Raw genomic sequence first — 144,179 nt, 5'->3', positions numbered from 1 at the left:
TGAGGCCAGAAGGGAAGCACAGGATTTCTTGGCAGTTTCATATTTCATCGGAAAATTTCATAGGAGTGAATTTGCATTCTATTTCATAATGCATTGCTTTAGTACAAAAATTATGTTTTGTCCCCGTAAAAATCTCAGAGTCAAATCGATTCCGCAGGAAGCTGCTCACCAAGTCCTGCCCGGCAGAGCGTGGAGACCCGGGACCCCCACGGCAGGGCCGCCCTCACCCCACGCAACCCGCCGCTCTCTGTAAACACGGGCTCGTGTTTTAAGACGTTTTTACCAACCATTCCAAGCCCAAGCTTTTCTGAGCTTTGCTCTCCAGGGGCCTAAAGACTTTCTTTCTTTCTTTCTTTTTTTAAAGACTTTCTAGAAAGCACAAAGCCTTGAACTTTTCCACGTTTTGTGTTCCGGGAGATGTTATTTGAGGATTTCCGTCGGGCACTGCGCTTGTCTCAGTCCAGCGGAGGCTGAGCCGCGCTGGTGTCTGGTTGCTCCATCCAGCCAGCCGGGCGGGCCCCTCTCTCCTGCAGCTCCACAGCCAACCCACCGCCAAGCGCTGTCAATGTTGCTCCTGCTCTTGGACACGTTTCCACTCTCCCCATCTCTGTGCCCCACCTGGACCTGGCCACGCCCATCTCCGGTCTGGACCACTAGGCAGCCTCCTTCCAGGTTTTCTGCTTCCACTCTTGCCCTCTCAAACCCATTCTCCTCACAGTAGCCCCAGCGATCCCTCAAAGAAACAAATTTGGTCATGCTCGCCCTCCCTCCTGCTCCTTTCCTGGCTCCCTATTGCCCATGTCAACGCCTTTTCCAATGCCTACAAAGCCTGCATGGCCCTGTAGGCACCTCTCCAGCCTGATCCAAAGCACTGGCTTTTCCCTTTCTTTCCTGCCAGACTGGCCCCTCCCAGTTGCTAGAATTCACCAGGCTCCTTTTCAGGACTGTCACTGATGCCATCCTAGCTGACTGTAGTGTTGTCCCTTAGCCCTTGCCTGCTCCCACGCATTTCCTCAGGGCATTTTTCCTGAGTGCCTGCTATGTGCCTGGCACTGTGCTAGGTACTCTGTGTGCTGTGGTGACCTAGTTCTTGCCCTCTTGGAGCTTATGATCCAACAGGTGGGACAGATACACGTGAGTAATCATGAACTGTGATAAACGCTAGGATGGGAAAGAGCAAAGTGCTAAGGAAGAGACTGCCAGCGTGGGGACAGGGAAGAAGACAAATGAAGCCTCTTCCAACTCATCCTTAGGCCTCAGCTGAAAACTCACCTCCTCTGAGAAGCCTCCCCTTCCCCCTAGACAGGCCAGGCCCCTGCTCATCTGCTCCACAGCTCACTGTTCTCTTCTTCCCCAGTACAGGCCATAATTTGCAGTTAGACATTGATTTGTGCAACTAGAGCAGTGCATAGGAATGTGCTGTAGAACACCTACTCTGCCCCCAGTGGGAGCTTGGGGAGGTGTCCCCAAGGCTGTGTTCATCCACCCAATCACCCAGAGATGTATCATCACCAGAGATGCCATAGAGGAACAAACTGAGGCTGAGAACGAGAGAGGCCGTATTAGTCATCTAACGCTGCCTATCAAATTACTCCAAAGCTTAGCAAAACAATGACCATTTATTATCTTATTCCTATGGGCCAGGGATCTGGTCATAGCTGAGAAAGGTCCTTTGGCTCTGGGTCTTTCCAGAGGCTTTGATCAAACTGTTAACCAGGGCTGCAGTCTCACCTGAAGACTTGACCAGGGAGAAATCAGCTCTCAAGCTCACTCACACAGCGTTGGCAGATGAGGTCCTTCCTGGCTGTTTGACTGAAGGCCTTGGATCTTTGCCAGTTGTTGGTGGGGGGGGGGTCTCCCTCAGCTCCCAACCCTGTGGATCTTTCCATAGAGCAGCTCCTAACATAGCAATTGAGGGAGTGAGGGTGAGAGAGCGAGCTGGAAGCCACAGGCTTTGGGAGTCCTAATCTCAGAAATGACAGCCTATCACTTTGCTGTGTTGTATTGGTTAGAAGCAAGTTACTAGGTGCAGCCCACACTCAAAGGAAGACATTACCGGAGGGCTTGAACACAGGAGATGGAGGGGGCTAGTAGTCACTGGGGACCATTAGAGGCTACTGATCGCAGAGGTCACATAACCTTCCCAAGTTCTCGTTGCTAGAATGTGTTCCAGTTGCCTTTGGGAGCTGGGCTCTCTGTGCCTACCACAGGGAGTGAAGATGGGACAGGAACAGGCAGCTCTCTCCAAACCTGGGGACCTCCTACTGGCCTTGGGCTTTCTGAAAACCACAGCAAATGCACCTTCTCCCATAGAAACTAGAGATGGTTTTCTGCCCCCAGGAGGCTGCATGGGGTACATGTATTTGTCATGTGAACTGAAAAACACTAGCTTTCAAAATCCAGGCCCTGGGTAACCCATAAAGGGGTGGCTGGCTGGAAAATGGGCCTATCTATTACCCTCCTGGGGCTGTGGGTAAGCTGAAGAGGGGGCCGTGCCATGGTCCTAACCCAGCCTTGTTAAATGACTTCTCCTCCCGATTTCCTTGCCTCACACTTGAAAAGCCATTCATGCCTCCTCTGGAGCCCTCTCTGGGGGTTCAAGAAATCCCACAGTTCTTTTGTTTCTCCTCTCAAAAATGAACTCACTGTATGTCCTGTATCCTCGGGCTGGTGGAAAATTAAACCTCAGTTATTTGGGGGAACTCCCTCCCTATCCTCACCCCCAACCCCACTGAGGTGGCCTGGTCCGGGGCAACTTAATGCAGAACAATTGGAGGTTATTTCCCCGGAGGATGTAAGCTGAGTGACAGTAGCGACTTTTGTCAGTTTCATGCAGGGATGTCACCTGGTAGATGTCCAGTAACTCTTTGTGGAGTGTTGAATGGATGCCTTTGCCTGTGGCTACACCCCTTGCCCAAAACATGCCCCTAAGGGAAGGACAAAGGAGTCTCCACCATGCCAGGGCCCAAGTTCCCTCACACAATACAGGCTTGTTCTCTCGGGGTTCCACAAGTGGCTTGTGAATGAGGAGTCACTGTGCTGCACTCTGAGTCTCCTCTGTTCCAGGACACCTGCTCTGACCCTTCCTGGATTCCAGAAACTTCTCCCTAATCAGCCAGATCCACCTCCCCATTTCCTAATCCCCCTAAACCCACTGTTCTTCCTAGAAAGATCCTCTTTTCTCAAAAACAAAAGCCTCTTTCTCACCTTTGCCCCTGAGGGTGGGAGCCAGGACAGCCATTGGCCACAGCGCCAGCACCCAGCTCTGCTTCCTGGGACTGGGGCTTGGGAGCAGTGAGGGGAGGGCTCATTCTAGCTCCTCCTCTTTCTGATCTTTCCCAGCAGTGAAGCAACACTTGACTTTGTATCTCAAGTTTTCCAGCTCAAGGTTGCCGGAGGAGAGTACCAGCACCCAGCAGAGGAAACAGTCTGAGCCGAGCCTGCACGCTGCACAGAGGTGAAGTGCTCTACATCTTGGGGGCCCAGTCTTCTTACCAAGCACTCTGCCCGCAGCTGGCAGGGTGGGGAAGGCGTTGTCAAAGTGAATAAAATAGCACAGTGTAATCAGCATCAGGAAAACGGCCACTCTTGCCAGCGTGGTGTGGCTGCCTGAAATCCCTCCGACATAGCTTCATGCCATTGATCTAGGGAAATGGCAGACAACCCCCTTTTCAGACACGCGGACACCATCCTCGATGGGGCTCCCCCCTGTCACATGCAAATCTATACTAGCTAACAGAAGCCACAAGATTCAGGCCTCATGGTGACCTTATCCTCTTCAGGCTTCGTCACACCAGGAGGAAGGAGACTCAGGCCCCGAATAGCCACCGTGCAAAGCCCACATGTATTAGGCACTTACTGAATGCCAAGTACAATGTTAAGTACTTTTCACTATCATCTCATGTAATCTTTGATATAGGAATGAACATTCCCACTTTACAGATGATGAAACTGAGGCCCAGAGAGGTATGGCTTGCTCAAAGAGTAATGCCATGGGAAGGGTGGCACGAACATACTTGACTTCACTGCCCACACTCATAATTACCATGTCCCGCTGCTCCCTCCAAAGGGATCGGCACCAAAGGAGAACAGACATACGTGGTGGGGACATTCAAAGGGATTCATGTCCGTCTGGGCAATCCGGGAGGGCCCCATGGATGAGGAGCCAGGCTTTGAAGGATGGGTGGTATTTGACAAGTGGACATTCCAGGAGGAGCAAAGGTACGTAGAGGTGCCAGAGCACGAGGAGGGGTCCAGGCTCTTAAAGCCATCCCTGTAAGCTCGTGTATTATTGGACAAGTGGGGAAGTCAGGGAGAGAAGGTGAGAAAGGTGGGCTGGGGCCACATTGCAGAGAGGGGATGACGTCAACCCGGGAAAGCTTGCTGGGTCTGACCAGGCTGAGAAGGGCCAGACTGTGAGAGGCATGGGCAGCAGAACCCAGCCCCCAAATCTGGGGCATCCATCACCCAGCACCCAGGTACCCATGTCGTTTGCTGGAAGATAGGACGCCCAAGGCCTCCTGCTTCTCTGGATCTGTGAAGTGACAGCTGCCATTCCTAGACCCCTGCACCCAGACACCTGGACAACAGAGAGAAGGGATGCAGGAAGAAGGGAGCAAATTCAGTCCAGACAGGATACGTGGACACCCTGCCATGAGCAGCCCCTAAAGACGCTGTCTACATTTTAAACATGGACCCAGGTTGAAAATCCACAGGGCCAGGTGTGGTCACTGACGCTTGTAATCCCAGTACTTTGGGAGGCCGAGGCAGGTGGATTACCTGAGGTCAAGAGTTTGCTACCAGCCTGGCCAACATGGTGAAAACCCATCTCTACTACTAAAGAAAAAAGAAAGAAAGAAAGAAAGAAAATACAAAAATTAGCCAGGTGTGGTGGCATGTGCCTGTAATCCCAGCTACTCAAGAGGCTGGGGCAGAATTGCTTGAACCTGGGAGACTGAGATTGCAATGAGCCAAGGTGACGCCACTGCACTCCATCCTGGGTGACAGAGCGAGACTCTGTCTCAAACAACAACAACAACAACAACAACAACAACAACAACAACATCAACAACAACAAACAAACAAAAAACCACAGAACCCTTCTGCAACATTTTTTCTCTTCTAACCAGGCTTTAGAGAGCTTACGAAGAATCCTGATTAGTTAGACTAAAATTACATTTTCCCTGCAATTGAGCTAAATTTGAGGAAATATTCTATTACACATACACTGAGATGCTTATAAGATTGTGTGTGTGTGTGTGTGTGTGTGTGTGTTTGTGTGTGTTTAAAGGCTTCATTACTAAATATATATAATTTTATATTTTTAAAAACATTTTTAACCACCTAGATTGTCTAATCCTCTCACTGAGTGAGGAACCAGAAGACCAGAGAGGGCCCGGTCGTTGCCTGGGGCCACACAGCAGTGAGTGGCAGATCCCAGAGCCAGGGGCCCAGATTCTCTCAGGGAATCCAGCCCCTTGCTCCTTCCACACTTCAGTGCTGGCTTGGGGACCTGAGGAAGGGCGGAGAGTGGGCCCAGGGCCCAGGGCTTAGTGCAGCCCAACTTGAGGGCTCATTGAAGCCTTGGCCAGAAACTCTTCACCCATGCCCGCACCCAGACACCATGGAACGTGGCTCAGCCAGTCCTCCGCAGAGGGAAGCCTAACATCCCCTGGAATGAGCGGTGGTCCGGGAGTCAGGAATCCGGGGATCCAGCCCAGCCAGGCCACTTCTTAGCTCAGCAGCACTGGGCTTCTCCTGTCACCTTTCTGGCTTCCTTGGCTGAAAAGAAAAAAGAAAAAAGAAAGCAGAAACCTTCCGAAAGCAAATGGAGGTCAAGGGCAGGAGTGGGTAACACAGCCCCTGTTGTCTCGTGCAGAGTGAATTCAAAACCAACTCCAGACTCACACTGCACTGCCTGGGACTGAATCCCACTTGAGTGCTGTGTGGACTTAGGCAAGGAACTTCAACTCTCTGTACCTGTTTCCTCATCGTACAAGAGGGATAATATTAACAAGACCTATCCCCGTAAACTAGTTGTGAGGAAATTAAGTAAGATAATTCTGGCCGGATGAGGTGGCTCACACCTGTAATCCCAGCACTTTGGGAGGCCGAGGCAGGCGGATCACAAGGTCCAGAGATTGAGACCATCTTGGCCAACATGGTGAAACCCCGTCTCTACTACAAATACAAAAATTAGCTGGGCGTGGTGGAGTGCGCCTATAGTCCCAGGTTCTCGGAAGGCTGAGGCAGGAGAATCCCATGAACCTGGGAGGCGGAGTTTGCAGTGAGCTGAGATCGCTGCCACTGCACTCCAGCCTGGCAGCAGAGCAGAGACTCCATCTAAATAATAATAATAATAATAATAATAATATTTCTGTGGAGAGTTCAGGATAGCACCTGATACATAGTAAGTGTTCTGCATAACTGTATAAATAACTGTAAAAAGTTAGCTGTTATTGTTATTGTGCCTGGAGCCTTCATTAGCTCTACACTCCCTACCCAGGACATTATACATGGTTTCAGATGTCTGTTTGCCTAGAGCCTAGCCCGGTGCCTGGGGCTTACGGAGTAAGTGGGGGCAGTGGTGGGGAGAGGGGGGCAGCAGCAGGAAGGGGACTTGCTCAATACACGCTCCTGGAAATATTAATATTCTAAAGTGGATGCATGCAGTGCATTGAGTCCCCCTCCCCTACAGACTCTCCCTCCCACACCCAAAGCAGCTCGTCCAGGACTCAAGGGCTGGTGAATGAATCTTTGAATGATAAATATTCCTATTTTGATGTGCAGTAATAATGAGCTTGTACGCAAGGTGAGTCATCTAGACCTGGTTCACGGATATCCCTACAATTCCAGAGCCACAGAGTCAACGATCCGGGACATTTATTCATTCAACAAACATCAATTGAGTGCGTGGCAACCTACTGATTCATGAGTTGGAAGGGGGTAAAATATTACATAGAAGCCACACTTAATGTTACTGGACACGTGTTCCCTAAGCGCCTATCCTCTGATCTTGTGCAAACTATACTTATGTGACCTTGTTTAGGAATTAATGAGGGCCAGCTAATCCTTCCGAAGACTCCAATTTTCGGTTTGCTCAAAAGCCCTTCAGCCTTTACAAACCAGAACCTGTCTTTCTGGGTTGAGCTAACTCCTCGGCTAGTTAAAAGCTTTCTGTGTCTTTAAAAGGGGGAGGCATCCTGTCAAATAGGCCCTAAAGTATAGGCTGAAGGAGCGTGAAGTCCCACCCACTTTCTATGACGTCCTGCGACCCGGCTCCTGATTGCTCTCCTGCGACGTCAATCGCGGGGCGTATGTCTTGCTGGGACACGGCGGAGGTCTAACCTTTGGTTTGCGGAGCGGTCGGGTGTATTCTCCGCTGCCCCCACGCCCTCGAGGTCCCCGCCACCCGACCCAGCGGCGGAGCCCGCCCGTGCCAGCCGCGGCACCTCCCGCACCGGATCGCTCCTCGCTGGGGCGGGACCTAGCCCGGCGGCTCTGGTCACTATGGTCAGTGATCTTGGGGAATCGCGAAGGGGGGGCGGGCAGGGGGCGCAGTGGGCGGGGTCACCGCCGGGGCGGGAGCACCCGCGGGATGGGGTTCGGGCGCGAGTTTCAGACCCCCACCCGCCCCCGCCGCCTTCCGACCCCCTGGAAAACGGAGTTCGGACCGATGCTGGGGGCCGGGTTGCGCCCCCTTGTCCCCCGTGGACGCGAAGCTGAGGAGGTCCAGCTCGGCCCCGAGTCCCCGCCTTCAGCGCGTCCATCCCAGGTGGCCCGGGGCGCCGCCCCGACGGCGCTGGGTGGGAGCCCTCGACGGGAGCGGGGACAGGGAGGCTGCAGCGCTGCGGGTCGCCTCCTCTTGGTTAAGTAGCCCCCCAGTCGGCAGCCTACGGCCCAACCCACCCGAGGGCTCGGCCCCTGCCCCAACCCCACGAGATGATCTAGGGGTTGCACGGGGGGCCAGGTCGCCTGTCCCCGCGGGCAGCTGGACGGTCTCCATCTTTGGAGTCAGGACCCACGTGGAGAGGCTGCCTCAAGTTGTGAGATGCATGAGTTACGAGTAGGGGAAAAGCAAACACTCGGGAATCCCTGATGGAGAGCCCTGTCTGTGTGGAACGGGGCCAGAAACCCTCTGAGCCAGGCTAACCCTGGGCTTGGGCAGGTGGGGAAACTGGGGCCAGGCAGGGAAGGGCTGGTACTGATGGTGGTGGACCTGGGACTTGAACCCAGACCTCTGGACTCTCAGTTCAGTGCTCTTTGAGTTACATCAGCTCACCTTCCAGGTTGTTGTGGGGGGCAGGCATCCTCTAGGGGACTGGGTGGGATGGTTGCCTAAGACCCTTCAACCCTGAGCAGGGGGGCTACAGAGAGCCTGTGGAGTGAGGGCTGGGTGGCTTGAGTTGGGTCCACACAACCCTGGGTTCAAGTCTCACTTCTACCTCTTGGAAAGCGAGGAGGCTTTGGTTGGTCTGCTCTCCCCCTCAGCACTGTTTTGCACATCTGTGTGATGGGCTGCTGGGGGAACCTGTGTGATGATTAGCCAGGGCTTTTCATGTGGCAATAGAGTCCCGGAAATGGGTGTGTATAGATCCCTGGTTCTTCAAGCTTGGCCTCCTCTCTCCTATGCCTGGGCAGGAAAATGGGTCACCTCAGCAGGATGCTGCCGGACAGGGGCATGGGTCAAAGCCTGGTCATGGCCTGGCACGATCTGGGTGTGGCTCAGGCAGCCAGTGCACTCAAGCTGGGGATGTCCCAGCCAAGCTAGCCTACTGCTGGGATGTGGCTGGGGGCCTCTGCGGCATCTGGAAGCACCAGCTTCCTGCTTCTACCTGCTGCCCAAGGGTTTACCTGGTTGAGCTGCTCCTGGAAGGCAGCCCAGGTGTTTCTGCCTCACTCACCAGGGAGTGGTGGAGCTGGGGTAATGATCGGCTTAGCCGCCTGGAGCTGGAGACTGGCATGCCCTCTGGCCACCACTCGGCAGCTGAGAGCACAGCAGAGGCCATAGCTGCTCTTTGTGCCATGCAGTGAGGCTGCTCATTCTGCCCCCATCTGCCCCGACTCAGGAGACCGGAAGTTAGAGGGAAGATGGAGTCCAAAGCCCTCACCCCTCACTGGAGGACTGGGTGCCTTGGAGATGGATGTAGTGGTTAACCCACTAAAATAGGACATCTATCTGGGAATCACAGGGGTGGAAGCCATGCAGGGTCTGTTTCCTTCCCTTCACATGGCATTTATTGAGCCACCTAGGGCACGTGGTGACTCCGTGCTTCGTGGTGGGTTTTTATATTGAGCTTGCATGGTGTGGATGGTGCTGAGTGTGTGTGTGGTGGACAGAAGAAATATCCTTGGAAAATACAGCATATTCTTTGCTTTCCTGTTTCTACATCACTGGGCTAAGCTTGAGGAAGGGCCCCCCACGGAAGACACAAAGCCCCTTGGAAGGCAGGGGTGAGACAAGGACCAGGTCTCTGGCAGGGACTGCAAATAGCACAGGGTCTCGTGCGCTCAAGGTGCATTTCATGTTTGGTGAATGAGTGAGTCAGACATAAGCAGGAAAACCACAGGGTCCTATTGTGCTTTGTTCTGTCGTTTGTCAAACAGGCCCCCCAGTGGGCACCTTTGTCAGGCCTGTGCTGGGCACTGTGACAGATGAGAAAGACAAGGTGCCTGCCCACTCTAGGAGCTCACTGCCTGCTGGCTAAGACAGCTGGACACAAGCAGTGTCTGAGCTGTAGGTCATGCCTAAGAGGACTAAGGACTTTGGAGACACAGTGAGAAGTCAGTATGCTCTGAGGGGGTGGGGGTGTCGGAAGCTGTTGCAGAGGAGGGTTGAAGGGTGTACATGAGTGTTTAAGAAGGATTTGGGAAGGGTACATTCCTCCTGGGGAGTGCGGGATGAAGGGACAGTGGGCTATCAGGCCTTGATGGATGGTCAGGAATGGGGGATTTTGGCAAGGGTAAACAGCCTCTGAAGATGCAAGGAGACTGAGGGAAATTGAGTCTAGAAAATTTGGTGGGGTCAGGATGATCTGTGCAGGGCCTCACTGCTGTGCTGTGGGGTTTGGGTTTTATTCCACCAGTGAGGGGGAAACCGTAACATATTTTTGACAAGTAAGAGGTGGTTGACTTGGATGCTCTCTCTGACAGTGAAGTGGACACAGGGTTGGAGGGAGCCAGGCTGGAGCCAGAGCCCAGCTAATCCCACGCACGCATCCGCCCATTCATTCACACAGCGTGAGCTTCCCGGGCTGCTATAACAAAGTACCACAAACTGCGGTGTAGAGCAGCAGAAATGGATTCTTACGGTGCTGGAGGCTGGAAGCTCAAGATCAAGGTGGCAGAGGCGCCATGCTCCCTCTGAAGGTGCTAGGAAGGTTCTGTTCCAGGCCTCCCTCCAAGCTTCTGGCTTGTGGCTGCCGAACTCTGATCTTCATGTGGTGTGCTTCCTGTGTGTGGGTCTGTGTCCCAGGTTCCTCTTTCTGTAAGGACAACAGTCAGATTGGATGGGGGCCACCCTACTGTAGTATGACCTCATCTCAGCTCATTACAGCTGCAATGACCCTATTTCCAAATAAAATCACATTCTGAGGTAGCAAGGATTAGGAATTCAGCATAGGAATTTGTGGGAGGGGGACACAGTTCAACCCGTAACACTCTATACATTTCTGGAGCATGGCTGTGTGCCAGGCACTGAGGAGCCAGCACTGATAGCAAAGTCCCTGCCCTCTGGGAATCGACATTCCAGTGGAGGGAGCCAGGCAGCATGCACCTGAGCAAGTGAGCCTGTGAGATCGTGCCCTGAAGAAATAAAGGTGAGAGGGATACGGATGGGAATGGGAAGATCTCTCTGAGGAGGTGACGCCACCTGCATCTTGGGAAAGGCAGAGGAAGAATTCAGGTTGAAGGAGGAGCTGTGCAAAGGCCCTGAGGCGAGAATGGGTGTGTCTTGTGAAGGAACAAGAGGGCCACATGGGGTCAGACCTCGGAGGTCGCTGTATAAAAGGTTGAGTCTTGGCCTCAGTGAGGGAGGACGTTGGAGGGCGTGGAGGAAGGGTGTGCCCTTGCTGGCTAAGCAGCTTGTGGAGAATGGGCTGGGATGGGGGCAGGAGTAGAAGCCAGGAGGTCATTGGGCAGATGTCAGTGCAGCCTCCCTGCGGGGAGATGATGGCAGCTTGGGCCAACAGGGAGGTCAGGGAGAGAGGAGTGGAGGAGTACTTCCGGGTCTGGGCGTGAGCTCTGTTGGATGGAGGAGCATTCTGGAGAGCTGGAGAAGCCTGCGGGGGGTGGAGGGGGCGAGGTGGGCAGGAGAGCAGTCAGACTTTTGAGTGGCAGGTGGCCGTGGAGTCGGAGCTCTAGGGAGAGGAAGATCTGAGGGTCTGTTGGGAGGATGCTGTACGTGTCCGTCCAGGCATGTTATAAGAGGGAAGGCCAGGGCCGAGGTCAGGGTCTTTGCAAAGCCAGCCAATAACTGACCCAGGGGGTGAAGGCTCAGGGCAGGGTCTTCTCACTATTCTTAGCAGAGCAGCAGAGAAGGGACATGTAGCAGGCTGAGCAGTGGTCCCAATGATGTCCACGTCCTAATCCCCACAACCTGTGACTGTTACCATGGCGAGAGGGACTTGGCAGATGGGATTCAATGAAGGATCCTGAGTTATCCAGGTAGACACAATGACGTAATCACAGAGTCCTTATGAGAGCGAGGCAGAGTGATGTGGGCGGGGTGGGGGCGCTGCAGGTGTGTGAGCCAGGAAACCCAGGAGCCTCTAGAAACAGAAGACGAGAAAACAGACGCTAGAGCCCGTGGAAGGAGCGCAGCCCTGTCACTTGTCATCTTGCTTGAGGCCAGCAGCACTCCTTTGGGACTTGTGGCCTCCAGCACTGTCAGATCATAGATGTGCGTTATTTCAAGACACTGTTTGTGCTCGTTTGTTACAGCAGTCACAGGAAGCTCACACAGGGCACTCGGCCGCCCTACATCCATGGCTTCCCAACATTTATCATCACTCGCCTCATGAATACAATACCTCTGAGGCCAGGCGCTCATGCCTGTAATCCAGCATTTTGAAAGGCCAAGGTCAGGGGATCGCTTGAGCCCAGGAGTTTGAGACCAGCCTGGGCAACACAGATCCCATCTCAAAAAAAAAAAAATGTTGAGCACTGCATGCATACCTATGTCACATATCATACCCCAGAGTACACGTGTAAAGGGGCATTTTCTTCCAGCCTCGGGAGCAGTCCACGGTGCTGGGCCTATGGCTGCGGCTGCTTCAGGAGTCCTTGGGTTATGCGGGCAGGTTGCAGGTCTATACAGAGGCTTGGGAGGCTATCTGACTTAATTTAATCAGCAAAACCAGAGGAACGTGGGGACTCGTACTTTCCCTAAATTTGGAGGTGGGGCTTGGTACATGGATGGGGGATGGGGTTATCAGGGCAGGCTCTCCGCATCAAGGTGGGAGTTTTATACATCAGCTCTGTAGTCTCAGCCAGTGCTCCAGAGATGTTGGAGGACCAGCGGGCAGATGTAGTGCTGCCTCCCAGCAAAGACACAAAGCCAATCTGAACACCAAACCCACGTCCTAGTGCTTTCTGCCAGTTCCCAGGGTTACTGGAGAAAAGCAGTGATTAAAGATCATCCTTTTCTCACTTTGAAATTTATTCCTCCACACAAGCTGCTAAATCTGCTTCCAAGCCACTGTGCTATCTGACTTAATTAATTAGCATCTATTTGCAAACCAGCAATTAAAGGGCTAACATCCTTTTAGGTGGCCTAATTAGGTCTGACAGGACATTGTCAGATGTGGCCTGTCCTTTCTCCATAACATCCTAGAAATGTTCAGCCATGGTTTATAAAGCAAATATGAATGAGAGTCAGCCAGGGCAAGCATCATGCCTGATTATGGGCTAGTAAATTGAGGGTGTTCCCGGGGTTCTCCTCGAGTCTTGCCAGGGGTGTGGCCAGGGCCCTGCTAAGGGGGTATGGCAGGGGACCAACTTGGGCAGACTTGGATCATTCTGGAGGTGCCAGGTGGGGACTTGAAGGGCCAAAGTGAGAATCCACTTGTATCCAGGTCCCCCAGTAAGCACATCTGGGACCACTGGGACGCTGGAGCTAGCTTAAAGTTCTGTCACCAGCAGATGGAGGTAGCCCTCCTGCAAGACATACGTAAGCAGGGGCAGCTTTACACAGTATGGAGTAAAGGAAAAAAAAAAAAAAAAAAAACAAACTCCAGAAGATCTATAGACTAATATTATGCGAACTCCAAATGCACACACACTTACAAGTCTGTATTTTTTAAAGGACAGATTATTTCATTTATATGAGGTACCTAGAATAGTCACGTTCATTAGGGACAGAAAAGTAGAAAGGTGGTCGCCAGAGACTGGGGACAAGCAGATGGGGAGTTCGTATTTAATGAGCAGAGTTCATCATAAGGACATGCATGAAAAAAATGGGTACGGGAGTTTCAGTTTAGGAAGATTAGAAGTTCTGGGGATGATGGTGGTGATCGTTGCTCTGTTGTGTGAAACTACTTAATGCCACTGAACTGTGTACTTAAAAATGGTTAAAATCATAAGTTTTAAGTTATGTATGTTTTACCATAATAATAAACAAATATATCTAGAAAGACATGCTGTAGAAAATCTCGATAGAGGCGTAGGGGGATGGAGGAATGGAAATGGGGTCAGGGATGAAGGGGACAATGAAAAAGATCCTCCTGAGGCTGGTGTCCACAGTGTGTCCTGAGGGTGTATGAACTCAGCTCTTAGCAGCTGAGAGGGCTCCGACCTACTATGTGGTATTTTTTTTTTTTTTTTTTGAGACGGAGTTTCGCTCTTGTTACCCAGGCTGGAGTGCAATGGCGCGATCTCGGCTCACGGCAACCTCCGCCTCCTGGGTTCAGGCAATTCTCCTGCCTCAGCCTCCTGAGTAGCTGGGATTACAGGCACGCGCCACCATGCTCAGCTAATTTTTTGTATTTTTAGTAGAGACGGGGTTTCACCATGTTGACCAGCATGGTCTCGATCTCTTGATCTCATGATCCATCCGCCTCGGCCTCCCAAAGTGCTGGGATTACAGGCTTGAGCCACCGTGCCCAGCCTATGTGGTATTTTTTTTAATTTTTATTTTTTTGAGATGAAGGCTCCCTTTGTCATCCAGGCTGCAGTGCAGTGGCATGGTCATGGCTCACTGCAACCCCTGCCTCTCGGGTTCAAGTGATTCTCCTGCCTCAGTCCCCGAATAGCTAAGACTACAGGCACCCACCACCACGCCTGGCTCAATTTTGTATTTTTAGTAGAGACAGGGTTTCGCTATGTTGGCCAGGCTTGTCTCAAACTCCTGACATCAGGTGATCTGCCCGCTTCGGCCTCCCAAAGTGCTGGGATTACAGATATGAGCCACCTCGCCCCGCCCTATGCAGTACTTTTCCTTAACTTGGCTCTTTTAAAGAGCTTAAGTAGATTTGTCAAAAATGCAAAGTTTTTATTAATAGAGCAAATGGAAACCTAACTTGGCTTTCCTGGTACAGGTGCCACCCCCATTCCTAATCCACCTTGAAATATTCCTCATTTTAACTGCTGATGGCAGTTTTCTGCATTGAAGTACTTATCTCTGCACGTTGAAGACGAATTCCTTAAATCCTCTCCACTCCTCCATTGATTGCCTCCTCACACACTGCGGGGTAAACGCCGCTAATTTTGTCCTCCTTCCGCCATTTTGGTTTTGGTTTTGGGCAGTCTAAGCAAAGCAGTATCAAATATAGTTGTTCTGCCTTTTGATCATTATTTAAAAAGACCCAAGCCATCATTTGAAGTCAGCAGTCTGTAAAAACAACAAGCCTTTTATACAGTATAAACTCAGTGCTAGGTAAATGAGACTTTGGCATGAAGTCAGGGTGCGTGCGTGGGAACGGGAGTGCAGGGCAGGAGCACCTGAGTTTCAGTATTATCTGTTTGTCCTCTTACCATCCACACCAGGCTGCGGAGGTGGAGCTGTTCTGAAACGTATGGGATCCTATGAATATTTGCCGTATTAGCATGCGGTATGAGTGCCAAATTAATTGTACAGCTAGCAACTGTTATTATGCTAGTAATGTTAATCTTTCATGACTTAGAATAGACCAAAACATGTTAACTTTTTTATAAATTTGCCTTTGAAGTCAATAAATCTGGCTTGGTTTACATTAAAAGAAAAAACACAAATGAAAATGGAATGATTTTAAGCTCCGAGTCAGAGGCCTGCCCACTCTTGAGAAGAGAGACTAGCAAAGTAGAAAGGAGTTCAAGGTATGCTAGAGGCCGTCTTTCTCCTTGACACGATTAGAGGGCTTGAAGGAGGTGGAAAAGCACGTCATTTTCCTTCCAGATGTCAGCGATGTATTTTACCGCCACGTCTGGATGTTGCAGTAAATCGTCTCTTGTTCCACCTGTGATGAGTATCTCTCAGGGTAGAAAACGCTGTTGTGGACACTGAGCCCCAAGGTCAGGAGTAGGATGAAGAACTTTGCTGGGGGAGGCCTCAGGGGCAGGAGGTCGGGACCTGGCCTGTTGGGAAGAAGACCCTAGGTTGCCCTGTGTGGAATGTTCCTTTGTGTTTAGCAGCCTTGGTCCTTGCAGACCTGGACTCTGTGCTCTGCCTGCCTAGCAGTTTGGCACGGTAGAATTTCCATGGGCTTCAGAGTCAGAGAGATCTGCCTAAAATTACTTAGCACAGGGTACCTGACCTTGTCAGTAGAATGGGTATCATGATACCCATCTCAGGAGGTGGTTGTGAGGATTAAGTGAAATAGTGGGGACATGGCAGCCTCTCTCCCCACGCCTGGAACATAGTATGTGCACAATAATGGCACGTGCTATCACTCCAAACCTCTTGGGCTTGGGGTAGCAGCGGCTCACCCGCTCATCTTCCACGTGTTGACTTTCAGCCTCATGCTTGCAGGATGGCTGCCGAGACGTTGCATCTGCATTAACAGCGGGAAAGGGTAGAACACTCCATCTCTGTTCCTTTTATCCAAAACCAAAAGCGTCCCCAGAAACCCCAGTGGATTTTTGGTCCAGCTGGCCAGCTCCAGCTACCTGGCTGCCCATAGCTGCAAGGGAGGCTAGGAAAATGGGAAAGAGGTAGGATTGTTGTGAATTACCCAGTCATTTTTTATCGTGTTGTGCGATTCCATTCCTGGGGAGGAAACAGGCCACGGCTGATAAGACAACAGCCCTCGGCACCTGCCCCCTTGTGGTTGTCTCTTCCTGATGGTTTTCCTGTGCTTTGCCAGCCTATGCTATGAAGTCAGGGCAGAAGGGAGGAAGGAGCCTGGGGCTGGATTAATTTTACAAAGAAGGGTGGGTAGAGAATGGAAGCTTCTAGAAGCAAAATCCAGAATCCCTTCTCCCCGTCCCTCAAGTGTTTGCATGCTGTTTACTCTTTAGAAAACATTCTTCATCCTGTTCTTTAAAACAATAAACTCATCCTCTATTTTTAAGCTTTCTTCTGGGAAGTTTCCCTGAATCCCCCTTGCCTGGGGGAGATAGTGTTTGGTACCACCAGAAAGGGAGAAAAGGAATAAAGTGTAAATTCAAGGGAGATGAGGTGGGGAGAGCAGGGAGGCTTCACGGAGGAGGTAGCTTATCCCCTTCTCTGTGCCAGGCCCCTGGTGAATGGACGATGGCAGACAGTATGACAAGCTGCCATCCAGGCCCCCTAAAACCACCCCTGCCCAGTCCCAGCCTCTCCCCTGACCTGATACTGGACACAGGCTCAGGGCCAGATGGAAGTCTGCAGTCTGTCCCATGTGGACACAGGGGCAGCAAAAGTCATTTAAGCCTCACTGTCTAATCTCATGGGCCAGCTCTCTGCTTCTGTGTGCTGAGTTTTGGAAAAAGCTAATCATCAAAAACCCGGAGATATTTCTCCAGGTGGAGAAAAGGATTTGTAGTATCAGAGGGCTCCTCTCTGAGCAGGATGGTATTGGGTTGAGGTCATTATCTGGTCAGTGATGAGGCTGAGAGGCTGCCAGGAAAGGCCACTGTGGCCAGAGGTGTGACATGAAAAAGGCCAGTTACAACTAAATGTCAGAAATGATGGTGATAAATGGATGGAAAACTAGATTTCTATTTACAAAAATCTCAATGAACAGTGACCATCCACAGTTTTTCCACCATGCGCCACAGTGCTTGGCCTAGGCTGGATGTTCAGGAACTGTGGGATGAATAAAAGAATGAATGAGAGAGGAGGGACGAAGGGAGACGAAGGGCCTTATTCTCCAGCATGACGGTTCATTAGGTTTGAGGCACACATTCTGTGAAATGAATCAGGTTTCAAGTAACAAGATGAGTTTCCTCATAACCAGGGCTACTTTTTCACAATGGCCCCAACCCTGTCCTGGAAACTAGCCCTGTCCTGGAAACGTGGTGATCCCAGCGGGCGTCTAGGGTGCTGGTAACACACTCCCAACATGGGAAGGTGGGAAGGTCTCATTCACTGTTTCTGTAACCTGCAGTTCAGAGGCCACCAGCTCACAGAGTCCCATTGGTTGCTTTTGAAATTGTCACAGCCTTTCTTCCTTCCCTGTCCTTCAGAGTGAAACATCTTTCAACCTAATATCAGAAAAATGTGACATTCTATCCATTCTTCGGGACCATCCTGAAAACAGGATTTACCGGAGGAAAATCCAGGTGAGGCAGAGGTCAGGGAGAAGAGCATCCTACCCTAAACAGGCTGGGGTTGGGAGCGTAGAGGCAATGCCTCTTTGAAGGCCACTAGTTGGGGCCGGGTTCCTGGGTGAATGCAAGGACTCCTAGGGTCTTTTGATGTTGGACATTTGCCTTAGCAAAATAGGAATTTTCGTTTAAAAGTTTAGTACTATCCTAATGTTTTATTTATTCACCGAGACTTCATTACAACTCTGTGAGGTAAGTACTTTTATGACCCCCATTTTACAGCTGAGGAAACTGAGGCACAGAAATTAAGTGGTGGCCATGTAGCTCACGAGTGGCTAAGCTGGGATTTAAACCCAGGCAGCCAAGTCACATAAGCCACGTTCATAACTGCTGCGCTGGAAGACCTCTTGGAGGGAAAGTTCACTCCAGTGGGGCTAAAGGGATTTGTGGGCAGGCTGTAGGGATGGCTTGTGGAGCACTCACTTGTGGGTGGCAGGAGGAGGTGGGCGCCTGCTCCATCCCTCTGGCATCAGGCCCTGGCTGCTCTCTGCACTCTGCAGACCTCCTCTTGCTGCAGGACAGGCTTGCTCTGGCACTGGCCCCACAGCCCTTTCCTTCGAGTTCTTCTCAGACATGCAGCACCATTGTTGGGCCCCATTACTTATCCTCAGAGACTCCGATGGGTCCAGCTTGCGTCAGGTGTCCATCAGAGGCCAGGGGTAGTGGTGTGGGCATCACGTGGTTGGGACGCTGCTACAGGGGCACCTCCAGGGCAGGATCTGGGCTCTGCAGCCTGCTGACTCTCGTGTACCCCAGACCCCTCCTGGAAGATGAGCCAGGGGCTCCAGAGAGTACCTGCCTGCTGCCAGATGCCCTCAGGTGGGCCCAAGTCAGCTCTGAGCCTTCTCATGGCTATGGGGGGAAACGGGAACTCCCAGACCCCTTGAAAATCATCCTCTGCAGTCAAAATGCTGCTTATAGTCCCGTGAGGCAGGAAAGGGTATTCCAGGCCAGTTCAGAGGGACACCTATTTATTGCTAGAGGCAGAGCTGAAGCCCACCCTTCCTGCCCCTGCTCACACATGCAACTCCCACCCCCACTTCTGCCAGCTCCCGATCCTCAGTGCTGCTCCCCCAGAAAGTCTTCCCCAACTTTCAAAATCCAGTGCAATGTCAGTGCCCCATGGCACATAGCTGGGCACTCCTGACCTCACACTGCCACTGTCTAATCATCCATCTTCTTTCCTGTGCTGTAGGCTACCTGGAGTCAGGGACAGACACACAGGACAATGTGGTGTATTTTTATCTTAGGGGGATGAACGAGGGTGGGAGGCTGGTGGGAAGGAGCAGGCATTTCCTGGGAGAGATGGGGGCACGTGGCCAGTCCCAGCGCCCAAACCACACAGAGCCATTGCTGCTGCAAATGCCCACATTTCTTTCTGTCCCCTCAGGAACTCAGCAAAAGGTTCACCGCCATCCGCAAGACCAAAGGGGATGGGAACTGCTTCTACAGGGCCCTGGGCTATTCCTACCTGGAATCCCTGCTGGGGAAGAGCAGGGAGATCTTCAAGTGAGTGCCGGGGCCTCCTGGGCTCTGAGGCTGTGCTCCCTGTGCTGGGTTAGCCCCAAGTCTCTTGGAGGTTCCCAGAGAGTGAGCTGAAGGGCTGCCTGGCAGAGGCGTTTGGTGTTGGGCGCGCCCAGCTGCCCGCTGTGGTGGAGGTGGGGGTGGCCAAGGGCAGAGGGTGGAATCCATGACCTTCCAGGCTCTTCCCAGCCTTCTGTTTCAGCCACTGGCCTGGGTCAGTCCAGGTGAGTTACATAGACCAGGTACTTTGTGACCCACTCTGAAAAGAAAAGAGAACACACAAAAGAACCTTTGCCCCTGTGTTCTGTGTAATTCCCACTGACCTTGGTTTGGAGTGTGTGTGACCCAGGCATTCAGCTGGCCGGGCCTGGCCCTGAGGTTCATGCTGGTGAAGGTCTGTGTCCAGAGCGGCTCCTATCCTCCCGGCTAGTTCAGGGCTTCTCACACCTGAATGTTTGTACAAAACCCCTGATTCTCTAGTCCATAGCAAGAGAAGGAAACAAAGATGAACAAGGCCTGAGACCTGGCTTGGACCCGAATTACTGCTCAGTGGGAGTGGGCAGAGCTGGGACTGCTTTTCTCAGCGGCTCCCAGGAGACAGTGATGCTGCTGGGCCTCAGACCACGCTTTGAGGAGCAAGGAGCTAAGGAATCCACCCAGCTCTTAACCTTTGGGGCTCTGACAGCCCTTAGGGGCTTTGGTGAGGGCCACGGGCTCTCCTCGTCGGAGACCCGCACCCACATGCACTCTGGAAACAGTACAGGGGGCAGTGGGTCACAGAGCACTTCTTTGGCTAAGGCAGGTTTCTCAACAGCAGCACAACTCACGTTTTGGGCCAGATCATGCTCATCGTGGGGGCGGTCCTACCCATTGTAGCCATCCTTGGCCCCCACCCACGAGATCCCCGTAGTAATGCCCTCCCCAAGTCATGCCGGTCCAGACTGTCTCCAGACACTGCCAAGAATCTCCTTTCGGGGGAAATAGTCAACCCTATGAGGTTGAGAACTCCTAGGTTAAGGCCATCATCTCCTGTTCAAAATACGCATGATCTCAAAGAGGGTAGAAGCTGCCCCGTCTGTTCCTTGACTGAACCGTTCAGGTTGTTTCCCCAGCGACAGACTGGCAGAGCCCCTTTTGATGGAGGGTCAGCTATTTCAAGCCATTCCCCTCCCCAACTTTCTCACAGCCCTGTGGGAAACACCACAGCCCAGTGCAGGGATTATGACCCCACCTTTATTTTCCCCATCACCTGTGTCCCCTGGAGTTGTGCCATGCAGCAGCCCGGGACTCTGAGGTCAGACCTCACTCTCTTGCTTACTTGCTGTGCAACCTTGGGCAAATGACTTGACCTCTCTGACCCTCAGTTTTCATGCCTGTGGAAGGTGGACATGATAACCCACTTCAAGGTGCTGTTGTGAGGACTCAGTGGGCGATGCTGGCCAAGCTCACGTGCTCTGTTCACCTCCACTCCGTCCTGTCTCCCCACTCCAGTCAGCACACACAGGGTACCATGCTCAGACCCTGCTCTAGGCTGTAGGGATACTGCAGTGAACAAGAGAGATGAAAATCCCTGCCTCGTGGGGCTTGTGTCCTAATGGGAGAAGATGGACGGCACATGAGTATCATGTTTGAGGTGTCAGACGGTGATAAATATTATGGGAAACATCAGGCAGGAAAGAGGCCAAGAGTGCAAGGTCTGGGGTTGGCATCTTCAAGTAGGGTTGAAGAGGTAAGGGCAGCAGGGTACACAGGGTCTCAGGCCTTTCTAAGGACCTTGGCTTTCAGCCTGAAGGACGTGGGAGCCACCGAGAGATTGCACAGCTCCGGGGACCGGCCCTGCTGGCTGTTTGGAGGCTGGGACACAGCCAGGGGGATGTGGCCAGGGAGAGATCCAGAGGGGAGATGGCTGTGGCATGAACAGGTGCATGCAGCGGGCATAGCAAGAAGTGGCCAGGTCTAGATACCCGTGGAGGGGGCAAAGACAGGATTTGTGCCCAACTCACATGTTGGACACGGCAGAGTCGAGGATGACTCCCAGGAGTTTGGCCTGAGAGTGAGCAGGATGGAGAAGTTGTTTGCTGCAAGGGAGGGCAGAGGAGGATCAGGAGCTCTGTTTGGCGATGCTAAGTCTGAAATGTCTGGGAGCCATGGAGTGGGGGTGTCCAGTGGGCAGTGGATGTCCGAGGCTGGCGCTCAGTGGGCAGGCCGGGACACACAGGTGGTGAGTCAAACCACAAGGCTCTATGAGACCATCAGCACTTTTTCTTTTTAATGTTTTTAAAAACATTTTCTTTCTTTTTTCTTAAGAAATGGATCTTGCTATGTTGCCTAGGCTGGCCTCAAACTCTTGGGCTCAGGCAGTCCTCCCTCCTCAGCCTGCATCTTCTTACACATAAACGGAGACCATGTCACTCCCAGGCCTGAAATATGCCCCTGGCCTCTAGGAGCAGTGGAAGCCCCTAACACCAAGGCCCTCCACACCAGTCCCCTGCCCCTCGTGCCCCGTTGCCTGCCCACCGAATTCCAGGCACAGGGACCCACTTATCCTACACGCACTAGATGTGTGGATGCCTGACATGCTGCCTGACGCTGCTCTGGGCCCAGGAAGCTCTGCTTCTGACCCGGCTGTGGATTCCTCGGCCCCAGACAGGTCGCTTCACTCTGTAGCTCCTTTGCCTGGTTGAACGGTGGCCATAGCCCTGTCCTGGGCATTAAGTGATTGACTCGTGAGTGCTTGCAGCAATGACTGACGTGTCCCGTGCTAGCTCTTACCGTCGGCGTCACGCATCCTCCACAACCCACCCCACTGTCTCCGTGTGTGCAGTGAGCCCAGAGCCACCCAGGCAGACACCCGTTCTCTGCGCAGTGCTGCTGCAGGGCTGGGGCAGGCGTGTTGCAGTGGTATGCTTGCTTGCCCCAGCCCTGGAGCTCGCATCCTTGCTCCAGAAGTATGCAAAGTACTTCTGTGTGCCAGGGGCTTGGAGAACATGCTCCTCCTGAGGGGAGCCACTGTTATTACCCAGTCTTACAGATGAGCCAGAGGAGCCTTGTAGAGGTCAAATGACTTGGCAGAAGTCCCACATAGGCTTGTGTGTAGCCCTGGCCTGTCTGAACTTGCCCTCTGAGCCCCAGTGCCGTCCTTCCCCTCATCCCTGCCTTACCTCCAGAGGGTGCATGTCCTGGCCTGGGGGCTTGCCCTCTTCTGACAGGGCCTACGCGCTGCTTATCTCGGCATCCCGTGCCTGGCACAGAGGGGCCCGCAAGTCACTGGCAAGGAATGAATGTGGAATGAGGCAGAGGTTTGGGGTGGGAGTGGGGACAGGAGAGCTGGGAGCAGAGCAGTGCACTTCATGGCCATGCAGGGACAGAGTGACCAGAAGAGGGTGCGGGCCCTTGGAGCGACCCTGGTGGACTGCAGCTGGCTGCTTCCTGGAGCTGCTTCCAGTGCCCTGGCTATGGGCCACCTAGGCTGCGGCTGCTGAAGACGGAACAGGGGGCGATGATGAAGGTGGCTCCTGAGCGAGAGGCGTCAGCCAGCACCGATCTTCAGACCCTTGCCCTGGTCCAGAGGGGAAACCTAGCATGTCCTGCCACAGCAGACGCCTCCTCCTTTTGGGAAGCCCTCTGTTCACCCTCAGCACCCGCGCCGTCGAGGCATCATCGCCATCCACATTTGCGCCAAAGGGGAGCCTGTGGCCAGAAGCCACAGGGGGACTTGACAGGTCTGGAGGGGACTGCAGCTAGAAGTCAGCCCAGGCTCCTTCCCTCCAGTTCAGGCACCTCAGCCTGCAATAGGAGAATTTAGTCCTGGCCCAGGCAGGACTCAGATATGCCGGGACCAGCCAGGGGCAGGCGGCCTCTAGGCAAAAACACTCCTTCTGAATTAGCAGACCTGCTTCCTGTCCACACACACTACCTTCTCCTCCCTGCTCACCTCCCCATCCTCCTACAAGGCACCAGGCCTTCCAGGAGCACAGCAGCTTCTGAGGTGGCCCAGGCTTCTGTATTCCCTTGTGAAACCTCTGCCTCTTGGGTCCTGTCAGAGCCTGGTCCCCCTGCCCAGGGAATGGGTGCAGGGCTGGAGAACTTGGTGTGGCCTTAGTGTTCTGCGCCCGCCAGCCGGTCACCCAGGGCCACTCACCTGGTCTTTGTGGGAGGCAGCCCTTCTTCCATACCTCATTGCTGTCACTAAACTTGTAGTGTCCTGAAGCCAGGGCCAGGCCTGGGTTTCTTGCCATGCCCCCCGAGGGCACCAGGACAGGTCCCAGAAAAGGGCTGCGCCCAGGGGGGCACCTGCAGCGGGTGCAGAGATGAACCACCCAGTATGCACAGAGCAAGGGCCCGTGGAGCAGGTCCCCAAGGGGGACCTGGCAGATGCTTGACAGCCAGCTCTGGGCATGCGAGAGGCCTGGTATGTGTCGTCAGCCGATTGCTGTGGTGTCAGTATTCAATACTGTCATTAGTGAGTCAAGCTGCCCTCATGAGGTCACTGAGTAGGAAGTTGGAGCAGATGCAGAAACACACACGCCCTAGTCCGTATTGTTTTTCTACCATGCACACACAACGCACCTGTCACCGGGGCCTGGCAGTGCGGGGTGACGTTCACAGGGCATGGCTGTGTGTCGGGGGTAGGGCGGGAAGTTCTGCGGTTGAGAGCTGAGGTTGGTGGGTGCAGTGGGTTGAGAGGGGGACGCACAGTTGCCAATCACAGCACACTTGCTGTTTCCCTGTAAGCACCCAGTCTAACCCCCTGCAGGTTCAAAGAACGTGTACTGCAGACTCCAAATGACCTTCTGGCTGCTGGCTTTGAGGAGCACAAGTTCAGAAACTTCTTTAATGCTGTGAGTTCACCTGGTCCCTCCTTCCACATGTGGCAGAGCAGACAGGAACGGGCACTGGAGCCCCGGAACAACCCACGACTCTGCTCCTCCTGGCTGGGGAAGGAGGAGCAGAGGGCTGCTTCCTGCTTGCGGAGGGGGGTGGGCACAGGGAGCCCAAGGCCCTGCCCTCCCTCTGGGAGAAGGCACATCCTTCACCCTGTGCCATCTCTACCCCATGCCTCCCCATCCAATTAGTGAAGGGGATCCTTGCCCAGTGTGCACCTGAGAATCCAAACCCAGGTAGTGATGGGGGGAGACCCAACTGCTGCTCCCTAGATGTGCCTCTGGGCTAGTGTACAAACTACCAAGTCTAGCTAACCCTGGGTTACTTAGCTTAGGCAGAATCTCAGACTGATTTTCGATCTCAGCCTGAGAATCTACAAATGAAAATGCTCATGAGTGCTTCGTGGGGAGGGAGGATGCTGAGGGAGAGCGCGGATGGAGGGCCAGGGCTTGCTTGGGCCTCCCTGGCTGAGGGCCGGGTGGATGTAGTTTTACAGCGTGGTGGAACTGGTAGAGAAGGACGGCTCGGTGTCCAGCCTGCTGAAGATGTTCAACGACCAGAGCACCTCGGACCGCATCGTGCAATTCCTGCGCCTGCTCACGTCAGCCTTCATCAAGAACCGAGCAGACTTCTTCCGGCACTTCATTGATGAGGAGATGGACATCAAAGACTTCTGCACTCATGTAGGTGCTTGGGGTCTCAGCCCCAACCCCGGGCTCTGCTCCTGGCCCTCTCCTGCAGACTTCAGCACCCCATCCCTAGCCAGGGGATCTGGCACTTCCCCTCCCTGGAGATTTCCCATCTGAAAAATAAGAGATTTGGATTGGCCTGTTTACAAAACCCCAGTCACAGTCTAAGAGTCACATTTGCTAGATGTGTTTATGATGCGTATTTTAAAAGTGGGCAGTTTTCATATGAGTGTTTGGATTTCTGTTGGAAAATCAGACGATCTAGCTCCCAGGCCCTTGCTCTTGCAGGGCAGTGTCCGCCGGCACCACGCAGTACACCCTGCTTGCCTCTGCCTCCTCCGTCGTCTCTGCAGCACCCGGACTCACTTACTCACTCACCAGCCTGGCCTCTGTAAACACTGAAGCTTTAAAGTCACCCCTCTATGACAGGATGCCTTTTATTTCTAAGATTCTTTGATGCCCAACCTGAAAAATTTCTGCCTCACCTTTCCAGATCCCTCTAAAGTAGTGGCCTGCTCTCAGGTGTAACTACAAGGTCTAGAATTGAAAAGATCTAGGTTTGCTTCTTGCAACTGTGGCAATTTCTAGCTGTCCTGCCTCTCAGTGAGGTTGTTTCCTGTGTGACATGAGACTATCCGTACCCAACTCATGGGATGTTTTGAAGATGACGTCCCAGCAGAGGCTGTGACCGTGACCCTGAGAGCCAGAGTTGAACGCACTTGTCCTCTGCCAGGCCTCCCTCCTAAGCTGGCTTGTTTTCATTTTGGCCCCTGCAGGAAGTGGAGCCCATGGCCACGGAGTGTGACCACATCCAGATCACGGCGCTGTCCCAGGCCCTGAGCATCGCCCTGCAGGTGGAGTACGTGGACGAGATGGATACCGCCCTGAACCACCACGTGTTCCCTGAGGGCGCCACCCCTTCAGTTTACCTGCTCTATAAAACATCCCACTACAACATCCTTTACGCAGCTGATAAACACTGATTAATTTTAGGCCATGCAGTGGAACCTGTCACCTAATGGGACTGCATTCTGAATGGAACATTCCGACTTTTCCATTTTTTAAGCGATTTAGACTGTGGCAAGACAATGTGCAGCCTTTTGGGCAAAGCTCCTGTGAATGAGGTCTACCCATTTTGGACTGTGGTAACGTGGTGGCATTTTTAGTATTTATTTTGATGGACGATCAAATGCTTTCTAACTGGGCCCTTAGCTGTGCACCCCAGTTCCCTGTGAGGCGTGGGTGAGTCACCTGCCCTCTCTGGACTTGTTTCTTCAACTGGAAGAGGTTCCTGCCTATGTAGACATTCCATTGTGAAAAAATGGGGCCTCTGGTTTCAGGGGCAGTGCCTCTCTGCAGTGGAGGAAAAGCTTAAGGTTAGCTGTCTTAACTCGAGTGACTTACCAGGTCTGCAGAGTCCAGTCCAGTCACTTGTTGGCTCTGGCACATGGCCTGGTGAGGTCAACTTGAATGTGAGGGCTGTGATATGGCTTCAAACATTCATGATGGATGTGTTTTCCTATCCCTAACTTGAGAAAAAAAGACCTTTTTTTGCCAAAGTCCAGAAAGGGGTCTTTAGCCTTCAGCAGGAGCTCAAATTGTTGGGGCCCCTCTACCTCTCTCAGGGCCAGAACTGCCTGACTTCCGGTGGATGAGCCCTTCAGGGTTCTGCTGTCAGCCCCACCTGGACAGAGGCTTACAAGACTAGGGTCTGGACCAGAATCTGTGTATTTGTCTGCAGGAAGCTGCAGCTGTCCCATCATCCCCAGCAATTCCTAGGAGTCTGGATACTTCATGGATAGAGACATCAGCACGCACAGCCATGGACCCAACTGAGCAGAGCAGACACTTTGCAGTCTGCCCTTGGCTTCTTTCTTTCCCACTTCTGCTCTTTTTATGGGCTGGTGAGAGGGTAGGTGGGAAAGAACAGACAAGCCATGTATTTAAGTTGGCAGTGTGGAAGATTTCCACTGTGGAAACTGCCTGGGCATTCTGGCCAGCAGCTTCCTCATTTGGCCACCTGGCCGTGCCCTTTAAATAAGCCCCTTACCTTGCTGCCTCAGGACCTTCAAGATTCCATCCGTAGGCTGGCAGGCAAGACAGTACCAGTGGGTACCCACACCATGGCTGGATGGAGGTGCTGCTAGCAACCTCTCTTCCTCTGTAGGAGGAAATGGAAAATGCAGGGTATGAAATTGCCCTCTGGGGTCCTTCCTTAATCAAAGGCCACCTTCTCACAGGTTTAATTCTGCAGGGATTTACTGGAATCTATTGGTGCTGCTGTGTGAGTCTGCAGACAACCCGAGTGCACAAGGACTGGGTAGCAGACTCCTCAGAGTCCTTTTGACACAAATGTCAGATTTGTGTTACTCTTCTGCCTTCATGAAAAGCCAATGTCAGGGGACTTTAGTTCCAAGCAGGGCCCCTGGTTCCCATACTACCTTCAGCTGGAGTTTGGATCCAAAGGCTCTGGCTGTCATTATGTCACTTTTTCACAGGAATGTAAACTTGGCTGTCACCTCTGAATTTGCTCAGTTTCTCACCATGGTCTGTGACAAGTACACTGGAAGCGTGGGGTGAACACATGACATGATTTGTGAATAGTATCGCCTTTGCCAGACGAGTGTCCAGGGATCCCTGTTTCCCAACTGAAAGGTGTGAACGGACACACACGGCCTGGATGGTGCCTTGGCTGTTCTGAGGGGCTGTAAGGTGGGCTCTGGGCCTTCTAGCCAGGCTCTCAATCACAGCAGAAGCTCTCACTGGCTGCTATGTCTTTGTGGCTTGGGTGGTGGCCTCAGAAGCAGAGCTGTTTGACAGACTGGCTGGAGAAATTCCCTTTGGGAGATCTGCCTGTGCTGTGCTTCTGAATCACAGAGTCCCCCAGAAGTACACAGAGACCCTCTTCCCAGGAAGGAATCTATTCTATCACTTCAGAATCAGGACACTCAAGCTCTGGCAGAGGCAGGCCAAGTTAAAAACCATCGGCCAAATCTGAACCATTGCTCTAGTTCCCCCTTCGTTCCCTCTTAGATCTTTGTCTCAAAGGGAAACCACAATGGCTGAAAAGACATGGCAGGCTTTGGCACCTTGTTAACATCTAGGCATCTGTGGACATTACTTTGCTTGTCCACAGCAGCCAGTCACCCTGGCAGTCACACTTCCTGGATAATTCTCCCCCCTTACCCCAGTGAGTCATCTCTCTCCAGACCAAAAGCTGGAAGGAGAGAGTTGCTTTGAGAGCTTGTTTTTACAACTGCGTATTTATGATGATACTTTGTCTCCAAAGGAAACTTTATAAATCAATGGGAACAATTAGCAACAGAAAGAGCACAGTCCCTGCTTTTGCCTGGGTTCCTGTTTTTTATTTATTTACGTATTTTTTGAGATGGAGTGTTGCTCTGTCACCAGGCTGGAGTGCACCGGCACGATCTTGGCTCACTGCAACTTCTGCTTCCCGGGTTCAAGCAATTCTCCTGCCTCAGCCTCCCGAGTAGCTGGGACTACAGACGAGTGCCACCATGCCCAGCTAATTTTTTTTGTATTTTTAGTAGAGAAGGGGTTTCACCATGTTAGCCATGATGGTATCAATCTCCTGACCTTGTGATCTGCCCACCTTGGCCTCTGAAAGTGCTGGGATTACAGGCATGAGCTACCATGCCTGGCCAACTAGATTCCTATTTTAAGCACAAATGAGAGCTCTGGAGCCAGGGTTCAAACCCCAGCATTGCCACTAACTAGCTGTGTGATCTTGGCCAAGTCACTTCACCTCCCAGAGCCCCAGTTTCAAAGTTTGTGAAATGGCGACACCTATGTATCACTGGATTATTGGTTAAAATGGAATGAGATGCCCTGTGTGAAAACAGCTCTAACACCTGACACCCTCATTGTATGGGCTCCACAAAGGGATGCTCCCAACCTGTCCTTCCTGACGGGAAGCACAGGGCACTGCAGATGGGGAAGCATGCCACCTTGGCAGTGACTCTGTGGCTTCCCAGGCAAGAGTGTCAGGGGAACCATTAGACAAGAGTCTAGGAGCCAAACACATCGCCACCCTGAGCAGATATGGGAATGGGAAGGGGGCTGTGGCTCAGTGACAATGAGTGGCTTCCAGGGGCCCCAGGTGCTGCTGGATGTGGGCCAAGCCCTACAGCTTCCCTGGGCAGTAAGTAAAAACATTCTCCTAGCATTAAAATAGTTTCCATAACTACTTTTGTCCTAGCTTCTTAATACTGGGTACCTGGCATGCAGCCAAGAACTCTGCTTTTCCGTGGTGCTTATGTATTGAGTGAATTAGCTGGGGAGGGATCTTCTTTGTTTAATTGTAGATCCAGGATACTCAAGAAGCTCTGCCCACTGACTTCACCTCACCAGGTGAGAGCAGCACTGCCTGGAAGGCTGCCCTCGTCTTTTAAAGCCTGTCTACTTAGCTCCTCTGCCAAAAAAAGGAAAGTAATTTGCTGTTAGGCGTCTAGGGCAGGACACTGACAGTTATCAGGGGATTTATGTTTGGCTTGTGACAAGTGGCTTCACTCCCACGGCTTAGGTGCTTTACGGGATCTTGAGCCTGCTTATTAACCCACTGACCTCTAATGCATCATTTTGGAGTCTCCCTGACATCCTCTGACAGCTGTTAGTCAGGAGCTGACCTCATAGACAGGGACACTTTCCCCTCCTATCCAGGTCACCGGTGACACTGGGGGATGGGAGGCCATTCCTTGGCAACACTGTTAAGACTGAAGTAGTTTTCTGAACCTGTGCTGGGCCCAGAAGGAAGACACTAATCCTACCTCTGCCACTTGGCTGCTGTGTGGCCCTGGGCAAGTCTCAATCACTGGGCGTCTATATGCTTAGTACAAAAAAAGACTATTAAGACTTGGAGCTGGGCACAGTGGCTCACACCTATAATCCCAGCACTTTGGGAGGCAGAGGCAGGAGGATCATTGAGCGCAGGAGTTTGAGACCAGTGTAGGCAACTTAGTGAGACCTCATCTCTACAAAATAGTAATAATAAAAAAAATCAGCCAGGTGTGGTGGTGTGTGTCTGTTGTCCCAGCTACTTGGGAGGCTGAGACAGGAGGATTGCTTGGGCCCAGGAGTGTGAGGTTGCAGTGAGCTGTAATTGTGCCACTGCACTCCAACCTGGGCAACAGAGCAAGTCTCAAAATATATATGTATTTCTCAGGACCTTCAAGACTAAATGCTAATTCAATTAGATCAAAGTGCCAACCATGATGCTGAGAGAGGCTGGCTACTTAAATCTTGGGGTATCTTGGTCTACTTATGTATCCTCTTCAATTCCCTAGCATTCCTTGAACTAAAGAGCTGTACTGTATTGTGCCCCAATGAATACCTGTTTGGAAGGCAGACGGCTGTGCAGAAATCTGTTCTGCTCCCATGGTTGTGGGAGTTGTGGATACTCACCTACACTGATCCAGAGAAAGCTGAGGCAGCACCAGGAGGTCCCTAGTTCCTTCAATACACATTTACACCAGGCTGACCCACGCCTTGAGGTCCACTTCTCCTAAGGAGCTCAGCTAAGGGAACACAGCATGGCAAATGCTATGAAGAGGTTAAGCACAGGACACTAAGGGAGCCCCAGGAAAAGCACTGCTAACCCTTAGAGGCGCAGGACTGGAAGATCCATAGGATAGAGAAGGCCAAAAAGCAATGCAGACCGAGGGAAAAGCCTATTTTGTACAAGGATCAGGACAAGAGAAGGGAAGCATGGATCAGTGGGCAGAAGACTGCTCTGTCACAAAGGAGGGGAGTGGAGATAAGGCTGGGGTTAGATCCTGAGGGCCTCACACGCCAGAACCAGTGGCTGTTACTGTTGGCTCTGTGATGTGAGGGAAGCCTGAAGACAGTAAACTCATTCCTGCCCACCTCCCAGGGAGGCTCAGGTAATAGCCAGGACAGAGTGGGAAACAGACAAGGAGCCATTAGGGTGCTGCTCTGGGTAAAGCAGGAACAAGTACCAAGGACCTGGCAGGATATACTGCAGAGGCCTCAACTCTAGCCTCTTCCTCCATTCACACTGTACAACCTTGGCCTGCAGCCAGAGGCCTGACACTATCCCTGTCCTTTCAAGGGCTTAGGCCTGTGCTAGCCCAGGAGAATCACCAAGTTAATAATGAAACAAACTACACCACCATCCCCATCTTCTAGCTAAAAAAAAAAAAAAAAAAAAGAAAAATTAGGATGACACACTGGCTCTGACCATTGTTTTTAATTTACGAAATCAAGTTGAACACACAAGAAGCCTATAAACACGGCAATACAGAAAAGTTAAGCGGCTGCATAGAATTCTTACTCCAAAACAATGCAAATCTGCATGAGGTCTCTCCCACTATGGGTGTGAGTGGAAGAGAGGGAGACTTTTTTTTACCTGGGGTTGATGGTGGAGTGAAACACAAGAGCAGGAGACATTTTGCAAATAGCCAGAGAACAGAGACCAATGTGCAGTCACCGACACACTTGACCAGGACAATTAATTTGCACTTGTACTTGGTTGTGGCTGTTCTGGCTGCAACTCCTTTGGCTTCTTTGTCTTCTTCTTCTGCTGCTTGGAGAGGCAGCTCAAAGCAGACTCGCTATTCCTTGGGGCAGACACAAGCAGGGGCGGCTTGCCAGACTGAGTGGGATACTTGGTTTTCTGGCTCTCTGTAAACAGCGGCTGGGAGAGCAGGTGGCGCAGCTCCTTCTTCAGAACCTTCAACTGCTTTTGTCTCCGACGCTCTTCTTGCTGGTCAGCTTTTCCTCCTTGAAACACAATACAAAAAAGATCCTATTTACTATGGTTTTGTACAAACATTTTGTTTCCCTTGATGGATAACACAATAAAAAATGTTTTAGAACTACTTTAGGAAGGCAGAGTTGAAAAGTTCTCCAAAGAAGCCAGTGGTGGCTTGGCAGGGGCTGTAAATGGGTAACATCTAACCATTTGGGGGGGATACGCATGACCGTTCTGTACTTTTCTCCTTTGTAAAAACACTTTAAGACTGGAATTATCTTTACAGCTGAAGCAAATTGGCTTAGAGAAGTCACCTGGCTTATGTCTCAGAGCCAGCCATCAGACAGAGCCCAGAACCCAAGTCTTCTGACAGAAGATCACCTTTCTTCCTATGACCTACCCACTTACTGCCCACCTGGGGTTTGGAGATTTCACAACTACAACCCCCTTAGGAGACAATGAATGCTTCTCTGTAGCCCAGCTCTCCCGTACCTTGCCACCAGCGCTGTGACTGTACATGCAGAGGCGGGCAGGGCCAAAGGGTTCCATCTCAGTCTGTCCTCAGGAAGGGAAGCCAGGGCCTCCACATCTTCAGCCCAAGCCCCAACCCTGAGCTACCAGGACTAGCTCACTGTCTATAAGCCCACTGGTTTGGCTCCTGGCTTCCATGCTGAGCAGACAGCAGTAAGTTTGGTTCTGAATCTGCTGACTTGAGCACTGAGGTGTCAATATCTCAGCTGAGCTGTACATTTGGTGGTGTGGAAGAAGCACGGAATTCTAGATCTGGTTCTACAACTTCTTAGACTCAGGAGCTTTCTCAAGGTGGGACTGAGCAGATTCATCCCTGAAGCCTCAGCCTCTGGCCACATACAGAGTAGCAGCTCAGAAAATGCCTGGTGACAGAGCTGTTTCCCTGCACAAATTGCCTCTGCTGTATCTAGTTCCCATATGTAAAAGAATAGTACTTCCTGGTATGTTCATGTCATGAAAGCAGAGAAGATCAAATGAGATAATGGCATGAAAGGCCTCTGTCAGCTTGGAAGGCAGCTGTAGTAGGAACCATAATGACAAACAGCTTAAAACGTATCAAATACTTTCTATTTGCCAGGCAATGCTGCAAGCACTTAACATTTTTTAACTCAATCAATCTTCCCAACAATCCCATGAAGTAGATGGCTGATTACTTCCATTTTATCAAAAAAAGAAAGCTGAGACACAACAGAGGTTAAATAACTTGGCTCAGTCACACAGTAAAAGGAATGAGCAGGCATTTTAACACAGGCAGCCTGGCCAGAGAGCCTGCTCCCTTCCTCACTGTATCCATTGCCTGTCCACGTAAGAGGCGGCAACTGAGGATGCAAGACAGAGACAGAGGAAGCCCATCTGGGACTAGGGCCTGTTGGCAAAGAAGGGGAAGGATGTCTTGCTGATTTTGACAAGACCCACAGTAGTAGTGAGGGTTCCAACGAAGCAAAAGTTAAAGGGAATTTCACCTTCCTCAATTCCCATCCGGCCCAAGGGCTTACCCTTATACATGTCTTCTTCCAGCTCAATCTCCAGGGCAGCTGCTGCCTGCTCAATCCAAGAATTGTGCAGGCAAGCCTGGAAGTTCCGATACTCAGATTTCTCAATCAGTCGAGCTAAACGGATTCGCTCCTGGGTGAAAGTAACAGAAAATACTCATCTGAAAGAGAGTTCAGGCCTCTGGGAAGCAAAGTCTCACTTGAGTTGAGTTGTGTATCTTTGTGTGTTTGCTTGAGGCAGGATCTCACTCTGCTGCCCAGGGTGGAGAATAGTGGCATGGATCATGGCTCATTGTAGCCTCGACCTCCTTGACTCATGTGATCCTCCCACCTCAGCCTCCCAAGCAGCTGGAACCACAGGTAAGCACCATCATGCCCAGCTAATTTGTTTTTTTTTTTTTTTGTAAAGACAGGGTCTCACTGTGTTGTCTAGGCTGGTCTTGAATTCCTGGGCTCAAGTGCTTTTTCCCCCTCAGCCTCCCAAAGTGCTAGGATTACAGGCATGAGCCACCATGCCCAGCAAGTAGTGTTTTTAAAAAGCTCTTGAGATCAGTGATCAGTGAGAAGCAGTTCAGTTCCTATTGAACTTCATTTGCTTTGTTTCCTGATAAAAGCCCAGTGGGCAACCATTACCCTGTGTACATGTGTGTGTACACATGTAAGCACAACCGCCAACATTCCCAATCAACCTAACAGCCACATCCTTTGAAAACCCTTACTGGTCTGACTGCCAGCCTATAGGTAACCAAAGTTAAACTGTTAAAACAGCTGGCTTCTATAGCTGAGCTATGAAAAAAAAAAACATTTCAATTCTCCCTTGAGGGGGTTTTGGGGCTACAATGCAGTGGCAAGATGTCCTGAGAAAATGAGAAAGATCTTGTGATGTGGAGAAAGGAACCATGGGAAGTCGGGGTAGCTCCTAACCCTCCTTACTAATGGGAATTTTCCACCTTTCCATCCTTATCTCCACCCTATTTCCCCACACAGCTAATATTTCTTTCGGGTGACAGAGGCCAACAGTCCTTGACTTGTTTCATGCTTTTGCTCCTGGTATTCCATCTCCTCTGTACCCTTCCACATATCTGCCTGCAGGAAGCTTGGACAGAACATCTTCTCCCAATATAACCATATGCCCAGTAATTCCACATGGCTCCATTGTACCTGAACTTAATATTCACAGCTGTCAAACCTCTAGGAAGGAGGACCCCACTTTGGTCCCTAACACAGTGTCCCTCAATAAGCAGCACTCACCTGGTGAATGCCTGAGTTAAAATAAAACCCCAAAGATAGAATTTACTGGCACCTGCTTCAGGGATGTGCCAAACCTGTAGCATCCGCCTCAGCAAAAAAACTAACCACACTGTCTACAACCCTCTGAGACTGTGCAGGCAGCCAACCACTGCACTGTCCAGTGAGGAGGGGGAACTTCACGGCCAGACAAGGAAGAAATGGTTCAGGGAGAAAATGCCTCACACCTTTAGTCACTCCCCCTTTTCTCCCTTTTCCCAGGCATGTTGTTCTCAATCCTTTCTACAGGTCTCCTTGTTTAGCTGTTGGCAGAACCATTCCTTAGTTTTCAAGGGTTACGCTGCCAGAGCCCCACAGCAAGGTGTTCTGTGAGGGAGCAGCACAATCCCTTCATTAGCACTGGGGTTTTAACTTTGCTTTCTACCTTGACCACGTCCATGTATTTTGTCTGCACAGGGAATAGTGGGATGTCTTCATCTTTCTTGAGGGTTTTGTAAATCTTCTTAAAGTTGATCACATCCTCAGGTCCAATCAACATCAGGCTGAGGCCTTCATTGGTAGCTCGAGCAGTTCGACCACTTCGGTGGACATAAATCTCTGAGGTACGTGGGACCTGCCACAGGAAGAACTGGGAGATCAATACATGGCCACTGCCAAACACTGGTCCTCTCCTCAGGGCCACATCCCCAAGCCAGACCCTCTTCCCTCCCAGCCAGGCAGGTAGAAACCTCTGCAGCATTGTAGAGCAATCTAACCCTCCTCTCTTAATCCCACATTCAAAATATTCCCAGGTTTAGCCCATTCACTGTGCAGGCTCTCCTCTCCCATGCCCCTGCTGGTTCAGGTCCTCAGGACCATGCAGCCAGACCACAGCAGTCACTTATTATCCAGGATTTAAAGTGAAGCAGCCCAGCTCCACAGACCATGTTAATCCCTGGGCTATACTAATCCAATATATTTATTAGCCATAGATAACTGACATTCGCTGAGCCTCTGGCACACAGCATTAATCAGGCACAACAGTCTTCTCCACTAGACCGAGATAACATCTAGGTATCCTTTCCGAAATAGTACTTTAAGCAGCCACTATGAACTGTTCGTAAGAGTTCGAGAAATGAGATTTATTTGCCATTCTTTATTTAGAGGATAAAAGCCCAACTCTTTAACCTAACACTCAGGGCCTTCAGCGACTTGCCCCCAACTTACCCCTCCAGCCTCAGCAACGAGTCCTTTCCCAACAAACCCCCTCTTCTCACTCTAAGGTAAGTGCCCTTGAACACTGCCCATTTCTTTGCTGCTCCTTTTTCTGCCTCTACATATCCAAATCCTCTCCACCTTAAATGCCAGGCATCTTTTTAGGAAGTACTTTCCAGCCTCCCAAACTAGAAGTTACCTCTCTTCCACTGTATTTTGTAATTTTCTAATAACTTCTACCTTAAATTATGGCTGTGGTCATCTCACCTCCTCTGCTGGATCCAATACTTCTTATGGGCTGGGACTGCATTTGATTCATCTTGACTCCACAAAGGCTGACCCAGCTACTTCCCCCAAAAAGGGTAGAGTATATAGAGATTTGCTAAACCAAAATTAGCACCTGTGATACCATGGAATATATATTTGCTCTTCATCCCTGTTTCCTGGCAAAGGAATCTCCAAATTAATGTCTTTTTGTATGCTAATGACAAACTACTGACTGATGGCTGATAGCCCCCTAGGTAGCTTCAGGAGGGGGGCTGGTCACAAGAAAGGCCAAGGCAGGATTAGAAGGTTGGGACTTTCAGCCTTACTTCCCAAAGGCCAATTGTTTAATTTATCATCTTAACGAAGTCTCCATAAATAGCCCCAAAGGACAAGGTTTGGAGAACTTTTGAATAAGCTGAGTATGTGGAGGTTCTTGGAGGGTGGTATACTCAGGAAGGGCATGGCAACTCCATGTTCCTTCTCCTGTACCCTCAGCCTATACAACTTCCCATCTACATTCTTCGTAATATCCTCTATAATAAACTGGTAAATGTGTTTTAGTCCTGAGAGCTGCCATAGCAAATTAATTGAACCCAAAGAGAGTGGTCCTGGGAACCCCAACTTGAAGCTGGTTGGTCAGAAGTTCTAGAGGTCCCGACTTATTGACTTGTCGTGAGAAGGAGGGACATCTTGTGGGATCTGAGACTATCTCCAGGAAGACAGCATCAGAAAATGAAACTGAATTAGAGGACACCCAGCTGGTGTCTACTGCTTGATATGTGGTGAAAACGCCCACACATTTGGTTACAGAAGTCTTCTGTGTTGATTGTTGTTGTGAAGTGAGAGAATGGGAAAAAGCACTTTAAGTTTGTTTTTTTCACTGAAAGAGCAGCCTAAAAGATTTTTAAAAGCACAAAGAGGAATTAAAGAGGAAAAATAATAATGCCATAATAGCTACCATTTATTGAGTGTTTACACTGTGCTACCGGCTTCATCAGCATCAGCTCAATTTAATTCTCAGGATAACCCTATGGAGTAGCTAGCATTGTTACTTCCAGTTTACAATGACACGGACACCAGAGGTACTAAATAACTTGCCTAAAGCTAACCAACTATGAAGCAGTAGACTGGGGATTAGAACCCTGGCAATCTGGCTCAGGTGCCCATACTCCTAACCACAACTCTATGCTGATATTCACTAGATGCACACACTGATATTATTGGTACTATCAATGGCAGTTAACATGAGTAAGTGCTTGCAATGTGCCAGGTTGCTTAAGCTCTTTATATCTAGAAACTTATCTTAATAAGAACCCTAAGTAGGTACTCACTGCTATTTAAAACACGAGAAATATTAAATATTTTATAAATTTAATTATATGACATGTTCAAGGTTACACAGCAGAGATTTGAGCCTGGAGAGATCTAAACTACCACACTCTTCTATTAATACTTCTCTACATCAGGGTAACCACTTCACATGCTTAACTTATTATGGCCATTTCACAGAAAAAAACTAAGACACTAACCTGACAATATCAAGTAGCTTGGAGAGAAGGGCTACCTGACATCAGACAAAGCAAGGTTTTCTGGAGACCAAATCTCAGTAGAGTTCCAAAAGCGGGAGCAGTGGGCACTTGACACCATTGGTATGTATTTTCTGATAAGAGTCCTGGAACCAACAATTCCTCCTCCCTCCCCAAACCTTACCTTAAAGATTCCCCATTCAATGCAGGAAGATGCCTACAAATTCTCAGATACCCCTACCTGGTAATGGATGACATGCTGGACTTTAGGAATATCCAGACCCCGAGCTGCCACATCTGTTGCCAAGAGAACACAGCTGTAGTAGAGAGAGAAAGCTCATTAATAATAACAGCTATCTTTAATCAAATTCTTACCAACTGCTGAGCATCTTAAACATTACAGTCCTTAACAATACCTACAAGATAGCCCTATTATATCCCTTTTACAGATAAACTGATTAACTTCCCAAGGTATGTACATGGCTATTCAGTTATGGAGTCTGGATCCAAACTTGGGAATCACTGACCCCAACCAACATGCCATACTCTGCAATGATAAAGACTCCCTCCAGTGAGTTAAATGAGGCCATATATATTCTAGGTCAGTGACCTCCTCTCCTACCACCCTCTTATTTTCTCCCAGTGGCACTGACTTCCTTGATATTCCCCAAACAAATGAAGCACGCTCTCACCTCCAAGCCTTTGCAATTGCTACTCCTTAGGCCTTAAAGGGTCTTGCCTCAGAAATACACGACTCACTTCATTGCTTTCTTCAGTTCTCTGCTCAATTCTCGCCTCATCAGAGAAGTCTCCTTGACCACACATACCCAATCTCTTTTCTCCAACCCCTGCTCGTCTTACTTCTTAGGATCACTTGTACACTGTGGGCGTACTTTGCAATTTACCATCTCCCTCTCCTAGAATGTAAGCTCCATGAAAGCATGGACTTTGCATTACTCATTGCTGTATTACCACCACATAGAACAATGTCTGGTTCATGGTAAGCATTTGATAAATGTGTTGGATGATGTTTCTCAATGCGTGGTTCAAGGAAAGTCAAAAGTACTCAGGTGCTTCAAAATGTAAGATTGACCCCTTTGGGGTCCTCACTCCCTGAATTTCTGAGCTAAAGCTGGGCAATGCAATGAAAATCCTAGTTTGTAAAACATTAAACTACTGCTCTAAGTCAGGGTCAGGAAACTTTTTCTATAAAGAGTGAGACAGCATTTCCAGCTTTATGAACAACATAGTGTCTATGGTGACTATTCAACTCTGCCATTTCAGTGCAAAAGCAGATATAGGCAATACATAAATGGGTCTTGCTGTGTTCCAGTAAAACTTCTACTATAAAAACGGGCAGCAGCCAGGTGAGATGGCATGCGTCAGCAGTCTTAGCACTTAGGAGGCTAAGGTGAGATTGCTTAAGCCCATGAGTTCGAGTTTAACCTGGGCAACATAGCAAAACCCCATCTCAAAAAAGAAAACGAAAAAGGCAGCAAGCAAAATTTGGCACAAGGGCTATAGTTTGCCAAGACTTGCGCTGAGCTAATCCCAGTAAACGACCGATACTACTTACCAATTTTCAAAAACAAGTAAATCAAACACTTGTTCTAGAAACTAATTACCCTGTGACCTGACAAAACACTGGCAAAAGACACTTTATCAACTTCCCAGGCCCTCATCTTGACAATCTGCACCCTGTTCCCTAAGCATCAGTCTGGTCCAAAGGTAGATGGACAAAGACAGCAGGATGAGAAACGGCATGGGCGCTGAGGTGCAACAGACTTGTCTTGAGGCGCAGCTCTACCACTTCCAGGCAGAGAAACCTTGGGCAAACTGACCAGCTTTTCTAGACCTGATTTTTTCATCTATAAATGAGAATAGTGATAACGGTAACAAGTAATAGCAGGACTAGAAATTATTCAAGCTAACATTTAGCAATACACACATACTACGTGCTAGAGACTGTTCAAAACTTTATACGCATGAATTCACAATCACTTAATCCTCATAACCCTATAATGTGTTATATTATTATTCTCATTATCCCAATAATGAGAAAATTAAAGTACAGAGAAGTTAAATAACTTGACCACCTAAGGAGTGACAGAGCTGGAATTTGATTTCACGCATTCTGGTTCCAGGTTCTGTGCTCTTAACCATGAATCTATTCTGCTTCCTCTTAAAGATGTTAGGAGAATAACTGAATGTGATAATTTATCTAAAGTGCCAGCATAGAACCTATTGTCTAAATATTGAATATTATGTATTTTTACCCATATTCATTAGTATTGAAGTTTCTGTAAGGTATTTAACAGCCACCAAATCCACTAAATGAGCGTAACCTTGCCAAATGCTGTGCAAACAAAAGGCTACCTTCTACTGAGATAAGGCTCCTTTGATAGAAGGTAGCTTTTTCACCATTTCCCCACCATCCCGACGGCTTTTACCCAAGTAACTAACTAGAGGCTATGCCTCTGGGGACAGTCCTAACTTACTCTTCCAGACAGGCAAACTGCTCCAGGTTTCTCAGCCTCTGCTTCTGGTGCATACAGGCATGCAGGGTCAAAGGCATGATATCAAGGACTTTGAGAAGCCCAGAGAGGCGTTTGATGCAAGAGATGCTGTTAGCAAACACTAAGCTGCGGCCTGGATACTGCATCAGGAAGTAGTACAAGTAGAGGTCTTTCTCATCAGTCTCACAATGGATCTTGGTCTCTGTTAGTGTCTCCGCTGTGGCTTCATTCCTTGTAAGGTCAATGACCTTGGGCTTGCCCCTCATGCCAATTTTCTGCATAAGGAGATCAAGTTTGGCTGTTTTGTCCATTTTCTTGGTATGCTTCTTATGAAGGATTCGAGCAGGAGCCTGATGCACTAAGGTGAGTGTGGCAGAAAAAACAAGCGTTTGTCTCTTTGGGTTGTACTGGGAGTCATTGAGCATCTCTAGCAGCTGTGAGAGCTCAGCAAAATGGCCTTTCTCAACCATCCGGTCAGCCTCATCCACTACTAGGCACCTGCAGATCCAGAGAGATCCATATCACTGGTCAGCAGCAGGTTAAGAGGAATCATCTATGGCACACCCTACTCTCATCCTAAAAACATACACATATACACACACACCCCTCACTACCACCTCCACCACCACCATCAGTGCCTCAACTCATCTCCCTCATGCACACTTGGCTTTCTAAAGGCCAGGGTCTGGATGATACCACACCATGGCATTCTGCGATGGGAAGAAGGCATTGCCCACACCATGTCACCTGAGGCTTGTTTCAGAAAAGGCAGTGAGGGGGAAAGAAGAGGTACCATTTATTACCTGAGCTGCCGAAGGTTCCTCAAATGATAATGCTTTTCTTTAATTAGCTCCCACAGCCGTCCTGGAGTGGCAATCACAATCTCAGGGTAACGGTTCAGCATCCTCTGCTGTTTCTGCGTGGACATTCCACCAACCAAAATAGCAGTTTTAATTCCTATGGGACAGAAAACATAAGGGACACTTACTGAACCTGGGTGTTCATTTTCTTATATGGCTGACACAGGCACCCCAGATTAGCCGAGATAGTCATCAGCAAAGCATAATGCTCTAGAGCGCAGGCCTGGCCAGACTGCTGGTCCCCCTCCTAGAAGGCTTACCAAGTCTTCTATGAACTGGGCCCTACTTCTTTGACCTCATTTCTTTTCTACTCCCTTCCCTCCAAACACACCAAAGGGGCTGAATTTGAACCCATGTATGCTTCCTTCCAAAGCTCTGGGAAAACTGAACACTGGTGTATCACAACGCTATGGGGAGTGTTACCTGCAGCTGTGCTACACCTCTCCTAGGAAACCTTTCCCATTCCCTCAATTAGAATTATTCTGAAAGGTCTTCTAATGGCCTGTTCTATTTTCTTCTCTAGTGGAAAACTTCTTAGTACCCCGCGGGTGAATGGCTTAGTGCTTTGTACATATTAACAACTTGGTAATTAACTGCTGCTTTTATTATAAAATTAAAATACCCAGAGTGAAGCCCCTCCCAGAGTGAATTCCCTGAGAGAATTAAATCCTAATTGGTGAGAGCAGGGATCAGCAAACTTTTTTCTTAAAAGGTCACTAGTAAACATTACTGGCCTCTTAGGCCAGATGGTCTCTGTCACAACTATTAACTCTACTCAACTTCGCCTTTATAGTACAAAACCAGCCACAGACAATATAAAACCAAATGGGTGTGGGTGTATTCCAGTACAACTTTATTTACAAAACTAGGCACTTTGCTAATCCCTGCCCTGAGTATCTACTGTAGCCAATAAATTTCCCAGGCATCTACAATGGCACCAACTATGTATTATCCTTCAGGGAACTGAGAAAATGTCACTCAATTTTTGTAGGGTTTAATTCTCTGGCTCATCGGTAAGAATGGCTTACCCTAGAGGGCAGGAGCCATAGCTCATTCATCTTTACCACCCAGCATTTGGGATTTGCTTAGAAAATATTTATTAAATGTAACTAAACCTCACCTGTAAATCTGGCCACAGCATCAATGTGCTGTTTGACCTGGAGAGCCAGCTCTCGAGTGGGTGTCAGAACCAGTCCAAGCAGAGGACGCTCTGGATATGCCTTACAGGTGGCGCTTTTGTCATCTAACTCTTGTTTTAGATTTCCAGTCTGCTCTTTATCAAGCTTTTCCTCCTCATTCTCATTCTGTTTGGGAACAGGCTTCTCCCTGATCAGGGAAGACGGCCCTTCACCAGCATCATCATCACCAAAGAGCAACACCTGGTCTGAGACAGTGCCTCCAGTTTTGGCTCTGGCCTCAGCTGCAGTATCACTGGACAGTGCTTCACTCTCAGTTACATTATCAGGCAATACTCCAGACTCAGTTTCAGCCTTGACTGGTGATCTGGTCTCAGCTTCAGCCTCAGTGCTGGTCTCTCCAGGTGGTGCTTCAGTGTTTCTTGGAGCAGGGGCAGCCTTCCTCTTATGCCACTGCAAAACTGCATGGATCATTGGGATGGCAAAGGCAAGAGTTTTCCCACTTCCTTAAAAGTAAAAAACAAAACAAAATAAACACATTATGAATCAACAGATGAACATATTTTAGTCTGAAATTTATTCTTTTGCACAGAATAAGGTAGCCAAGTGCCACCCCACCCTGACCAACCCAAAGCTCCTCCACTCTACACAGACTTTACCAGAAGGAACCAGAAGGCACAAGTATATTAGAACCCAAGAAAAAGTATGGCAGACTAGCTCTGAGGTCTTAGATCCAAGAAATGAAACAACAAAGAGATAAAAGGCAAGTTTTGGGTCTATGTGTTGTTGTTGTGGGGGGTGAAAATTGGTAATCTATACAATACTTTCCTAAGACCTTTCTTTGGTGAGAAAGGACTAAAAGAAAATTTTCTTAGTTTTCAGAAATTTTAAATATAAAACTTCTGTCTATGCCTGAACATTCTGAAACTTGCCTTTGAATGTACACAGAGCCCAAATCATCTGGATGGTCAAAACAAAACACCTCAGGCAGAGAATTTAAAGAAGTTCCAAAGAGATAATGCCCTAGGCAGAAGCCAATAAATGCTTCCTCTAGGGAGAAACCCTTAACGTAGATCCCCCAAAATTTTCAGTTTTCAAGGAAAATAAGCAGCTCTCAGTAAAAAATAACCACACAAAAATAAGATATTGTAAGGAAGAAAGAGAGCAAAAACAGACACATCAACCTTTTGGTAAGAAAAACAACAGACTTTTTACCAGAAACAATGAAAAGCCAGAAGACAGTGTAGCAATATTTTTTATTGGAATGCCTTAACAAAAAAAACAACAAAACCCTGACGCTTTGGGAAGCTGAGGTAGGTGGATCACGAGGACATGAGACCAAGACCATCCTGGCCAAGATGGTGAAACTCCATCTCCACAGGAACAGGCGCTGGTATCCATGGCTGAGAGACCTGTAGATGGTTCACATCACAGGACTCTGTGCAGACAACCCCCAGTACTAGCCTGGAGGTGTCTAGACCCAGAAGAGAGGTAATAATCACTGCGGTTTGATGCAGCTATTGATGTCAGTCCTGGAATCAATAGGATCCATTCACATCCACAGTCATCAATCACATCTATAGGAAAAGGGGGAGGGGAGAGTACTACATCAAGGGAACACCCCATGGGACAAAAGAATCTGAACAACAGCCTTCAGCCTTAGACTTTCCCTCTGAAACAGCCTACCCAAATGAGAAGGAATCAGAAAACCAACCCTGGTAATATGACAAAACAAGGTTCTTCAACACCTCTGAAAAAAATCATACTAGTTCACCAGCAATGGATCCAAACCAAGAAGAAATCCCTGATTTACCTGAAAAAGAATTCAGGAGGTTAGTTATTAAGCTAATCAGGGAGGGACCAGAGAAAGGCAAAGCCCCAATGCAAGGAAATCCAAAAAATGATACAAGAAGTGAAGGGAGAAACAATCAAGGAAATACATAGCTTAAAGAGAACACAATTAAAAAATTCAAGAAACTCTGGGCACATTTTTAGAAATGTGAAATGCTGTGGAGTCTCAGCAATAGAATTGAAGAAGCAGAATGAAGATTCAGAACTCAAAGACAAGGTCTTCAAATTAACCCAATCCAACAAAGACAAAGAAAAAATAAGAATAAATGAACAAAGCCTCTAAGAAGTGTGGGATTATGTTAAATGACTAAACCTAAGAATAATCACTGTTCCCGAGGAAGAAGAGAATTCTAAAAGCTTGGAAAACAAATTTGGGGGAGTAATAGAGGAAAACTTTCCCAGCCTTGCTAGAGACCTAGATATCGAAATACAAGAAACACAAAGAACACCTGGGAAATTCACCGCAAAAATATCTTCACGTACTGTTATTGGGTTATCCAAAGTTAAGAATTTTAAGAGCTGTGACACAGAAGCACCAGGTCATCTATATAGGAAAACCTATCAGATTAACAGCAGACTTCTCAGCAGAAACCCTACAAACTTGAAGAGACTGGGGCCCTATCTTTAACCTCCTCAAACAAAACAATCATCAGCCACAGATTTCGTATCCAGCAGAACTAAGTATCATACATGAAGGAAAAATACAGTCGTTTTCAGAGAAACAAATGCTGACAGAATTCGCCATTACCAAGACACCACTACAAGAAATGCTAAAAGGAGCTCTAAATATTGAAACAAATCCTGGAAACATATCAAAACAGAACAACCTCTTGAAAGCATAAATCACATAGGACCTATAAAAAAGAAATACAAGTTAAAAAGCAAAAACAAAACACAAAACTAACGTACACAGGCAACAAAGAGCATGATGAATGCAATGATAACTCACATTTCAAAACTAACATTGAATGTAAATGGCCTAAATACTCCACTTAAAGATACAAAACTGCAGAACGGTTAAGAACTCACCAACCATCTACTGCCTTCAGGAGACTTATCTAACACAAAGGACTCACATAAACTTAAAGGGGTTGAAAAAGGCAATTCATGCAAATGGACACCAAAAGCAAGCAGGGGTAGCTATTCTTATATCAGACAAAACAAGCTTTAAAGTAACAGTGGTTAAAACAGATAAAGAGGGACATTGTATCATGGTTAAAGGCCTTGTCCAACAGGAAAACATCACAATCCTAAACATACATGCATCTAATACTGGAGCTCACAAATATATAAAACAATTACTAACAGACCTAACAAATGAGATAGACAGCAATACAATAATTGTGGGGCCTTCAATACTCCACTGACAGCACTAGACAGGTCATCAAGACAGAAAGTCAACAAAGAAACAATGGATTTAAACTGTATCTTGGAACAAATGGACTTAACAGATATACACTGAACATTTCATTCAACAACTACAGAATACACTTCTATTCAACAGCACATGGAACTTTCTCCAAGATGGATCATGTGATAGACCATAAAACAAGCCTCAATAAATTTAAGAAAGTTGAAATTATATCTATCAACCACTCTCTCAGACCACAGTGGAATAAAACTAGAAATCAACTCCAAAAGCAACCTTCAAAATTATGCAAATATACAGAAATCAAATAACCTGCTCCTGAATGAGCACTGGGTAAAAAACAAAATCAAGATGGAAATTTAAAAATTATTCAAACCGAATGAAAATAATGACAAAACCTATCAAAACCTCTGGGATACAGCAAAGGCAGTGCTAACAGGAAACTTCACAGCCCTAAACAGCTATATCAAAAAGTCTGAAAAAGCACAGACAGACAATCTAAGGTCACACCTCAAGGAACTAGAGAAACAAGAACAAATCAAACCCCAACCCAGCAGAAGAAGGCAAACAACCAAGATCAGAGCAGAACTAAATGAAATTGAAACAACAGCAACAACAACAAAATACAAAAGATAAATGAAACAAAAAGCTGGTTGTTTGAAAAGATAAATATAACTGATATTTATTACATCATTATTATTATGACCATTAACAACGTTAACCAAGAAAAGAGGAGAAAATCCAAATAAACTCACTAAAAAACTAAACAGGAGATATTACAACTGACACCACTGAAATGCAAAAGATCATTCAAGGCTACTATGAACACCTTTACACACATCAACTAGAAAACCTAGAAGAGATGGATAAACTCCTGGAAAAATACAACTCTCCTTGCTTAAGTCAGGAAGAATTAGATACCTTGAACAGACCAGTAACAAACAGCAAAAATGAAAGGGTAATTTAAAAACTACCCACAAAACCAGTCCAGGACCAGATGGATTCACAGCAGAATTCTACCAGACATTCAAAGAAGAATGGTACCAATCCTTTTAACACTATTCTACCAGACAGAGAAAGAAGAAACCCTCCCTAATTCATTCTATGAAGCCAGCATCACCCTAATACCAAAATCAAAAAAGAAAACTACAGACTGATATCCCTGATGAACACAGATTGTAAAATCCTTAACAAAATACTAGCTAACCAAATCTAAAAACATATCAAAAAGATAATTCACCATGATCAAATCCACCAGGGATGCAGGGATGGTTCAACATATGCAAGTCAATAAATGTGATATACCACATAAGCAGAGTTAAAAACCAAAATCACATGATCATCTCAATAGATGCAGAAAAAGCATTAGACAACATACAGTATCCCTTTACAATTAAAACTCTCAGCAAAACTGGCATACAAGGGACAAACTTTAATGTAATAAAAGCCTTCTATGACAAACCCACAGCCAACATAATACTGAATGGGGAAAAGTTTAAAGCATTCTCTCTGAGAACTAGAAGAAGACAAGGATGCCCACTCTCACCATTCCTCTTCAACACTGTCCTGGAAGTCCTAGCCAGAACAATCAGACAAGAGAAAAAAATAAAGGGCATCCAAATTGGTAAAGAGGATGACAAACTGTCACTGTTTGCTGACGATATGATCATTTACCTTGAAAATTCTAAAGACTCCTCCAGAAAGCTCCTAGAACTGATAAAAGAATTCAGCAAAGTTTCTAGATACAAGATTAATGCACACAAACTAGTAGCTCTTCTATACACCAACAGCAACCAAGTGGGTAATCAAATCAAGAACTCAACGCCTTTTACAATAGTTGCAAAAAAAAAAAATACTTAGGAATATACCTAACAAAGGAATCAAAAGACCTCGACAAGAAAAACTACAAAACACTGCTGAAAGAAATCACAGATGACACAAACAAATGGAAACACCCCATGATCAGGGATGGGTAGAATCAATATTGTGAAAATAACTATACTGCTTAAATCAATCTACAAATTCAATGCAATCTCATCAAAATACCATCATCATTCTTCACAGAATTAGAAAAAAGAAATTCTAAAATTCATATGAAACCCAAAAAGAGCCTGCATAGTCAAAACAAGATTAAGCAAAAAGAACAAATCCAGAGGCATCACACTACCTGATTTCAAACTATAAGGCCATAGTCACCAAAACAGAGAGGTACAGTATTGGTATAAAAATAGGCACACATACCATGAAACAGTATAGAGAACTCAGAAATAAACGCAAATACTTATAGCCAACTGATCTTTGACAAAGCAAACAAAAACATGAAGTGGGGAAAGGACACCATTTTCAACAAATGGTCCTCGGATAACTGGCTAGCTGCCTGTAAGATAATGAAACTGGATCCTCGTCTCTCACCTTATACAAAAATCAACTCAAGATGGATTAAGGACTTAAACCTAAGACCTGAAACTATAAAAATTCCAGAAAGTAACACTGAAAAAACCATTCTAGACATTGACTTAGACAAGGATTTCATGACCAAGAACCCAAAAGCAAATGCAATAAAAACAAAGATAAATAACTGGAACCTAATTAAACTAAAGAGCTTTTGTACAGCAAAAGGGATAGTCAGCAAAGTAAACAGACAATCCACAGAGTGGGAGAAAATCTTCACAATCTATCCATCTGACAAAGGACTAATATCCAGAATTTACAACAAAATTGAACAAATCAGTAAGAAAAAAACAATCCCATAAAAAAGTGGGCTAAGGACACAGACAATTCCCAATGGAAGATACAAATTGCCAATAAACATAGACTCAGCATCACTAATGATCAGGGAAATGCAAAGCAAAACCACAATGTGATAACACCTTATCCCGGCAAGAATGGCCATAATCAAAAAAATCAAAAAAACAGAAACAGCAGATGTTGGCAGCTGGGCACGGTGGCTCATGCCTATAATCCCAGCACTCTGGGAGGCTGAGGCGGGCAGATCGCCTCAGGTCAGGAGTTTGAGACCAGCCTGGCCAACATGGTGAAAACCCCGTCTCTACTAAAAATATAAAAATTAGTCGGGTGCTGTGGTGGGCGCCTGTAATCCCAGATACTAAGGAGGCTGAGGCAGGAAAAATTACTCGAAACTGAGAGGCACTGCTGGTGGGAATGTATAGTACAGCCACTATGGAAAACTGTGGAAATTTCTTAAAGAACTAAAAGTAGAACTACCATTTGATCCAGCAATCCTACTAACAGATATCTACCCAGAGCAAAAGAAATCATTATTCAAAAAAGATACTTGTACACGTATGTTTATAGCAGCACAATTCACAACTGCAAAATCGTGAAGCCATCCAAATGCCCATCAATCAACAAGTAGATAAAGAAACTGTGGTGTACACACACACACACACACACACATACACACACACACGATGGAATACTATGCAGCCATAAAAAGAAATGAATTAACAGCATTTGCAGTGACCTGGATGAGACTGGAGACTATTATTCTAAGTGAGGTTAACTCAGGAACGGAAAAACAAACATTGCATGTTCTCACTTACATGCAGGAGCTAAGTTATGAGGATGTAAAGGCGTAAGAATGATGCAATGGACTCTGAGGACTTGGGGGAAAGAATGAAAGGGGGCATGGGATGAAAGACTACAAATATGGTGCAGGGTATATTGCTTGGGTGGCAGGTGCACCAAAATCTCACGAATCACCACTAAACCGGACATTTTTTTTTTTTAACCTTCTGGTTAACATTTTTATTATATATTTCCTTTTAAAATTCATTCAAGACAAAAAAGAAAACAAAGACGATGGCCCCGGAAGGAATGCACAATTTGTTTTAGTTTACAGCACAGAGATCCTTCTCTTAATGGGAATTGTGCTCTTGGTTTCAGCAATAAGTGAAGGAAAAAAGATCTTGCCCTTTTGAAGTTCTGAGGGGAGGTGTAGGGTGTCCACGTTAGTACGGTTGGATAGGATATGCTCTCATGGTAACGCGTCAAAGTTGGAATGGTCTTCCAGTCTCCATGGCATCCACATGCTACTGGCATTAGTTCCAGATCTTCAGGAAGCTATCCCAGGATCCCGTGGCCACAGCCATGCCTCTAATCCCAGCACTTTTGTAGGGCTAAGGTAGGTGGACCATTTGAATTCAGGAGTTTAACGAGACCAGCCTGGCCAACATGGTGAAATCCCGTCTCTACTAAAAATACAAAAATTAGCTGGGCATAGTGGCACACGCCTGTAGCACCAGCTACACGGGAGGCTGAGGCTAGAGAATGGCTTGATCCTAGAAGCCAAAGGTTGCAGTAAGTTGAGATTATGCCATTGCACTCCAGCCTGGGCGACAAAGCAAGGCTCTGTCTCAAAAAACAAAAAACGAAAAAAAACTTATGTAACCAAATAGCACCTGAACCCCAATAACTTATGGAAAAATAAAAAAAAATTTAAAAATAAACATCTAAACATAGAAAAGGAAAAAAAAGCCCCTAAAAAATAGAAAACAGAAATGTGAAAAAAATAAATCAGGTATGCCATCAGTCAAAAAATAAACCAACATTATCGATAATCATTAATCGTAAATAAACTCAGTAATTTTTTTTTATTTTTGAGATAAGTCTTACTCTGTCACCCAGGATGGAGTGCAGTGGTATGATCTCAGCTCACTGCAACCTCTGCACTCTGGGTTCAATCAATTCACATGGCTCAGCCTCCTGAGCAGCTGAAACTACAGGCATATGCCACCACATCCAGCTATTTTTTTGTATTTTTAGTAGAGTTGGAGTTTCATCATGTTGGCCAGGCTGGTCTTGAATTCCTGGCCTCAAGTGATCCACCTGCCTCAGCTTCCCAAAGTGCTGGGATTACAGATGTGAGACACTGTGCCTTGCTTCAATAATTAAATTAAAAGACAGAAATTCTCAGATTAAACAGCAAGACTCATTTATATACTGCCCATAAGAAATCCACATTAAATATAAAGATATAAATAAGGAAAAATAATAGTATGGAAAAACACACACCATACTAACATTAATCAATAAAGCTAGACTGGCTGTTTTAATACCAAAGTACATTTTAGAACAAAGAATATTACCAGGGATAAAGAGGGCCATTTCAGAATGATAAGAAGCCAATTCATTTACAGGATATAACAATACTCTAATGTTTTAATCCATAAAACATTTATGCACATAACTGATTGTCAGAATACATGAAACAAAAACTAATACAACTGCAGGTAGAAAATTGTCACTCAAGAAGAAAATAAGTAACACAAATATCTCTAATCTATTAAAGTAAATCTGTAGTTAAAAACCTTCCTACAAAGAAAAGTGCAGGCTCAGATGAATTCTACCAAACATTTAAGTTTGGGGGAAAATGCCAAGCCTATGCAACTTCTTTCAGAAAATTGAACAGAATACTTCAGAAGTGATTCTGAAGCTGTATTACTGATTTCAACACTGAAAACATTACAAGACTACTGCAGACAAATAATTCATGAACATAAATTCAAAAATTCTCAACAAAATTTTAGCAAATTGAATCCAACAATACATAAATAGAACAGTGTATTGTGACCAAGTCCAGTTTATCCCGGGAATATAAGTCTAATTTCATACTTGAAAATGTCATTCACCCTATTGACAGACTAAAAATGAAAAACCACATTTCACTACATGCAGTAAAAAAGCATTTGAAAAATATCAAACATCCATTCCTGATAAAACCTCTCAGCAAATGAGAAGTCAAAGAGAACTTCCTCAACCTGATAAAAAAAATCTACAAAAAACCTACAGCTAAGATCAGACTTAATGGTGAAAGACTAAATATATTCCCTGAAAGAACAAAAACAAAGCAATAATGCCCAGTCTATTACTTCAATTCAAGATTCTGCTAAAGGTGTTAGCTGGTGCAATACAAGAAGAAAAATAAAAGGCATCCAAGACTGGATAATGATCATCTTTGCAGAAAATTCCATGGAATCCTCAGAAAACTACTTGGTGGTACTAAGTTGCAGGATACAAAATCAATATAAAGAAATCCATCATATTTCTTAGTAACAATTGGAAATAAAAAATTTTAAATTACAACTTACAATAGAATCAAAAATATAAAATGCTTAAGGATAACTCTAACATAGATGTGAAAAATCTATATACTGAAAATTATAAAACATTGCCGAGTTAAAGACCTAAAGAAATGGAGAGATATACCATATTCATAGACAATACTGTTAAGATGTCATCTATCCTCAATTTGCTCTGTATTCAATGGAATCCCAATTCAAATATCAGCTTGCTTTTTTTGTAGAAACTATAAAACAGATTCTAAAATCCATATGGGAGGGGAAAGGCCTACAACAGTCAAAATTAACTCTTAAAAAGAACAAAGTAAGAGGACTTATATACTACCTGATTTTAAGATTTATTATAAAGCTACTATAAGGAAGAGAGTAAGAAACTGACATAAAGACTCACAAATAGATGAATGGAAAAAGAAAAGACTCCAGAGAAAGACCCACACCTACATGGTCATAGATTTTCAACAAAGATACAAAGGCAACTGGATGGAGAAAGAATAGTTTTTCAATAAACGGTGCTAAAATAAGTCAACCTGATAGAGAAAGAATAGTTTCTCAACAAATGGTGCTGAAATAAGTAGAGAGCCACATGGAGAAAAACCCACAAACTTTGATCCATACTTCTCACCATAAATAAAAGTTAACTCAATAAGGATCAGAGACCAAAACATAAAACCTAAGGCTATTAACACTTTTAGAACAAAACAGGAGAAATCTTTGTGATCTTGGGTTAAGCAAAAGGTTCTTAGATAAAGCACCAAAGGTACCAAAACCATAACTTTATAAAAGACAAAAGCTGATCATTTGGATTTCATCAAAAGAAAGACATTCTGCTCTTTGAAAAACACTGTTAATGAAAAGGTAAGCCACAAACTGGGAGAAAAATTTGCAACTCTCACATCTGATAAAGCATATGTATCTAGAATACACAATGAACTCCCAAAACTCTACAATAGAACAACATCCCAATTTTTAAATGGGCAAAATAATTGAACACAAAAATAAGCATATGCCAAAATTCTCAACATCGCTAGTCATTAGAGAAATACAAATTCAAACAAGTAAATAATACTAAAAATTTAAAAGTCTAAAATAAAATTAAAGACTGAGCATACCTAGTTATTAACAATACACAGAACTAGCCTAGAATCTAGACACTACCATTTTCAGCTCTGTAATTTTAGGGAAGCTGTCTATGCTGTGTGAGGTTGAGTTTTCTCATCAGTAAAATGGGAATAATGGTACTTACCTCAGGGTGGTTGTGAGAACTGATTTCATCAACATAAAGCACTAACACAGTACATGACACATTTTAAATGCTCAGTAAATGTTCTAAGCTATTATCTCCATTCCCCTTTCCCGTAGTTTTCTCACTCTTCCATCTATATGACTGTTACAGAACCTCATCCTGAGTTTCCTGACCACTGTTCCAGACACCCAAAGCACATGTCTACTCAACACTTAAAATGTAGTCACTCGAAACTGACATAAGCTGCAACATTAAAACACACCAGATTTTGAAAACCTAGGAAAAAAAAAGTAAAATATCTCACAAATTTTTTAACTTTAAAAAAATGTGGCTTCTAGTAAATTTTAAATTACATATATATTTCACATTATACAGTCACCCTTCTGTAACCGTGATTTCCACATCTGTGGATTCAACCAACTGTGGATAGACAATATTCGGGGGGAAAAAAAACTGCATCTGTACTAAACACTGAAAAGACTTTTCTTGTCATTATTCCCCAAACAATACAGTATGACAATTTACATAAGATTTACACTGTATGAGCTATAATCTAGAGATGATTTAAAATACACCAGAGGATATGCATAGCTCATATGGAAGCACTATACCATTTTATATCAGAGACTTGAGCATCCCTGTATTTTGGCATCCAAGGGAGGTCCTGGAACCAATCCTCTATGGGTATCAAGAGACGACTATATGTATTTCTAACGGACACTGCTGGTCTAAACAGACTAATAGTTCCAGGCAGTACTAATTCCTCCCCCAAGTCAGTAGTCTAGTCTATCCAGCAAAGTCAACCTGTAATTACTTCCAAAAGTCTTGCAGGAACACTGCCTAGTTCTAACAGTCACTTCACAGCTCAATCTATTTACAAAATCCACCCAATGACTATCCACCACACTCAAATCCTTCCAATGACAAGAAACTCACCAACTCCCAAAGCAGCAACCCTTTTTTACCTTTGGACGACTCCCGAGAATTAGACAGTTCTTCCTTATACTCATGAAAATCTACCTCTCCAGAGGGCTGATCTTAGTCCTTTACCCTTTTGAGCCATTTAGAAAAGGCTCAAGAACAGGAAAAACTACCACTTGCAGATCACTTAAAATGTAGTGTTAGCTTTAGTTTACTGCAGCATTTACCCTCACAGCAATACAAGAGGTAGGTACTGTTATCTCCATTTGGTTGATAATGGGGTCTATAGGGCTGAGAAAGATAAAAGTGATCTAGCTAGGGTACCATTCAGGAAGAGCATATTTTAAACCAGAGCTGGCTGACTTCTAAACAGCTTCATTCAGCATTGCTTTTGTGGCTATGTTCTCAACATTCTTCTCTCTCCCAGTTATCTAGCCTATTAGCAGCTATGGGCTCAATCCAGAAGCAACCCTGCCCTGGCCAAAGTTGCCCTTACCTGTCTCAGCAGCTCCAAGGATGTCGAGTTTGTCACGGATGGCAGGTGCCAAGGTCAAGGCTTGGATTGGTGTGGGAGCAGAGAACCCTAGAAAGCTGAGTGCTCGGAGAACCGGCCTGGGGACAAACAGGTCCTTCCAAGCTGACACATCTGCCTTCTGATCATGAACTTCGGGAATCCATGTCTTCGCTTTTCTGGGCACCTTAGCAGCAATGCTCTGAAAAGGCGCAAAAGGCGCCGTCCCTTTTCTTCCTTTCTTTTTCTTCTTTTTTGGAGCAGTTTGGACCAGGTTTCCTGATGTCATCTCCCCAACCTCTGGATCATGACAAACCATGACCTCTTCTTCCTGGGTCTCTGGCTCAGAATCTTTGACTTCAAACTCTTTCTGGGTACTGGTTCCTTCAGTTGCTACATTTTTACTTTTCTTCAACTTCATCTTTTTCTTTGGTGAGCTAGACTCTCCCTCCTCCTCCTCTTCTGAAACAGCTTGTGCCTTTCTCTTGGGTGCCTCCTTTAAGAAGAGGCTGGAGGGATTCTTGGCAGGGGAGACCAACTGGTAATCTGTCAATTCCTCAAAGCACACTAAATCATCCATCTGTCCATCTGCGAACATATTTGGGTCAATCTTCACTTCCTTCCATTTTCCCACAACTTTGATTCCCTTTGTCTGAAATTTGCCATAACTTGATAGCTTTGGTCTTGATTTTCTGTCTTTCAACTTCATGGTTGCTGAAAAGGAGATAAATGCAGATAAATGTTCTATTAGGTTGGTCTCTGAGAAGCAAAATGTTCCGATGTAACAAATATTTTCTAAGCAACTACGCCCTACAAAGAACTGAAGATACAAAGATGCTCCCATCTACAGGAGAACAAAGAAGGAATATCACAGTACAGGCAGCTTTGCCTGGAACACAGGGTACACAGGGTACACAGTTGATGGGACAAAGACAGATAAGCTAGACCAAATCCAACACTTGCTGTGTGCGACCTTGGATAATGCCACCCACTCCTCTCTGAACTTCAGTGCTCCCATCTATAAAAAGGAGGGAGGGGGCCTAAACAATATCTAAGTTGTATATTTTATGTAAATAAAGGAAATTATGTAAAGCACGGAGGATGAAGCCTGCCACACATAAGTCATTCTGAAGGCAGAGTAAGAATCCGAGGCTATTTTATTGTGGGGGCAGGAGAGGTGAGCTTTATTAAAAGCATTCTGTGCTTGCTTCCTTCCCAAGCCTTGCCTGAGAAAGTAAATGCCTGCTCCACCATCCTGGCCTTTGTCCAACGTTTTAAAACCCGCCCAGCGTTTTCGTTACATTTTACGTGGCTTAATGGCCAGTTAGGCCCAACTTGTTTGGTTGGAACTCGATCCAGGTTTTTCCTTCTCAGAAAGGCCAAGAAAGATAATAGATTCCGTGAAAAAGACCAAGGCAAACCTTGGTTCAAATCCGGATCCACCACTTGTCAGCTATGGGTGTGCAGCGGACGTATTAATCTCTAAGTCTCTATTACCTCGTGGGCACAATGGGGATAACGAGGACATCTGTCCCACAGGATCCTTATACGCCACTACGAAAAAGTGACGCACGTCAAAAATCGCTAAGCATGGCGCCCGGCTAGGAGAGCACGTTCGCTCACAGTGGCCCGCCGGACCCGCTGCGCCACAGCAAAAACACACGCGGGGTTCAACGAGGAGAGGGCGGGGGGTGCCACGCGACCCGGGCGAGGACACGGGGAGCGCTAAGCAGAGCAGAGGGGCCTCTCTCTCCTAGTGACGCCGGTCCAGCGCGGCGCTCTCGCTTTGTCTCAGGCACGAACGGGCGCACGAAACTGGGGAACCGAGAAGCAGAGGCCGTCAGACCAGGATAAGGAGCCCAAGGCGCGGGGACCGTCTCACGCAGCTCGGCTGGACGGCCTGGGCCGGCAGCCGCCCTCCCTGGACCCGGGGAACCCAGCGGCCCAAAGAGAGCCGCGATTAGGAACCCGGGTTCCTGGCCTCAGTCCCTCTGCGGAGTCGGCTCCAGTCCGGCTCGTTTTGCTACTCACTCTGTGGAGACGCCACCGCAGCTCTTTGGTGGCGAGTCAAGCGCCTCAGAAACCACCGTCGTACCAAAGCCGCAGCAGAGACCGCAGTTCCGGGGCGGGACCTGCACGCACGTACTTGTGCGTGCTGCGGAGGAAGTCCCGCCTCCATGGCAAATATAGCTATCTGATTGGCTGCCTGTCGGAACGCAGCCGGGACGGTGGGAGAGCTGAGTTCCGCCGCGGGCCTCTCCTCTTCCGGCTTTGCTCCTCCCAGCTGAGGAAAAAGCGGAACAGGTGAAATTCTGTGTTCCCGAAGACTACAGACTTTGCCGGCTCCCGCTCAGCAGCCTCAGTTTTCTTGTATTCTTGGTGTAGTTTTGTTACTGGAAAGGGGTCCCGATCCAGACCCCAAGAGACGGTTTTTGTATCTTGCGAAGAAAGAATTCAGGGTGAGTCCGTATAGCAAAGCAAAAGCAAGGTTATTAAGTAAAGTGGTGGAAGTACAGCTACCCCACTGACAAGAGTAGGGCATTTCCGAAAGTAAGGAGAGGAACGCGTCCATCCTGGGTACAGTGCTCGTAAATATATAGGATAAAAAAAGATCACAGGGAGATGTGCTCTGCTACAAGGGTGACCTGTGATGAGTGTTCTTTGTATTGTTTGTTTTGGGGCGCCATGAACTGTGCCCCTATAAGATGACAAACTTAACTGATAAATGTCGTGTGTGTTCTAATTCACTGACAGGCCGTTCCCGCTTCTTTCTCCCTTTCCTTGGGCCTCTCTATTCCCTGAGACACAACAGTATTGAAATTAAGTCAATTAATAACCCTACAATGGGCCTCTAAGTGTTCAAGTGAAAGAAAGAGTCGCGAGTCTCTCACTTTAACTCAGAAACTAGAAATGGTTAAGCTTAGTGAGGAAGACATGTCAGAAGGCAAGACAGGCTGAAAGCTAAGCTGGAAATCTGTACCCAAAAGCCAGTTTGGGAATGCAAAGGAAAAGTTCTTGAAGGCAATTAAACATTTTACTCTAGTGAACACATAAATAATAAGAAAGTGAAACAGTTTATTGCCTATTTGGAGAAAATTTTAGTGGTTTGGATAGAAGTAAAACCAGCTACAACATCCCCTAAAACCAAAACTGAATCCAGAGCAAGGCCCTGATTCTATTCTATTCTATGATGGCTGAGAGAGGCAAGGAAGCTATACATGTAGAAGTTTGTAGCTAGAAAAGATTATTTCGTGAGGTTTAAGGAAAAAAGCCATCTCCAGAGCATAAAAGGGTAAGACAAGGCAGCAAGTGCTGAGGGAAAGGCTGCAACAAGTTATCCAGAAGATCTAGTTAAGATCATTGATGAAGATGGCCACTGAACAACAGATATTCAATGTAGACAAAACAGCCTTCTATTGGAAGAAGATGCGGTCAAGGACTTTCATAGCTAGAGAGGTCAATGTCTGGCTTAAAAGGCCAGGCTCACTCTTTTGTTAGAGGCTAATACAGATAGTGACTTTAAATTGAAGCCAGTGCTTGTTTACCATTCTATTATAAAAATCTTAGGTCTCTTAAGAGTTACCCTAAATATAATCTGCCAGTGCTCTGTAAGTGGAATTACAAAGCCTGGATAACAGCACATCTATTCACAGCATGGTTTACTGAATATTTTAAGCCCACTGTTGAGGGCTACTGCTCAGAAAAAAGGTCTCTCTCAGAGTATTATTGCTGATTGAAAAAGTGCTTAGTCACCCAAGAGCTCTAATGGAGATGTATAAGGAGATGAATGTTGTTTTCATGTGTGCTAACACAAAATGCATTCTGCAGCCCACGGATCAAGAAGTAATTTTGCCTTTTAAGTCTTATTATTTAAGAAATACATTTTGTAGGGCTATAGCTGCCATAGATATTCTTCTGATGGATCTGGGAAAAGTAAATTGAAAACCTTCTGGAAAGGATTCACTATTCTAGATATCATTAAGAACATTTGTGATTCATGGAAAGAAGTCAAAGTATCAAAATTAACAGGAGTTTGGAAGAAGTTGATTCCAACTCTCATTGATGACTTTGAGGAGTTTAAGACTTCAGTGAAAGAGGTAACTGCAGATTTGGTTGGAAATAGCAAGAAAACTAAAATTAGAAGTGGAGCCTGAAGATAGGAGGACTGAATTGTGGCAATCTCATGAGAAACTTGAATGGATGAGCAGTTCTTTCTACTTTCTAATGTATGGCCAAAGAAAGTGGTTTCTTGAGATGGAAACTACTCCTGGTGAAGATGCTGGGAACACTGTTGAAATGACAGTGAAGGATTTAGAATATTTCATAAACTTAGTTGATAAAGCAGTGGCAGAGTTTGAGAGAATTGACTACAATTTTGAACATTCTACTGTGGATAAAATGCTAGCAAACAGCATCACATGCTACGAGAAATCTTTCATGGACGGAAGAGTCAATTGATGCAGCAAACTTCATTGTTGTCTTATTTTAAGAAACTGCCACAGCACCTCACCTTTCAACAACCACCACCCTAATCAATCAGCTGATTGCAGAAAAAAAAAAAGAAAAATATATTATGACAGAGGGGGACACAAGACAAAATGTTACTAATTGGTAAATTATTGGTGCTAAAGTAAGAGTATGTGAGTGAGTGTTCATTGTACTATTATTTCAGCTTTTTTGAGGTTTAAAACTTTTCAAAATAAAGAGTTGAGTAAATTATTTTGATTTTAAAATTATGAATTAAAAATAAATTGCTTTAAGTGAGGTGTAGTGGTGCATCCCTGTAGTCCCAACGATCTAGGAGGCTGAAGAGGGAGGATCACTTGGGCTCTGGAGTATGAGTCCAGCATGGGCAACATAGCAAGATATCATCTTTTAAAAAAAAAAAAAAAAAAAAAGAAAAAGGAAAGAATTAGATTCTATTTTAATCTTTAAAATAGGGTAGGGGGAGAGGCCAAACAAGAGCAAAATAATGACAAAGGTTCCATTACAGTAGTTGGAATATAGGTGTTTTTTTCCTTCTTCTCAATATTCTAATTTTTAAAAATAGTTAAACTGTTTTAATGTTATTCTCATTTTATAGATGAGAAAACAGATGCAGAAAGATTAATTTGCCAGAGTCACACAGCTAATATTACAGAGCTCATACCTGACTCAGACCTGGCTTGGAGCTCCATAACGTTAACTGGGTGCAGTGGCTCACACCTGTAATTCCAGCACTTTGAGAGGCCCAGGCGGATGGATCACTTGAGCTCAGGAGTTCGAGATCAGCTCAAGCGACATGGTAAAACTCCATCTCTGGAAAAAATACAAAAATTAGCCAGTCTTGGTGGCATGCACCATTAGTCCCAGGTACTTAGGATGCTGAAATGGGAGGATTGCTTGAACCTAAGAGGTCGAGGCTGCAGTGTGCCATATTCATGCCACTATGCTCAGCCTGGGTGACAAAGTGAGACCCTGTGTGAAGGGGGAAGAAGTAATCAAAATCAAGAAACCCTGTAAGGAATGGGACCCAGTTTCCGAGGGACCCATACAGAAGGCTCCATTGCCAATGGCTGGAGTGGGTGTACTTATGAATGTGTTGATCGGCTTTCCAAAAAGACTGAAGGGTAAATGTGGACTGAGGGGAACCAATAATGCATTTGGAGAAGCTGAAACAGTTGAGCTTATAAAATTCCCCAGCAAGAAAATGATTCACCTAGCCAGGGAGGGCTTCTAAAAGGGTGAGGGAATCAGATTGCCTGGAGTCAGGTGTGAGAGCTCTGTAATATTAACTGTGTGACTCTGGCAGATTACTTACTCTTCTGGCATCTGTTTCCTCATCTGTAAAATGAGAATAACATTGCTGGGAAGATTTAATGTAAATGCATATAAAGTTCTTGCTACAGTGCTGGCATATGGTGAACTCAGTTGACCTTAGCAATTCCCTTTGTCATCACACATTTTCTTCTAAGCATACACATACCTTTCATATAAATATAAATATGAAAAGGTAACAAGTTGGGGGAGGAAACACATTTCAGGAAAACGTTCCACAGTGTTAAGTAGTTGTTTCAAGGTAATGGAACTGAATGTAATTTTTTCTTTTCAGTATTTCAGTTTCAATGTGATGACTGTGTATATTGTATGGTGATATAATTAATGCACAATAAATGCAGAGTGCAGCTTTTCAGTTCAATGAATTTTAACATTTGTATATCATCATATAAGTAATGCACAAAACAAGATAAAAAACATTTCCATCACCCCAGAAAATTCATTCATCCCCATTTCCAGTTAGTTTTTGTCCCTACCAAGAATACAATTATATTTTAATTGAAAAATTAATTTGCAACTATTTCTTAAATGGGAACCATTTTGGCATTTTCATTTATTGTAAAAGTGACGTATGTCTGAGCCATTATAATTCATCTAGCACCAAAAAACATACATATGTATAAGCATTCTACGTGGGGATACAGTTTGGATATTTGTCCCTACCCAAATCTCATAGTTGAATTGTAATCCCCAGTGCTGGAGCTGGGGCCTGGTGGAAGGTGTTTGGATCATGGGGGCAGGTTCTTCATGTATGGCTTGGGCCATCCTCCTTGTAATAAGTGAGCTCTCACTCCGAGTTCATGCAAGATCTGGTGGTTTAAAAGTGTGTGGCACCTCCCCTCGACTCCCTCTGGCTCTTGCTTTCACCTTGTGATGTGCCTGCTCCCCTTCCACCTTCTGCCATGATTGTAAGCCTCCTGAGGCTTACCTAGCAGCTGAGCAGATGCCAGCACCATGCTTCTTGTAAAGCCTGCAGAACTGTGAGCCAATCAAACCTCTATTTTTAAATAAATTACCCAGTCTCAGATATTTCTTTATAGCAGTGCAAGAATGGCCTAATATAATGAAGTCTTCCTTTACCACTGTTTCATAAGTTGCCTCTTTCACTCAACAATACCTAATGAACCATTCTCCATTGCTAATAAATATGAATCTGTAACCAGGGACAGATCCAGGCTATTTAGGTACCTGAAGCTTACATAATTGGTGGGACACAGAGCTTAAACAAGGGGAGTTATAATACAAAATACCAGTAACGCTACAGTGTCATCCCAAACCAGGAGAAGTATGGCAGAGGGAAGCCAGATTGGAAAGCAATTAAAAGAAACAGCCTTAATCAGTTGCTCTTAGAAGAACTTACTTTTGCAAATAACAACAACAACAATAATGTGAGCAATGGCTAGAGCTGCTCTTAGGGTCTTGGAAGGAGCCAGTGCAAGCAAGGGTTCCTGAACTCAGGCTTCTTTTGCTTCAAGGTAAAGCCATTTCTGCCTTTATCATCAGTGGCTATATATAATTCTTTATATGGAGGTATAAAATTTTATTTATTTGGCCAGGCAAAGTTGCTCACACCTGTAAACCCAGCACTTTGGGAAGCTGAGGTGGGTGGATCACAAGGGCAGGAGTTCAAGATCAGCCTGACCAACATCGTGAAACCCTGTTTCTACTAAAAGTACAAAAATTAGCCGGACACGGTGGCATGCACCTGTAATGCCAGCTATTTGGGAGGCTAAGGCAGGAGAATCACTTGAATCTGGGAGGTAGAGGTTGCAGTGAGCTGAGATCGTGCCACTGTACTCCAGCCTGGGTGACAGAATGAGACTCCATGTCAAAAAAAAAAAAAAGTTATTTATTCAACTTTTGCTACTTTAAACGTTTGCTGTGTCAAACTAAATAAACTGAGAAAAGCCCCCTAAAAGAAAATGATATTGAGTCAAGGAGGATCCCAAGATGGCCGAATAAGAGGCAGCTCTGGAAAGCAGCTCCCAGCGAGAGAGACGCAGAAGCTGAGTGGTCTCCACAATTCCAAATGAGGTACCAGTTTCATTTTGTGGGTCTGGTTAGACAGTGGGTATAAACCAAATAGGGCAAGTTGAGGCAAGGTGGGGCACTGCCCCACCCAGGAGGTGTGTGCAACCAACTAGAGGACCAGGGGATCTCCCACTCTGGGACCTCAGTTCAGATACAGCCCTCCACTCAAGCCCTCTACAACCCACAGAACAGGAGATCTTCACCAGACTGAAAAGCCTCAGCGAGCTGCCTGAACAGGGCAGAATATCAACTTCGGCCAGCACCGGGGCTGTCAGCATAGATCTAAGTGGAAGCAATGGCTGATGTGAAAGCCAGAAAGCTGGCTGGATGGAGCCACCAGCCCCCCAGAAAGAAGGGGAGCTGAAAATCAGAGAAACAGCCCATACAGCAAGATGAGTACCCCCTGCACAAAGCCCAGCAGATTGGAAAACTCTCACTCCAGAGTTTCGCACACAGAATATCAGTTAGAGAGCAACCAGGAATGATCAAACTCAGGGGTGGCGGGAAGTCCAGCCATCATTGCAGAAACTGGCCTAATTTTCCTGAGTAAATAAAAGATGCAGCAGCTCTACTGAATCCCTTTGAAATCTGGCACAAGACGAGGATGCCCTCTCTCACCACTCCTATTCAATATAGTATTGGAAGCTCTAGCCAGAGCAATCAAGCAAGAAAAAGAAATAAAGGGTATTTGGTTAGGAAAAGAGGAAGCCAAATTGTCTCTATTTGCAGATGTCATGATTGTATATTTAGAAGACCCCATCGTCTCAGCCCAAAATCTCCTGAAACTGATAAGCAACTTCAACAAAGTCTCAGGATACAAAATCAATGTGCAGAAATCACAAGCATTTCTATACACCAATAACAGACAAACAGAGAGCCAAATCAGAAGTGAACTCCCATTCACAATTGCTACAAAGAATAAAATACCTAGGAATACAACTAACAAAGGATGTAAAGGACCTCTTCAAGGAGAACTACAAATCACTGCTCAATGAAATAAGAGAGGACACAAACAATGGAAAAACATTCCATGCTCATTGTTGGGAAGTATCAACATCATGGAAATGGCCATACAGCTCAAAGTAATTTATAGATTCAGTGCTATCCCCATCAAGCTACCAATGACATTCTTCACAGAACTGGAAAAGACCACTTCAAACTTCATATGGAACCAAAAGAGAGCCTGCATAGCCAAAACAATCCTAAGCAAGAAGAACAAAGCTGGAGGCATCAAGTTGCCTGACTTCAAACTATACTATAAGGCCACAGTAATCAAAACAGCATGGTACCAAAACAGAGACATAGACCGATGGAACAGAACAGAGGCCTCAGAAGCAACACCACACATCTACAGTCATCTGATCTTTGACAAACCTGAGAAAAACAAGCAATGGGGAAAGGATTCCCTGTTTAATAAATGATGTTGGGAAAACTGGCGAGCAATGTGCAGAAAGCAGAAACTGGAACCCTTACTGACACCCCTTACTTACACTCAAATTAACTCCAGGTGGATTAAAGACATAAGACCTAACACCATAAAAACTGTAAAAGAAAACCTAGGCAAAACCATTCAGGACAATAGGCATAGGCAAGGACTTCATGGCTAAAACACCAAAAGCAGTGGCAACAAAAGCCAAAATAGACAAATGGAATCTAATTAAACTCCAGAGCTTCTGTACAGCAAAGGAAATAATCATTATAGTGAACTGGCAACCAATGGAATGGGAAACAATTTTTGCAATCTACCCATCTGACAAATGGCGAATATCCAGAATCTACAAAGAATTAAAGCAGATTTACAAGAAAAAAACAAACTCATTCAAAAGTGGGTAAAGGATATGAATGGACACTTTACAAAAGAAGACATCTAGGAGACCAACAAACATATGAAAATGCTCATCATCACTAGTGATTAGAGAAATGCAAATCAAAACCACGTTGAGATACCATTTCATGCCAGTTAGAATGGTGATTATTAAAAAATCTGGAGACATACAGATGCTGGAGAGGATGTGGAGAAGTAGGAACACTTTTACACTGTTGGTGGAAGTGCAAATTAGTGCAACCATTGTGAAAGAAAGTGTGGTGATTCCTCAAAGACCTAGAAATAGAAATAGCATTTGACCCAGCAATCCCATTACTGATTATATACCCAAAGAATTATAAATTGTTCTATTATAAAGACACATGTACACATATGTTCATTGCAGCACTGTTTACAATAGCAAAGACCTGGAACCAACCCAAATGTCCATCAACGATAGACTGGATAAAGAAAATGTGGCACATATACACCATGGAATACTATGCAGCCACAAAAAATGATGAGTTTGTATCCTTCACAGGGACATGGGTGAATCTGGAAACCATCATTCTCAGCAAACTGACACAAGATCAGAAAACCAAACACCGCATGTTATCACTCATAGGTAGATGTTGAACAATTAGAACACGTGGACACAGGGAGGGAAGCATCACATACTGCGGTCAGTTGCAGGGAGGTGGGTAGGGGAGGGGTAGTGGGGGAAGGGGAGGGTGGGGAGGGATAGCGAGGGGAGAAATACCAGATATAGGTGATGGGGCGATGAAGGCAGCAAACCACCTTGCCATGTATCTACCTATGCAACAATCCTGCATGATCTGCACATGTACTCCAGAGCCTAAAGTACAATTAAAAAAAAAAAAAAAAGAAAATGACAGTCAATAATAAAATGTGAACAAATTACTGAATAATGTTACCAAAAACATCAGCAAGTGGCAGGAAGAGGACCTCTAAGCCTTTTGAACTAGACTAGAAGCATGAAAGGATCTTTAAAAGCTGTCGTTCCAGAAGACTTGATAGATTCTTTTGTCTCAAACATAGTTTGATATATAAATGAACTCATGTATAATATCATTATTCTCAGAGGTAAATTTGTGGCATATATAAAAAGAAAAGGCATTTATTTGAGAATAGGGCATTGCAGTGGGAAAATTCATGCCATAGTAAACTATGTACATATTCAAGGATGTAGAGGAAGACAAAGGCTTTTAAAGGAAAAGTGAAGGCAATTATGTAATTGTTTTGAAATAATCATCTTTAGCTGCAAGAATTAATAGGAAGGGTGACACCAGTCCGAGGTTGGGCAGGCAGTTTCTGAGCAGATATGCTCACAGAAGTATTTTTTGTGTAAGATTGTGATGGCCTTTGTGCAAGATTGCAATTTTTGCAGATGATGGTTTTGTTCTCGGGCATACAAAAGCATGAGAATCCTCTCTTCATGGGCTTCCCCAACTCTATTTGTCAGAGTTTGGGTGTTGTTTTTTTAAACACACGCAACTCCATTTTGACTCTGACTGCTTTTATAGTGCCATCAAAAACACTGCGATCAATATTCGTGTGCAGATATCTGTGCACATCTCTGGTTCTTTTCTTGTGATGAATTCAAAGAAGTAAAATTTCTGAACCAAATGAACTTTCACCACATGGTGTCAAATTGCTGACTAGAAAATTTGGCTTAGAACACACCATAACCAGCAGTGAATGAGAATCACTGTTCCTTGCCCCATGCAAACACTGCATGTGCCAGTTACTTGCTTCCTGAGGCAGATCATAAGGATGCAGTCTCTCAGCTCTGTTTCATACTCTGCTGTGAACCCTCAAGGATAGAAAGCTGATGACTCTATGCCCCTGGTTTCCCCGTAAGCTGGTTCTGCAAATGACCTAAATTGTGCCAAGCTGACTCCCCTGTGCAAGGATGTGAAAGTGGAAAAGACATGGGGGCTGTGCTTTTGCTTCTTCTACTGCCAAATATTGTAGTGGGGACTTGGTTTTCTGCAGTAGCAGAAGCAGAGTCCCAGAATCCAGTTCTTACCTTATTGTGTGAGATGCAGAAGTGGGGCATCATTTTACAGGCATAGATGCCCCAGAGCCAACAGGTGTGGCAATGGCTTCCCAATATCCCAGTTTTGTGATCATGGCACTGGCTGAAGCATTCCTGGTGGCCCACTTCTAGGGTGGGGCCCCATTCTGGGGGTGGGGCCATTCCTGGAACATTAGCCTAGACCCTCCTCCTCCATTCCTAGAACAATCTTATAGTCACCTAATTCCCTGTGTCAAAACCTACTCTGCTTAAGTTGTCCGGAGTTGACTTCTGTTATCTGCAACTATACTCTGGCTAATAGATGCAGGTGACACACATACAAAATGTTTCCTCCTGTAAACAATTGTTTTACTATTAGTAAGATTGACCGTATTTTTAAATGTTCATTAGTTATGTGTTATCATTTTCCAGCTGTCTCTTCTAGTCTTCAGAATTCCTTTATAAAGACAGTTCCTTTTAAAAATTGATTCATAGGAAAAGCTGTCTTTGAGTTGGGGATACTAATTGTGCAAAGGTATTATTTTGTTTGTTTGTTTTTTTCCACTCAGTAGGTCACCTGTCTCTTAACTTTCATGTTAAATCCATTTTTAACCAGGAGGGACTTTGTTCATGGTGCTTTCATTTTTACAGACGGGGTATTGCTCTGTCGGCTAGGCTGGAGTGCAGTGGTTGGGTCATGACCCACTGCAGCTGCTACTGAAAAGAGGTCCTGATCCAGATCCCAAGAGAGGGCTCTCAGTTATCACCCAAGAAAAAATTTAAGGTGAATCCATAAAGTGAGAGCAAATTTATTAAGAAAGTAAGGGAATAAAAGAATGGCTATTCCATCGTCAGAGCAGCAGCATGGGATGCTTGACTGATAATACTTATAGTTATTTCTTGATTATATGCTAAACAAGTGTTTTAAAACATGAGTTTTCGAGGAAAGGGGTGGGCAGTTTTTGGAACTGAGGGTTCCTTCCCCTTTTAGACCATATAGGATAACTTCCTGATGTTGCCATGGCATTTGTAAATGGTCATGGTGTTGCTGGGAGTGTCTTTAGCATGCTAATGCATTATAGTTAGTATATAATGAGCAATGAGGATGACCATAGGTCACTCTCATCACCATTTTGCTTTGGATGAGTTTGGGCCATCTTGTTTACTGCATGCAATTTTATCAGCAAGGTCTTTGTGAACTGTATCTTGTGTCCATCTCCCGTCTCTTCCTGTTACTAAGAATGCGTAACCTCCTGGGAATGCAGCCCAGTAGGTCTCAGTACTTTACTCAGCTCCTATTCAAGATGAAGTCACTCTGGTTCAAATGCTTCTGACATATTTTCCCCCCTTCCTTTTACAAGAGAACCCTTAATCCTAAGGGTTGTAAAGGTATGTAGATCCATCTTCTGTAACTTCTTCAGGCTGAATAGGGGCATGATATTTCTGCCTAACTATTAGGGTCTCTTGTATTTAGGGTAGAGTGGAGCTCAGTCAGAAAGTGTTGGTATGGCAAGGTCCATTCATAACTCTTGAGTTCCATGAAAAGGTGATATCTGGAGGATTATCTGGAAGTTAAGTGTTTAATTTAAGAAAACATTGAGTAAGCTCACCCTACATTTCCATACAAAGAGTACAACAGCAATATATTCCACAACTTATTAAAGTAAAATAAGCCAAATTATTCCAAGTAAACTAAATAAGAAGGCTTTCCAGGAACTGGGCAATTGTGGGAACCAAGCTCATATGGGGTCTCTAGCTGATTCCAATATGTGCCCAGAATTAGACTATTGATCCAGATTTTTATATTACTCATCCCTCTTGTTTCCTCTGAGCTGCAGCCAGAGATCACCGATTGGTTCACAGGAAAAAGCAGGGTCAGTTTAAATTGCAGAAAAAAATTCAAAAACAACCGATGAGACTAGAATTTAATAACAGGTGTACCATTGTTTTCGAAACATAACTTTTCTCTCTCCAGTCCTCATTTTTATTTAAAACATATCAGAATGGGCCGGGCGCGGTGGCTCAAGCCTGTAATCCCAGCACTTTGGGAGGTCGAGGCCGGTGGATCACAAGGTCGAGAGATCGAGACCAACCTGGTCAACATGGTGAAACCCCGTCTCTACTAAAAATACAAAAAAAAATTAGCTGGGCATGGTGGCGCGTGCCTATAATCCCAGCTACTCAGGAGGCTGAGGCAGGAGAATTGCCTGAACCCAGGAGGCGGAGGTTGCGGTGAGCCGAGATCGCGCCATTGCACTCCAGCCTGGGTAACAAGAGCGAAACTCCGTCTCAAAAAAAAAAAAAAAAAAAAAAAAAACCATATCAGAATTATGACAGAACATATCAGAATCATTATTATATTTGGCTTGATTATTTGTATACAGTGCAGTAAGAATGATTCTATTTCACATAGGCTTTTTAAATTGGCTTTGGTGGAACTTTCTTTCATAAAAGGAATCTCAGATAAGCCTTTTTTTTTTTTTTTTTTTTTAGATGGAATCTCACTCTGTCACCAGGCTAGAGTGCAGTGGCATGATCTCGGCTTACTGCAACCTCTGCCTCCTGTGTCCAAACAATTCTCCTGCCTCAGCCTCCCACGTAGCTGGGACTACAGTACAGGCATGTGCCTCCATGCTCAGCTAATTTTTGTATTTTAGTAGAGATGGGGTTTCACCATGTTGGCCAGGATGGTCTCAATCTCTTGACCTCATCGTCTGTCTGCCTTGGCCTCCCAAAGTGCTGGGATTATAGGTGAGAGCCACTGCACCCAGCCAATACTTTTTTAAAGCTGAGTCCAGCCATGAGTTGGTAACAAATACCTATGAGTTTTGGTGAATTCTTCTCCTTAAGAGATTTCAGATAAGTTGGGGCTTCTGGGCCCATCAGAAAGTGACATTCTTTGGTTAGGAACCCCTGTACAGTGACTGTGTAGGCAAGATATGAGGCTAGTTTTCTCAAGGGGCTTTTATTGGCTCTGTAAGTCAAGTTTCATTCCTTAAAGGAAAATATATCATTACAGTCAAAGCCTTGGTAAAATAACCGTGGAGCCTAGTCTCCAATTGTGTCCAGTTGCAAAATAAAATGGATTATTATTGTACTTACGCAGATAACTATATTGCTATAAATTAAGAATACACAGTTTCCAAATTCTGGAGAAATCAGGTAGAGAGAAGCAAATACACTCCAAATTTTGTTTACAGGAGTATACTTTACTCAATTATCAAAAGTTGTAAATAGCTTAAAATAACAGTTTTTTGGCTCTGTAAAAGATCAGCAATGTTTTAAGCAAAAAGTCAAAAAGATTGTTTCAGACTTCTATTAGTTTAGTTAATGCAGTTAACTCCTGTTCTGTTTGATGCTCATGAACATTTCAGCTCTCCGTAAGAGTCCTGAAAGATTTTCTCTATTCTAATGTCACAATGTTCAAAGTTATCAGAAACCTGCATTTAAAAGCATCTGTCAAAATCCTGTAGCTAATTAAGGGTCACCTTTTAAAGAGGATCAAAACAAGATAACAATTGCCTGTGGATGACAAAAAGTCTTGGAACAGCCACTATTACAGCCACAATTGGCTAGGAATTTTGGTTCCTTCTATGGCATACAACAATTTTATATAACAATTATAATTATTATTAATATACACTAAGTCATATCATGATTATATGAGTTTCCCATAATTTTGGAGAACATACCAATAACTTAAATTATACAAATACAGCCCAAAGAAAGCCAAACACCCCACTGTTTCATATTTAACCATGCTTCCTGTATGATTGTTATACCAAATAAGCCAGATACGTTATTTTTTGATTTTAGGAGACCTAATAGCTAAAAGATTAATTAATAGATCAGAAAAAGACATAATTTATAATTTGATTTTGGAAAGTTTGTCAAATATCAAAGATTTAAAACATTTGATACTAAAAAACCAAATTGCAGGTCACCATAAGTCATTTACTTAGCCAAAACAATAACTCAAAATTTTTTAAAAGGCAAAACCTTCACTCATTAACAGAGGGAAGACGTAGCTTTCCAGACAATCTCTTTCCTTTCCCTTTTTTTGTCTATAGTTTATTCAAAAGGCAAACAAAAATCTTTCATTTTTTAAATATAACTTGAAAATTGGCTGGGTATGGTGGCTCACGGCTATAATCTCAGAACTTTTGGAGGCTGAGGTGGGTGGATTACGTGAAGTCAAGAGTTTGAGACCAGCCTGGCCAACATGGTGAAACCCAATCTCTACTAAAAATACAAAAAAATTAGCCAGGTGTGGTGGCAGGCACCTGTAATCCCAGCTACTCAGGAGGTTGAGGCAGGAGAATTGTTTGAGGCCAGCAGGTGGTGGTTTCAGTAAGCTGAGATTGTGTCACTACACTCCAGCCTGGGTGACAGAGGGAGACTCCATCTCAAAAAAAAAGTCAACATGGAAATCTTATTTAAAAGAGAAAGCCAAATTTCACCCTTTACATTTGTGTACTATTGATGTCAAACTCAATTCTTAATAAAACCTTATAGATAAATCAATCTTAATCAGTTTGACCATAAGGCAAGATTCTCTTATACCTTTTATAACCCTTTACAAATTTTTGCTAAAGAGAAGATAAGTTCTTTAAGGAAAACCCTGTTGTGCTTTTATTCCAATGTTCAATTTACAGAACAACTGAAGAATACCTGGTTTAAGTGTCCCCACCCAAATTTTATCTTGAATTGTAGCTCCCATAATTCCCATGTGTTGTGGGAGGGACCCAGTGGGAGATAATTGTATCATGGTGGCAGTTTCCCCCATACTGTTCTCATGGTAGTGAATAAGTCTCATGAGATCTGGTGATTTTATAAGGGGTTTTCCTTTCTGCTTGGCTTTTCATTTGCCCTTTGCCTGCTGCCATGTAAGTTGTACCTTTCCCCTTCTGCCATGATTTGTGAGACCTCCCTAGCCATGTGGAACTCTGAGTTCATTAAATCTCTTTTTCTTTTCTTTTTCTCTTTTTTGAGATAGAGTCTCACTCTGTCACCAAGCTTGAGTGCAGTGGCACAATCTCAGCTTACTGCAACCTCCACATCCTGGGTTCAAGCAATTCTCCTGCCTCAGCCTCCCAAATAGCTGGGACTACAGGTGTGTGCCACCGTGCCCAGATAATTTTTGTATTTCAGTAGAGACCGGGTTTCACCATGTTGGCCAGGATGGTCTCAATCTTTTGACCTCGTGGTCTACCTGCCTCAGCCTCCCAAAGTGCTGGGATTACAGGCGTCAGCCACCGCCACCACATCCAGTCCTCTTTTTCTTTATAAATTATCCAGTCTTGGGTATGTCTTTATCAGCAGCATGAGAATGGACTAATGCAAAAACACTTTCACTTTAGCCAGTATGTTCCCACAGAATTTTTTTTACAAGATTAACCTACAATTTGCTCAAACCTTCAGATTTTTCCTATAATAACTTAAAACAATCTTTTAACCCTTTAATTTAGGCAAAAAAAATCCATATTCCCATGGCTTCTTATAACCTTTTATCAAAAACACATTTACTTTCCTTACACACCTTGCATACAAAACTGTTTTTCCAGTAGTCTCAAGTATACATTATACTGTTAACTCTTCAGAACTTTTTAATTTTTGGTAAAAAACCTGGCAAGTAAGCAATTTTGATTGTGTACTAGCTAGGTATGGAGCCTAGGACACCAGGCAGAAATGCAAATAGGGTCTGACTTCAGCATAGCCAGGGCCATGGCTAACTTCACCAAATGTCCCCAGGCCTTACCTAAAATCAAACGGCTCCAAAGCAGGTATGTTGAAAAATTTTCAAGAATCCAAGAAGCAGTTTATGACCTTAAAGTCTTTAGCAAACCTAATATCTGACCTGCCTAATGTCTTTGTTTTGAAGACATTCTTATTTTACCTATGATTTTTAAAACTATCTTTATTTCCCAAAGATTACTTAAGTCATGTGAACTAAGAGGAGTTACATTTTTATGTTTCTGACAAAATATTTTATTTAAGCCAATTAATCAAAGCTCTTTCATATAAACATTACACATGCAACACATGTAAATACACAAACAGACAGAAGAAGATCCAGTAGTTGTAAAATTTTTTATTGCCAGTTTCTTAATTGGATTATGGGTTTCAGGGTCCTTCCACTGAATGGCATAGACCAAGAGAAAGTACCACCATGTGGTTACATGGTGAAGCTCCCAAGGACATAAAACAAAAGGAGAGGAAAACCTCATCCAGTTTTTTTGTTTGTTTCAAGGACCTCTGACCAGGAGTTTTGACATGTGGTCCCTGGGCAAAATGGTTGCCCTGGGTACCAGAAAATATAGGGAAGGGAAAGGAAAGCATTGCCTGGGGCAGGGTGCAGAAGGCGAAGAGCTCAGGGAGGCCAGAGAAAGACCCACCCATTGCAGCAACACTGACTCAAAAATTCAGGTGGCTACTTGTCATCTTGAAGGGATCAGCTCTCTATTTTCCCCCTTTCAGGAGAAAAAAAGGTCCCCATGTCCCATGATGCTGCACGTGCTTAATCCTCCCACTCACAGCCATCAGCAAAGAGTGCATGGCAAATTAACCCAAAGAGAATAGCAGTATCTTGTTAGTGCCAAATCCATTTTTAACCAAGAGGGACTTTACTGAGAGGGACCTCTAACCCCTTAAATCTTAGGAAGGACTCTAACCTTCCTAAATTGGGCCTCGAACGTGAGTTTGGTCAAGCATCCTTGCCTTTTATTAAGAGGGTCCTTTAACCCACTCTGTCTTAGGAGAAACTCCCCTACGTTGGGCTTCTAACCCAATCTCATTCTTTACCCAGGTAAAATGTACCCCACCGCTTACCCAAAGTCAGCCAATTGGTGTTGCAGTCTATTTCCTTTGGGTCAAGGGTTTCCTCAGTATCGTCCTTGCATGGTTCACTAGGAGCATGTTACTGGAAAGGGGTCTAATCCAGACCCCAAGAGAGGGTGCTTGGACCTCGCACAGGAAAGAATTTTAGGTGAATCCAGAGTGAAGTGAGAGCAAGCTTATTAAGAAAGCAAAGGAATAAAAGAATGGCTACTCCATAGGCAAAGCAGCATTTTGGGTTGCTGGATTGATAATACTTACAGTTGTATCTTGATTGTATATGAAACAAGGGGTGGCTTATTCATGGGTTTTCTGGGATAGGGGTGGTGGGCAATTCCCAGAGTGACAGAGGTAACTTCCGTCACGATCTAGGTTTTGGTGGATTTGGGCTGGCTTCTTTACCTCATGCTGCTTTATCAGCAAGGTCTTTTGCTGAATTATTTGGCAGTGTTCCAAAACTAAACAGGACTGGGGTTGGGATGCAGGGCACAGTTTTCCTCCTTTCTTTGTCTTGCACAAGGGATACAGCCTCATTTCCAGGACTATAGAGGGTATCCCAAGCAGAGGGCCTTTCCCACCCCTAATTCTGCCCCTTTTTTCATTTTCTGTATTCATCTCTCCCCGGACTTCACACTAAGACTCTTTCTTTCCTCTTTTTTCTCTTCATTCATTTTTTCATTCAAAACATATTTATCAAACTTCTGAGCACTGAACCAAGAGAAAAAGATAGTCACATTCTTGTTTCCAGTAGGGGAAAGGACAGAAATGAGCAAATGCAAAAAAAAAAAAAAAAAAAAAAAAGTACTAAGTCCCTATTTGTCACCAAACTAAGGTACATCAAGGTTCATTAACTTGCTCCAGGGCCACAGCTATAAGGATTTCAACCAGGGCCACTGGTCAGAGATCATGCCATTAGCCACCAGTCCATGCTGACTTCCTGCTTATCACTAATAAAGGAGTAGGGCTCCATGCCATTTGTCAGCTAACGGAGACTGTTTCATACTGTAAATATTGTGTGTGGGGTGGAGGGATGTTCTCCATACAAAATGAAGTTCATAAGAAATGCAGTCATTATGAAAAGGAGGATTGTGAATTCCTCACATATCCAAGAAGGGCGTTTTGAGGGGGAAAGTAACGCTCCTGGTATTAGGATGTGTTGGAATTGGATTTTCCTGAAGAGGGCCAGCCCATCCTTACATTAGCAAGCCAAGGGTCAGATTTAATTAGCACCAAGCCTTGGTTAATTTATCTTGTGAGTATGAGATTGACTCACTGTCTCCATTTGACACCTGGAATTGTACTTCATTCAGGGTGAGGCTATTTAGCCATCTGAAATCGGACTCCTCAGCAACCTCGCCACACTCGGGACTGTGGAGACTGCTCTGTGCTCTCAGGAAACTACTGTCTTAAGGTGAGTAGGGGTCTGGGAAGTGGGGAGGGGAGGGAGCAACAGGGACTCCACACACAGCATTTTTCTTCACCTCCATCCAGGGCTGCTTGCATGGTGATCAGTGGTGAGTGTCTGCTTGGGAAGGGGCTCAAGCCCATCCTTACCCTGAGCCTTTGAGAGCAACTGGCCTGGTCCCAACCTACACTTCCCTCAAGGCCTAAAACCTGGGCTGGGTAGGGGCATAGTGGGCATGGGACAGACAGAATGTTAGAGAAGAACAGAACCATGGAGATTAGGGACCATGCAAAGTCATTAACTTTAAAAGCTGGGGTCTGTGCAGATTTGGGGGCATTCTGGAAGTGGCCCACAAACCGCTATAGGACAGGGCGCGGGGCTCTGAACTACCATATGTCACCTGTCAGGCAGAGCACCCCACAAACCACTATAGGACAGGGCACGGGGCTCTGAACTACCATATGTCACCTGTCAGGCAGAGCACCCACAAACCACTATGGGACAGGGTGTGGGGCTCTGAACTACCATATGTCACCCATCAGGCAGAGCACCCACAAACCGCTATAGGACAGGGCGTGGGGCTCTGAACTACCATATGTCACCCGTCAGGCAGAGCACCCACAAACTGCTATGGGACAGGACGCGGGGCTCTGAACTATCATATGTCACCCGTCAAGCAGAGCACCCACAAACTGCTATGGGACAGGGTGCGGGGCTCTGAACTATCATATGTCACCCGTCAGGCAGAGCACCCACAAACTGCTATGGGACAGGGCGTGGGGCTCTGAACTACCATATGTCACCTGTCAGGCAGAGCACCCACAAACTGCTATAGGACAGGGCGCGGGGCTCTGAACTACCATATGTCACCCGTCAGGCAGAGCACCCACAAACTGCTATAGGACAGGGCGTGGGGCTCTGAACTACCATATGTCACCTATCAGGCAGAGCACCCACAAACCGCTAAAGGACAGGGCGTGGGGCTCTGAACTACCATATGTCACCTGTCAGGCAGAGCACTTTCAATTTTACATGCTCTGTTTTTGGGAAAGATAGTGATGGCCATAGGTCTGTGCACCGAGTACCTTCACATTGCTGCTGAGAGATCAGCTAGAGCCATAGGAAATGGGAAAGGAGTTGCCATTGATGCCCTCTTGTAGGAATCTCAGTCCACCTGCTTCATCCCACTCCACCCCACTGCTTGGCCCAGACTTCTAAATTGTCATTATCAAGGCACATGGCCCTGATGGAGTCTCTACCACCTGCAATGTCAGAAAAGGGGCACAGTGTATGACAGGAGATGAGGTACTGCACTTCTTGTCTTTGGGCCTCAGTTGGTTTGTTTCAAAATGCAGGAGCAGGATTAGGTCACTCTCAGGTGTCTCCCAGTGCTAGGTTATATCTAACTGGGTGGCATAGGTTCATGCCGGCCTCGTGGTTTCTGCAGAGGTCTGCTGGCTCAGGCTCCTGGCTCCAGCAGGTACAGGCTCAGGCTCGCCTATTTCCACAGTCCACTGCCTGTGCCCTGCCTGTTGGCCCCAGAGCCCTCACAGCCTGTGTTAAGTTTCATTTCTTTGGGTGCTCCCCCTTGCTGCCCCAGGGCCCAATCATTAATGTCCTTCTCCCCAACATGCCCTTGCTGAGCTTTCCCACCTCTACAGTGGGGCCATCTGGGGCAGGACAGCAGAGACAGTCCTTTTTTGTTGTTGTTTTTAATTTGGGTAAAATACACATAAAATTTACCATCTTAATAATTTTTAAACTATACAATTCAGTAGAATTATATACATATGCATTGTGCAGCCATCACTGCCACCCATTTCCAGAACTCGTAATCTTATAAAATTGAAACTCTGTACCCATTAAGCAACAACTCGCCATCCTGTACTCCCTCCAGCCCTGGGAAACCACCATTCTACTTTCTATCTCTATGGATTTGACTGTTCCAGGTACCTCATATAATTGGGATCATACAGCATTTGTCTTTTTGTGGCAGACTTAATTTCACTTAGCAGAATGGAAGATCTTCAAGATTTATCCTTGCTCTAGAATATATTGGAATTTCCTTTCTTGTGAAGACTGAATAATGTTCCATTCTATGTATATATTATATTTTGTTTATTCATTTGTCTGTTGATGGATGCTTGAGTTGCTTCTGTCTTTTAGCTACTATGAACAATGCTGCTATGAACATGGGTATATAAATATCTCTTCCAGACTAGGCTTTCAGTTACTTAGGGTATTTACCCAAAAGTGGGTTTACAGGATTATGTGAGAATCTATTTTTAATTTTTTGACAAACTGCCATATTGTTTTCTATAGCAGCTGTACAATTTTACATTTCCACCAACAGTGCACAAGGGTTCCAATTTCTCCACGTCCTTTCAAACGTGTTGTTTTCAGATTTTTTGTTTGTAGCCATCCTAATGTATGTAAGGTGATTTGGATTTTCATTTTTCTGATTAATGATGTTAAGCATCTTTTCATAGGCTTGTTAGCTGTTTGTATATCTTCTTTAAGAAGTATCTCTTTGAGTCCTTTGTCAATTTTTAATTGAGTTTTGTTGTTGTTGTTGTTGAGTTGTAGTTCTGGATATTAACTTCTTATCAAATATATGATTTATAGATATTTTTCCCATTTTTCAGGTTGCCTTTTCACTCTGTCTATTGTGTCTTTTGATGCACAAAGGCACACTTAAAAAAAATTTAGAGACAGGGTCTCACTCTGTTGCCCAGGCTGGAGTGAAGTGGCATGATAATAGCTTACTGCAGCCTAGACTTCCTAGGCTCAAGCAATACTCCAGTCTCAGCCTCCCAAGTAGCTGGGACTGCAGGTACACATGACATAATCAGATAATTTTTAGAGATTTTTTTTTTAGAGATGAAAGTCTAGCTATGATGCCCAGGCTGGTCTAGAACTCCTGGCCTCAAGCGATTTTCTTGTCTTAGCCTCCCCAGTAACTGGGATTACAGGTGCCAGCCACTGTTGCTAGCCTTAGACACACTCTTTATCCATGCTTCTTTTTATGAAATACTCAGTGTCTACTTGATCCCAGGTATGGGCCTAGCATTAAGGGAGGCAGCAATGAATGGCTCCTGACTTGTGTTGGTCAGTTTTGCATTTCTGTAAGGGAATACCTGAAGCTGGGTAATTTATAAGAAAAGAGGTTTATTTGGCTCATGGTTCTGTAGGTTCTACAAGCATGGCACCAGCATCTGCTCAGCTTCTGGTGAGGCCTCAGGAAGCTTTTACTCATGGCAGAAGTTGAAGGGGAGCAGGTGTGTTGTATGGCAAGAGAGGGAGCAGGAGTGAGAGGAGGAGATGCCAGGCTTCTTTAAACAACCAGTTCTTGCATGAATAAGCAGAGTGAGAATTCATTCATTAGCATGAGGAGGGCAGCAAGCCATTCAGAAGGGATTTTCCCGCATGACCCAAGCACCTCCCACCAGGCCCCACCACCAACAATGAAGATCACATTTCAACATGAGGTTTGGAGAGGACAAACATCTAAACCATAGCAGTCCTTGACTTTAGAAAGCTCCAAATCCAGCAGAGGAGATAGAGAACAACATTGCGTTGTGGGAAATTCTGTGGCAGAAAAGACATAGTGCACTCAATTTGAGTGCATAGGTGGAGGTATAGTTGGTTAAGGGAGATTGGGAACGTGTGGAAGTCTTCCTGGAGAATATGTAAGATGGTGAGGTCCTGAAAATTTCCCTGGATCTGGCACACAAAGGATCAGAGGCCTAAAAGAGCAGGGAATGACTCCTATTTGTTCCTCAGGACAGGAACATAGCTGGATATTGGCAGCAATAAGTTTAGGCAGAGGCAAAAGCCAGTTCATGGATGGCTTGCTTATCCTACAGGCCATATGAGGCTGCTGAGGGGTTTTAAACAGATGGGTGGGTCAACAACATCACTTTTCCCTGTACCACAGCAGCCAATAGATACGTCTCCATTCAGTGTTTTATATTCCTGATCTTAGACAGTAAGAAGTGATAGTGGACTATGATGGCAGTGATGGAGGTATTATGAAGTGGTCAGATTCTGGGCATATATTAAAGGGTAAGTCAACAGGATTTATTAACAGACTGGACATGGAATGAGATGAAAAGAAAGGAATTAGGGATGATTCTATCAATCAAAAATAACAACAAAGAGAGGGGCTCTTCAAAGAAAACAGTTTATTAGAGAATGAATGACAGGTGATTGCAATCTGGGATTACACAAGCTATGGTGAACCATGAAGGTAGAGCATAGACATACTCAGAGAGGTAAAGAAAGGGGTCCAAGTCCATTTGTGTTGCTATAAAGTAGGGGTGTCCAGTCTTTTGGCTTTCCTAGGACACATTGGAAGAAGAAAAATTGTCATGGGCTACACATAAAATGCACTAACACTAATGATAGCTGATGAACTAAACAAATTGCAAAAAAATCTCATAGTGTTTTAAGAAAGTTTATGAATTTGTGTTGGGCTGCATTCAAAGCCATCCTGGGCTACATGCAGGTCACGGGCCATGGGTGGACAATCTTGCTGTAACGGGATACATGAGGCTGGGTAACTTATTAAAAATAGAATTTTGTTTGTTTCACAGTTCTGCAGGCTGTACAGCAATAATGATTCAGGCTTCTACTTCTGCTGAGGGCCTCAGGCTGCTTTCACTCATGGTAGAAGGAACTGGCATGTCACATGGGGAGAAAGAGTTTCAGGGTTTTCTTCAACAAACAGTTCTCACGAGAACTGAGAGTGAAAACTCATTCTCATGAGAATAGCACCAGCGCATTCATAAGAGATCTGCCCCCATGATCCAGACATCTCCCACTAGGCCTTACCTCCAACATTGGGGATCAAATTTTAGCACAAGACTTAGGGAAGCCAAACAAACCATATTCAAACTGTAGGCTCAATAACCATTTTGTAATCTGTAAATATCAGGTATTCACCGAAATCAGAACCTTAAAGTTAACTACATAGGCATTTTCACCAGTAACTCAGAAGATTCAGCTCTTTTCATTGAACCAATAACATAATTAGTCTTACTTATCAAAAAGACTGCACAAAGATCCTTTTGTTTTGGGTAGGTTTATAGTTGTACAGCCTTCTATGCCACACCCTGACACCTCAAACTATCTACTAGAGACACATATAAAATCCAGACAAAAACGTATGCTGAAAATTCTGAAGGTACTTCTATTTTTACTTTACCAATATTTTTAAAGCCAGTTTGTTTAGTAAAGTTATACTTAAGTCACATGAACTTGACAACTCCTTAGACGTATTTACTTATATGCAGGAGCACTCTTATAAGCTAATTTGGTAGATGTATAACAGTAAGTATACATATGAGTAAACACATCTAGACATGTATACACACACGCCAATGGAGAGCCAGTAGCTTTTACCTTGGAAATCCAGCCATGAGATAGCAATACAAGCTCACTGGTTTTACTTTGTTTGCCCCAAGAGGTAATCCAATGAAGGCTGTGAACCCAAATTTTGGGTAAAGCAGTTTTCATGGCAGTTTGCTTTTTAAGACCAAACCTCCTCAGATTCCAAAGAACAGTGGGGCCAAACAGCACCGAAGGAGAACATCCATACTAACCAGGCCTGGCCCTGCTTAGAATAACAGCACAAGCCTAGATACATGCAACTCATCCCACTTTGCCACTCAGCAGCAAACTCTTGGTTCCAAACAATATGGGGGCCAAACAGTATTGCAACTGTGAGAGAAACTTCTGAGGAGGGCTTAGTACGAGACGTCAGAGCCTGTGGTGAGGGTGTCCTTTTTGGAGAGGTTGAGGTCTGGAGGATCCCCTGGGGGTGCCCTGCTTTGGGGTTCAATCTGAGTGTCAGACATCTCTTAGGTGGGCACTGGGGCCATTTTGCATGTTTTCCTCTCAGAGGTGATGGCCTACTATGAGCTTTCCTTTTGTCCTTGGATGAAGGCCTTGACTTCATGCATCCTTATAATTTGATATGGCCACACTTTCCCATGCTTCCTGTTCCATGAATGTTATAGCCACGAACCTTAATGATAGGAACTGGAGGCTGGGTGGGTTTCTTTTGTCCTTGCCCAGTCTAATAGATTGAGTAGGAGAAAGGAGGTCAAAATGCCTAAGAGACGTTATCTTTTGCTGTTAAGGTTTCACCTGTATGGAGCAGAGAGGGAAAGAAAAGGAGAAGAAAAGTAAATCCCAAACTTTGGACTTAATTCCTGGTTGGTTCACCAAAATATGTTACCAGTAGAGGGTATCCAGGTTCTTGACATTTTGAACAAAGAATTGGACAAAAGGCACAAACAAAGCAATGAAAGAAAGGCACCTATTTATTGAAATGAAAATACACTCCACAGAGTGGGAGTGGGCTCCAGCAAGCAGCTCAATTAGAGAAATTTCCCGGTATTTAAATAGCCTCTCGAGGTTTCCCATTAGTTATTTGTTGTATGCCCTATGTAAATGAATAGGATGTAGTGAGATTACAGTTATTTACTTGGTTTACACTCTCTGTAAATGGAGAGGATGTTTCCTGTCATTGCTGAAGTAAAGTGACAAAGTTTTTACTTGGGCATGGAAAGCTGGGGCTTTTCTGTTTGACTTAGGTTCCCTGCTTCCAGACCCTATTCTCCTGCCTCAGTTACAGTGGCCTTTCTGCAGGGTTGTAGTCTTCAGAGAGTCTTGTAATCATTTTTATCATAGTCTTGTGTGAATGAGAGGCCCTCCTTGATAGGCTTCTGCCTCTATTTTGTTAGGGTTTGGCACAGGTGGCTCCATATTGATTCTGACAACTTCCACATTTCCCTCTCTTGATAATCTTTCTCTGAAAACACTGCTGATCAGTCATCCTGTGGTTAGGTTTTGCTTATAGCTCAGTACTAGGATGGACTGTCCTGGTTGGCCTGGTCCCACATTGGAGGGAAGGGATTGGCAACTAAGAGTCAGTGTCAAAACCCTTTTGGCTAAAGTAGCTCTCAGGCTAAGTCTGCCTGGAGTTCACTGTTAAGTGCAAGTTTGTCAGTTACATGGGTGTCGGTTTTTATTTCAAAGCACTGGGCCAGCACTGTTCTGTTAGCTATTGTATTTCTGTAGAAATTTGACAGGCAATAGGTACAAAGTTGAAAAAGGACCATGCAAAGCCAAATTCATAATAATATGATGACTCCAGTATGCATAACAGTTTTGAATCATGAACCCAACCCTGAAGATAACCAATTAAACAAATCAAATGACTACGGGGAACCAGGTGAGACTTACATCTGGATCTCAGAGGAAACTAGAATAATTCAGGATTCAGTCCACGTTGTAGGTAAAGAATAAAAACTCAAAAACATTGAACAAGGTTACAGTCTAATAACAGGATTACTACAGATTTTTTTTTTCTGAAACATAATTTTTTAACACCTCCATTTTTACCAAAGGTAATAAAAATAAGACCAATATGTTTATTCACTAAGTTTAGCCTTTAGCCTCATCAGACTTAGCCTGACTATTTGCTTAAGTGCAGGAAGAATAGTAATTGACCACATAGGGCTCTCAGATTTGAAAACCTCTTTAGGCTAGGAAACCCAACTAAGACAGATTTTAGACTCTATAGCAATACCTATAGACGATCTTCAATATGACATCCTAGTCAAAATTTTAGTAATATAACAACATTTTCAGTTGTATCCTGTTATAAAGAGGGCAGATTCTTACTAAGCTTATGCAAATATTTACCATAAAAATGAGAACACTCATATGTAGTTTCCAAATTTTGGAGGGATCAGGTGGGGGGAAAATAAATGTTTCCATTTTGTTAACAAAAGCGTATTTTACCTGCAGCTTGTAGCTGCAGTTAATGAAGTACTCAGACGATTCCAGCCGAGTGGGGTGGGGAGCAGCTCTTCTGAGACAGTGCCCCACCGAATACTTGAGAGAGCTTGCTGAACTACAATTCAGTCAAAAAACATCCACCAGGGGGCGATGTGCAGTGGGGTCATGAGTCACGTATGGCCTTGTTGACTGTCTCTAAAAGCATTCAGACCACATTCTCGGGAGGCTGTTTTCAGCGATCCTTATCACATTTTTCGTTCCTGCCCCTGTTTTCAGGGTCAAGGAGCTAGAGTCTCCTGCACAAACAACATACATGTAATGCCTCAGTATTTTTCCATGCCTCGAACTCAAATGCCTTATATGTAAGCTTGAATATGTTGCCATGCAACCCCCGCATTAACTTGTTGTGAGCTGCAGATAGCTTTAAAAAGATTTCCTTCTATATGGAAAACAAAACATTAGGAAGAATCAGCAAAATTTCAAATTGAAATCACCTTGCAAGCTCCTGATCCTTCTACCTCAGCCCCTTAAGTAGCTAGAATTACGGCTTGTGCCACCACGCCCAGCTAATTTTTGTTTTTTTTTTTAGAGATGGGGTTTCACCATGTTAGCCAGGCTGGTCTCAAACTCCAGCCTGTTGGGATATAGGTGCAGACTTTCACTCCTGCACCTAGCACTTGCAATTGTGTCTCTGCGGCGAGAAGCTACACCAATGGAAAGATCCACAACTCAAGCCCTGCTGTTCAGATTCTTTTGTCCCATGAGGTGATCCCTTAATGTACTCTCCCCATTTCCCTAGGGATGGGGCTTTCTGAGACCCCTACTTCAGCGATTGTTATTGCTCTTCTGGGTCTATCCACCCAGTGGGGCCACCAGGCTCTGAGCTGGTACTGGGGAGTGTCTACCAAGAGTCCTGTGATGTGGTCCATCTTCAGTTCTCCCAGCCATGGATATCCGTACCTGCTGTGGTGGAGGTGGCAGGGGAGTGAAGTAGATAGACTCTGTGAGAGTTCTTGGTTGTAGGTAGGTTGGGTGTGCTGGTTTTCTCGAATGCTGGTTATGCTAGCAGTGATGGTGTCAAGTGGACAGACACAGGGCTTCCGGTTAGCCAGGATGTTGCAGGCAGTGGTATTAACTGTCATTTTCTCCTTCCTGGGAGCAGGGTTGTTCTGTCATGAATTGCTGTAATGGCCTGAGCTGGCTGGCCTCCAACCAGGAGTTGGCACTTGCAAGAAAGGACCAGCCACAGTATTAGCAGTGGCATGTAAGCTTTCTGTGCGTTGGCCAGGGGAGGTATTCTCATTACTAAGGTGGTGGGTGCAGCCATAAAGCTACCAAGGGTATATATCTTGTGTGTTCAGCTACAACAGCAGATAGAGGAATACCATCAGGTGAGAGAGCAGGGTTAGGTGAGTATGGGCTCAGATTCTCCTTGAGTGGGACTTGCTGTGACCACTGTGGGGTATGTGGGGCTGGTTCTCAGGCCAGTGGGTTTATGTTCCAGAGGGGAGTGTGGCTGCCTCTTCCTAGCAGTATTGTTCACCAGGTAAGTGGGGAGAGCTGGTAACAAAAGGCCTCAACAACCTCCCATGCATTGGAGAGGCTGGTCTTGCTCCTGCAGTGCCCCACTAATAGTACCAAGTTTAGATCCAGGCATCTTGTGTGTGCAGAGATTAGACCTAGTCCCAGGCCATAAACTACCCTGCTGAGCAAGCAAGCTCGGCTTTCAGGTTTCTCCCCTCCCTGTCTGCCTACAGTGTCAGCTGTGGCTCCTGCCCTCTTGTCTGCCGCAGTTCCATTCATCTCCTGGACTCTGCTCAAGAAAGTCTGTGCCCAGCTGAAATTATTGCAGAATTCAGTTGGAAGCTTCTTATACCCTGTGACCCCTCCCTGATTCTGCTGGGTTCCTTGAGCGCCCCTGTGAGATAGAGTCAGGGATAGCTTTCTTGGGCTCAAGCTGGAGACCAGGAATGTCTACAGAGCTCTTTCTGCTGTTGCTTTCACTTTGATGTCTTGCACAGCTCCCTAAAGCCGTTCCAGCTCTAAGTAGGGTTAAATCCTCCCGTGATCTGGATTTGCCAGTTCCCCAGTGAGGACGTGTGTTTGGAGGAAGGTGACCCCCTCACACTTTGGGGACTCAGTTTTTTGCTTGTCTTGCAGAATGTGCAGTGATGTGCGGCTTCTTTCAAAAGATCTGTAAATTCCTTCTGTTTTTTCCTATGATCTTGTAGGGGTTCTTGGAAGTTTGTGGTGTGAGTCTCCACACACTGGTCTGTCTGTTCAAGTGGGAGCTGCACATTAGCTTCGTCTCCTATCCGCCACCTTCCCTGTCGCTCCCCACCACAATGTTTGACTCTATAACCAGCTAGAGTCCCCAAAGGAAGGTTGTTCTGGTATGCCTTAGAATTTGGGAATCCCATTCCATTTCTTATTACTTCTTGAGAGCAAAAGGAAATCTTATAAGCAGTTGATGAATTTTAAGGGTTTGGGCAAAGTGTTTGTTTTAAAATCATGACTGACACAGGGATACTTCTTTTACTTGGTGGAAGGGCTTTGCCCTCCTTGTCTGACTGGCAACCATGATTCTCCTGTTGCATGGAAGTTTTCCTGAGACTGGTGGGTTCTTGTGAAAACTCTGCCTTTTGTGTTCAGTTTATTCTTATACGGGGGACTTTGTTCTTTGGAGACTAAAGTCCCTCAGAATCGGTGGTAATTGCCCTAATGGCTTTTAACTAATCATCCCATGCCCAATGTTGGTATATTCATCTTTCCTTTTGAAAGATATTGAGAAAAAAAGTGGTGGCGGGGGGGGGGAATGTAAAAGAGTCATATCATTTACTGATGTACGTGAAAACCAAACATGAAATCAGAAGAGAACTCACTAGAAAGACAAACTCTTTATACCAGAAAGGAATTGCCAGAAAAGACAACATGTTTTAACTTTACAGCATGGGATTATAATATTTTCTAATGAAAATTAGCTTTTTATTTCATTTAAATTACTTAAGAAATCTTGAAGTACCTTCTACTCTTGAAAACCTAAATTCCTGCAGGTAAGGCTAAATTCCCTTTCTGATGAGCATCCTTGCCCCTCATTCTGCCCCTGTCCCACTCTCAGAAATAAAGTGCTGCTGCAATTCCATACGTTTCTTTCCATGGACCCCCCTCCCTTTTATATTGTGACAAAAACTCATAAAATTTACCACCTTGACTATGTTTTCTTGAGACGGAGTGTCACTCTGTCATCAGGCTGGAGTGCAGTGGTGTAGTCTCAGTTCTCTGCAACCTCTGCCTCCTGGGTTCAAGCGGTTCTCCTGCTTTGGCCTCTTGAGTAGCTGGAATTACAGGTGTCTGCAACCATGCCTGGCTAATTTTTTTGTATCTTTGGTAGAGACGGGGTTTCACCATGTTGGTCAGGCTGGTCTCCAACTCTTGACCTCACGTCATCCACCCGCCTCAGCCTCCCAAAGTGCTGGGATTACAGGTGTGAGCCACCTTGCCCAGCCACCATTTTTTAAGTACAGTTCAACAGTGTTAGATACATACTCACGTTGTTGTGATACATCTCCAGAAGTTTTTCATCTTGTGAAAATGAATCTCTGTCCCTATTAAACAGATCTGCTCTACCCTCTCCCCCTGCCCTGGGAATTCTACATTCTGTCTTTATGATATTTGACTACTCTGGGTACTGCTGATTGGTGGAATTATATAGTATTTGTCGTGTGTGTGTGTGTGTGTGTGTGTGTGTGTGTGTGTGTGTGTTTGTGTGTGTGTGTGTGTATAGAGATGGGGTGTTGCTTTGCTATGGGAAGCCTCTGACCTGGAAGAAATCACTGAGCCAGACCGTGTTTCCTCATCTGTAATATGGGTTGGGGGGTGTCCTATCTTTTTCATGTTAGTGAGGAGATTACAGAAGAACAGTTACCTTAACCTGCCATATACGCCTTAAAATGTGATTGGTTCTGATTTCCTAATTTTGGTGTCTTTTCAATTGCTCCGTGGAGATATAAGGAAGTCCCAGAACTGTCTAAGAAGTTGGCACTGGGACTTTCAGGAGGAAGAAACCAGCACCCCCCTGCCACCCCAGGGGAAATAACATCCCTCAGGGCCCTGGGCTAACACACGTCCTTTGGTAGCCCCAACTCCCCAACATCCCTCCTTCCCTCACCCCCGGTTCCTTTCCAGGCCTGCTGTCCCCACAGCTTACAGCAGCCTCCCTAGCCCCCTGGAGCCCCTCATGTCTTTCAGGACAGTGGGTGGCAAGCCAGGTTGTGTGCCCATCATGTCCTTAGAGCTCCATCCCTTTGGCTGAAGTTGAGGAACTTACTCTCTAGGCCATGGAATTCACCCGAGCAGTGACTGGTGTGGCCAGGGTGGCCTCTGGCTGTGCCGCAGCTTTGGCTGTGGGTGAGTGTTCCCGGGAGGGGCTGCTGCTGGGGACGAGGAGACGACTGTGGCAGGTGGTGGTCCCGTCCAGGGAACCATGGGAGAGAAAATGAGGGAACACCTGCAGCCTTGCTGCCCTGCCCTGTCCTCCCACTGCAGGTGTCCGCCCTGGCTTTCCATCTGGGAAGGGGCCAGGGGCAGGCCTAGGCCCTGGGTGTCCCGCAGGTCCCTCCCCCACCCTGCCGGCCCAGACCTCCTCCTGCCTAGCCCAAAACTGTCTATCTTCACTGAGTCCCACTCTCTTCAGCTCTTCCTTCTCCTGAATTCACCATCAGAATTCATCTCCTTTGGGAGTTTCCCTTTTCAACAGGGTCCCTGCGCCCTACGAGATCTCAATCCAGAGTACTGATTTTAACAAAATTCTTCAGCCCACTTTTTTCACTGGTTTCTGTAAGATCTCTTTCTGGTTTTATTTATTTATTCTCATTTGTCTTCCTTTTCACCCTCAATTCCCATCCCTCAAAGTCAACCTTTGTAATAGATTTGATGTGTGTCTGGTTTTCATATGTATTTTTACAGAACGGGGATTGTGTTTTGTTCGCATGTGTTGTAATTGACTTGCAGGAGAGCGTGTTATAGATCCCATTCTATCGCTCTTTCCCACACTGAACCATATTCTTGAGATCCATCAGTGTTATTCAGTGAGCATCTAATCCCGGCTTCTACCTGCTGGCAAGTGCTTCTCTGCAGGTATCCACTGCTCTTTACCTTTCTGTCTCCTGGGTGGACATCCAGGGATTCTTCCAACTCCACCAGCACAAATGGCATAGGCTTGAATGTCCCCTACCCTGACTTCTTCTGACTCTGCCCCAACCTCTACCCTTTATTTGAGTCCTGTGCACTCACCCTTTGCTGACCCTGTCATCCTCGGCTGCCCTGAGCTCCAACACATCTATCCTCAGACCCTTGTTGGGGGCACTGGAGGCTAGCTCCTTCATGCTGGGGTCCTTCACTGGCACCCTCTTTTGCGACTTGGAGGTAACTGGCCCTTGGCAACACACACCACTCTGTGTACCCCCAACTCAGTTCGGAGAAGTGTCATGAGCAAGTGAGGGCCTGGGCCACACCCAGCAGTCCTTTCTGTTTGTCAGAAATGCAGATGACTTCTCAGTTTAAGATTAGGCAATTTGTAAAATTAAAATAATAACAGCTCAATTTGAGCCAGCACTTTTATGTCCTAGTCATGAAGTCTAGCACTTGAGTTTGTCCATTTGTTTAATTCTTGTAACAACCCCAGAGGAAGATAAGAAGATAATGCTATCTCTTATTTACCAACAGGCACAATTTACTGTTGTCCAAGTGCTCTGTGCAGGACAGGAGCGTGTAGGGGTGCTGCTTCCAGGCTTGGAACAGAAGGTAGAATAATGAACAATGACAAGAAGTATTAATATGCCTGGCACAGTGCCTCACACTTGCAAGCCAAGGCAGTGGGTGGCGGGGGGATCACTTGAGGTCAGGAGTTTGAGACCAGCCTGGCCTGTTGGCCAGGTGACACCTGGTGACACCTCGTCTCTACCAAAAATACAAAAATTAGCCAGGCATGGTGGTACATGCCTGTAATCCCAGCTACTTGGGAGACTGAGGCAGGAGAATCACTTGAATCCAGGAGGCAGAGGTTGCAGTGAGCCAAGATTGTGCCACTGCACTCCAGCCTGGGCGACAGAGCAAGACTGTCTCAAAAAAAAAAAAAAAAAAAAAAAAAAAAAGTAATAGAAGTTGGGGAAGGTTGCATGGAGGTCTCAGGGCAGAGAATGTTCTGAAGGGTGCATAGGGCAGAGACCAGGCTCCTTTGCCCTATCAATGCTCATCAGCTGAGCCTAACAGGCAGGCCCCCAGACACACAGCAGCCAGTTCCTGAGGGCTTTTGTGTGTCAGGGCCAGGCTTTCCAGGCTGCCAGGCAATTTGGCATCACCTCTCCTGCCTGCCAGTAAAACTGAACCTTCTAACCTGGTTATTGATTCCTGAGTTCTGGGGCTCATAAGCCCTCCAGGTGGCCTTTCTGGTCACTCAGGGTTTGGCCTTCACACCTGTGTCTCTACTTCCTCCACCATCACTCTAAGGCCTCTCCCTGGGAGCTGGCTGAGCTTACTCCTGCACATCTGGCTATCTTTAGAACTCCTGGTTCCAAATTGCAGTTTTGGCCCCTCTGGCTGCTGGAGAGTGGAACCTCTGCCTGCTTCCCAGGGGCTCACCATGTGGGGGAGCAAACCATGCATAGCAGTGCTGTGAGTGGCTCCAGTCATGGAGGAGCAAAGATGAGTTCTGATTGGAAGAATCTGGGAAGGCTTCCTGGAGGAGGGAGAAATAGCATGGGCCTTGAAGAATCAGAAGCTTTCAAGTCATTCCATTCAAGCATTGCTCTCAAGTGGCATTCAAGCATTCCACAATGCTTGCCCTAACTTCAGCCACGCAGTGCAAAACGAAGCCCATCTTTCTCTACCATGAGGACTTATTAAATATCTGAAGAGTTTTTCTGGACTACAGGAGAAAGTCACGGTATCCGTCACTGATAAACACTGACCCTGCTTCAGATGAGCTAACAGCCCTGCTCAGAAAGCATGACACCCATCCTCTTCACTTCTCCCTGTCCCGGTCAAACCACCTAGCCCTAAATTCCATTGCCAAGGATCCTGTGTTACCGCGAACGGACGTCACAGTAGCATGCCTTCCTAGCCACATCTAGAAGGTTTTGTTCATTTTTGTTTTGCCTTTTATTTGAACTAAACCTGGCTTAGGAGGAAGAAAAGAGACCCTCTGATTTCTCCCAATCAACCAACCAACCAACTAGGTCAAGACCACGTAAATTAATCAGGACCAGCACCGGAGTCAAACCCCCCAGTGATCTTCGCCTTCTTCAGTAATTCCACTTCCCGAAATGAAACAGAGCGGTAGAGGGGGTCATCCCTTCTTCTGGCTCCCAACCTGGGGCAGCCCCCTCCCACTAGATGGGCAGCTGGCTCAGACAGTGGAGGGGAGGCCAACGTGAATCCACTCACAGACTGTTCTTTCGGTTTCCAGCCAGGGTTGCTACAGTTGTGAGTGGGGGTGAGTCTGTGGGGAAGGGGCTCAAGTAACTTCCTGCCTCTAGGGAGGCGGACTTGGGGAGCAGCCGACCTTGTCCGTGCCAAGCCTCCCTTTGCGTGGGTGGTCAGGGGAGGAGGTGGGATGAGGGGCTACATATGAAACAAGGAACTAGAAATAACGGTGCTGGAAGCTGGCAGCAGGGAACCTGGAGACTGGGAGCTGGAATGTGTGTGGGCAGGGCAGGGGCCATTTCCCCTTGGCAGAGTGTTCACTGAATGACCGTAGGCATGTCTTTGAACTCCTCTGAGCTCCCGTTCCTCTCCAGTGAAAGGGTTGGTAATGCCCATTCAGGACTGTCACCAGGATTGCATAGGGTGAACCAATAGAGATTGAACGCAGGAGACAGGAAGGAGATGTGGGGCTCAGCTCCCCTTGCTTTAGTGGCTTCTGATGTGCTCCGTGGCAACACCTCGGAGGCCTCGAGCTGCCTCTTTGAGCTGCTCTGAATGTGCCTCTTACATAATCTCCAGGGCAAGATCTGCTCCTCTAACGAGATTTGCTCCCCAAATGATGAAAGCAAAGATGAGAAACTTGCCAACCACTCCCCTGTTCCAGCATTTGGCTAAGGCAGACACTGAGCGGGAGGTCAAGTGACTTTTCCAAGGAGGGTCCTGCTGCCTGTCAGAGCTTGGCCCAGAGCCCTGTGCCCAGTGACCCCACTAGCGTTTCCTCTACTTCCCCCGCCTGCCTGTGCTCCCCTTGAGTCGTGCCTACTGGCTGTGCCCATAGTCTCTCCTAAGCTCAGAGTTCACCTCTTTCTCCAGATTCCCTGAGGTCCCCAAGCCTGACCCAGTGTATGTTGGGCGGGGCGGGTGGGGGTGGGGGTGTTCCTTCTCCTGAGCCCGCGAACCGACCCAGCTCCTCTTCCCCGCAGCCACGGTGGTGCAGGCTGTGCCTGTGGTGCTCGGTGCCAGGGGCTTCACTGGGGTGGGAATGGCCGAGAACTCCATAGCAGCCAACGAGATGTCTGCAGCCGCCATCGCCGATGGCGAAGGTGGCTACTCTGCAGTCACTGGGTAAGCATCCTGGCAGGGCTTGCTGGGGAGGGCGATGAGGAGAGCAAGAGCCTCCAACGGCCCCGTCCTGAGCTCAACCCCATGGGTCTCCGTCTCTCTCTTCCTCTGTCTCTCTCTACCATTCTCTCAGGATTTCTCTGATGAGCTAACAGCCCTGTGGGAGACGGGGAGGGAGGGAAAGAGCCCTGGCCAGGGACAGCGGGCTCAGGAACACTCATCCTGAAGCAGATTTGCTGGGTTATCTGGGCGTCTCCTCCCCTCTGGGGTGCAGCCTCCTTCCCTGAAGAGCGAGGCTGCTTCCAGCTCTGGAATTTACAAGAGTTCATGCTTGCAGCAGCCTTGCCCAGAACAAACGCCCAAGGGTGCTGGGAACACAAGGGGACTGCGTGGGGTCTCTGGGCCTCCGGCCCTCCTGAGGGTCGCTGGAGCCTCTTCCCCCACAGTCCTGTCCCATAGAGCTTACGTGACAGGCATGCCCCACTGCGTTCACCCTCTCCTTCCCAGGAGCAACTGGGCTCTCCAGGTTGACCAAGTTAGTCCTGGGCTCCACTGGGTCTGCCGTGGCGGCTGGCTTTGTGAGCTTCTTCTAGTTCCCTGCCCCTCGCCCTGCAGAGAAGAGAACCGTGCCAGGAGAGAAGGTGCCCATCCGTCCTGACCCAGTGAGGAGCCAACTATAGCAAATACACCTTGGGTGAAATACACCAAATTCTGCACCCCCAGAGGAAAATAAGAAATAAAGATGGATTGTTGCGACTCTTCCCAGAAGCTTTGCCTCTCGCTGGCTGTGGGGCAGGCCCAGTGTGATACTTGGGGTGGGGGAAGGGGTTCATTAGGGCTCAATTCTCTTTCCCCACACTGTCATCACAAAAACTTGGGATATGATGAACCGAAATGAATCTAAATTTGAAGACAAGCTGTCGCTACCCTGCTACTGACTCCGTATGTAACCCTGGCAGGTCACCTCCTCTCTCAGTCTGTTTGCGCCTCTCTAAATGGGAGTTGAACTAAATGGCCTTCAAGATCCCAACCAGGGTTTGTGTTTGGCTCAGTTCCTGTGAGGACTCGAGAGCAGGGAAAGCAGTGGAGGAAGTGAGGGGTGGTGGGGGGGTTCGAACAACCTGTTTTTAGCCACTTACCCCAAAGCCAGAGCCTCACATCTTTGCACACGTACCCCGCCCTCACTCTGCAAATCCAGTGGCTGTTTCCCGAGTGGTTGGCTTAGGCTCAGATATGCCACTGACCCATCTCATCGTGAATGTCCTGAGTCGTCCCTTTTTACCCAGTAGCCAATAGGAAACCTTAATTTGTCAGGGCGCTGACCTTTCTTCCTTAGGATCCTTGTCCCGAAATGTCCTTCCCTAACCAGAACAAGGCCTCGTAGACACTTCTCATCACTGCAATGTGTTCTGCCCCAGAGTATCAGGAATTCGTTCATACGTCGTTTTGCTGCTCCTTTCCACGCCGTCTATGAGCACATGCTGTGGTCCATGCACAGGGCTGGACCCCAAGGAAGAGAAGGGCACAGCTCGGTCTTTGCCTAGGCAGCCCTCACGGTGAGCTGAAGGGATGGCCCCACAGGCAGATGGCCATGGGCACTGACCTCCGATAAGTGCTATGACAGGGGCCAGCCCATGCCTTGGGGGGCCAGAGGCATGTCAAGGAAGGGGAGTGTGAATTTTATCCTGAGGACTTTGGAGAGGCACTGAAGGGTTTTCAACTGTGCAGTGACCACAGACACTACAACCCTGTGCACCTCACCCTAGGTTTCCAAAGGGAAGCAGAACTGTGAGTCTAGTGCTATAGGCGTTTCAAAAACATTCAACAACTCATCCATGTCTCTTAATTGGGTCAGTGAAGCATGGTTTCTATCCAGCCGTAGGAATTAACCTTCTCAGGGTGTTCTTTCAATATGTGATTCTTTTCCCCCACCTTCCCCTTTCTTTGATGCCTTGGGGAATCTGGAAAAAGCTGTGAAACTTCTCTCCACAAAATGTACACATTCCCCAAATAATTCCCTCGATGTTACGGCATTCATTAGAACATTGGAAGACCTTCACTGAAGTGAAAGGTAAAACCCCCTGCATTAACTAGAAACCCGAGCCTTTCGGAAAGGAAAGCAGGTCTGACCTGGGTTTGGGAGGATGGATGAGCCTGCATCCGGCTGAAGCCCAGTAAACAGTCATGCAAGGCAGGTCACCTCGGAGCATCCATTATTCTAGGTGTGGGTTGTGACCTCCTCCCTTGTTCCCCTCATGAAGGTGAGGCCTTCCAGTTCCCAGGGCCTGTTTTCATTCTGGCAGCCAGCTCCTCACCCCACCTTGGCTGCATGGCTCTCATCTGATTCTTTACCACTGACCCCTCAGCTTGGCCTTTGTGACAGACCGAATTCTAAGAATGGGGCCCAATGAGCTCCCTGGCATAATCCCCTCCTCGCTGGGTGTTGGTGAAGCTTCTGAACGTGTTGAGCTATCACTCCTGTGATTTTGGTATGTAAATGGCAAAAAGGAGATTATCAGCCGGGCAAGGTAACTCATGCCTGCAATCTCTGCACTTTGGGAGATCAGAGGGATCCCTTGATCCCAGGCTGGTCTCAAACATGATGAAACTCCATCACTACACACAAAAAACCCCCACAAACATTTAGCCAGGCACGGTGGTGCACACCTGTTGTCTCAATTACTCAGGAGTCGGACGTGGGAGAATCACTTGAGTCAAGAGGTTGAGGCCGCAGTGAGCCATGATTGTGCCACTACACTCCAGCTGGGCAAAGGGGAGTTTCAGGAACAGCAGAGGATGCACGTGCCTTGGCACAGGGGACCTAAAATGCATGGGGGCAGAAGGACAGCTGGGGGTCACCCAGACCAGAGGTGCCTCCCTGTAAAACCTCCATGCTTGGAAGTTCCCTCCTGCCTCTGATGGTCTCCCATCGGATGTCCCCTTTCTCTTGATAGCTTTTTGGAGCTACTGCCTTCCACCCACGCTGCCATGGAAAGACCCAATTACATATCCCTCTCCAGTTCTCTCACTGAGCAGCTGGGACTTACTTCTTCCTGGGACATCTTTCCCTTTGCCTCCCTCCTCCTCTGTCAGACTTCCATTCACCTTTCAAGGTCCAGGCCTTTTGCCTCCTCTTCCAGGAAGGCTCCCCAGGTATGAGAACAGATCCCTACCTTCTCTGACTCCTCCCATGCTAGTTGGAGTCTATCACTGCACTGAACATAACGGTCTGCGTCACTTTTGTTCGGGTAAGTTTCTCCTGTCATCATAGTCTCCTGGGGCTCCATGTGGACCCCTCCCATCCACTCTAGCACCCGTCACATGAACGAAGACTTGAGTCTTTAGGTGACTGATAAGAGTTTGGATGTTTGTCTCCTCCAAGACTCATGTTAAAATGTGATTCCCAGCATTGGAAGTGTAACCTAGTGTTTGGGTCATAGAGGCAGATTCCTCGTGAATGACTTGGTGCCCTCCCCACAGTAAGGAGTGAGTTTTCATTCTATTTGTTCACAAGATACCTAGCTGCTTAGACTAGCTTGGCATCTCTCTTGCTCCCTCATTCGTCATGTGACACGCCTGCTCCTTCTTTGTCCCCTTCCCGAGGCTCTCACCAGAAGTAAATGCTGGCACCGTGCTTCTTGTACAGTCTGCAGAACTGTGGGTCAAACAGGCTGCTTTTCTTTCTTTCTTTCTTTTTGATGGAGTCTCACACGGTCGCCCCGGCTGGACCGCACCGGCACTATCTTTACTCACTGCAACCTCCGCCTCCTGGGTTCAAGTGATTCTCCTGCCTCAGCCTCATGAGTAGCTGGGGTTACAGGTGCCCACGCCCGGCTAATTGTTCTGTATTTTTAGTAGAGATGGGGTTTCACTATGTTGGCCCATCTGGTCTCAAACTCCTGACTTCGTGATCTGCCTGTCTTGGCCTCCCAAAGTGCTGGGATTACAGGCGTGAGCCACAGTGCCTGGCCTCTTTTCTTTATAAATTACCCAGTTTCAGGTATTCCTTTATTGTAACCCAAAACAGACTAACACAGCGAGGGTGTGGTCAGGGCTCCAGGTCCTCACGCATGAACTCAGCCTCTCCTTCGATCTTCCAGACACAGTTTCGTGACCATTCCTGACAGCCTCCTCCCCTCAAAGTGCCCAGAGCCCGAATGTAACCCTTGGCACTGTCTCTTTCTGCTGGCTTGCTTGTCAGCCTCTGACAAGACTTTGAGGTTGGGCAAGGGAAGGCTGTGTCTTGCTCATTCTGGGTGTCTAGTGTCATTAATGAAGAAGAACAGAGGGCTCTGAGGTCAGTGGCTCCTGAAGTGCCCTGGCTACCCCTCACCCGCTCCCACCAGGAACCTGTGACAGTGCCAACATTGAATAAGGGGGAAATTGAGGCCCACAGAAGGCCCATGAATGGCCCTGGGTCATACGGCCCTTCCTTGTAAGGCTGAGACCAACCAAAGCCTTCTGCTTACCAATGCTGTGCAACATTAAGCCCTCCCTCTGCCCCTCCATGACAAGGCAGACTGGGAGGTGGAGAGAACGGGCAACCTCCAGCTCACAACTCCAAACAGGGCTACAAGAAGTAAACACAGTGAGGCGCATCTGCACGTGACCTTTATTCCTCATGTTTCTCTCATGTTTCTCTGACCTTAGTGGGGGTTTTAGAGGTTCACCTTGGGGTACATTTTCTATTGCCTCATCTCCTTCCCCCCAAGCAGGCCCCCATTACTGACCCACCAATGGCCAGGAAGACGTTGGATAATGTGGAGAGTCCAGCCGCCCCTGGGGAGGAGACAAAGAATGAATGTGGACAGGGGATAGGCAGTGACCTGGAAATCCCACCCAGATCCCCCCTTCACGTCCTGAAAACCCCGGGGCCCTGCTTTGGGTAGAGACTGCTAGAGGCAGCTAAAAGACAAGTCAGGGGTGAATTCACGGAAACTGAGAGGCGGAAAGTAATCCACAGACAGACCCCAAGAGCTACAGGGTGTTCACTTTACACAGGAGGCCACTGAGGCCCAGAGAGGGCAGGGGACCTTGCCCAGGTCACCCAGGTGAAAGAGCACAGGCATCACTTCTGGCCTGGGTTCCCTTCCTCTTCTCCCTACCCAGCACCCCATCACCTCTCCACTCCCACCCCAAACCTCACTCAGAAGGAGCCAGAAGAGGGGACAGTGAGGGAGAGACTGAAGATCCAGGAAGCTGAGGGTCACAGAACTGCAGGGCGAGGAGAAGGCCTCCCTTGGGCTCAGCCTCAGGCTGTCTTTTCCCAGTTCTGGTGGTCTGTCCTGGACACTTACCCACCGACTGCAGAATAGCCACCAGGCTCCCCGCAGAAATCCCACCCCCGTTGGCGATGGCTGCTGGGGACATCATATTGGCTGCTATGGAGGACGCTGTGATTCCTGCCCCAGTGAAGCCCATGGCACTGAGCACCACAGGCACAGCCCCCACTGCCAGGGCTGTGGGGAGAGAGAAGCTGGGTGGGCTGGGTGCAGAGATGGGCTCAGGAGAAGGGAACTCTCCCCTTAGGAATTCTTTGACTGTTTCTGGGGACTGTCAGCTTTAGTAATAGGGAGATGGCAGCTTCGGGGTCTCATGGTGAAGAAGAGGTGGTGAGTGTGGAACCAGGTGAGGCAAAGATGTCATAGGAAGGCCAGGCATAGCCCTGGTTTGTCTCTAACTTGCTGTGTGATGCGGTGAAAGTCAACACCCTTCATTGGGTCTCTAGTTTTGTGTGTGTGTGTGTGTGTGTGTGTGTGTGTGTGTGTGTGTGTGTGTGTCTGAATATAAATGTGAAAAGAGCCATGTGGAGTTTAGCTGCAAATCCTCTTTCAAACGAAATCTTCCTTCTAGTTTATTCTATATAAGGACTAGAGGAGAAGCTGGCCTGAATGGGAGGGAGCTTTTCCCTGGAGTATCTTGATGCTGCTTTCCCCTATGGTTCACTCAGGCAGCTTCGGGAGTGGAGGGTGAGGGGGTGAGAGCCAGCTCAGCGCTTCATCTCTGGCCTCCCAGCACCCCCGGACCAGGCTAGGTGAGGGTCCAGAGTCAGAAGCGATCGATCCACGTAACTTACCTCCTCCCACTGCAGCAGCAGCTGCCACTTCTAGAAAGAGAGTGCCAGGGGAAAGCAGAGGGGAGAAGGGAGAAGGAAGAGAGAGAGAGGAAAAGGGAGGGAGAGGGAGGGAGTCAGTAATCAGCGGGTTAATGGAATCAGGGAACTAAGCTATTTCCCGTCCCTTCCAGGGCTGGGGTCGGGAAGGCCTGCTCGGCTCCCAGCCCGCCCGCCCCCTGGGGAAGCAAGACTCACTCAGCAAGGTGAGGCCGTCTGGGTTCCAACTCGACCCAGGAAATGTCAGCCTTCTTGGGGTGTTCCTTCCCCCTCCATCCAACAGGGATACGCCCGCACCCTTTGCCCAGCAAGACGCAGGCCCCGCCCTCCCCACACCGCGCTCTCCCGCCCCGCTCGACGGATCCATCAAGAGAAAAGCGCTGGAAAGAACCTAGAAGCCATAGCCAGTGGGCCATTCTCCCAAATTGCTGTAACACCCGCCCCGACTCCAACCCGCCAATAACAACGCTGCAAAAACAAAACAAAAAAACAAACCTCAAAACCAAAAACCGAAACCAACACAACAATAACGAACAAGATACAAGGAGAAAAACGGTGTTTAATTTCACCTCCAGAGAGACGCTAACATAATACATTCTGACCTTTCCTTCCAGCCTGAATATGTAAACACCCCTCCACCACCTGCAAGTTCCCGTCACACTCCGCTTTGCTGGTTACTCACTTTAGCTACTCAACCATTTAGATTTACCCAGGTTGTTTGATATTCTTCAACAAGATTTTTTAAAAGTCAAGTTTATTAAGGCGTATGTCATTTACACAAGTTAAAATTCACCCTTTTAGTGTACACTTCTGTGGGTCAGGGTGACTTTGACAGCTCTGATACAAACCATTTTTTTTACATGCCCGGCCCCTCCACCAAATTCTCTCAGGCTCTTTTGCAGTCACCCTGTCCCCGCTCCTGGCAACCATCCCATCCCCGCACACTTGCCTTTTCCAGAACTTTAACATGATAGTGAACTGTCATTAAACATTCCATCCCCCTGGATTCAACGTATCAGGCCCCCTTTTAAGGGTTTAAGGTCTAATTTTTGCCCTAATAAGTTATCTTATCATGAAGTGAGTGCTAACATTGTGAGGCACAGATATTTTCTGTGTATTGCTAGAGGTGGAACTGCTGGGTCAGAAAGTATGCATTTTTTTTTTCCTAATCGCACCTAATATCTATGTTGCTATGTTGACGTCCTAAAACATTGCCATCAGTTTACATTTTCCCAGAAGTTTGTAGGAGGATCTATTTTTTTCTGCTCCTCACTAACAATTAGCTTTGTCGTTAAGAAACAACGGCAAAAACCCTTTGTTGATTTAATATGTGACTTCTTTTAATATACCCTTCCCTTTACCACGAGTGAGACTAAACTGTTTTTAAGCTTATTAGCCTCATGTACTCCTTATTTTGTGAGTTATCTTCTCATATTCTTGGACCTTTGTTTTACTGAAGTATTTTTTTCCTTATTGATATATAGGAATTCATGATATATTAATTATCTTCATCCATTCTTATAGATGTTGCAAATTTTTATTTCTAGTTCATTGCTGCCTTTTTGGTGTCTTTTTTTTCATAGAAAAGTGTTTAATATTTATGCAAACTTACCAATATTTTACTTTATTGCTTTTGCCTTTAGAAAAGGCCATTTCTACTGGCTGTTCAGTACACTGTCACTTGTATTTTCTTTAGGTTCTTCTGGGGGTTTGTTATTTAAGATTTTCTTTAATCCATCTGGAATTTAGATTCGTACACACAGTGTTTTACGTATTCATAAATGTCTTGGCCAGTTGTTCCATTACTGTTATTAAATCAAGTCATTGATTTGATATCCCCTCCTTATATTCAAATCTCACTGGCCAGTATATCTGTTTGGATATTTTCTGTTCTATTCCAAAAGCTCCCTCTTTTGGCAACAAGAGCACACTGTTTCAATCTTATAAATTCATTATTTGATTTAAAATCTGACTGTGCACAGCAGTATCAGAATTGTTAACCCAGGGCTACACATTTTTCGTGAAGATTAAAAATACTTTGTAAAGTTTTCTACTATCCTGAAATGAAATTCATAGATAACATCATCTGCTATAGTTGCACACAAGGTATTGCCCAAACAGAAGAGAAATAAAATTATTTGTAATGAAAGTGTATATTTCAATATGCACATGGTCAAGCACTATTACACCAGAAGGTATAATGAAGGAATGAGTTGTTCGCACCCATGTAAGTTTGGATTTAAGATGATACAATATTTAATGGTAAATTCTTTTTTTTTTGAGACGGAGTTTCGCTCTTGTTACCCAGGCTGGAGTGCAATGGCGCGATCTCGGCTCACCGCAACCTCCGCCTCCTGGGTTCAAGCAATTCTCCTGCCTCAGCCTCCTGAGTAGCTGGGATTACAGGCAAGCGCCACCATGCCCAGCTACTTTTTTGTGTTTTTAGTAGAGACGGGGTTTCACCATGTTGACCAGGATGGTCTCGATCTCTCGACCTCATGATCCACCCGCCTCGGCCTCCCAAAGTGCTGGGATTACAGGCTTGAGCCACCGCGCCCGGCCCTTCAATGGTAAATTCTTAATGCCTTTCTTTTTTTTCTTGAGATGGAGTCTTGCTCTGTCGGGCTGGAGTGCAGCAGTGCCATCTTGGCTCACTGAAACTTCCGCCTCCTGGGTTTGAGCGTTTCTTCTGCCTCAGCCTCCCGAGTATACAGGCACGCACCACCATGCCCAGCTAACTTTTGTGTTTTTAGTAGAGACAGAATTTCACTATGTTGGCCAGGCTGGTTTCGAACTCCTGATCTCGTGATCCACCCGCCTGAGCCTCCCAAAGTACTGGGATTACAGGTATGAGCCATTGCACCCAGCCAATGCTTATTTTTTATATTTGATGTTTTAAAACAAGGACTTAAGAAACATATCCATCTATTTATATACGTATATCCACATCTGATCACCATGAATGGGACAACTGCAAATCCAGCACTGCTACCAGTGATATGATTTTCTGAAATGGTGAATAACTCTTGGTAAAGTTTGGAACAAATTAAGTATGATTTCTCCCTTATTTGCAAGATAACAAAATTCCTACAAATTCAATCTATATTAAAACTATGCCAACAATAACTAAAACATGGTTAAGTTCTAGGCTGAAATAATTATGAGCATTTTGCTTGTATGAAAAGAACTTTGACACTTATACAGGGTAACTTTTAATTATGCAGGATTGTCTTACCTATTTCAGGATGTCAGGCCCCTGTCCCAAGAACTAAATACCAGCATCCCCCACCAGTTGCTGACTACTAAAAGCACACCGTCACATTTCCCAAATGCTCCCTAGGGGGCAGTACCATCCTGTTAAAAACTACTGCCTTGGCCTACTGCCTTTGTATTTTTTTTTTTTTTTCTTCTCTAAGAAATGGTCTTTTATTTTGGAAAAAAAAAAAAAAAAAGGCAAAAGAAGTGACTGGGGAGGTCTCTGCCCTCCTCCACTACCCCCTCCACACTCCTGCCTCCTGAGATGATAACTGGCTTTGTGTCTTCAGCAGGGCAGGAGCCATGGAAGTGAATTGGACACTTCCAAATTGAGAGGCAGGTGGGTCTCCACTTCATTTCGACCATTAGCAGCAAATTCGAAGGCTTTGTTGGTTAGGACAATTCTAATGATGATTTATGCACATCTGCACATTTCAATTTAACCAAAATTAAAAATTACCAGATTAATTAAGTGTGTAATCCTGTAAATTAATTGTCAATTAGTTGCTCCCTAATGATAATGAAATACTTAACAAATAGCATATGATCTCTGAATAGTGCCAGATAAATTGATTAAAATATTTCTTCAAGAACTAACAAGGGTCCCATTTGCTCAGTTTCCTTGAGAGGCTGAGGTGGATAGATTGCCTGAACTCAGGAATTCATAGACCAGCCTGGGCAACATGGTGAAACCCTGTCCTACTAAAATACAAAAAAATTAGCTGGGCATGGTGGCACATGCCTGTGATCTCAGCTACTTAGGAGGCTGAGGCATGAGAATTTCTTGAACCCAGGAGGCGGAGGTTGTGGTGAGGTGAGATCATGCTGCTACACTCCAGCTTGGGCGATAGGGCAAGACTCCATCTCAAAAAATAAAAAAGTAATAATGATAAGAGTTCGCCTAAACTTTTCAGTCAATCAATATTTATTGATTACCTTGTGGGTGACGCTTGCCTGCCACAGCTCCAAAGTCCTTCATCTCCTGTGCTATTTAATTTAGTCCTCACCACAACCTTGAATTGGAAAAACCATCATGCCCGTTTAATCACCAAGAAACTGAGGGTTAGCAGAGGTCACACAGCTCGCTGGGGTTGGCAAAAGGATTCTAGCACAGGTGGCTTGACTTAGATTCTGTGTCTTTTCAACTACCTGTGCAATGGAGTCCAGGTGTGGAGTGAGCGTGCCTTTGACGTGGTTACCTGGAAAGTTTGTCCTTCCTTAGCGTAATCCAATTCCAGTCTTAGACCATTTTTCAAAGTCCTGACCACACTATAACTCATCAAGGAAACTGAGCCTTTGTATTAATAGTTGAAAAATACTGTCTGCTAAAAACTACTGCCTTAGTTAAAAACCTAGAAATGCTTATAATTATTTATGGAGAAAATAAAATAAAAACCAATGGCATTAACATTTTTGGCATTAGTGTTAGGACTGATTTGTACATATTGAGATATTTAACTTGTGTATAAGAACTTGGCATGTGTGACAGATTAGTTATAATTCCAATTTTAATGATGTACTTCCATAAGAGACTTAATCTTATGATTATAAAGTTGAAAGGCATTCTACTTTAAAAACAATTGATCTGTTGGGGGGAAATGCAGGAGGGACAGGGGGTGGGGAGGTGGGAAGAGATAGCATGGGGAGAAAAGACAGATACAGGTGAGGGGAAGGAAGGCAGCAGACCACACTGCCATGTGTGTACCTATGCAACAATCTTGCATGTTCTTCACATGTACCCCAAAACCCAAAATGCAATTAAAAAAAAAACAATTTTATTAACAAATACTGTTTAAGAAAACTTAACATTCAAAATTATCTGTTTATTTTATTAGATTTATAAAATTCATCTGTGTTCATGGGAAGTCTTTGCTTGTTAGAGACACATGCAGTGTTTAAGAAGAAAATTGACAATGTTTAGATGTTTATATACACACATACACACAAAAGGAAATTCGATTATGTTAATATACATGTATCCTAAACTATTTAGGAGAATTTGCTCAACCAAGTTGTAAAAATCTCTTTAGCTTTATAAATAGAATATTAGGATTTTAATTAAAGCTAAGAACTTACGGATTACTAGATTTCTAAATTTATTTCAGTAAATTGAATATTAATCTAAAAACCCAAATAGCCTTTAGTGTTTATCCAAGGTACTTTCAAGAATAACCCAAAACTCGAGGGTGTGCCAGCTGGCTTCTTTCTTTCTTTCTTTTTTGGAGACAGAGTTTTACTCTGTCACCCATGCCCAGAGTGAAGTGCAGTGGCACTATGTTGGCTCACCGCAACCTTTGTCTCCCAGGTTCATGTGATCCTCCTGTCTCACTCTCCTGAGTAACTGGGAATATAGGCATGAGTCATCATGCCCAACTCGTTTTTATATTTTTAATAGAGATGAGGTTTCACCATGTTGGCCAGGCTGGTTTTGAACTCCTAACCTCAAGCAATCTGCCGGCCTTGGCCTCCCAAAGTACTGAGATTACAGGCGTGAGCCACCAGCTGCCTTCTAACACACCCTGAGTAGTGCGAACTGGACCTTTTCCGACTTCCTGGAATATGCAACTAAAGACCATAAGCCTCAAGCAAAGGCAAAAAAAAGCACTTAAACCGAAAAGAAAACTTTATTAATTACTCAAGCATAATAAAATTAAGAATCTCTGCTCAATAAAAGGCACCATGACAAGAATAAAAAGTCAAACCACATAGTAGGAGAAAATTCTTGCCATACACGTAACTGACAAAGAATTGATATTCAGAATATATCAATATCACCTCGATACCAACCTGACAAAGGTATTAAAAAATAACTACAGAAAAATATCTCTTACAAACATACATGCAAATATCCTGAACAAAATGCTAGCAGTCAAATCCACAAATATATAAAATAGATTTATGTCATGACCTTGTGAGGTTAATATAAGGTGAGTTCAACATTTGAAAATCAATTAATTTACCATATATACAGAATAAGTGAAAAATATTGTGTGGGAATATCAATACACGTTTTGATTAAAAATGCTGAGCAATTTAGGAATAAAGGAAACTTCCTCAACCTTCTAAAGCTTTCTGTAGAAAAAACCAACAAATATCATGCTTAGTGCTGCTGTTTTGAATTTGGAGCCACTTCGATTTAATCTCACGATGGGAGTCTTAGCCAGTGTAATGAAGAAGGGAAGAAAGAAGAAAAGAAAGATATCAAGATTGGAAAGAAAGATGCAAAACTTGCTTTATTCATGCACAACATTGTTTATGTAGAAAGAACTAAGGAATCTACAAACAACTGCTAGACCGGAGTGTAGTTAACATCAACCGCATTTATAAATATCAGCCGCACCAGTTAAAGGGAAACTTCAATAACATCCAGCTGTTTTCAAATAACACTGTAGTATCCAAACTGAAACATTTAGGAATAAATTATGAAAACACATGCAGGACATATAGACTGAAACCACAAAATATTGCTGAGAGAAATTTAAGCGGACCTCTGTTCTGTTGCCAGGCTGGAGTGCAGGGGCACATTCTTGGCTCACTGCAACCTCCGCCTCCCAGGTTCAAGCAATTCTCCTGCCTCAGCCTCCTGAGTAGCTAGGACTACAGGCACCTGCCACCATCCCCAGCTAATTTTTGTATTTTTAGTAGAGATGGGAGTTTCACCATGTTGGCTAGGATGGTCTCGATCTCTTGACCTTGTGATCCGCCTGCCTCAGCCTCCCAAAGAGCTGGGATTACAGGCATGTTCCATTGCGCCCTGCTGAGACTGAATTTTAAGATATATTAAGTTGCTAATACATTACAAAGTGATCTACAGATTCAAGGCAATCTCAATAGAAATTCCAGCAGGCTTTTATGTAGGTAAAATTTTCTTTTTTGTGAAATTGACATGATGTTTCTAAAATATATATGGAAATGCAAGGGCTTAGAATATCCATTTTTTTTTTTAGACAGAGTCTTGCTCTGTCACCCAGGCTGGAGATGGTCTGGATCTCCTGACCTCATGATCTACCCACTTCGGCCTCCTAAAGTGCTGAGATTACAGGTGTGAGCCATTGCGCCTGGCCTCCATTTTTTACTGAAAAGAATAAAGTTGGAAGAGTAACACTGGAGTACTTAATTTCAAGACAGTATAAAGCTACGTAATTAAGACTGTGTGATGTTGGCATGAGGATAGGCAGAGAGATTAAAGGGATAGAATAGAAATCCCACAAGTAAACCTAAACATATATGGTCAATTGGGTTTCCACAAAGGAACTAAGGTAATTCAATAGGGGTAGATAGTTGTTTCAACTGATGCTGGAATTACTGAAGATCCACGTGGCAGGCTAAACAATTAGCCCAAAGATAATCCTAATCCCTGGAACCTGTGAATGTTACCTGATTTAGTCTGCTTTCACCATGCTAATAAAGTCATACCTCAGGCTGCGTAATTTATAAAGAAAAAGAGGTTTAATGGACTCACAGTTCCACATGGCTGAGGAGGCCACAATCACGGCAGAAGGTGAAGGAGGAGCAAAAACATGCCTTACAAGGCAGCAGTCAAGAGAGCGTGCGCAGGGGAACTGCCCCTTCTAAAACCATCAGCTCTCATGAGACTGATTCACTATCACGAGAACAGCAAGGGAAAATACCCACCATGATTCAATTACCTCCCACTGGCTTTCTCCCATGACATGTGGGGATCATGGGAGCTATTGTTCAAGATGAGATGTGGGTGGGAACGCAGCCAGACCATATCATTACCTTTATGCAAAAGAATATTTGCAGATGTGATTAAGGATCTTGAGACTATGAGATATCCTGGATTATCTGTATGGAACCTAAATTCAAACACAAGTATCATTATAAGAGGGAAGCAGAGGAATATTTGACACATAGAAGAGAAGAAGTCAATGTGACTGTGTGGGCTGAGATTGCAGTGATGCAGCCACAAGCCAGGGATTGCTGGCAGTCACCAGATGCTGGAAGAGGCAAGAAAAGGATCCTTCCCTAGAGCCTCCAGAGGCAGCACAACCCTGCTGACACCTTAAATGTGGTTCAGTGACAGTGGTTTCAGACTTCTGGTCTCCAGAACTGTGAGAGAATAGATTCCTGTTGTTTTAAACTATCTAGTTTACAGTAATTTGTTATAGCATGCACAGGAAATTACATAATCCAAATGGAAAACAATGAACCTCTACCTTTACTTCATACTGTGCATATATTTGATAAAGGACTTGTAAAGAATGCCTGCAGCACAATATGAAAAAGACAAACCCATCCAGTTTAAAACGGGGCAAAAGGTTTGAGCAAATGCGTCACAAAGCAAAATATATGAGTAGACAGTAAGCACACAAGAAGGACTCTCAACGTGTTTAGTCATCCGGGAAATGTAAAACAATGCCACAGTGGAGTACCACCTCACACTCGCTAGAATGGCTAAAATTTAAAGCGCTCACTACACCAAGTGTTGGCAAGAATATGGAGCAACTATCACATATTTCTGTTGGAAATTTAAAATGGTACTGCCACGTTGGAAAACTATTGGCTGTTCTTATAGTTAAAGATATTCCTATCCATTAATTCCCCTCATTGTCATTTACACAACAGCAATGAAAACATGTCCACACAAAGACTTGTACACAATGTTCAAAACAGCTTTGTTCATAAAAGCCCCTAACTGAAAATAACCAAAAAGGTACATTAGCAAGAGGAATTATACAGGCAATACATGTCCATTAGAACATTTAGAAAACATAAATATGCAAAGTGAAAAAAATCAAAGCTCTTGGTTTCCTAACACTAACCCTGTTGATGTTTATGGTGCAGAGCTTTTAGAGTCTCCCCCCGTTTTGCCTGCATTTAATGTAGTCGTTAGGTTGGCCTCTAGCCAAGTTGCCCTGCACCCCTCTGAAAATTCCCCTGGGCCAATCTTCCAGCTTAAAATACAGTGAGGCCAGGCACAGTGGCTCATGCCTGTAATCCCAGCACTTTGGGAGGCAGAGGCAGGAGGGTCAGGAGGTCAGGAGATCAAGACCATGCTGGCTAGCACAGTGAAACCCCGTCTCTATTAAAAATACAAAAAATTAGCCAGGCGTGGTGGCACACACCTGTAGTCGCAGCTACTCGGGAGGCTGAGGCAGGAGACTCTTTGAACCCGGGAGGCGGATGTTGCAGTGAGCAGAGACCATGTCACTCTGCACTCCAGCTTGGCCACAGAGTGAGACTCTGTCTGGAAAAAAAAAAAAATACAGTGAATGGATTTGCCTGGGAGTGTGCCATCCTTCCTGAGACACGGCAGGGCCTGGGCAGCAGGCCAAGAGTTCTGGGATCGAGGGTCCCTGTCCTGTCTGTCTCTGCCAGCATTGCCGGCCTCCTACAGTCAACCTAGCTGGGCCCACCGCAGGTGAGCTGCATTCTGAGGGCTGGAGTTTCAGAGAATGCGCTTCTTGCTTTGGAGTGCCCTCTCGTGGCAATATTTCAAACTGCAAGCGCAGTTGCTAGTGGGCTGGATACGGCACCCACGGGGCCTAGGGTGGTTGGGATGGAGATTCGTTTTGAGGTCTGGAGCAGGCTTGTCCTGAACCTCAAACTGAAAGGGCTGAAAGGGCGGCTCCCTTTCTTGGAGCAACCTTTTGTGCTGAGAGAGCAGAAATCTCCCATTGGACGAGATTTTGCAGTGTCTCCCCAGCTCTTGTCTGGGAGCTCCTGGAAATCTTGCTTGTGAATATGACCTCACTTTCCTGGCCACATGGATAGGACCAAAGATGGGCACCTGGCAGATTTGGAAAGAGAGATATTGAGGCACTAACTGGATAGCTGGATTTATAAGAAAGAACCAGGCAGCCATCTTCTGTCCTCCACGTGGGCTAAGAGAAAAAGCTGCTCTGCTGAGAAAGAGAAATGGATGAAATTTTCAGGAAGAAGCCAGCGTGAGTGACAGAGAGAATCCTGTGTTCTCATTTCTAGACTGTCCCGAGGCCTGGCTGCCTCCAACTTTTGGTCCTGAGATGCTCCTTGACCTTATTGCTTATGCCTCATTATATCTGAAGCTACCTAGAGTCCAAAGGAATTCATTTTTGCTGGCTGCTTCTAATGCTTATCATTCATTCATTCATTCATTTATTCACCCACCAAATATTAACTCACATTTTTTACACGCCAAATGCTGCTAGAGAACCCAGGGAGAGGCAGTGAGAAAAAAGGAAACCTTTGTTCTCATGGAAGGGAGATGAACATTAAACAGTTACATACATACCATGTTGGGTGCTGTGAAGACTGTGGAGTGAAGTAGGGGACGAAGGCCACTTTAAGTAGTGTGGTCAAGAAGGGCTTCTCTGCTAAGGTGGGACTTGGAACCTGAAGGAACTAATGAAGTACGGGAGCCAGGCAGCAATGTGGGGAAGAGTACTGGACAGAGAGAACAGGCAGTGCAAAGGCCCTGGGGCAGGCGTTTGCAGAGCACCGAGGAGGAAGGGTATGCAACCAGAGGAGTGAGTGAGGGCTACAGATGGGGCCAGAAGGGCAGAGGGAGCTGGAGGGAGGCAGGCTGTGTGGGGGAAGGAGGGTGCGCAGGGCCTGTGGGCATTCCAAAGGACCTGGGCTTTTGCTCACAATGATATATAAAACAAACAGAAGGTTTAAAGTTAGCGATATAATCTTACTGTATTTTTTAAAGATAATCAGACATTGATGTTCATATTGGGAGCCTGGGTAGATCTGTTTGAGACCCTAAAACTGCAGAAAGTCCACAGGGCTGGTGGGTAACCCCCTCTAGTGTGAAGTTCTGCGTTCTTGGCAAGAGTTGGGGTGTATTTGTAGGAAGAATGGGGCCTCACCACAAAACAGGCTGGGCTCTGGTACTAGCCACCTGAAATCTCTGGGTGTTTGAGCATTTGAGTTCTCTTTTGGGAGTTTCCACCATTCTTCTCCCTTGAGACTGAGAACTAAAAGATGGGTCCAGTCTGCTTTGCTCTCGCTCGGAAGGAGAGACCCCCCAGAGGGAAGTGTGGGGTGGTTGGGGAGGGGAGGCCAGCAGTAGGCTGAGGCCTGGGGCTCACGTCCAGGCAGCAAAAGAGGTCAGGAGCCTGCCTTAGTATCTCTGTGTTAAACAACTAGGAACCTTCCTCGAGATCACAATACAAATCCTCTTTCCCATTTCATTGTCCCACTTTTGACACAGACATGCATATTAATAGTATTTTACTGTAAGAAAAGCTACAGTCCAAATGCCACAACAAATGGCAACAGAGACTAAGGAGGTCTCAGGCCACCTGGGAAGTTATACGACTTCCTGTCCTGTGTAGAGGAAGGGAGGGATCTGAGGTGCTGTGGGCTGGGGGTCCTGTAGGACGAGGCCTTCTGGTTTGGAAGAGAGGTCAAATCTCTGGACAGTCTTACATTAAAACGACATCAACAACCACCACCACAACAGCACCATGGGTAACCCAGCCTGGGAGAGGTCTAGCCCGCAGGCCACCAGACCTGGCTCCAGTCCTTGGGAAGAAAGGCTCTCCTCCCCACCCAGCATCAGTTTCTCTGATTGATGGCCATGGGTGCCAGGCCTGTGTCCTTCCCAATGACCCACATTTTTCTCCTTCGCACTGTTTCCCTTGGTCTGTTCCCTGCCATCCCAGACGGTAATGTAGAGCACCCACTGGTCTGTGGGATGACATCTCAGGGCCCCACAATGGCGTTCATAGAGGCTGTATCAAAATGAAGTTCATTCATTCATTCAACATGCAAATATTTATTTATATTTTCTACACATCAATCACTGTTGAGACCCAAAGCCAAGTTACTGAAGCCTGAGTCAGGAGTCTTTCCATGAGAATTGTGTGAAATACTATAGATGCTGGGTGTAAGGTGACCCGGAATATTCCACGATGTCCATTTTCCCACTTTTGACATCTGTAGAAGATGCCATCACTGGAAAATTAATCCCAAGCCCAAGGCCTTATTTATGCAACATTAGAATAGCCCCACTTCAAGCGCTTGTGATCTCACTGCGTAAACCCTCATTGTGATGCTTTAAAAGTCATCGTTAAGTCTCATTATCTGCTGTCCAGCCCTTGCACAGTGAAGCTACACTCCCAGGAATAACGACAAAACTCCCTTCTACCAGCTCTGCCAGGCGATCCCAACGTGTATCTGAAACCAGCATGGATTGAGAGAGTCTCACAGTCCTCTGTTACACAAAAAAGTGAGATGCCACCCCAGAGAATGAAATACTTCGTAAGTGCCCAAGTAGGAAGGGACTCTTTTCCAAGGAATATAGTGGGGAGATCCTCCTCTCAGTCTTCACTGGCAGTGAGGAAGAAGATCAGGGATCTGAGGTTACATCCAGCTGGAATCAGGGGCGCAGCTTTGGAAGGTGGGACAGGGCTGGTCAGAGTCCCTCTAAAATTCACTTTGGGCAAGTGCCACACAGGACCCAGGTTCCCTAACTACCACCACTGGGTGCCCTGTGTCTACTTGATTCATTCCTGCTACCTCAAGTTTCTGCCTCCCAAAACCCGGCACCCACCTTGTCCCTGCCAGTCCCTCCTGCAGGAAACAGGTTTAATTCTGGCTCTCTCTTGCCGGATTTGGCCCAAGACTAACAGCCTGACCAGTTCTGTCTCACCTTCCAAAGCTGTGCCATGGTACCAGCTGGATACAACTTCAGATCCCTGATCTCTCTCTGCCAGTGCAGATCTGGTTTACACTCTCTGGGTGCTGTTAGCTCTGCAGTTGCTTTTCTGTATCTCTGCAAACTCCCCCACTTCTAGGCTGAAGTGGATCTTAGCTTAGTTTCCAGGACTACGTGCAGCTGGTGTGGCTGGGCCATGTGACACCCTGGCATGTTATCACCACGTGTACCTCAACATGAGGACACGCAGCAGGCTATATCATTCGTTAGCCACAACGAGCCAACAATATCTCACCTTCCCTCTCTCTTGTTCTCCTTTTCCCCCTCCCTGTTTCTCTTCCTCCAATTTTATTTTTTCACATCAATCACATGGTACACCGGTTTGCCACAGCCATGATAATGTTGTGTAATAAACTATCCCAAAACATAGTGGCTTAAAACAATTGTTTTTGTTTTTATTTTCTTGAGGGTCAGGAGGCAGACTAAAGCCGCCCTGTTGATCTAGGCTGGGCTTGGCTGGGTGGCTGTTTTGAGCTGTGGCAGCTACAGCAGCGTTGACGTCCACTGCTAGCCTGTGGTGTGAGTCAGCCGGGGTGACTTTGCTTCACGTGTGTTCATTCTGGATCCCAGCCTGATGGACAGCAGCTGCCAGGGGAAGTCCTTTTTATGGTGATAGCTGAAACATATGAGACCTCTTCAGCCCGGAACTGGAATGCTGTCACTTTCAGTTGGTCAAAACGAGTCACGCCATTAAGCCCAAGTTCAAGGGTTGGGGAACTACTCTGCCCAAAATGAGGCCCTGCAAGGCTGTGAGTCCAGGAGTGGTGAAGAACTGGGGCTAGGAATTCACTCAACCACCTGTCAGCAGTCAGTGAGTTCTCCCGCGCTGTATTTCACTTGCTGATGTGTATAGTCTCAAGGTTTTGAATGCGCACATGGGAGCATTTAAAACTACTGTCAGAAAGGACTTCTTTAACTTGACTTCCTCAAGGGATTGGGTTCAGCTAGAAAAGCACATAGGGCCAAGCTGCTTGTGTTTCTTGAAGACAATAGAAGAGCTTTTTCTGAAAAGAACACCCTAAGCCCTGAGTCCAGCTTTTGGGATCAGGATTCATGGCTCCATCACCGTGGACTTGAAACATCGATTAGCAGAGCCATTAGAGTTCAGCTGCTGGTGGAGGCCAAGGAAGGGGCTGCTGGGCCAGAGCAGAGCCTTCGATTCATCTGCAAGACTGTGGGGACAAAGCTAACTGCAAACCTGTGCGAAGAGTGGGCCCCACGTTATCACACTGAATGCTCACCACAGCCCCATCAAGTGGGTATTTTTAAAACCCACAATGGAGCACTTACATTCTTGCAATTATAATCTCTCTCTCTGGGTAATTACTTGAATGGAGTCTTGTCAAGTGTGATGCTGTCCATTTCCCAGCACTGCAGGAAAATTTCGAAACACAGGTCAAGTACCCTCACCTTCAAGTTATGTCAAGAAGCTTGCTTAATAGAAAAGCCAGTGTGATGAGAATACCACTCTTAAGTGTGCAGACAATGCCTCCAAGACAGTCTGCAAGATCCTCTCAACTGTCCCCTTTGCAACCTGGAGGACGGGGCTACTCCAGGGTTTCCCGATCTACTTACTGAGCTTAGTCCTGCGTTTACAGGGGATACTCTGCAGCCTGGGCCAGGCTGAAGACCCCCCGGGCCTCAAGGTGCCACTTTGGATATCTGACAACTAAGTAGGACTGTCCACTTTTCAGCTACCTTGGCCCACAGCTGACTTGAGGGTCCACACCAAGAAGCTTTGGTGACTGGGGAGGGAAGGGGTAGGGTGGGGGTGAGCAGGGCTGGCAGGGGGAAGCGTTGATCTCTCCCTGCTCTTCTCCATTGTCTTATCTGACCCATTCCCTTTACACCACTGGGAAGGGGCTCCCTGCCGCTCAGCCCTTTGCCCTGTGCTCCCTCTCCTCTCCATTCCAATTCTCATACTGTGGCAGAGTGACACTTCTTCTACTAAGGAAACGGAGGCCCCAGCCACCTCCCAAGGCCAGGAAGAACTTCGTGGCTGAGCTGAATTTGAACTCAAGAGCTCCAGGATCCAGACCACACATTTCCCCCTGGCCCATACCATATTTCTGTTAGCGTATTGCAGTACCTCTCATGCAAATCACATGCCATTGGAGTTCAGCTGGCAGTGGAGGCCAGATGCAAATTCAGATCCAGTAGGTTTGGGGTGGGGCCTGGGATTCTGCATTGCCAGCAAGCTCTCGAGTGATGCTGTTGCTGCTGGTCCATGAACCAACCTTTATGTTGCAAGTGCATAGCGTTTATTAAAAAAAAAAATACCTCATGTATTTTTTTTCTCTTGATCCTAGCTGCAATCCAGAAAGGCTGTCAGGGCAGGAGCTGATGCCCTGGGTGGAGGGGAGAGGAGGCTGAAGGAAGAATGTGTGGTCTGGATCCTGGAGCTCTGAGTTCAAATTCATAGAGAGTTGCTGTGGTGTGTGTGTGTTCCCCTGGGTAGCAGGTAGGCATCAGGAAAATCCAGTCCCCGCTTCGGATTACAAACCTCTTGCCCAGGTCCTCATGCTGCTCACCTGCAAAGAAGCAAAGGGCCTCCAGCCTGCCAGCATGGCCCTCCAGCTGCTGGAAACCACCCGATGTGTTTAATGTCACCCACATCCCTGCGTCTGAGAGCGGTCTTGAAATTGTGGTGACTGTCCTATTATTCTAAGGTCCCATTGTTCCTGCCCTAGTGAGGTGCCCCAGTAAAGCAAAACACTTTGGAAAACTCGCGTGTGTCTGTAGGTGGAGAGCACACGCATCCCAGAGGGCACAGCTCGCTGTTTTCTTGTGCAGGATCAAGTATGCTCTGTGGGCTGTCCTTGGCAGTGAAAATGGGCCATATAAATTATACATTGAAATAATAGAGGCTGCTGCAATCTGCCAGAAGGTCTACAAAGGTGGAGATGACAAACTTCTTTGTCAGTGAACCGTGGGCTGTGCTGAGGGCACCCACAGAATTCAAGACAGGAGGGACATTGAGGCCAAGTGTTCAGCCTCCAGGTTTCCAGTCAGCAAAGACACAGGCTATCAACTGTGTTTAAGCTTGCCGGCATTTGACAAAGGACTAACATGCTCAGGGTTTCAGGTCTTGGGTATGAAAAGAAGAATGAAAAGCAGTCCAATCAATGAGTGACAGTGTTAGCTCTGGTGAATCTGAGAATGTCCAGGGTTGGTGGGTAGAGCTGAGAGTCTGAACACCTAACTCCTCTGTTGAACAGCTGAGGAAACAGAGGCCCATCAACAGCGACATTTGACTGAGGTCACTCATTTACTATAGGCAGTGATGGGGCCAGAGTGTGGGCTTCTGAATTGTAGTCTCAAGTTCATCACCTGGCTGCACCTCTGAGCCTTCTCCCGGACCAGCTCTTGTCTGACTTTTCTTAAGCAGGTCAGAGGGGCTCTGGATTTAAAATCGATGGCAACAGGACAGCACACTGGAGAGCCTTGGAGAGAAAGGCTGGTTCAAGGGGTGCATGTGGAAAGACATCAGAAAAAGACACATGCCTGCAGGTTGTCTCCCTGTGTGGGGTTCTTTCCTTGGGCCACTATTGGATTTGACCCAAGGAAAGAGCATTCCAACCTGCATTTCAGTCTGCCTTGCACTGTTTGTCTCCTTCTCTCAATAAATGCTTGTCAGTCAAATGAGGAGGATGAGCTGTGTTTACAGGTCATTCTCTCTCAGGGTTCTCATTTTCTTTGTCGACAAACGGATGCCTCTCTCCACAAGTCAGGTCCTATGCCAGGCATTGGCTATCTTTAAATCAGAATATCCATTTTCTTATTGTTGAGCTTTACATATTTTAAATACAAATCCTTTGTCAGATGCATGATTTTCTTTCTCTCTCTCTCTCTCTCTTTTTTTTTTTTTAAGATAGAGTCTCACTCTGTTGCCCAGGCTGGAGTGCAATGATGTGATCTCAGCTCACTGCAACCTCTGCCTCCTGGGTTCAAGCAATCCTCCTGCCTCAGCCTCCTGAGTAGCTGGGACTACAGGTACACACCACCACGCCCAACTAATTTTTGTATTTTTAGTAGAGACAGGTTTCATCGTGTTGGCCCGGCTGGTCTCAAACTCCTGACCTCAGGTGACCTACCCTCCTCGGCCTCCCAAAGTGCCGGGATTACAGGAGTAAGTCACTGTGCCTGATCAGATGCATGGTTTGCAAATATTTCTTCCCAGTCTAAATCTGCCTTAAGATCCTCGCCCAGGCTGCAGTGGCACAATAACTCACTATAGCCTGGAACTCTGGAGCTCAAGCAATCCTCCTACTTCAGTCTCCCGAGAAGCTGGGACTACTGGTGCACACCAGCATACCTGGATGGTTTTATTAGTTTTTATTTGCAGAGAAAGGGTCTCACTATGTTGCCCAGGTTGGTCTCAAGCTCCTGACCTCAAGCTTCCTTTTGCCTAGGCCTCCCAAAGTGCTGGGATTACAGATGTGAGCCACCATACCTGGACCTTAGCATTGTCTTAACAGTGTCTTTCATGAGCAAAACTTAATTTTTGTAAGATCCAATTTATCAATTTTTAATTTTATGGATAGTGTTTTTGGTGCCATTTCTGAGAACTCATTGCTAAATTCAAAGTCATGTAGATGTTCTCTGGCCTTTTCTTCTAACAGTTTGATAATTAGACACGATAATTACACGGGTACTTTGTGTTTTGTGTAAGGAATGAAGTTTAGGTTCCCTCTTCTGCATATGGATGTTCAATGATATGGTAAGTCCTCACTTAATACTGTTGATGGGTTCTTGGAAACTGCGACTTTAAGTGAAATGGCCAAACAACATATAATGAAACAAATTTCACCATAAACTAATTGATATAAAGAAGAATTAAATTCCTATGGCATATTTCTCATCACAGAAACATCACCAAGCTTCTAAATACTGACCAAAAACACTTCTAATATTAAACATGGAAATACATGTGAGTTATCTGCACATTTAAGAAAGATTAGTAAAAATAAGCAGAATTATTTGCCTGCTTATTTTAGTTCAGGGTGGTGATTGGCTGGAGCCTATCCCAACAGCTCAGGGTGCTAAACGGGGACTGACCTTGGACAGGAGGCCATTCTGTTATGGGTACACTCACACACACACACACACACACACACACACACACACTCTCACACTCACACATACCCCACACACTGGCATGGGGACAATATAGACATACCAATTCACCTAAGGTGCACATCTTGGGATGTGGGAGGAAACTGGAGTATCTGGAGAAAACCCAAGCACACATGAGGAGACTGTGCAGACTCTACAGTGGCCCCAGCTGGAAGTGACTCTTTTTTTTCTATCAATGTTATAACAAAGCAATGTTGAAGGAAACAATGTTATTTGAGGACCTGCTGAGTGTACACAATTGGGTATAAAGACTATGTTTTTTCCATTTAATTGTTTTTGCAACTTTGTCAAAAACTAATAAGCCTTATCTATGTGGGTCTATTTCTGTATCTCCATTCTTTTCCATAGATCTGTGTGTCTATCCCTTTGCTAATACCACATTGACTTAATCACTATAGCTTTACAATAAGTCTTAAAATTACAGTGTATGATTCCTGTGACTTTATTCTTTTTTTTTTCAAAATTATATTAGCTCTTCTCTTTCTTTTGCCCTTCCATACACACTTATGTTTATATCTCAAAAAAATATTGCTAGGACTTTGATTGGTACTATATTAAATCGATAGATTAATCTAGAGAGAAATGACATCTTTACTGTTTTGAGTCTTCTAATCCATGAAAATGGTATGTCCTGTACTTATTTAAATCTTTGGTTTCTTTAATCAGCATTTTGTGGTTTCCAGCTTAGAGATCTGGTACCTTTTTTTTTTTTTTTTTTTTTTTTTAGATTTATACATAAGTATTTCAGTTTTTGAAGCTATTGGGAATAGTATTAAGTTTTTGTTTCCAACTGAATATTGCTAGTGTATGGAAATACAATGGATTTTTATATATTGACCTTGCATGCTATGATCTTGTAAAACTTATTTCTTAGTTTGGGGAATGTTGTGGGGTTTTTTTTTGGGTGATTTTCTACATAGATAATAATACTTCATATTTTTCACATGTAGTTTTTGCCTCATAGCTATCTCTATTAGGGGACCCTAAATAACAGTAGCTTAAAAACCACAGTAGTTTATTCCTACTCGGCTCTTCTCTGTGCCATTTTGGGGGCACATGCACCTTCTATCCCCAGGGTACTGACTCCAACTGCAGGTCTGAGTTGGCTCCGCACTTACGTCTGCATTCCAAGGTTTGGGACTGGCTATCAGTCATCATATAACTTTCTTAAACACTCCACTCTCTCCAGAACAACGTGGGGACCAACTGGTCTCATGGACTCTGTTGCTCAGTGCTACTGACAAGGGCAGATCCTTCATTCTCTGAGGGGCACTGTGGCTCTGAAGAGGGACGAAAGGTGAGCCTCCCTGAAGGCTCAGCCACAGGAGCATATGCTTCTTCTGTGAAGGCTGTTGCCTTCATAGTATGGCCTCCACCGCATCTTCCCAGCTACCCCTCACCCAGGACCCAGGATTTTAGGGCACTGCATGGCAATAGGGCTAATTTCTCACTCTTGAAGAACACTCCAAATCTCAGTAAAATTCACACTTAATAGCAATCTTAAAAATACATATCTATGGCTGGGTGCGGTGGCTCACACCTGTAATCCCAGCACTTTGGGAGGCTGAGGCAGCAGATCACAAGGTCAGGAGCCTGACCAACATGATAAAACGCTGTTTCTACCAAAAATACAAAAATTAGCTAGGAGTGGTAGTGCACACCTGTAATCCTAGCTACTCAGGAGGCTGAGGCAGGAGAATCACTTGAACCCAGGAGGCAGAGGTTTCAGTGAGCTGAGATCATGCCCCTGCACTCCAGCCTGGGTGACAGAGCAAGGCTCTGTCTAAAAAAAAAAATCTATTTAAAATAGTTTTGTAGAAAATACATCCAGGGGAGCCTCAAGGAACCTGAACAACCTATGACATTTGACAAAAAGGCCCGGAATATGGTTAGGTTTAATATTTAGAAAGTAGGTGTCTCCGTTAGGGCGTTGGCAAGAAACAGATGGCGGAGTCAATCTGGGACATTCAGGAGAATTCAATGAAGGGAACATTTACACAGGCGAGGACAGGTGTGGGGGAGCCGCAAAGGCAGTGAATACTTTAGGGCTGGTAACATCAGGGAGCCTGAGGGGGATTTGGAGAGGGAGAGAGCTGTGAGGAGGGGGCTTCAGGCCTTCAGCTGCCCTCAGAGAAGGTGCTGGAAAAACACGATACCCTGACAATGTGCTCTTTCCTCCTCCTGTCCCCTCTCAGTGTTCCTCCTCCCTCCTTAGCTGAAGTCAACAGGAGGTTAGAGCCCAGAGGGCCTCCTGATTCAGTTCCTGGGAGTCACCCCCTGTGGACAGAGATGGCACAGAGTGGACTGGGAGCAGCCTGTGGAGGGATCCAACACAGTGGGCTAGGGAGGACAAGGATAGAAGATAATAACGGCCAACATGTCCCCAGGGCTAGCTCTGTGCCAGGAATTATTCTAAGGCCTTTCATAGTTTACATAGGATAACTCACCTAATCCTCTCAGGGCCACAAGCAAAGGACACATAGAGTGAGGTGGATTCAGAGGCATTCCAGGGAACCTTTTTTTTTTTTTTTGAGACGGAGTTTCGCTCTTGTTACCCAGGCTGGAGTGCAATGGCGCGATCTCGGCTCACCGCAACCTCCGCCTCCTGGGTTCAGGCAATTCTCCTGCCTCAGCCTCCTGAGTAGCTGGGATTACAGGCACATGCCACCATGCCCAGCTAATTTTTTGTATTTTTAGTAGAGACGGGGTTTCACCATGTTGACCAGGATGGTCTCCATCTCTCGACTTCGTGATCCACCCGCCTCGGCCTCCCAAAGTGCTGGGATTACAGGCTTGAGCCACCGTGCCCGGCTCCAGGGAACCTTTTTTTATGAGCGAGAGTCTCACTGTCACTCAGGCTGAAGTGCAGTGGTGCAATCACAGCTCACTATAGCCCCAACCTCCTGGGCTCAAGGGATCCTCTCACCTCAGTCTCCTGAGTCGCTGGGACTATAGGTGTATACCACTATGCCTGGATAATTTTTTCTACCTTTTTTTTTTTTTTTTTTTTAAAAGATAGGGTCTCACTATGTTGCCCAGGCTGGTCTTGAACTCCTGGGCCCAAGTGATCCTCCCGCCTTGGCCTCCCCAAATGCTGGCATTACAGGTGCAATCCACCACACCTGGCCCAGAGAACTTCTGATTGAAAAGGTGAGGGAGAGCTTCCTGAGGGGAGGTGGTTTTGAGCTGGGCCCCAGGGAGGGAGTGCCTTGAAGAGAAAACACTTACTTGAAAGGTCCAGTGAACAATATCCCTGGATTAAAGTGACCATTCATCTCATGAACCAACAACGGTGAGTAGCATTTTGTGTGTGCTAGGAGGAAGCAATTGTGCGAGGTAGGAGATGCTTGCATGTTTAGACAGGATTAGGGTAAGAAGGAAGTGAGTGCCATTCTGCAACTGCTGCAGCCGATTGACTGTAATTAGGAACTTAAAGAAGGCCAGGCCAGCAGAAGGAGTACTTACTGCTCATTAACACCAAGGGTGGCCGTCATTATTAAGCTCCCTGCGTGCCACTGCATTTATGCCCATTACCTTTAATAATCACCAGAATTCTGCAAGGTAGGCATTATTGTTTCTTTTTTATAGATGAGGAACTGAGGCCCAGAGAGATTAAGTAACTTGTCCAAGGTCACACAGCTAATAGGTGACAAAATTGAGACTCAATTCCAAAGGCAGTGAGCTTCCTATTATACTATATGCCCCTCCACATTTAAAAAAGAGACATAAACCACAGAAAATTGTAGAAGACTGGAACAGACCATGCAGAAAGATGGGTGATGTGCCTTCACTGTCTCCATCCAAATCTCATCTTGAGTTATAATCCCCATAATCCCCATGTGTTGAGGGCGGAACCTGGTGGGAGGTGATTGGATCAAGGTGGTGGTTCCCTCATGCTGTTCTCATGACAGCGAGTGAGTTCTCATGAGATCTGATGGTTTTTGAAAAAATTATTGTTATACTTTAAGTTCTGGGATACATGTGCAGAATGTGCAGGTTTGTTACATAGGTATACACGTGCCATGGTGATTTGTTGCACCCGTAAATCCGTTATCTACATTAGGTATTTCTCCTAATGCTATCTCTCCCCTAGCTCCTACCCCCCAACAGGCCCCAGTGTGTGAGGTTACTCTCCCTGTGTCCATGTGTTCTCATTGTTCAGCACCCACTTAAGAGCGAGAACATGTGATGTTTGGTTTCTCTGTTCTTGTGTCAGTTTGCTGAGAATGATGGCTCCAGCCTCATCCATGTCCCTGCAAAGGACATGAACTCATCCATTTTTATGGCTGCATAGTATTCCATGGTGAATATGTGCCACCTTTTCTTTATCCAGTCTATCATTAATGGGCATTTGGGTTGGTTTCAAGCCTTTGCTATTGTGAGTAGTGTTGTAATAAACACACATGTGCGTGTGTCTTTATAGTAGAATGATTTATAATCCTTTGGGTATATACCTAGTAATGAGATTGCTGAGTCAAATGGTATTTCTGGTTTTGGATCTTGAGGAATCATCACATTGTCTTACATAATGATTGAACTAATTTACACTCCCACCAAGAGTGCAAAAGTGTTCCTATTTCTCCACATCCTCTCCAGCATTTGTTCTTTTCTGACTTTTTAATGATTGCCCTTCTAACTGGCATGGGATAGTATCTCATTGTGGTTTTGATTTGCATTTCTCTAATGACCAGTGATAATGAGTTTTTTTTATATGTTTTTTGACCACATAAATGTCTTCTTGTGAGAAGTGTCTGTTCATATCCTTTGCCTACTTTTTATGGGATCATTTGTTATTTTCTTGTTAATTTGTTTAAGTCCCTTGTAGATTCCTGATATTAGGCCTTTGTCAGATGGATAAATTGTACATTTTTTTCTCCCTTTCTGTAAGTTGCCTGTTCACTCAGATAATAGTTTCTTTTGCCTCGCAGAAGCTCTTTAGTTTAATTATATCCCATTTGTCAATTTTGGCTTTTTTTGTCATTGCTTTTAGTGTTTTATTTATGAAACCTTGGCCCAGGCCTATGTCCTGAATGGTATTGCCTAGGTTTTCTTTTATGGTTTTTATGGTTTTAGGTCCATTTAAGTCTTTAATCCATCCTAAGTTAATTTTTGTATAAGGTTTAAGAAAGGGGTTCAGTTTCAGTTTTCTGCATATGACTAGTCAGTTTTCCCAACACCATTTATTAAGTAAGAAATTCTTTCCCCATTGCTTGTTTTTGTCAGGTTTGTCAAAGATAAGAAAGCTGTAGATGTGAGATGTTATTTCTGAAGCTTCTGTTCTGTTCCATTGGTCTCTATCATAGATAGGAAGAATGGTACCAGTACCATGCTGTTTTGGTTACTGTAGCCTTGCAGTTTAAAGTCAGATAGTATGATGCCTTCCCCTTGTTCTTTTTGCTTAAGATTGTTTTGGCTATATGGGCTCTTTTTTGGTTCCATACGAAATTTAAAGTAGTTTTTTTTAATTCTGTGAAGAAAGTCAATGGCAGCTTGATGAGGATGGTAATAAATCTATAAATTACTTTGGGAAGTATGGCCATTTTCATATTCATTCTTCCAATCCATGAGCATGGGATGGTTTTCCATTTGTTTGTGTCCTGTCTTATTTTCTTGAACAGTGGTTTGTAGTTCTCCTTGAAGAAATCTTTCACATCCCTTGTAAGTTGTATTCCTAGGTATTTAATTCTCTTTGTAGCAATTGTGAATGGGCGTTCACTCATAATTTGGCTCTCTGCTTGTCTATTATTGATGTATAGGAATGCTTGTGATTTTTGCACATTGATTTTGTATCCTGAGACTTTGCTGAAGTTGCTTATCAGCTTAAGGAGATTTGGGACTGAGACGGTGGGTTTTCTAAATATACAATCATGTCATCTGCAGAGACAATTTGACGTCCTCTCTTCCTATTTGAATATGCTTTATTTATTTCTCTTGCCTGATTCCCCGGATCACAACTTCCAATATTGTGTTGAATAGGAGTGGTGAGGGAGGGCATCCTTGTCTTGTGCCAGTTCTCAAGGGAATGCTTCCAGCTTTTGCTCATTCAGTATGATATTGACTGTGGATTTGTCATAAATAGCTCTTATTATTTTGAGATGTGTTCCATCAATACCTAGTTTATTGAGAGCTTTTAACATGAAGGGGTGTTGAATTTTATCGAAGGCCTTTTCTGCATCTGTTGAGCTAATCATGTGATTTTTATCATTGGTTCTGTTTATGTGATGGATTATGTTTATGGATTTGCATATATATATATATTTTTCTTTTTTTTCCAGCAATATGTAGTGCTTTTTCTATATCTATGAATGCTTTTGGTATCCTATGTATGATATTAATACTACTTTTCATTACTATTTGCATGATGTATCTATTTCCATTATTTTATTTGAAACTTTTTTTTTTGAAAGAAAAAAAGAATAATAAGAAAAAGAATAAAGAAGAGGAAGAAAGAGAAAGAGGAAGAGGGAGAGAGAATGGGGGTATTGCTTTGTTGCCCGGGCTAGAATGCAGTCTAAATATGGATATGCCTATAATTGTCCTTAATAATGGAGACATGAAAGAAAATGAGGGAAGAGAATAACAAACAAGGAGTCAACCAACATTTCGTTTAAACTTCTAAGTTGATATGATGTGGTACTGATAAGAGTGTATATTTTGTGTAAAGTGGAGAGTTCTATAAATGTTAATTACATTTACTTGTTCCAGATCTGAGTTCAAGTCTTGGATATCGTTGTTAATTTTCTGTCTCATTGATCTGTCTAATATTAATGTTGGAGTCTCCCACTATTATTGTGTGGGAGTCTAAGTCTCTTTATAAGTCTTGTATGTCTGGTTATTCCTGTATTGGGTGCGTATATATTTAGGATCTTTAACTCTTCTTGTTGTTGCGTTGATTCTTTTATCATTATATAATGTCCTTTTTTGCTTCTTTTGATCTTTGTCGCTTTAAAGACTATTTTATCAGAGGCAAAAATTGTAACTTCTGCTTTTTATTTATTTATTTTTGCTCTCTGTTTGGTTGGTAAGTCTCTCTCCATCCCTTGTTTTGAGTCTTTGTGTATCCTTGAATATGAGATGGGTCTGGATGCAGCATACCAATGGGTTTTAGTTTTTTGTCCAAATTGCCTGTCTGTCTTTGAATTGGGGAATTTAGTCAATTTAAATTTAGAATTAATAATGATATATGTGAGTTTAATACTGTCATCTAATATTAGCTGGCTCTTTTGCACATTAGTTGATGTAAATTCTTCATTATATTGATGTTCTTTACTTTTTGGTATTTTTTAGAAAGGCTGATACTGTTTGTTCCTTTCTATGTGTAGTGGTTCTTTCAGAAGCTCTTGTAAAGCAGGCCTGCTGGTGATGAAATCTCTGAGTGCTTGCTTGTTCACAAAAAACTTTATTTTTCCTTCACTTATGAAGCTTAGTTTGGCTGGATGTGAAATTCTTGGTTGAAAGTTCTTTTCTTTAAGGATGTTGAATATTGGTCCCCACTCTCTTCTGGCTTGTAGGATTTCTGCTGAGAGATCTGCTGTAAGTCTGATAGGCTTCCCTTTGTGGGTAACCCGACCTTTCTCTCTGGCTGCCCTTAGTATTTTCTCCTTCATTTCAACCCTGGTGAATCTGACGATTATGTGCCTTGGAGTTGCTCTTCTTGAGGAATATCTCTGTGGTGTTCTCTGTATTACCTGGAGTTGAATATTATCCTGCCTTACTAAGTTGGGAAAATTTTCCTGAATAATATCCTGAAGCGTATTTTCCAGCTTGGATTCATTCTCTCGTCACATTCAGGTACACCTATCAAGCGTAGATTAGGTCTTTTCACATAGTCCCATATTTCTTGGAGACCTTGCTCGTTCCTTTTTATCCTTTTTTATCTAATCTTGTCTTCTTGTTTTATTTCATTGAGTTGGTCTTCGACCTCTGATATCCTTTCTTCTGCTTGATCAATTCGGCTGTTAAAACTTGTGCATACTTCACGTTCTCGTATTGTGTTTTTCAGCTCCATCAATTCACTTATTTTCCTCTCTAAATTGTGTATTCTTGTTGACATTTCGTCAAACCTTTTTTCAAAGTTCTTAGTTTCTTTAGATTGTGTTAGAACAAGTTCTTTTAATTCACAGAAGTTTCTTATTATCCACATTTTGAAGCCTGCTTCTGTAATTGGAACACACTCGTTCTCCATCAAGCCTTGTTCCGTTGCTGATGAGGAACTGTGATCCCCTGCTGAGGGAGAGGCGTTTGGATCTTGGGTATTCTCAGCCTTTTTTGACTGTTTTCTTCACTTCGTTGTAGATTTATCCATCAGTCGTCTTTATAATTACCGTCTTTGTAATTGAGTTTCTGAGTGGACTTCCAACTTATTGATTCTCAGCGCCGAAATCTGAGCGACTCACTGCGCCGACTCAATCAGCGGTGTTAAGATTGATGGTGCTTTTCTGACTCTGCACCAAGAACCGACGCTCCGAGGCACCGGCAAAACTGCCTCGCCGGTTGCAAGAGTTGCGCTGGCGACCTGTGGGGCTCCTCCGCTGGGAATCTCCTGGTGCGTGAGCAATAAGAATTCATGTGAAGGTGTGGCGTCCTCTCGTTCTTTGCGTTTTCACTGGGAACTACAATCCCGAGCTGCTAGTGATCAGCCATCTTGGATCTCTCTCCTCGATTTGCACATATTGAACCAGCCTTGCATCCCAGGGATAAAGCCAACTTGATTGTGGTAGATAAGCTTTTTGATGTGTTGCTGAATTTAGTTTGCCAGTATTTTATTGAAGATGTTCACATCAATGTTCATCAGGGATATTGGCCTGAAATTTTCTTTTCTTTTCTTTGTGACTCTGCCAGGTTTTGGTATCAGGATGATGCTGGGCTCATAAAATGAGTTAGGGAGGAGTCCCTTTTTTTCTATTATTTGGAATAGTTTCAGAAGGAATGATACCAGTTCTGTTTTGCACCTGTGGTAAAATTTGGCTGTGAATTCATCTGGTCCTGGGCTTTTTTTAGTTGGTAGCCTATTAATTACTGCCTCAATTTCAGAACTTGCTATTGGTCTATTCAGGGATTCAACTTCTTCCTGGTTTATCCATTTCTTCTAGATTTTCTAGTTTATTTGCATGGAGGTGTTTATGGTATTCTCTGATGGTAGTTTGTATTTCTGTGGGAATCAGTGGTGATATCCCCTTTAACATTTTTTAAATTTTATATATTTGATTCTTCTCTTTTTTTTTTTATTAGTTTGGCGAGTGGTCTATCTATTTGTTAATCTTTCCAAAAACCACCTCCTGGATTCATTGATTTTTTTGAAGGGTTTTTCATGTCTCTATATCCTTCAATTCTTCTCTGATCTTAGTTATTTCTTGTTTTCTGCTGCTTTTGAATTTGTTTGCTCTTGCTTCTCTAGTTCTTTTAATTGTGATGTTAGGGTGTCAATTTTAGATCTTTCCCACTTTCTCCTGTGGGCATTTAGTGCTATAAATTTCCCTCTAAACACTGCTTTAGCTGTGTCCCAGAGATTCTGGTACATTGTGTCTTCATTCTCACTGGTTTCAAGTAACTTATTTCTGCTTTAATTTCATTATATACCTAGTAGTCATTCAGAAGCAGGCTGTTCAGTTTCCATGTAGTTGTAGGGTTTTGAGTGAGTTCTTAATCTTCAGTACTAATTTGATTGTACTATGGTCTGAGAGACTGTTATGATTTCCATTCTTTTGGATTTGCTAAGAAGTGTTTTACTTCCAATTATGTAGTCAATTTTAGAATAATGTGGTGCTGAGAATAATGTATATTCTGTTGATTTGGGGTGGAGAGTTCTGTAGATGTCTATTAGGTCCAGATGTCACTTGGTCCAGAACTGATTTCAAATCCTGAATATCCTTGTTAATTTTCTGTCTCATAGATCTGTCTATTATTGACAGTGGGGTGTTAAAGCCTCCCACTATTATTGTGTGGGAGTCTAAGTCTCTTTGTAGGTCTCTAAAACCTTGCTTTATGAATCTGGGTGCTCCTGCATTGGGCACATATATATTTAGGATAGTTAGCTCTTCTTGTTACATTGACCCCTTTACCATTAATAATGCTCTTCCTTTTGTCTTTTTTGATTTTTGGTGGTTTAAAGTCTGTTTTAGCAGAGACTAGGATTGCAACCCCTGCTTTTTTTTTGCTTTCCACTTGCTTGGTAAATATTTCTCCATCCCTTTATTTTGAGCCTCTATGTGTCTTTGCATGTGAGATGGGTCTCCTGAATATAGCGCACTGATGGGTCTTGACTCTTATCCAGTTTGCCAGTCTGTGTCTTTTAATTGGGGCATTTAGCCCATTTACATTTAAAGTTAATATTGTTGTGTGTGAATTTTACCCTGTCATTATGATGCTAGCTGATTATTTTACCCGTTAGTTGATGCAGTTTTTCATAGTGTTGATGGTCTTTACAATTTGGAATGTTTTTGCAGGGGCTGGTACTGATTTTTTCTTTCCATATGTAGTGCTTCCTTCAGGATCTCTTGTAAGGCAGGCCCGGTATGACAAAATCTCTCAGCATTTGCTTGTCTGTAAAGAATTTTATTTCTTCTTCACTTATGAAGCTTAGCTTGGCTGGAGATGAAATTCTGGGTTGAAAATTCTTTTCTTTAAGAATATTGAATACAACTCTCTTCTGGCTTGTAGGGTTTCTGCAGAGAGATCTGCTGTGAGTCTGATGGACTTCCCTTTGTGGGTAACTGATCTTTCTCTCTCGCTGCCAACATTTTTTCCTTCATTTCAACCTTGGTGAATCTGACAATAATGTGCCTTGAGATTGCTCTTCTTAAGGAGTATCTTTATGGTGTTCTCTGTATTTCCTGAATTTGAATGTTGGCCTGTCTTGCTAGATTGGGGAAGTTCTCCTGGATAATAGCCTGAAGAGTGTTTTCCAACTTGGTTCTATTCTCCCCGTCACTTTCAGGTACACCAATCAAATGTAGGTTTGGTCTTTTCACATAGTCCCATATTTCTTGGAGGCTTTGTTGGTTTCCTTTCATTCTTTTTTCTCTAATCTTGTATTCATGCTTTATTTCATTAAGCTGATCGTCATTCTCTGATATCCTTTCCTCGGCTTGATTGTTTCAGCTACTGATACTTGTGTTTGCTTTACGAAGTTCTTGTGCTGTGTTTTTCAGCTCCATCAGGTCATTTATGTTCTTCTCTAAACTGGTTATTCTAGTTAGCAATTCCTTTAACATTTTTTCAAGGTTCTTAGCTTTCTTGCATTGGGTTAGAACATGCTCCTTTAGCTTGGAGGAGTTTGTTGTTACCAACCTTCTGAAGCCTACTTCTGTCAATTCATCAAACTCATTCTCCATCCAGTTTTGTTCCCTTGCTGGCAAGGAATTGTGATCCTTTGGAGGAGAAGAGGTATTCTGGTTTTTGGAATTTTTCAGTCTTTTTGTGCTGTTTTTTCCTTATCTTTGTGGAATTATCTACCTTTGGTCTTTGCTGTTGGTGACCTTTGGATGGGGTTTTTGTGTGGACATCCTTTTTGTTGTTGATGCTATTCCTTTCTGTTTTTTAGTTTTCCTTCTAACAGTCAGGCCCCTCTGCTGCAGGTCTGCTGGAGTTTGTTGGAGGTCTACTCTAAACCCCGTTTGCCTGGGTATCACCAGCAGAGACCTCAGAACAGCAAAGATTGCTCCCTGTTCCTTCCTCTGGAAGCTTGGTCCCAGAGGGGCATCCTCTACATGCCAGTGGAGCTCTCCTGTATGAGGTATCTGTTGATCCCTGCTGGAAGTTGTCTCCCAGTCAGGAGGCACAGGGGTCAGGGACCCACTTGAGAAGGCAGTCTGTCCCTTAGCAGATCTCAAGCACTGTGCTGGGAGATCTGCTGCTCTCTTCAGAGCCAGCAGCCAGGAACATTTATGTCTACTGAAGCTGTGCCCATAGCCACCCCTTCCCTCCGGTGCTCTGTCCCAGGGAGATGGGAGTTTTATCTATAAGCCCTTGTCTGGAGCTGCTGCCTTTCTTTCAGAGATGCTCTGCCCAGAGAGGAGTCTAGAGAGGCAGTCTGGCTTTACAGTGGCTTTGCTGTGCTGTGATAGGTTCCTCCCATCACAGTGCGGTGAAGTTCAAACTTCCTGGAAGCTTTGTTTACACTGTGAGGGGAAAAACTGCCCACTCTAGCCTCAGTATTAGTGGATGCTCCCCTCCCCCCCACACCAAACTAGAGTGTCCCAGGTCAACTTCAGACTGTTGTGCTGGCAGTGAGAATTTCAAGCCAGTGGATCTTAGCTTGCTGGGCTCCATGGGGGTGGGATCTGCTGAGCTAGACAACTTGGCTCCCTGACTTTGGCTCCCTGGCTTCAACTCCCTTTCCAGGGGAGTGAACAGTTCTGTCTTGCTAGTGTTCCAGGAGCTACTGAGGTATGAAACAACAAGAATAACAACTCCTGCAGCTAGCTCAGTGTCTGCCCAAATGGCTGCCCCATTCTGTGCTTGAAACTCAGGATCCTGATGGTGTAGGTACCTGAGGGAATTTTCTGGTCTAAGGATTGTGAAGACCATGGGAAAAGCATAGTATCTGGGCCAGAATACAGCATTCCTCATGGCACAGTCCCTCAGGGCTTCCCTTGGCTAGGGGAAGGAGTTTCCAGACCCTTTGCACTTCCCAGGTGAGCCAATGCCCCATTGGCTTTGGCATCACCCTCTGTGGGTTGCACCCACTGTCTAACCAGTCCCAATGAGATGGGCTAGTACCTCACTTGGAAATGCAGAACCCACCTGCCTTTTGCATTGATCTCACTGGGAGCTGTAGACTGGAGGTGTTCCTATTTTTTTTTGAGATGAAGTCTTCCTGTGTCACCCAGGGTGGTGTGCAATTGTGCAATCTCAGCTCACTGCAGCCTGCTCCTCCCAGGTTCAAGCTATTCTCTGGTCTCAGGCTCCCGAGTAGCTGGGATTACAGGTGTCTGCCACTACTCCTGGCTAATTTTTGTGTTTTTAGTAGAGATGGGGCTTTGCCATGTTGGCCAGGCTGGTCTCGAACTCCTGACCTCAGGTGATCCACCCACTTCAGCCTCTCAGTGTGCTGGGATTACAGATGTGAGCCACCACGCCTGGTGTCTGATGGTTTATAAGTCAGTTTTCCCTACTTCAGCTAACTCTCTCCTGCTGCCATATGAAGAAGGTCTTTGCTTTCCCTTTCCCTTCTGCCACGATTGTAAGTTTCCTTAGGCCTCACCAGCCATGCAGAACTGTGAATCAATTAAACCTCTTTTCTTTATAAATTACCCAGCCTTGGCAGTTCTTCATAGTAGTGTGAAAACAGACTAACACAATGGGGGACCCAGGATGGAGGAGAAGAGGGGTAGGTTTATGCAACACAGTTCTAGGAGGAAAGCAGGTGCACATTATAGGACCTGCATTCCTAGGAGGTGAACAGAAATTCACCTCGTCCTTCAAATGTGCACATTGTAGGTATACATTTGCAGGTGCACATTGTAGGTGCACGTTTGAAGGACAAGGTGAATTTCTGTTAGTGGATAGTGAGAAAAGAGCTTTGGTGGTGGGGGAAAGCTTCAGCAAATGTATGCAGGCAGGAGTGAACATGGTTTATAGCACATGAGAGGAAACCGTCCTAGTTAGAGCAGGTGGGCTACTTTGGGAAGGGACTTTGCAATAAAATGTCTGGGGGCAAGACTTTGGACTGACTTCAGTAAGACTTATGCATCAGCTCAAGTTCTTGAATAAGAAAATGACATGATGAAAGTGACGACTAAGGAAGATTAAGATGCAAGGTAAACAATTCAGTGCCACAGACAGGACTTGAACAGTGGACATGACACAGCTATATAGATTAGGTCTTCCTAACAAGGGGACAACACAGTCATTGTCCAAATCTCTCCTTTGGCACTAGGTATTCAAACAAAAGGCTGTCATTCAAAATGTAGCTAACACAAAATGTAGCTGGGGTTTTTGTTTGTTTGTGGGTTTGTTTTGTTTTTTAACCTTTTCTGGCTTAATGAGTTTAATTGACACTTGTATTACTTTTATGGAAAACTACTGCTCACAAATAAAACCTATGAACATTTGTGTGCCTATCACATAGTTCATGCAAGGTGCTCTGCTATTTTGTCAGTGTTGATGGTGGATCCCTCTAATAGAGCCCTGCCACCTGCTCCCTGACTTGCCTGAATCCCTCAGCAGGTGCTAGAAAGAAGGGCTTAGTCTGAGGAGCCTCAGGACATAAATGTCTAGAATGGGCCTGGGTAGACCTGTAGTAGATGAGCTCCTCTTCCAAGACAAGCCAAGAGCCTGGAAGCTGGGTTTGACTTTTTTTTTTTTTTTTTTTTTTTTTTTTTTTTTTTTTTAATAAAATTGGCAAATCAAACTTTAACTGGTGCAGTGGCTTATGCCAGTAATCGTAGCACTTTAAGAGGCCAAGGTGGGTGGATCACTTGAGGTCTGGAGACCAGCCTGGCTAACATGATGAAAGCCCATCTCTACTAAAGATACAAAAATTAGCTGGGCATGGTGGTGCATGCCTATAGCTCCAGCTACTCAGGAAGCTGAGGCAGAATAATTGCTTGGATCCAGGAGGCAAAGGTTGCAGTGAGCTTAGATCACACCACTGCCCTCCAGCCTGGGTGACAGAGTGAGACTCTGTCTCAAAAGGGAAAGAAAAGAAAAAAAAAAAAAGGAAAAAACCTTAAACACACATAAGTGAACTTACTCCCCAGTGTTCAATGAATGAGGGAGCGGGAGAAAGGTGAACCCAGTGGCTCAGGTGTCATCTGGGATGACTGGATAGGTGACAGTGCAAGCCAGTGGTTCCTCCATGTCCACCCTGAATAAGACTCTGTACCAGGTATGGGAAAATGCAAAGCTGGCTGGGCCCAAGTCTCTGCTCTCAAGTGGGGAAGCCACAGCTACAGGTCCTCAGATGTCACCTCTTCTAGAACCCTTCTTTCCCATTCAGGTGCCTTACTGAGCATGTTGCTTGCTGTACTGGATGGTTATTTGCTGACTTCTGTCTTCCTATGCTCCTTCTATTGCATCACTGCTGGGACCCATGTTTTAAACAATTGATTGGTGAAACAGGGGATGTGAATTTAAATTTAGCTGAGAGGGCAAATGAATAATTTTGAGGTGGACCTAAAAAAGTCAAACTCATACAAATGGAGAGTAAAAGAATGGTCACCAGGGGTCGGGGATGGGAGAAATAGGTAGGATACAAATTTGTAGTTAGTTCCAATATGAGTAAGTTCTGGTGACTTAATATACAGCACAGTGACTATGGTTCATGTATACCTGAAATTTGCTAAGGAAGTTGATATGGTTTGACTGTGTTCCCACCCAAATCTCATATTGTTGGTCTCATAATCCCCACATGTTGTGGAAGGGACCTAGTGGGAGGTAACTGAATCTTCGGAGCAGTTACCTCCATGCTGTTGTCGTGACAGTGAGTTTTCACAAGACCTGATGGTTTTATAAGGAGCTTTCCTCCACCTTCACTCTGCCCTTATCCTTGTTGCTACTATGTGAAGAAAGACCTGTTTGCTTCCTCTTCTGCCATGATTGTAAGTTTCCTGAGGCTGATTGTAAGTTTCCCAGCCCATGGAACTGTGAGTCAATTAAACCTCTTTCCTTTATAAATTACCCAGTCTCAGGTATGTCCTTATAGCAGCATGAGAACAGACTAATACAGTAAATTGGTACGAGGAGTGGGGTGCTGATGTCAAGATACTAAGAAATGTGGACACAACTTTGGAATTGCATAACAGGCAGAGGTTGGAACAGTTTGGAGGGCTCAGAATAAGATAGGAAAATGTGGGAAAGTTTGGAACTTCTTAGAGACTTGTTAAATGGCTTTGATCAAAATGCTGATAGTGATATGGACAATAAAGTTCAGGCTGAGGTGGTCTCAAATGGAGATGGGAAACTTGTTGGAACTGAAGTAAAGATAAATCTTGCTATTCAAAGAGACTGGTGGCATTTTGCACCTACCCCTGAGATTTGTGGAACTTTGAACTTGAAAGAGATGACTTAGGCTATCTGGTAGAAGAAATTCTAAGTGGCAAAGCATTCAAGACGGAGCAGAGCATAAAAGTTTGGAAAATATGCAATCTGACAATGTGGTAAAAAGAAAAACCCATTTTATGGGGAGAAATTCAAGCCTGCTGCAGAAATTTGCAAAAGGAATGAGGATCCCAATGTTAATCACCAAGACAATGGGGAAAATATCTCCAGAGTATGTCAGAGACCTTCATGGAAACCCCTCCTATCACAGGTCTGGAGGCCTAGGAGGGAAAAATGCTTTCATGGACCAGGCCCAGGGCCCTGCTGCTCTGTGCAGCCTCAGGACATGGTGCCCTGCATCACAGCTGCTTCAGCTCCAGCTTGGCTAAAAGGGGCCAAAGTATAGCTCTAGCCATTGTTTCAGAGGGTTGAAGCCTTAAGCCTTGGCAGCTTTCATGTGGTGTTGGTCCTGCAGGGGCACAGGAGACAAGAATTGAGGTTTGGGAACCTCTGCCTAGATTTCAGAGGATGTATGGAAATGCCTGAATGTCCAGGTAGAAGTTTGCTGCAGGGATGGAGCCCTCATGGAGAATCTCTGCTAGAGCAGTGTGAAGTACAATGTGAGATTGGAGTCCCTACAGAGAGTCCCACTGGGACACTAATTAGTGGAGCTGTGAGAAGAGGACCACCATTCTCCACATATCATAATGTAGATCCACTGATAGTTTGCACTGTGTGCTTCAGAAAGCTGCAGGTACTCAATGCCAGCCCATTAAATCAGCTGACAGGAGGGCTGTACCCTGCAAAGCCATGGGGCAGAGCTGCCCCCGGCTGTGGGAGCCCACCTCTTGCATCAGCATGACCTGGATATGAGACATGGAATCTAAAGAGGTATTTTTCAAACTTTAAGGTTTAATGACTGCTCTATTAATTACAGACCTGCATGGGGCCTGTAGCTCTTTTGTTTCGGCCAATTTTTCCCATTTGGAATGGCTGTATTTACCCAATGCCTTTGCCCCCATCATGTTTGGTAAATAACTAACTTGCTTTTGATTTTATAGGCTCAAAGGAGGAAGAAACTTATCTTGTCTCAGATGAGACTTTGGACTTGGAGTTTTGAGTTAATATTGCAATGAGTTAAGACTTTGGGGGACTGTTGGGAAGGCATGATTGTGTTTAGAAATGTGAGAACATGAGATTTGGGAGGTGCCTGGGCAGAATGACATGGTTTGTCTGCGTACCCACCCAAATCTCATCTCGAGTTGTAGTTCTCATAATCCCATATGTTGGGGGAGGGATCCAGTGAAAGGTAATTGAATCATGGGGTCAGTTACCTTCATGCTGTTCTCATTATAGTGAGTTCTCACAAGATCTTATAAGAGGCTTTCCCCCACTCCCCTTTGCTCTGCACTTCTCCATGCTGCTACCATGTGAAGAAGGTTGTGTTAACTTCTCCTTCCACCATGATTGTAAGTTTCCTGAGGCTGCCCCCATCCTGCAGAACTGAGTCAATTAAACCTCTTTCCTTTATCAGTTACCCAGTCTCAGGTATATCCTTATAGGAGTGTGAGAATAGACTAATATAGGAGTAGACACACACACACAGACACACACACACACACACACACAAAGTTGATATATACCTTAATTAGCTTGATTGTGTCATCATTTCACAATGTATACATATTTATCAAAAATCACATGGTCCATATAATTTTTGTCAGTTATATCTCAATAAAGCTGGGGGAAAATAATTTGGAGTTACCTTGGGACCGTTTGCTTTCTTAAGAGAAGTGATTCACAGAACATCCTCCAACAGCTCAGAAAGAAGCTACCTAGGGTGTGTCTAGACTCAGGGTGGTTGTGGGATTCTGGGAAACTACAGGCACCAATAGGTGCATGGATGCCCAGCTGTCTGGACTGGCTAGACAGTGGGTCAGAGCTACTAGGAGAAAATGCTGATCACCTCTTACCCTCTCACTCTTTGAGGAGGAGAATGCCACCATATTCTCAATGGCCTTGGTGCTCCTTGGGCTGGGGATAGGGAGTGGCTTAGGATGACTGTGACAACCACTGTGGAAATATTGTCCCTCACTCTACTGGTCAATGTACATTATGGCACCAAGTCTTAGGTGCTCATACTTGACCAGATGACAACACAAAATTTGACAGGGAAAAAAGTCAAAAGATAGACTGCCACCTGGTTTAAATGTGGTCATTCCTGGACCTCTGTGTATTGTCATGTGAAGAATCATATTTCCCTCCTCACTCCTATATGCTTTGAGTTCTTCCTTTCCCTCTCTATTCTTTCACCTTGTTCAGAAAATACTCTTTAGATGGCTGAACAATAATAGACTAACAGTATAGGTGATGAAAAATGAAATCCCACATTCTATTCTCCAATGTTAAGTTCACTCTTAATTATGTTGGCATGATGAGTTGACACAAGAAACAGAGTGCTCATATACTCATACCAGGCAGTAGTGGTTAGTTAGCAACAAACTGGAAACTGCGTTAAGTAGTTCTTGTTCGTGTCCAGGTTCATGTGTTATAAAGAGCTGGAGTCACTGTTTGAAAGGCTGCAGTATTCCTGAAATTGTTTCATGGTTCTAGAGCTAATTTTAAAAACTTCTCTTATCTGCTTATATTTGTCATTAATACATTCTTTGAGTTATAACAATTTTCCTAGAGTAGCATAGAAGAGCTATTTTTAAGATCTTAGTTTCTAAATTCATCAATCTCTCTTATTTTCTGTTGGTTGCTTCAGTGATCATAGCAAACATGCTTTAATTTCAATTTTACCACTGCTCTCCAACCTGGGCAACAAGAGCGAGAATCTGTCTCAAGAAAAAAAAAATTTAAAAAGTAAGAAAGGGCTTTAAAGATGGACAATTAAGTTTTAGGCAGTAGTGAGGATTCTGATGGGCTGGGTGGTGTATCCTGGCCTAAAGATATTCAAATCTATTAACAAAAAATCAAAACACTGTGCTGGTCTAAAAGACACTTCTAAATGTAGAGCAGGAATCTGCTCCAGCTGTCAGTTTGTAGCTGCTGATAGCATACAAATTCTATGAAAATGCAATTGTGGTCCTTCTAATTACTTGTTATAAATATAAAAATGCCTGTTGTAAGTCACAGAAAGTGCACTAAGTGAGAAAGTTTGGCCTTTTGGACTCTGGAAGATTCTCTGTAACTTTAGGCTAATGAGTTAGCTGTTGTAGGCTTCAAGTTATTCATTCCTTGGTTGCAGATTTTAAAAAGTCACCCTTTGGGTTACAGACAGAAAAATAAGTTTTTAATTCCTTAAAGATGACTCATAAAGTTAAAATTAATTGATACAATATAAACCTTTTGAACAGCTTAGAAAGAAGTAGCTTTATACATGTATTTTATTTCTTCTCCTTTATTCTGCCTGAAGAAAAGCAGACGTACCTTCAGCCAAATCTTTCATTTTAATCCATGTCCTATCTGTAAGTAATGCATAATGAATATATTGATGAATTACTATGCAAGCTGAGATGCTGCATGCTGGCTTGCTCGAGGATTCAATTAAAATGGAGCAACATTATTTGTAATAATCAAATGTTGTTTTGAATAAGTAATTCAAGTAAACAATGCAGTTAGTAAAAAGTGATGGTGATGAAGTTGAGTGGGGGAAATTCTTATATATAGCTTAAATATAATTTTGGATTTGTAAAATAATAATAGTTTGTTGGAATGGAAAAGTTTATGCTGAGAATTAATAATAAATATCTGAAGACATCTTTTTATTTTGCAGTACTTACCTAACCTTATTTGATGCTTCTGGCTGTTTTTTTAGTTGGCTAAGAAGTTCTTTTAGTCTGCAATACTTATCTGACTTTCTTTGATAATACAGGCTGTTTTTGCACTGCAATAAAGAAATCCCTAAGACTGAGAAAAGAGGTTAATTGGCTCACAGTTCTGCAGGCTGTAAAGGAAGCGTGGTGCTGGCATCTGCTTGGCTTCTGGGGAGGCCTGAGGGAGCTTTTACTCATGATGGAAGATGAAGCGGGAACATATGCTTCACGTGGCGAAAAGAGGAGAAAGAGAGAGAGAGAAAGAGCGAGAGCGAGAGCGAGAGTGAGAGAGAGAGAGAGAAAGAGAGAGAGAGCGAGAGCATGCACTAGCATGGGGGGAGGCGTCACACATTTAGCAAGATCTTACTTATCACCAAGGAAATGGCCCAAGCCATTCATTAGGGATCCACCCCATGATCCAGACACCTCCCGCCAGGCCCTACCTCCAACATTGGGGATTACATTTCAACATGAGATATGGGCAGGGACACATATCCAAACTACATTGAGGTGTGATAAAGTTTTAATGTTTTTATAGTGCTATACTTCATGTTAGTGTAAAAGACCATCCCTGTGCAGTAGACAGGTCTAGAGCTAATGTAAAAGTTTGGACTATATTGATATCATATTAAATAACTGAATGAAAAACATTTATATGGAACAGCTAACAAATCAAACATCCACTTGTTTTGAAACATCCACTCTGGATGTTTCTATATCTGAATAATAGTTCCTGTTTTGATAATTTGCTATCATGTTAAACGCTGCCTCTGGGATAACTTTTAGTTCAACTTCAAGGGAAAATGCAGTTTTCATTATTATTGTTTGGGTGGGAGAATTATGGGAGCTAATGTTTTCATAAGCTAAAAAGAAATTCAAAGAAGAAAACTTAGCTCCCAGTTGATAACACATAAGGGTCTGGAATTTGGGTGGCTTCTAGACCTTGTAACTGCCCCCAACGCATTTCTCTCAATATGTAAGCTAAGGTTTCATTGCTCTGGTTTAAATGTTTTCCTGTTTCTCTTGTTAGTGGAGGGAGAAACTTTACAGTCAGTTATTATTACTTTTTTCATATTTTAGAAACATTTGAAAAACTTTACAAATGACGAGGGAAGATCTGGAGTGCATTGCTCGTTGCTCTTCTTCCTTTTGCTGCATTGAGGTAGCCTGGTGGTGAAAACGTATCTCATATATTTTCTTCAATGGAACTCTTGACTTCGTCAATTTGTTTAGTGAAGTCTGAAATAAATTTTGTCCTCCAAAATGTAAATAGCGAATTCAACTGGTTATTCAAAATTTTGATAACTGGTTGATTATCCTTTCAATCTGTAACTACTATGTGCTGGGTACCTCCTGTATACCTGTGTTATAAGCACACAAAAGTGTTTCCTGTTTCTGAGGAACTTGTCTGTCTTTATATGATGATATGATTCACCAGATTTTATAACCCTTCTTTATCAGTCTTATGGGAGAGAATCTCAGTTGTATATGTCTTGAGCAAAAGACAGATATAGGTGATTCTTGAATGGCCTGGGTTTAAACTGCCTGGTCTACTTATACACAGATTTTCTTTTCTTTGGAGAGTTTTTTTTTAAACTAATTTTAACTTTTATTTTAGAATCAGAGGCTACATATGCAGGTTTGTTACATGAGTTTTTTGCATGATGCTGAGGTTTGGGGTATGAATGATTCTGTCCCCCAGGTAGTGAGCATAGTATCCAATAGGTAGTTTTTCAGCTCTTGCTCCACTCCCTCTCTTTCCCCTCTAATAGTCCCTAGTGTCTATTTTCATTTTTATTATTATTTTTTTATTTTTTTGAGACAGAGCTTTGCTCTGTCACCCAGGCCGGAGTGCAGTACCGCGATCTCAGCTCCCTGCAACCTCCACCTCCTGGACCAGGTGATTCTGGTGCCTCAGCCTCCCAAGTAGCTGGGATAACAGGCACGTGCCACCATGCATGGCTAATTTTTTGTATTTTAGTAGAGATGGGGTTTCACCATATTGGTCAGGCTGTTCTCTAACTCCTGACCTCAGGTGATTCACCCACCTCGGCCTCCCAAAGTGCTGAGATTAGAGGCATGAGCCTCCTCGCCCAGCCCCCAGTTCTATTGTTCCTATCTTTATGTTCATGTGTTCTCAGTGTTTAGGTCCCACTTATAAGTGTGGACATGTGGCATTTATTTTCTTTGGGGTATATAACTGGTAATGGGATTGCTGGGTCAAATAGTAGTTTTATTTTAAGTTCCTTGCCAAATCTCCAAACTGCTTTCCACAGTGGCCGAACTAATTTGCATTCCCATCAACAATATGTAATTGTTCTCTTTTCTCTGCAGCCTTGCCAACATCTGTTATTTTTTGACTTTTTAATAATAGCCATTCTAGCTGGTATGAGATGATATCTCATTGTGGTTTTGATTTGCATTCTCTAGTGATTAGTACACATGAATTTGCTTCTGCCTTTGCCAACCCGAGACAGCAAGGCTAACCCCTTCTCTTCCTCTTCAGCCTACTCAATGTGAAGATGATGAGGTTGAAGACCTTTATGATGATCTGCTTCCACTTGATAAATAGTAAGTATATTTTTTCTTATGATTTTCTTAGTAACATTTTTCTTTTTCTCTAGATTATCTTATTGTAAGAATACAGTATATAAATACATCCAAACTGCCGCTTGCGGGGCTGGGGCAGGGGACTCACTGGAGCCATGGAGGCGGAGGTTGCAGTGAGTTGAGATCGTGCCACTACACTCCGGGCTAGTGACAGAGTGAGACTCTGTCTCAAAAAACAAACAAACAAACAAAAAAACCCTTCAATAAAATGTAGTAGCCATTTATGATTTGAATCTAAATACAATTATGAATAGAATTTTCTTAATGAAATAAAGGTTAAGTAATCCTACTTAATTGTGAACTATCAGGTGTTTTCATCAAAGTCAGAAGAGGAGGATGGCTGCATTCTCCACTACCTGGCAACATTGTACTGAAGGTTCTTGTTCGTGCAGTGAGAAAAGATCAAAATGTTCTATAGGTGAATTGATAAAATATACATACCTAGGTGATGAAACATAGTAGCAGCAAGTAAAATGATAGAGCTCAAAACACATTTTCAAGTGAAAAGAAAAAATTATAGAACATGTTTAATCCCTTTTATGCTGTTATGTAAACTTAGAGTAACAAAATATTTTTCTATGCATTCCATATGTGTGTGGTCACATTTTGAAAAATGAGAATACCCTCAGATCCCAAGAGGTTATCTCCAAAGATTAGGTAGGGCAATAAAAGGGATCTTTGAGAATTTTATTTGTGATCTGTCAAAAAGAAATGGATGACATGTAGTTTAAAAATTAGCTATAAAGTTCTGTCATACCCTGAGCATAACAAAAAAAAAAAAGAAAAAATTAGCTATAAAGATTGTGAGAGTTGCATTTAATAACTGTGATGTTAGCCACTGGTAGAAAAAAAATAAAAATAAATAAATACATACAAACATAAAAAATATGTGTTAGTGGACTGTTTATGTTACAGGTAAGGCTTCCAATCAACAGTAGCTATTAGTAGTTAAGTGGACTTTTGACTGCATTCATGGCCGTCACCCCGAGCCCCTACATTGTTCAACAGTCAAATGTATTTTTATTTTATGGGTACTCTTAAATTATGTATATAATTAGGTTTACTTCTTTGAGTTGGTTGCTAGGAAGCTCAGAGCAAAATTGTGACCCATATCTAATAAAGTGTGCAAGATCTGTGGCATGCATCTTGGATGATAACTTTATTCCTGCATTATCTTTTCCCCATCCTCATTTTATGATTTTATCATAATTTTTTGATTCTTTTATTAGAGTTTTCCAAGGAAATCTAATAGATGTTTGTATCTATCTATCTATCTATCTATCTATCTATCTATCTATCTAGTCTGTTATCTATTTATTGTAAAGAATTGACTCATGCAATTGTGGCATATTACAAGTCCAAAATCTGCAGGGTAGGCCAGCAGGCTGGAGAGCCAGGAAATTGTTGGTGTTTCAGTTTGAGTGTGAAGGCTCTCTGCTGTCAGAATTCCCTCTTCTTTGGGGAAAGTCAGTCTTTTCTATTAAAATTTCTAACTTATTGGATGAAGCACAGAGACAACATGGAGAACAATCTGCTTTACTCAAAATCTACTGATTAAAACATTAATTTCACAGCTGGGCATGGTGGCTCAAGCCTGTAATCCCAGCACTTTGGGAGGCCGAGGCGGGTGGATCACAAGGTCAAGAGATTGAGACCATCCTGGTCAACATGGTGAAACCCCGTCTCTACTAAAAATACAAAAAAATTAGCTGGGCATGGTGGCGCGTGCCTGTAATCCCAGCTACTCAGGAGGCTGAGGCAGGAGAATCGCCTGAACCCAGGAGGCGGAGGTTGCGGTGAGCTGAGATTGCGCCATTGCACTCCAGCCTGGGTAACAAGAGTGAAACTCTGTCTCAAAAAAAAAAAAATACATATATATATATATATAAATTTCACATGAAAAACACCTTCACAGAGACATTTTAAATAATGTTTGACTAAATAACTGGATGCTGTGGTCCAGTCCAGTTGATACATAAAATTAATCATTGTAGTATGTTACATATTTTTTTTTGAGACAGGGTCTCACTCTGTTGGCCAGTGCAGTGGCATGATCTTAGCTCACTGCAACCTCTGCCTCCTGGGTTTAAGTGATTCTCCTGCTTCAGCCTCCCCAGTAGCTGGGATTACAAGTGTGCACCACCATGCCTGCCTAATTTTTGTATTTTTGTAGAGATGGAGTTTCACCATGTTGGCCAGACTGGTCTTGAACTCCTGACCTCAAGTGATCCACCTGCCTCGGCCTCACAAAGTGCTGGGATTACAGGCGTGAACCACTGCATCTGGCCATTATGCATTTTTATAACCCTCCTTCAAGTATTTCCTCAAATAAAGCAGGGTATAGAACATGTCTAAGGTAATATATGGGTTTTGTTGTGAGTCATTTATGAAATATATGATGTTACCTTTAGTTTGTTTTAGCCCCAATATTGTATCATTTGGGATGGCCATTTCTTCATCACTCTGGCATTGAAGAACTATATGTAGCCTAACATCTGCAAGCCAACTGTCCTGGGCATGGTAAACAGATGCTTCTACTTAGGTCTTCCAGTGGATATGCCTCTATCTGGAAGTTTTAAAAAATCTGGGCTGGGTGCGGTGGCTCAAGCCTGTAATCCCAGCACTTTGGGAGGCCGAGGCGGGTGGATCACGAGGTCGAGAGATCGAGACCATTCCGGTCAACATGGTGAAACCCCGTCTCTACTAAAAATACAAAAAACTAGCTGGGCGTGGTGGCACATGCCTGTAATCCCAGCTACTTAGGAGGCTGAGGCAGGAGAATTGCTTGAGCCCAGGAGGCGGAGGTTGCGGTGGGCCGAGATCGCACCATTGCACTCCAGCCTGGTTAACAAGAGCGAAACTCCGTCTCAAAAAAAAAAAAAAATCTGAATATTGCCTATGTAAATAAGTAATATGTAAACAAACTTCAATTTCATAGTTGTCTTAGTTTAAGACTCTTAATTGCAATTATTGAAAATACATCTCTAGTTCCTTAAGCAAGAAGGGAGTTTATTAGAAGAATTCAAAATTAGGGTGGCATATGCTTTTAGAAGCTAAAGAGGCTGGGGACTGTGGCTCATACCTGTTATTCCAGCAATTTGGGAAGCCTAGGAGTTTGAGACCAGCTTAGGTAATGTAGTGAGACCCTGTCTTTACAAAAGCAGAAAAATTATCTGGATGTGGTGGCATGTGCCTGTAGTCCTAGCCACTTGGGAGGCGGGTGTGGGAGGATTGCTTGAGCCCGGGAGATGGAGGCTGCAGTGAGCTGTGATGGTGCCACCACACTCCAGCCTGGGTGACAGAGCGAGCCCTGTCTCAAAAAACAAACAAACAAACACCCAACTAAAGAGAAGCACATAATAGACAAAAAGCTTAGAAGTGAATTACATACTGTGATTATAAAATTATCTCTTAACAGATTATTAAGTATCTCATAGTAATTAGCATATTTTTCTTTATGTCTAACCTAAATCCCTGCTGCTGAGATCCAGACAGTTCTCTTTCTGCCTGATTATTAGCAGAAAGACAAACTTTTCAGTCAAGGGCAGGAAGCATATTTTGGTCAGGTATCTAACACCAGGCTAAGAGGCTGTGGCCAGGACACAGCAGGGTCTACAGCAGAAATGTAGCTTGTGAGGCCTATCTGTGTTTGTGTATGTGTAGTGGGGTGTGGGGAAGAGGAGAGAGAGACAGAGGTGTGGGGAGAATGGGGAGAAAGGTAGTAAAGTAGGATATTTCTCAGTAAACAGAGGCTTGGGCCAGGTAAATACTACAGACCTTATCTATTATGGTTTTTCTTATATAATTGGTGGTTTCAAGCCTCTTAGAATAATAATTAAGAAGAAAGTAAGAATATTAGGTTATGGAGATATTCTTGAAAGATCTGCTAGTCAATTGCCTCATCCTATCTTCCTTAAAACATTATTATTAAAAAGTTGTATGTACTTATTGTGAGAATAAAGGAGTAGCAACATACAATATGAAGCATAAAACTTTCCTTAGGTCAATATTGCCCCCATACCACTAACCTCAGTGCCATTCACTAGAAGTTAAATGTTCAGTTTGGTAGGTAACCATCAGATGTTTTCTTTAAATATACAACTATCTTTATTCAAAAACATCTGTAATATATATGTAGTGCCAATCAGGAGGCTTTTAGCTACCAGTGAGAGAAACTCTGGTTCACACTAGCTAAATTCATGAAGACATTTACTACGCTAGAAGGAGGAAGTCTGAAGGTAGGGTGTCTCCAGCCATAGTACGATCAAGGCTCTGGCTCAGTTTCTCTGTGATTTTTTTTTTTTCCGGCTCTGCCTTCCTAAATATGTTGGCTGGTCTTCAGCTGGCTTCCTGCATGGTGGCCAGACGGATCTCAACAGCATGCGGGTCACGCCCTTCTTTGTTCACATCCAGTTGCAGAGGGAGAAAACTCTCAATCATGGAATAATTTGATTGCACCAACTTAAATCTTGTGTTCACCTCTGGATCAATACCAGCTGTGGAGCATTGTCACGTGTTGATTTTTTAAAGCCTGGATTCCTAAACCAGTCACTCGTAAAAAGGATTGGATTACCATGATCAACTTAGATTAATCAGATTCCATCCCTGGAGGTTGAAGGGAGTCAATTTCCACGGAGTCACATGACCTATGTGGGAGGATGTTAATATATATTGGATTGTGAGGAAAGCAGAAATGTCTGCATATGAACAGATGACATGAATGTTATTCTCCACCCCTACTATAAGACCTTAGTATACATGAGATTTGAATTTTTTTTAAGAAGGGAGTTTTTTTTTTTAATGTTCTAGCTAAGAACTAAAGATTATAATTTGCAGATTTATAAGGAGTATGGTCACTAGGATGTTTATGAAAAGCAGAAATAGACATTTTCATAGAACCTAACTATAAACATTGGCCATGGAAGGGTAACATTTTAGGTTATCAGCAGTTAGTTATACCAGAGGGGCAGAGAGTCCTGAATAGAGACTATTTGGAGGGATGGGGAGGTGATGCTACCATTGGGAGGCAGCCTTTGAAGTCTCCTGACTCTCTCTTGCTGCTGCCTGGCTACATTCAGCTAATCATTATTTGCAATCCCTGCTCAATCAAATCCCTGGGTCTTGAAATGATAAGATTTCAGACAGTGGGTCATAGTCTGAATCTAGTCATGTTTTTATTACGCTAAGGTTACTGATAATGTTGAAAAAATACTTCTAGTTCTTCCAAATATTGCTGGACACTAGAAACTTGAATTTCTATATTTTTTATTAATGATATATAATTAAATCCAGATACTTCAGTATTGTACAGCTCATTCTTTAGCAAATGGATACATGTGCCAAAGCTGGTAGCTCTCCAAATTGCAGGTGGTTCTCCGTGGTATCCAGAGTGACACTTGGGCTATAGCCACAGGCAAAATGGCAAAGTAGAAGCGAACTTTGGTTCATATCCATTTTCTCTTTTGCATCATTCTTCCAGCAGTTGGAATGGAATAATAGAGTGATCCTCATGTCAAAAGCTTCTTTGATGGGTCTGACATTGAGGTAGGTAGATGATAGCATTATGGAAAGCAAGGGGTGGTGTACAAAGTGACATGTCCCCCAGAGGAGTGACTTTTATGTAAAGGAGAAGAAGCAGTATAGAGTAAGGACTCTCCTGCACCATTCTTGACTCAGGGGTATGGAGTGATGAGCAGTGTTTACCCAACGGTTGCTGGAGAAGTGAAATTCTCAGTGGAGAGCCAGGAGAAGGAGGCAGAGCTCAGAGAAGCTGTTTCTGCTTGACTGCTCAAAGGGAAGGAAGTCTCAGTGAGGCCACGGCACACCCACTGCCAGGATGGAGGAAGAAGGTGTTAAGGATGGCCGCTGGTGGTCTGTCCACCATCAAAGACATACTCTTTGGACATTTGTTTTCATCTTCTCTACAGTGGAGGTGAAAATACCCACCCTGCAAGGTTGTTGTGAGGATTAACTATAATCATTCTCCTTGAACATAGCCTTTGTTTCAAAATTGTTGTTTTCCAACCTTGCATCATAATGTAAAAGTTTATTCTCTAAGTGAAGCTGATATCATCTATTGAAAAAAAATGATTCTTGGCTTCTGCCTTTCCCCCTTATTGCCATTCTCCTTCTTCTGTGCCTCTATTTGCTTACAGAAAAGGTCAGCGACTTGGCCACCCCATTTCTGAACTGTTGCCAACCATTCGTATATGCACAGCATCGCTGAAAACTCCCAAGGCACCATTGTTTTTTAAAACCTCAAAATCACTTACTGATGCATATCAACAACTAATATTAATGGATAATGATGAAAACAACAGATGTCTTCCCAGAACTGACAGCATAAAATCAATGTAGCCTGGGCTAGGGAATGTTAAAAAATTATAGAAGTAAAGTAGTGTATTTTCCAACTTTTATCTTGTAATAAAGCTTTCTATATTTTTAAGTACTTAATTACCATTCCTTCCTATTTTACAAAAAATAATATCTGGCCAGGCACTGGCTCACATCTGTAATCCCAGCACTTTGGGAGGCTGAGGTGGGTGGATCACTTGAGGTCAGGAGTTTGAGATTAGTCTGGCCAACATGATAAAACTCCATCTCTACTAAAAATATAAAAATTAGCTGGATGTGATGGTGGGTGCCTGTCCTCCCAGCTACTTGGGAGGCTGAGGCAGGAGAATCACTTGTGCAGAGATCACACCATTGCACTCCAGCCTGGGCGACATAGCACTGTCTCAAATCAATCAATCAATAAAAATAAATAAATAATATCTAATGTGATGAGTTGTACTCAGAAAAAGAAAACATCCCAGAAAAATCTCAACAACTTTAACAAGTTTTCAAACTTAAAACTTCATTTATAAATGTTTTTATATGGTGATCATAATGTTACTAAATAGGCTGTAGAGAATACAATATATTTATTTAGATTGCGTGGGCACCAATCATCAAACCACCATCGTTGATTATGAAGTTCAACTCTATAATCTCATCTAAGTATACAGAGTGGGCTTCTGAACACCACACTGGAGGGAGCAGAGAGAAAAGAGTGTTATATATTTACCCTGAGCACAACAAATACTCTTGGCCACTTTGGTTTTGGTTTTTAGGTGGAATTAGGAAGTTTTGGTGGAACGGTTTTTGGTTGTTAAGAATTAAATTCTATGTCTGGATGCCTAGCAGTAAATATTGTGTTCTTAGAAGTTTTCCAGCTGAAATTTATGTTCAATGAATATTTACTGAGCACTTATTACATGCAAAGCTCTGCCTTATGGGCTGGAAATAAGAATAGGACACAAATTTAGCTTTTAAGGAGCTTAGCATTTTGTGGTATGTATTATGTGTGGGTGTGTAAAATGGCAAAATCTTTTTAAATAGTTAGTTTAAAAAAGTTAGTATCACAATTATTTCTAAGAGGCTGATGACTTTCTCTGAAGAGGAATTCAATGATCTTCTTTTTGAGGGATGTAAGCCTATATTCTCAGAGCTGAATGAG

At 44.9% G+C, this 144,179-nt stretch overlaps 2 protein-coding genes, 1 long non-coding RNA gene and 1 pseudogene across 3 annotated transcripts; 2 read left to right on the top strand and 2 right to left on the bottom strand.

Annotated features, from left to right (window-relative positions):
- Window positions 1–7,303: 7,303 nt before the first annotated feature.
- On the top strand, window positions 7,304–28,156 carry OTUB2 (OTU deubiquitinase, ubiquitin aldehyde binding 2). The gene is made up of 6 exons (XM_039469234.2): window positions 7,304–7,512; window positions 17,581–17,676; window positions 19,112–19,230; window positions 24,002–24,086; window positions 24,618–24,812; window positions 25,595–28,156. The coding sequence occupies exons 1-6, from the start codon at window positions 7,510–7,512 to the stop codon at window positions 25,799–25,801; spliced, it is 705 nt and encodes a 234-aa protein (XP_039325168.1). The 5' UTR covers window positions 7,304–7,509; the 3' UTR covers window positions 25,802–28,156.
- Window positions 28,157–31,032: 2,876 nt separating this feature from the next.
- DDX24 (DEAD-box helicase 24) lies at window positions 31,033–55,954 on the bottom strand. The gene is made up of 9 exons (XM_074393427.1): window positions 55,849–55,954; window positions 53,803–54,531; window positions 41,806–42,327; window positions 40,629–40,782; window positions 39,808–40,323; window positions 37,551–37,626; window positions 34,747–34,935; window positions 33,078–33,207; window positions 31,033–31,580 (listed from the first exon to the last, which is right to left on the bottom strand). The coding sequence occupies exons 2-9, from the start codon at window positions 54,524–54,526 to the stop codon at window positions 31,309–31,311; spliced, it is 2,583 nt and encodes an 860-aa protein (XP_074249528.1). The 5' UTR covers window positions 54,527–54,531; window positions 55,849–55,954; the 3' UTR covers window positions 31,033–31,308.
- A 148-nt stretch (window positions 55,955–56,102) lies between these two features.
- LOC141582641 (uncharacterized) lies at window positions 56,103–136,642 on the top strand. Its single transcript, XR_012515528.1, has 3 exons — window positions 56,103–56,276; window positions 73,652–73,752; window positions 136,578–136,642. It is a non-coding gene; the product is annotated as an uncharacterized LOC141582641 (long non-coding RNA).
- LOC141583422 (uncharacterized) lies at window positions 94,148–96,578 on the bottom strand (annotated as a pseudogene).
- Window positions 136,643–144,179: the final 7,537 nt, after the last annotated feature.

Source organism: Saimiri boliviensis, chromosome 2, assembly GCF_048565385.1.
Source record: "Saimiri boliviensis isolate mSaiBol1 chromosome 2, mSaiBol1.pri, whole genome shotgun sequence".
Lineage (NCBI taxonomy): Eukaryota > Metazoa > Chordata > Mammalia > Primates > Cebidae > Saimiri > Saimiri boliviensis.
This window is presented reverse-complemented; position numbering and strand designations above follow the sequence as displayed.

Excerpts from the sequence above, each read along its gene's own strand:
- DDX24 (XM_074393427.1), bottom strand. The coding sequence starts at position 54,526 with ATGAAGTTGAAAGACAGAAAATCAAGACCAAAGCTATCAAGTTATGGC. Across the intron at positions 42,328-53,802 it reads CCTTGGAGCTGCTGAGACAG|GAAGTGGGAAAACTCTTGCC; the intron begins GTAAGGGCAACT and ends TTTACTTTTAAG. Across the intron at positions 37,627-39,807 it reads CAGTTTGCCTGTCTGGAAGA|CTGTGTTCTCTTGGCAACAG; the intron begins GTAAGTTAGGAC and ends TCTCTACTACAG.
- OTUB2 (XM_039469234.2), top strand. Across the intron at positions 19,231-24,001 it reads AAGAGCAGGGAGATCTTCAA|GTTCAAAGAACGTGTACTGC; the intron begins GTGAGTGCCGGG and ends AACCCCCTGCAG. Across the intron at positions 24,813-25,594 it reads TCAAAGACTTCTGCACTCAT|GAAGTGGAGCCCATGGCCAC; the intron begins GTAGGTGCTTGG and ends TGGCCCCTGCAG.